The sequence below is a fragment of the Aricia agestis genome, chromosome 10 (genome assembly GCF_905147365.1).
Source record: "Aricia agestis chromosome 10, ilAriAges1.1, whole genome shotgun sequence".
NCBI lineage: Eukaryota > Metazoa > Arthropoda > Insecta > Lepidoptera > Lycaenidae > Aricia > Aricia agestis.
Genome location: NC_056415.1, coordinates 14813468 through 14943510, shown reverse-complemented (window position 1 = coordinate 14943510; position 130043 = coordinate 14813468). Strand labels below are relative to the sequence as shown.

The window sequence follows — 130043 nt, the reverse complement described above, 5'->3', positions numbered from 1 at the left end:
CATCTGTTTTATATCTTTTACTCTTATCCTATCAATCCCAGACGCTTTCTTATCATCTAATTTATCTATATAATTTTTTATTGTATGAGCCTTCACTTTCTTAAAATAAAAAGACTATTTATGTCTTCATATTTATTGTATTGTACATCGGATAAATCCGATTCTACATCTAATGTATCGAATGTTACGGCTTTGGAAGTCACTTGTATTAATCTGAATCTTAAGAGTTAAGTACTATTGCTTAGATGATTTCGAAGGATTGTTATCTTTGCTTTGTGATAGTAGCTTAATGTCATTTTCATTTCTTACTCGAATAATTTTGCCGTTGTCATTTTCTTTTAATAGTATGTTACTATTCTGGATCCATACATACTTATAGAGATGATGTTTAAGTTCATTCTTCGTTTCCCAAAAGAGCGTCCTGGTAGATTTTGTTATAGCTTCGTTAATGTATATTGGCGTTTTGTCATCATTACCATAGATATCTCTATTAGTCAATCGGGTCTTCCGTTTTTGCCACCATTGATCGCGAGCTTGTATTGTTGCAGCCATTGATCCCGAGCTTGTATTGTTGTACATGGATCATCTCACTTGTCAGACAATCATGTGATCAGCCTGCATTGTCCTAACTAAACTTGGAAATAACATGTATCCAACGCGGAAATCGAATCCACGACATCCGAGTCAAGAGCCGCGCTCATTGCGCTCATTTATAATAATAGTATAGATGTCCATTGTCCACGACACAAACATAGGATATTGATCCCGATATTAACGTCATGTACATCATACGTAATTAATTTATGAATAGTTTGATGACTAATTAACGATCTAAATATAACAGGTCAGTAACCCTGACAATGACCTGGCTAACCGCCAGACTACCATAACGAGTACTCCGTGGTCCAGTGGCTTAGCGCGTGACTACGAAGTCATGGGTTCTATTCCCTCTATGGAAAAATTTCGCTTTCAAGGACAACACAGGCTGATCATCTCATATCTGATTGTCTGACAACTGACAAGGAAGATGATCCATGCGTGGATGCATGCAGTAAAAAGCCGATTTTCCGGGAAGTAAGATGATCCCATGCGTCGGATGGGCATGTTAAAAGTCCTGCACCTGATCTCTCGCCAGTCGCGTCAGTCGTCTTTCTCATTGGGTCATGAGAGCAAAAAAGGGAGCCTGCTCTTGTGCACTCCACCACATTAAGGCAATATAAGGTCATTCCTGCATGACTGGTTTGTTCTCAATGGAACTTACCACCGTCACCGAAACCGGCTAGGCGCGGCGTAGGAAACATTATAGTCAGGGTTCCCTAGAACAATTTTTTTTATTACTATCAAGCTAATTTTTTGTGAGTAGTTTCATTTTGTTAAGACGAATAACATTTTTATTTGCGAAAAATCTCGAAAGTGGTAATGATTTCTTAGGTTTACGAAAGTGGTAGCTAACAGAGTAGAAAGGATTTCATACTTTGATTTGATGGTCCTTAAATATGGATTGTTCTATTTGTAGGACAATGTTACTCTTAAATTGTATAACTATTAACCTAGCAATATACAAAAAATCTGCTGGTTAGGGTTTTGTAATCGATAAAACTTGATTAACTACAAAACCCTAACCAGCCATAGGTGGATCAAAGAACAGCTAAAACAATATAGAGTTATAAGATTATTTAGTACACTTATATTACTTAAACGAGCTTTTGTCCGCGGCTTCGCTCACGTTAAGAAGAATTATTATATACAAACTTTCATCCCCTATTTTAACGCCTTGGAGGTGGAATTGATCAAAATCCTTTCTTAGCGGATGCCTACGTCATAATATCATCTACCTGCATGCCAAATTTCAGCCCGATCGGTCCAGTGGTTTGGACTGTGCGTTGATAGATCACCATGTCAGTCAGTCACCTTTGAGTTTATATATATATATATATATATATATATATATATTACTTTAATATACGCTATTGCCGAGACAACATGTGTATTTCTGATAGTATAGGGCTAGTCAAATATAGAGAGTATAGGGTTAATAGGGAATCAAAGTTTATATGGCAGGAATTCACGCAAACGTAACCGCAGAACAAAGCACTAAATTATACATTATACTATCTGACAGATGCTATAATAGTAACTAAGCCACTACAGCACCTGTCAGCCAGGAATCTAGCCCAGCCGCGTATAAATCTCAATAATAGACGCAGTAAAATTAGTTAGGGTGATGTAAATAAAGTGCTTAGTACGTGTTTAGGTGGTAACGTATTTAGGTGCGCGCAGAATAGACTGGGCATCATTGATGAGAAGAATGCGTGGCCCCGTCTCCATTCACACAGGCAGGTAGATGTTGCTGCTAACTAAAGAGTGATAGAAAATGCTAAACAGCGCTACTAATACTTGTACTATTATCTATTCTGTGCTTATACGCCTAAGCCTTTAAAAACACGATATAAAAACAAAATTATGATTTTTTGGTAAGCTATCGCAAGCGCTACGTCACGTGTTATTTCAAATACTTAAGATGCTTCCTCACCGCGAGCATTCACTTGTAATGTAACATTATAGATTCATTTTGAGAATTACATTACACGTGTAATGTAACATTAAAGATTCGACATTGAGCATTACATTACAATACTACCCCCCTGACTGACGAGCATTCGCATGTAATGTATCATTCGACTTTGAGCATTCCATATAGCTAGTTGATGTTACGAGTTGTATCAAGGTATTACACACTGTATCGTTACAAGGTGCGCATTGTAATGCTCGGTTTTGTATTATTACAAGGTGCGCATTTCAATGCTCGACTCTGTAACGTTATACTGCAAGCAAATGCTCCCGGTGAGGGAGCTCCTTTGCAGTTTTAAATTCTAGCTTCGCTGTTGAGATTGTCGAATACACATGGACAAAATGCTCTGTCAGAACATTTACTCTACAAACTAACTTAAACTTTAGATCATATTGTGGTAACTGACAGATAAGAAACAACTTTGATTTTTATCCATTTGTCTTTACAAACATTCCTAATGTTCCTTTACCGAAACCTTAAAAAATACTACGCAATACGTGAAAACAATGGAAACATACGGTCCAAAAATATACATCAGAAAAACACCTGTTTTCTCAGCAATAGCGTCTATTTCTGTACCCAACGTGCGAATGTATCTGCCAATTTTTTCAATGGCCTGTAGGCGATCCCTTACGTGGCGTATAAGAGGCCTTGCATACTGTATGTGAAAGAAAGGAGAAAGTTTTAATTATATCCTAGATAGAAATAAGGGGACAAACGAGCAAACGGGTCACCTGTTGGAAAGCAACATCCGTCGCCCATGGACACTCGCAGCATCAGAAGAGCTGCAGGTGCGTTACTGGCCTTTTAAGAGGGAATAGGGTAATAGGGGAGGGTATGGATGGAAAGGGAAGGGAATAGGGGAGGGTAGGGAAGGGAATAGGGTAGGGGATTGGGCCTCCGGTAAACTCACTCACTCGGCGAAACACAGCGCAAGCGCTATTTCACGCTGGTTTTCTGTGAGAACGTGGTATTTCTCCGGTCGAGCCAGCCCATTCGTGCCACATGGCTCCCCCACGTATAACGTATAATTCTTTTATGCGTGGAATCTACGAATTTTGTCACAACTCACAAATTATCCTATGTCCTTTTTCGGAAGTAACCCGGTGGATAGAAAACCGGGTAACTAGCAACACAATCGTTACTCAATACTCATCAAGTGAACATACACTATACAGGGTGTAACAAAACTAAGTGATTAAACTTTAGGGTGTGTATGACCTATTATAGAGTTCGCTGTGGAAGTAGCAGCGCTGAAACAGTAACTTTTTAAACTTTTGAAAGTTTATGACGCTGGAGCGCCTGTCCACACAAATGTAAAAAAATGCTTTATCAGCACTGCTACTTTCACACACCCGAAAGTTTCCCGCGCGATAAACGAGTTTTGGTGGAACGGAATCATCCAGTAAGAAATATTGCTTTCCAAGATCGGTGTGCTTGGCGCTCGTGGCTGGGGGTTCCTTCAGTTGGACAATAAACTGATAGGAAAAAATATTGCAGGGTATTTTTTCGTATTTTTCGTACACTATTATACAAACTATTATACACAGTGTACACCTCATGTCAAACAAATCTTCATGAACATGACTATATTTATAAGGCATGTATTTAAAATCAATATCTGTATATTCCATTTTCTCGATCAAAATATTTGAAAGTTTCACCAAAAATTCACTAAATAATGCGAATTCAGCATACTATTTAAAGTTATTTGCGAAACTGTTTTACTGAAAGAATAACTATTATTAAAATAGTATATCTTACAATTCCTTAGTTCAACAAACATACTACAACTTTTTAAAGGAAAACCATCACCTAAATTGCTTTTAGGAACATCATTTATTCTAAATAAAACCCAATTTAATCTGTTTTTTTCATATAATTAAGAACACATAAAAATCATCAAGTGCTAATTTAACATGGACTGAACTTTGGCATAGTGAATGGTAACTCAGTTTATAAACAATAATAATAAACAATCGGCAAAGAGCGAGTCGGATTCGCGCACAAAGGGTTCCTTACCGCTTAGGAATTGCATTCTAGGGGTTGACAAGCTACTAAAGAAAAAAAAGAAAAAAACAACTGGCTTCAATTATGAGTGGACGGAGCCCCGCTACGCGGGGCTCCTACTTCTGGGTGGTTCACAAAAAATAACCACGATGGCTAAGGCGGGAGCTACGCTGCGCTACGATCCCGCCTAACCTAACCCAATCAAGTCGTATTGGGCCAACATTGCTATTAATTATTTAAGAATCATTAATAAATTTATTAACCCATACACATACAATACAGTAGTGAATTTTGATATTTTTTCTTAATTTTTAATTTTTATCAAGAAACCTTGAATTATATAGTTTTGGAATGATAAAATCTTTCACCATATCTCATCATAATCACCAAAAATCTTTGTCGCTAACACAGAAATAGATCAAGATATATCTGTGGTCGCTAAAGAGTAAAGAGCGAGCGCAACTGTGAGTGCAGCGTTAGATGAGGAGGCCTCAACATGTTTTCAGTAAGACAGAGAAACAAAAAGAAAATAAAGTTAGGTTAAAAATATTTTAGTTGCAGATTTGTCTATTTGTAGACTTGTTTTGATAATAGAAATTGATTTTAATGTGGTGCACCTTTCGATATCGTTTTTAGAAATTCCGTTGTAAGATTGTCCAATTTAGAGTGCAAGTTAGTATTTTTGATAAACAATTTAAATTTTAGTTTTACAAATAATAAATCCGATGTATGAACTATATTTTTGGTGTGAATTCGGTTATAAAGGTCGTCTCGTTTTGTATGATGTTTAAGTTTTTTTTGAAGGACATGTTCAGTTAATCAATTGTTTTTTTTGATCAGCATTAGTTTTTCTGGTATGCATTCAGTTAATTAGCGGAGTTAAGGTAGTGTGCTGAAAAAATATTCTGATGTGCATTTAATAATATCCCTATTTATAATGGCCCACCAGCCACCACTACCCACCACAGTATTTCCCGTGTCACCAGGATCGATAGCGGTATCTAACCACGAAAATCCTTTGATCTCAGGGAGGCCGAGTCACATACTAAAGCTGCCTTACAACGAAATTAGTTAGAAGAAAACAGGAGTAGGAAGAATATCATGAACATGTTCCTTTACATTAAAACGCTTGAATCATGTGATGTAGTGGGAGGTCTCTGCACCGAGTTACGGCTTGACGTACTCACTAATTACCTTAACGTTATTAGCACTATTTAGTCACTACTAAAATTAACTAAAATATATTTAGTCCCGGGGAACTAATCTGCTGATAAATAGTTTTGTAGTTTGTACAAATAATTTCGTATTATCTAACGTCTTTCTCAAAATAATATTCTTTATTTAAATAGTTTTTGAGATTTTATCATTTAAATCTTAAAAAACGATTAAAAGAATTTCTTTTATAAGAATTTAATAAAAATCGCCTTTACGAAAATTCCTCTTGCATTCGTCTTCAAAAGTGCACCCTGGCGAGAAGTTATCTGTATCCAGGGGTGGGAGACGAAACAATACTTAGCTAGCTACTGAGGAAACGATGGCCATACACATAATTGTTATGACAAAATGGCCCATGTTTTAAATTTACTGTGAGCAAAATGCTCATAGCGCGAGTGATCGCGGGTTAAAAACTGCATTAAAATCGGTTTTAGTAACTTATATTTATTTATATGCAAAAAGATATCAAAGACTATTTCATACTAGGTGGTTTGAGAGACGTACATAAACTCGGTTTTGTTTCGCGCTTAAATATTTAATATTATCTTTTAAATAATATAATTTAGGTTAGAGATCATTTCTTGGCACTAAATAGATGCCAAATCTACCGGGACCAACTTTATACTAACTTGGCAATATTCACACAAAGCAGAGGACCGATTTCTGTCATCTAATTACGATAGAATAAGCGTTAAGCGCTATATTGGGCGGCTATAATGCTACCAATTTAGATGACACTTATTAACCGCGTTCGTCAGGCAGTGTTTAATAAAATATACTTAATAAAACATAATATTTAAATTATGTTAACACAAAGACTACGTTTCCACCAGAGACTGATGTGTTGCGAGGTATGTGTTTTTGAGAACCAATAGAATCGCTTCATTGACGTGACCTTGCCGTGACATCGCTCAGCACGGCGATGCTATTGGATCTTGAAAACACATTGTTCGCAACACATGTCTGGTGGAAACGCAGCCTTTAGAGAGCCTTTAGACTAGTAATTGATGCTCGCAACTTCGTTGCGCAAAAATTAGTTTATCGCGCGGGAGTACACTGGAAAGTAATCTATGTCCTTTCTCTTTATTCAATGTTGTGTAGTCATAAATTTTATCAAAAATGGTACATTTATTTAACAGACAGTCAGACAGGCCGACACACTTTCGCATTTATAATATTAGTATGGATTTAGATCTAAATGAATTGAAACTATATAAAGCTAATAATAAATGTGCTATGTTAATCCTTGGTCTCTAACTATTCTATGGCCATATGTTTGTCATTAGATCATAATATGTTGGACAGCATCCAGCTGCGACTTCTCAGTAGGCATTTGTTTATATTGCCCCACGTGTTGGCAGAATAAACAGGCCCTTTAGCTAAGACCTTCTCTTTATCGTTACTTTATAGAATTGCCGATCAAAATGTATGGAATTCACATTACACGAGTCGAAAGTCAACTTCATATTATTATGGAACGCTTATGTCAATATCAAAGAAAACGTCTTGGCTAAAAGACCAGTTTACAATGCAGAAAGCAAAGGATTGCATCGAATCTGTCGGTCAAAAATTGCATGACGAGTCATGACTCATGAGTCATGGGTTGTAATAATTTATGTATGTAAGGGGATTGAACGAGAGGTAGAAAAGGTAAGAAAGATAAAAAAGTAGTCACAAAACATAATACTTATACTTATAACCTTCACCACTTCCTGATAAGTGCCGAATAGGCTATTCACCGCTTAACTTGACAGATGAAGTATGGAGAATCTGCCAAAAAGTTTTGAATAGCCTATTCGGTACTCAGATCAGATCGTGGTGAAACAGGCCCTTAAAGGGCCCATTCACGGCAGGACTGCACGGCACGTCCTGCCGTGTCCTGTGAATGGGTCTCTTTAGAGACCGAAATGTTAGTGCTACCAATAAATTCCTATGCTTTATATTATATTTTTATTGTTTTACTTTAAGTTCTGTGCAGACAGTTACTATCCAGAGCGCAAAAAAATTAAAAGCGCAACGTTGACATCACATTTGTACGTTAATGAGTTCTACGCTAACTCGGAAGAGCCATCGAATTCGACATGGAATGTCTATTATATTATACGTCTATAAATGCTTTTGCACTTCGAATCCAAAACCTCTCTCATAAATTTTTTTGTTCGGAACCTTCTATGAATATATACAAAGAGCTAATCATTTAAATTAACTACCAGGCTTTTATTTTAAGATGTAACTCCTTTGAAACGTTTACGCGATTGCAAAAAAAACGGTACAGAAACTATGTAATTTTAGAATTATTAATTGTCACTTATTTACACACAATCTGATGATTTCACATATCTTAAGTATAATATTATTTTTAATGACATCGTTATTAAATAACGATGTCATTAAAAATAATATTTTCATTTTCATTTCCGAACCACTTTTAACAAATTTTGTTAAAAGTGGTTCGGAAATGAAAATGGCGTCTGGCACGCGCGCGCCTGAGTCACACCTCCTTAAGAGGATACCACAGCGGCTAGAGAAATGAAAAAAAAGTACGTGTAATATCTATAGCTGTCTCCCTTACCTTAAGCCTATACCGCAGAACGCGATAGAGACAACTGCAGAAAATCCAGAAAATCATCGATTCGTTGTCCCCTGATTCCTTCTCCAAAACTTAACCGATTTAAGTACTTTTTTCATTAAAGATTAAAAAAAGGCTTGAGCTGTGTTCCTATGTTTTGCTTTTTTTGTATAATCTATCCAAATCTGTTTTCTGGACGTTTGAACACAGTGGAAAATCTGGCCATTTTTTTGGGTTTTTGAACGTTCATATCTTATTTAATAATTAAATTATGAAAAAAAAGAAAACATAGGGACATTGTATTAGTGGCCGTAGATATTCAGGAAAAAAATTATAACTCTACTAGCATTATCCAGGGAGGAAACAGGGGACAACGTTTGTATGGAAAAAATGGCGGTGTGGAATCCTCTTAAATTCGCCGGATTCTTGGCTGAATTTGCCGAATTCAAAAATAGAATCCGCCGGGGGTGAAGTCCTTTCACCTTGAACTGGCGGGAAACTAATGCTTTTCCCGCGCTGTAATTGCCGGCTGTCATCAGTCAGTTTTTTTAATTATGTTTATGGCAATTAATTACTTCGACAGAAGTTAATGATCGACCAACAGCCTTAGTGTCTAAACACACTAGGCCTAAAATACGCGGGCGAAGCTCGGCATGTTTACGTCAGCAATGCGCTACGCACATAATACCTATATTATACGCGAGTAGCGACGTATAGTCTGTCAAATCAATCTAAGAAAAAAGGGATGACGCTACGATGTTGCCACTTTTTAATTTCTTCACTGACAGACTATAATTTCGGCATGGTGTGTCATCGGTAATTTAAAATACATTGCAGGCGTAATCATGCTGAACTTCGGCCGCGTTTTTTCGTCCTAGTGTGTTTAGACACTTGAGTTAATAATGATGTGTTATGTTTGGTTTAATGGCAATAATAATTACTTCTGAAATCTGTGAATAAAACCAAACATTATTTTCAACTTTGCAATGTACGACAGACTTTATAGTTCTTTAATAGAATAAAAAATAAAGTATAGATCGTAGGTATATATTATACTTAGTATATAATTTCAACCGTATCATTATTTTAATACATGATAAAAATTACCGAGGATGGATTTCGTAACAAATCTATACATACATAATATAAATAAAATTGGAGTGTCTGTTTGTAATATTGAAAGAACCGTTTTTACTACTTGCATATGAATATTTAGACGGTACAGACACCAAAATAACATTTTTTACAATTTTTGTCTTTATGTCTGTCTGTCTGTCTGTTTGTTCCAGCTAATCTCTGAAACGGCTGGAGCTATTTTGTCGGGACTTTTTTTTGGTAGATAACTGATATAGTAAGGTGTAACTTAGGCTACTTTTTAACCGACTTCCAAAAAGGAGGAGGTTATAGTTTACTTTTTTCATATTTGTTAGCGGACTATCCATCTTTGTTATTATACTATGTTGACGCGGACGAAGTCGTGGGCAACAGCTAGTAATAATATAATATTGATTAATTACATATTTTACGAGATTTTCTTTAAAAAACTTAAAAGTTATCGTCTTGTCTCACATATTATGGGCATTTATGAGTGAAGAGCACGAGTGCAAAGAAAGAAACGTGCTTTTACTAGATCGCCCACTTAACTGTTCGCTGTTAAAGGCGACGCCTTGATAATTTGGCTGTAGTAACAACGCATCTTATGTTCGAAAATCGAAATAGATTCTATTTTTGAAAGCAATATTTTATCGATGTTAATAATTTCTGTGCGCCGTTATTCTCTAACCTTTGAATGTTTTTAATTTCCGCCTTTGAAGAAAAAAGCCAGACACACAAATCTCTGATATGTATATTAAAATTTATGATTATGTAGGTCAGTCTTTTAAAAATTCAAAGATATTATCTAACTTTTATCTGTTTCAAGGTTTTGGTTTATAACTGGACATTAAAATTAATATCAGCCACTCAAGTGTTTTTTATAAATATTTATTATATTCTTTTGTTAATGTTACAAAGGGGTATGAAGATTTTGGCTGACTTACTGTCCGCTATTGTTTTTTTTCGTGTTCACGATTTTTTTTTTCAAAAATGGATAGCTAACATTAATACAAACAAAAAATAATTTTGGACAAAACCACGTAAAGTGTCACATTTCAAAGATATGAGCTGCCAAAGTTTTACCAATTTAAGATATTGCAACTTTAAAGTTTATTAATTTTAAAGTTTATTTTCAAGTGCATGCCCGAGACCGCGCGAGGATTATTCCTCTCTGTCTGCGCTGACCCAAAGGGTCAATTCAGACCACAACGCGACGCGTAGATGCATTTTAAAATGTGTATGGATTTGACAGATTTGCGAGACGTCTCAAGCTCACGAAATCTGTCTCACGAATTCAGTACTTTAGAAATGCATATCTACGCGTCACGTTGCGGTCTGAATTGACCCTAAGGTGCAAACATTGTCATTGAAATGTCCGTTTCATCCTCTATACACCCTCTACTCGACCGTATTGGTTGTGAAAACAATGACGTATATTTAGACAAATTTACCTGTTGGCTGTTTGGATATCTACTTAAATATGGCGCAATTAGGGTTGCCAGGCGTCTGGATAAAGCCGAACACAGACAGGCTTTTTGATTGCGTGTCCGGCCAAAATTAAGAGGAGTCCGGCTTTTGTAGAGCTTTGAATCAATAATTTTATATGAAAATCTAATAATTTTAGAAGGTTTTACACCTAATAAAATGTAAAAAATGTTTAATAAAAAAGAAAATTACGAACGTATTCCTACACTGACCGCCGTACTCAGAGACATTTAATTATGATTAACCTTCAATTTAATTAAGAGTTTAGATAATGTATGGAGCTTATATCAAAATTTTGAATTAATTACAATTAAGTAATTGATGTTCCACTCTGAGTGCGGCAGTAAGAGTTTGATTCTAAGTACTCGATAGCGGGAAATGTCCGGCCAAGCTGGCTGCTTTATCCGGCTTTTCGGTTAAGCGACCTGGCAACCCTAGGTGCAATACATCGTTTAGACTTAATTTATTGTAATTACTTTTGTTACGTTTGAATAAAGTGTAAACAGACTAATCAATTGATGATTATAATAGGGGAACATTACGGAAAGCACGTACAGCACCTACAGTAAATAATCCCAAAAATATCCGAAGTGTTGCGCCCGTCATATAAATTCGAATATGTGTGTCTATCTGTTACCTCTTCACGCCCAAACCGGTGAATCGATTGTGCTGAAATTTGGTAAGGACATAGGATACCTTTTAACCCGGAAAATGTACGGTTCCCGCTTGAATTTCGACGCAACGGTATTAACTGTCTTTGGTATGGTAGGTATACTTTGTATTCCGGGAAAGGACATAGGATACTTTTTATCCCGAAACTGTACGGTTCCTGCGCGATAAATCATCTAGTTAATACTTACGCTATGTACGCGTGACTCAGTGTTCCCAACGCGAATAGCCTGTACCCCAGATCTCGACAATGGGCATCCCGGCTAAACATAGTGCATGCAGCATGCTTGCATTCTGATTCAGCCGACAGATATACCCTGCTGAACTTCACAACGACTATTTTGTTCATGACATCATCGGAGTGCCATATGCACCGAAGTATGCGCAGAAATAGGTAATATTATCCATTATCTGCAAAGAAATGTTTGTTTTCCGAAAGACAGTAGTCAAACATTTAAAAATGAAGGATTTTAATAATGAGTAGAAGAGTCTAGAGACTATAGCTTTTCTGAGCTAAAGTCCTTAAAACTTACTTCCCCTAGAAATCTAGGTGCTTGAGCATGATGACGAGCTTGCAGAAACGTCATGATAGCTGTGTACGGTCGAAAGGTGTCTGATACTCGATGCAACTTGTAGTATTCACGGAAACGAAATTCACATTACCATTAAAGACGGAATGTCGGTCACAGCATAGACTTTTGAGACGTCTAGATAACAATAAAAATAACTTGTATTTGGTTTAATTTTATAGAAAGAAAGGTACGTTATCAGTTTGCATGTATTTGAGGCCGGGCCGGCCTCTCATAGAAAACAAGCAATGGAGCAGCAAAAAATGGAAAGGGTGTAATTGACAAAATGATTTTTGTCGCGTAATTTAAAAACCATAAATACACTTCATATAAGCTATGGGCAAATTAAAGTGTATGCTTGAACCAATTTATGTACAAATTTTGGAAGCTTAAATCACTCTTCTCTGTTGGCAAAATAGAAATCCCTTTTTTTACAGAGGTCTTTTTGATTGATTATTCTGTGTTATAAAAGTTGACCAATCGTGTTATGCTATGGGTGATTCAAAGACAAAAACAGGATGAATACTGACAATGAGCTTTAATTTCTTAGCTTAAGTCATTGCTGAGAAAAATCGATATCGCTACCGCCAAATTATCAAGGCGTCGCCTTAATTTCTTGTCTCTTATCTGTTATCACTTCACGCTTAATCCGCTGAGACAAATTTGATAGGTATGGAGATATATTATCATGAGTCCCGGAAAAAGACATAAACCAGAACTTTCCCGAGGGATAATCGAAAAGCAACGTCTAGTATTTATACGTCTACTGTCATACCTGAAAGTGCACGTATGCGCGGGAATGCACGTTGACATTTGACGACTCTGCGAGGTGATCATTTATCTTGTCTGGCTCCTTTGAAGTTTGGAAATTGCTCAGGGAAATTGTCATGAATCACGTGACAATCAAATTAGTTTATACGCAACTCTGCAGTATTGGAATGCAGCTAGAAAGAGCCCTTAGTAGATATGGGTTAAAATGAATCCTGGATTAAATAAGTATACACAATACACATATACATGTGTATATAAATATAATGTCCTTCATATAATCAACGAGATACCAATATAAGTTATAACAGAGACTTCAGCTTAGTCTGGACCTGTGCAAATTGATTTAAAAATATTGATGTAAGTAGTAAAACAAGAAAATAAAGAGGTGAAAAGTGGAATCATTCAGAAGGTAGAGTACGGAGTCGGCCATTTATATTTATTACTAGATGATGCCCGCAACTCCATTGCGCCAAATTTTGTTTATCGCGCGGAAACCGTACATTTTTCCGAGATAAAAAGTATCCTATGTCCTTTCCCGGGACTCAAGGTATCTCCATGCCAAATTTCAGCAAAATCGGTTCAGCGGTAACAGACAGACAGACAAACACTTTCGCATTTATAATATTAGTTTGGAAGTATTGATTTATTGTGTACGGAAATAACCATACCCTTTCTTACCTTCCTTAAATCTAGCCGCTAGATTGGATAATGCCATTATACTATAAAAGCTTTTTTTTTCAGGACATTTCACAAATACGTATTACCAACATAAATTGTGAAGCATTGTTGTGATAATAAATAGCAAACATTAATTTAAACTGCAAAAAACTCTATACATATTATCTGATGGATGTTGCCATTGAAAAAATAAGAAAAGAAAATAAACTCGGTGGGAAAATTGGCACAATTCAGACGGTCTACAATTTTGACACCTTAATTTATCATGCAAATGTTATGCAAGATCTTCGCATAATGAGTTCAGTACCTGGATGACCGAGCTTTGCTCGGTATAGCAAAAACACTCATTGACTTCGTGTTACTTAATAACGCCATTTGCTAGTCGTTAAAACAATTAACTGCTCACGAAATAATATTATTATTCGCCAATAGATGTCAGGAAGAGTCATATTTTTCAGTTTATCGATTATCGATAAAACACGAATAAAAAGACATTTTCTGAAAATGATTCCTAGCTAGATCGATTTATCGCCCCCAAAACCCCCTATATACTAAATTTCATGAACATCGTTGGAGCCGATTCCGGGATTCCAATTATATATATATATATATATATATATATATATATATATATATATATATATATATATATATATATATATATATATATATATATATATATATATATATATATATATATATATATATAAGAATTGCTCGTTTAAAGATATAAGATAAAATGAAAATTTGTGAACACTGAATAAATCATAATATTTTTGTATCGTCGGCAATCGGCTATCTACGAAACCTTACACAAATTGCGGTCTTTCACACACTTTACTAATATTACACAATATGTGTTACCATTTAAGAATATCAGAAATAAAAATAAATGTGTTTTATTTAAGTATAACAAAAAAACAAAACAAAATAAAAGTTATTTAATTCTATTTTTTATAAAAAAACAACCTCTGAAATAAGAATTTTGATGTCCTCGATCTATAAATATTTTTATTTTTGTTCTATAACTTTTTTATAAATAATAAGGTCACGATTACAATATTTTTAACCAACTCATAAAACAACCGGGTAAATGAAGATTGTACTCGTAAATCTTTCCAAATTAACATCAAAATGGATCTAGGACAATGTTTTGCGAATCATACAGACACATTCATTATTTTTATCAACGTTATGTAATAACCTATATACCGATATAGAAATCGCGAACGAGGTGACTTATAAATTCTACTAGCTGACCCGGCGAACGTTATTTCGCCATATAAATTATTTCTAGTATCAAAATAAAAAGTAGATAAAAACCTATTATCAGGCCTAACTAATGTACATACAAAATTCAATTAAAATCGGTTGAGCTGTTTTGGAGGAGTACTCGCACAAACACTGTGACACGTGAATTTTATATATTAGATTATATATTAGACAGAGAGATTGTATACAGGCGTAATTTTTTAAATGAAAACTTCTTCAACGGCATCGTGCACATTTTTGGGATAGGTAAAATGGTGCCTTGCAAAGCATCCCTGATCAAAAAAGATAGAAACTTCAATTGCATCAATTTTGATACATCCGTTTCCCGAGACAGGATACGAATCGCCTAATTTTGAAACAAGTACAACCTTTGTATTAAAGTTTACACGCCATTCAAACGTGTAGCGAATAAAAAGATCGGCCAAGTGGTTGGACCAGTAGACATGGGAAAGTATCGACATTTTGACAGATTTTATCCACAAAATGGCGGATTTCCATTGTCTAACTGTCACTTTGCCTTGTCTAACTGTCACTTTGTCTATTCTTCGTAGAAAGAAACCGTTTCTAAGGTGACCATGCTACGCCTGCAGTTGGACTCGTTCGAAGGGTTCCGTACCATTAGAGAAAAAGTTGGGAAAAGTTGTGTCTTTTATATGGCAGTCGCCGTTAATTATTTATTATATTTTAATATTAACTATTATTAAAACGAAGAGACATCGAAGTCCTAGTAAAAGGGTCGTATCCATTGGGTACGGAATACGGACCTCTAAATAACGTTATTGCTTACTTGCAGCTTCAATTGGTTTAAAAACCAGTCTAACATGTTAACGATGTTAACAATTTTCAGATTATATTTAAAACCAACCGCACTACGACACGACCAAGAAAAACTTCTTTTTTTTCTTTTTTTTCTAATGAAATAAGGGGGCAAACGAGCAAACGGGTCACCTGATGGAAAGCAACTTCCGTCGCCCATGGACACTCGCAGCATCAGAAGAGCTGCAGGTGCGTTGCCGGCCTTTTAAGAGGGAATAGGGTAATAGGGGAGAGTAAGGATGGGAAGGGAAGGGAATAGGGGAGGGTAGGGAAGGGAATAGGGTAGGGGATTGGGCCTCCGGTAAACTCACTCACTCGGCGAAACACAGCGCAAGCGCTGTTTCACGACGGTTTTCTGTGAGAACGTGGTATTCCTCCGGTCAAGCCGGCCCATTCGTGCCGAAGCATGGCTCTCCCATGTATAAACTAGTTACATGTATATTATTACTCTTGTTGTATTTTATTTTCAATGTCTTCACTCATAAATGAGTAATCCTCAAATTGTATTAATCCTTGAGGAGTGTTTTCTTATGAAGTTACAAAATACGAATGCTACAAATAAAAAAATACTATTCTCATTAATTGGTTGACGTACTTTAAGGTTATCTCCGTAATTACCTCGCTAAAGACTCACAATTATTAAAAAATATTAAGATATTTGATTAATCGTAGGCAGTGATCATTAAAATTCGAGATTTTTCTATATCTAGACATTTATTTGCTTAATTAAAGGGATACTAGATGCGGCACATCATCAACATCATTCTACTGAACGCTAGAAATTAACACAAAGTGTCTGTCCAAACCACGACACGAATAAAAGTCAACGCTGTAACAAATCAAAGCATTTCCTGCTTTATAAGAAATAGCAGTAAGTGGGCTATTTCTGTAACACATTTTAGTACCGGATGAACTTTTTCCATTAACTGGGTGTAAACTGCAAAGTGTAAGTCTTATAATCAGATACTTCCGTTTCATAAAAATTGGATGGGTTTTTCAGATGTTTAGTTTCTAAGGTATGATCAAAATAATGAGGTACAGAATATGATATTAATGATAGATTATGAATTTTGTCTCAATTTGCATTTTTTCAAACCAAACTAAATATTATGATTTTTTTACAAACTTTTTCAAACTAACTTTGAGTCAAATCTCATGGACGCAATGGCGTGTTTGCAATTAAATTATTGATTCTTTATAAAAAAAAACAGAGTTAATGTGAAATGAATATAATGTCTGTAATGAATCATGCTTTAGTTTCCTAAAACTGTTCAAGCGAACCACGTGTGTATCATTTTAAATGTTTTAACGAGTTTAAAGCGACCTCGAATAAATAAAAAATATGTCCTCACACCTGACGGAACATCTAGATTTATATATCCTTGGTCCTTGTTATACCTCAGCCGGCGCCAACTCGATATAGACCATGATACATGCTGTATGTTTATAAACATTTCAATTCATTTTCGTAAACAAATTGCATCAGTTTACGGCGTTTTTATTATAGAAAAAAGTAATTAGCCATATTTCACGTTTAAATTGGTGTGCTGACTCGAATTCATGTGTTTGATGCTTTTTCGTAAATTGAAATTTTACTATCTGATCATTCAAACCGTTTCATCCTTTGACTATAATAATATTATAGTGATACATATACATTATACGTGGGAGAGCCATGCTTCGGCACGAATGGGCCGGCTCGACCGGAGAAATATCACGTTCTCACAGAAAACCGGCGTAAAACAGCGCTTGCGCTGTGTTTCGCCGAGTGAGTAAGTTTACCGGAGGCCCAATCCCCTACCCTATTCCCTTCCCTACCCTATTCCCTTCCCTTCCCTACCCTCCCCTATTACCCTATTCCCTCTTAAAAGGCAACGCACTTGCAGCTCTTCTGATGTTGCGAGTGTCCATGAGCGGCGGAAGTTGCTTTCCAGCAGGTGCCCCGTTTGCTCGTTTGCCCCCTTATTTCATAAAAAAAAATATTATACAATCCCAGTAGAAGCAACAGGTAAAACTTTTCGTTGCAAGAATTCGAATTTGGAGTATGGTTTTTGCTGAACTGTACCAAATCGTAGCTTTACCGTTCGTAACTTCAAAATTTTCCTTGTGTAGTAAATTTACACAAGGAAAATTTTGATGTCTCTATGTTATTTCAAGTCCCAGTCAAAAATATTTCGTCGCTAACAGGTGTGAACAAAACTTTATTTGAATGCTAGCAGTCCGATATCCATTATTTTTCAGTCTAAAGTTTTTATGTTTTTTTGATGATTTGTCTACTCTAAAATATTTATTTCGTTGTCAGTGATTAAATAAATTGCGATTTTATTGCGAGCGACATTTATGCTAGGTGTGAAATCGTTGCAATAAAATCGAATATTACAGTTTGGTGACAAATATTATACGATTAAAATAAAACTAGAACTATTCTTGTATTCCTTCACTTTACTACTAATATTAGTATGATATGGGCTGGTTTTCAAATAGAAGTAAAGTATAAGTATTGACTAGCATATTATTAGCTTGTACTATTATATATTCTGTGATATTAGTCGTCTCCTAAGTCATTAAATGCAACTCTGCTTGCAATTAAGTCATTAAACCTCCGTGGCTCATTAGTTAACAAGTCGGCGCTAAACTCGATGGCTGCGGGTTCGAACGCTACGATTATCATATTTCAATCAAAATCATCATACAGTCAAGCTTCGGCCCAAATTATATTACATTGTTGATCTAGTACCTCTACAACATAATTAAATAAGAGATATATTAATATAATAAAGGCCTGTACACAATGGCGTCGCCAGCCGATGGCGCAGGGGGGGACAGTTGACTTTACCTACTTTTCTCCTTCTCTATGAATGAGAAAACAGTACAGAGTCCAATGTGTAAAGCTACACGAGCACGAGCTCTTGACTATGCAATAAAAACTTGTAAATAAATAAGTTATAATAACATTTATTACAAAAATAGAATAAAAGGAGTTGAATTTATATAAGTGTACAGCGTACAGCATATTTTTTTTAAATTACCAGATTTTAAAATTATAGTAGTCGTTGTTTGCATTATATTTGGCAACATTTTTAGAATCTCTAGGGGGGGGCAGCTGCCCCTCCCTGCCCCCCCTTGGCGACGCCCTTGCCTGTACAAAGTGCGAGTATGGGTCAAATCAATTCAGACCGCAACGCGACGCGTAGATGCATTTCTAAATTTGTACTGAATTGACAGATTTCGTGAGCGTTAGACGTCTTGCAAATAATCTGTCAAATCCATACACATTTAGAAATGCATCTACGCGTCGCGTTGCAGTCTAAATTTTGAGTGACCCTTTAAGAGGGCGACTAACCCAAAAAATCAAACATCGTCCTTCTTTCTTCACACTCACGCCCGTCTTTCATATGCCAGGTGAAAAAGGACGACGCGGATTCATCGCCAAATTAGTTTTTTCTCAATAACTCGATAAATATACAACATTTTAAAAATCCGCTAGGTCGATTTCTTAATGATAAAACTTAGTTCAATGCACGGGTATGGCAATAAATGAAAAATTCGTGAAAATTAGATGCATCTTTGTGATTTTTTTCTATCAAGAAAATTTTAAGATATCGTGTTTTTGCTCAGATCGAATTCTTGGAAATATAATGTAGTATCTAATTTTAGAAAACGAAACAATTCGGGACTTATTTTCAAGTATAAAAATTAATTATAAAATCGATAATTTTGGGTTGGTCGCCCCCTTAATGCGCCAACACGAAAATTGCATGGCAATCGAGTATACTCAGGTACATCAATGTTCGTCTGCGATTGCTTGATGATAAGCAATCATAGCCCTCCATACCTCTCAAGTTTCAACCATGATTGTCCATCATGGGCCAAGTGGCATTACATAATTCCAATAAAAAGTCCCACATTCCGTGTCGCCGGTGGCCGGGCGACCCAGTTCCGAGCAGGCCAGGTATGCGCCGCATTCCAACCTGCATCATATCAGACGACAGTTATTTTCATCACCATAATCAACATCAGCTTAAAAATGCGAAGAATTCAGCTGAGCTATCACAGGATTATGCATGATCAAGATAATTGGTGTTGCAACTTCCTTATTTTGGAAACCTTAATGTGCACCTTGTTTGTATTTGAAGACTTGAGGCCTACTTGCTTATTGAAATACTTAGTCTTGTCTTTATCATATTTTTTCTTATTCCAGCCGCAACTCAAAGGGTATTTAATATTTTAGTTACATCACTAACAGTACGGTCTTGGAGCAAAAATATGGGACCCTTTCGGTCTCTCGACCCCAAAAGCGCAAAAGCAAAATTCCTCAAACAGACAAGATGAGTCAACATACTTTTTTCTACGTGCCCCGAGAGTGGACTATGTATAGTTTCTTTAAAATGTTACAGAATATTTATAAAAACATTTCAAACATGTTTACAAACACACATTCCTGGCTAGAAATAACCGAAGCATCCGAAGCTTTCACCAACATTAATCACGGGAGATTTCTCGCTGCTCTTTAATTTGATAGTGATTAAGTGTGAAAAAAAATGTCACCGATATTAATATATTATTTGCATTCCTTTGGCCCGTTCTGGAGGAGTGCCAGTGCTGAGCTTTCACATTGAACAGAGATCAGAGGCCGCTAACCTTTGTTAACGATATACGCCGTCCGAAATTATGCTGAGTGCCACGGTTATTCACCCATAGGAGGTTTCAGATGAAGCCTTGACGAAAGAGTTGGGAAAATTGTGACTTGCAGTTAGCATTTATCAAACTTCGTTAAAGGGGTTCGAACATTTTTGTATGGAGCCTGGCATATCTAGGCCGCCACCATCATTTTTTTTTTCAAAATTTAAAAAAAAAACCAAGATGGCGGCGGCCTAGATATGCCACAAAGGTTTGTACCCCTTTAAAAGTATTATTTTGGAGTCATACACTGACTACACTTTTTTTAGATCTTTTTCAACTGAAATGTGCTACTGATGATGTTAAGTACATATTAGAATATAGACATTACTTTTCCGCCCTTAATTTAGTTAATCTGCCGTGAGCGGCATCGAATTCCTTTAATGCTATAGGAACCCAAAGTCGCTAACAAACTGAGACTTTGCTTTTCATAAATATTTACCAAAGTTTCATTAAAAATTTAAAAATATCATTTTAGACTCAAAGCTACGATACTTTTCTTAGAAACTTTATTTTTTAACTGAAATATGCTATACATAATAATATTATGTATTAAGACATAGCTTTTCCACCCCTAATTTAGTAAATCTGTCAGTGCCCAGTGGTGTCGTTTTTCGGCCCAACCCAACCCAACTGAGGCTTTACTTAAATGTCCTACATTTTGAAGACCTGCAATCCCGCCTCTATTCAGACTATAATATCTTCTCATAATAGAATAACCAACCTTCAGCCCTAAAATACCCCACATTATCTATAAAAATCAAGCAAAAAGTAGCACAGCAACCTTGCTGATAGTGCGATAGTGCGTGACAAAAATATTCAAGAATGTGTTGGCATATAGCACGGCATTCTCGAGGTATGCCGACACATTACTCCGGATTTCTGTCACCAGATCGACAATTTACAGCTGCCGTATCCATTACGTTTCCACAAATGTTCATAAAGGATTTTGTGTGGACTACAAGCGGTAAAAATACTTACATATCTAATTCTCTGTTTTATGTTGAGGCAGGTTTAAATGCAGTAAATAGATGAATGCTACTTAAAGAATTGCACAATAAATGCAGGGTGCAAAATACATGTATGTGTCTCTATATAGAGTTCACCGTGATGGTAGCAGCACAAAAAAAGTTTTTTTTTTTGTGATTTGAATTGTGCATTGTGCAAGCGCCCCAGCGTGTATTTATCCATACAAAAGCTTAAAAAAGTTACTCTTTCAGCGTTGCTACTTTCACGAGGTATGCCGACCCTATAAACCCTGTATACATTTTATGGATAAAATGTATACAGGGTCAAGGGTACAATACATTCCCAAGCTTTGAAGATTATTCACATCTTAGTTTGGTATGATTCAGACAATAAAGCATATAAATCATGTTTAAAGTTAAGGCTTTCAATAAAAGTACCTGGGAAAACACTAGTTTTGAAAAACACAAGTAGGTACACGTAACACGCGTATAATATAAATACTTCTATAAACTAAGAAAATTATTAATGTCAAGAAGTAACTTTATAATTTGTTTCACAAACATTCTCCTTAATATTTATTCTTAGTACTCCAGAAATGTTTATCTAATGTACATTAATTGTGAAGGCCAGCCTCGTATCATCGTGAAATGCTTCAAATGGAGGTCGACCCAGACCACATCGGCAGCTGGTTCACACAAGGTCGCCACAACTACCAGACACCAGAACGGAATTTTTTGGATTCCAGAATAGCACTGCTGGGCATACAATATAATAAGTTTATTTCGTACTAGATGTATCTCACATACCCGGCATTTGTCTTGCGGAAACAATACATTTTTCCGGAATAAAGGCTATATTATATACTAGATAGCTGCTAGAGCATATAATATAATATGCTCTAGCAGCTAGCTTAACGGTTAAAATTTTTGGCGGCGTAACTTTTTTGAAAGGTGAAATGTCTGACTTAACCCCAAACTAAGAAGAATTTATGTGCAATCTTAAATGAATATTTTCGCAGTTACTAAAGCGTAATCAAATTCGTAGAAAAACAGAATTGGGGTGCTGATTGTTAGCAGTATGTACAGGTAGGTGTATTTTTCTCACTATATGTATCTTGTAGTGAGAAAAATACTCGCAAAGCCACTTCAAAGACTTTTAGGCCGGCATAAATAGTCAGTGCTCAAGATGCATCTCGGTCTCAAGACACGGTTCAGGCTCTGTGATTGGTTGGCTGTCAAAATTTGGACCAATCATAGAGCCGAACCGCGTCTTGAGACCGAGATGCATCTTAAGACTATTTATACCGGCCTTAATGTCTACAGATACTCTAATCGACTTTTGTTGCCGTAATATTAAGTTATATAATTAGTAACGTCACTCATCAGGTAGATAAAACACGAGAATGCCCGTTGTCTGAATTCCATCACACGACAGTATTGCCAATAATTACTCTACTGGCGAAACGGTTTAAATATATTCATTAGCTTTACTAGATAGCTAATGAATATATTTAAACCGTTTATTTTTGTATTTTCTAAAATACTTGTTTGTTGCATTCCAGTCTGATATTTAATATTACTATATAATAGCTTGGTTGGAAGTTTTGTTTTTTTTTTTTTATAAAATAAGGGGGCAAGCGAGCAAACGGGATGGAAAGCAACTTCCGTCGCCCATGGACACTCGCAGCATCAGAAGAGCTGCAGGTGCGTTGCCGGCCTTCTAAGGGGTAATAGGGGAGGGTAGGGAAGGGAATAGGGGAGGGTACGGAAGGGAATAGGGGAGGGTACGGGAGGAAATAGGGGAGAGTAGGGAAAGGAAAAGGGTAGGGGAGTGGGCCTCCGGTAAACTATAGGTATAGAAATAAGTCAATTTTGCCGCCCCTCATATTTGCCGCCCAGGGCCTGTAGAAAAGTGGCAAAGCGCTAACGCTAACGCTAGCGCTACAAAATGTATGCGATTTGACATAAGTCATCGCTTCGCTAGCGAATACTAATGTCAAATCCATACATTTTGTGGCGCTAGCGCTAGCGTTAGCGTCTACGGGGGCTGGGCAAATGCCTGACTCCCCCCCCCCCCCCCCCCTGCAGATATAGCCAATCAATTTCTCTGATAGTAATGTTGCAGACCTCTATCGGTATTATGTGATCATTACATAAAATATTAAAACAATCGATAGTACCGTTGTAACAATTAAGTTAATGTAGAGCAGTAACCAAGCGGTTCTTTATTCTTAGACTGTCCATTTGCCTGTCGTGAACCTAACGTAATATAAAATGGAAAACAATTCAGCAATGGATTTAGTGACAATGCTGAAACCTTTAACAGTACTGGAGAAGTGCTTCGGCATATTTAGGTACAGTTTGGAAGACGGACAGTTAACGTATTTGAGTAGAAAAATGAAGATTTTTATTGGCATTATGATGATTCTTCTGGGTGTTTTTCTTCTCTGTCACGTAGCTTATACCTTGGAAGTAGTGGGAAACGAGGAGTCATCATTTAGAGTGTTTTATGTAATTTATGAAATCTCATCTATCTTTATATTCTCTCAGTTCGTTTGGAGCACGATGGACATTACTGTAAACGGGCAATTCGTTGGAATTATGACGAATTTAGCGGCAATCGACGAAGGTTTAACTATTACAAAACATCACTACAAGCAATATCGACTTAGGCTGCTGAGTTTGCTTATCGTATGTTGCAGTATACTTATAATATTGTACACTTTGGTTGGGATCATCCACGCCTTCCCTTTGGGTCAACGCATTTTGAATGTACCTCTCAACTTTCAACGTTATGTCCAAATGTTCTCCGTCGTAGTTTTCGTTCACGTTATAAGTATTAGATTGGAAATCCTAAACGATATTTTGAAGAAGGAAATTTTGGAGTTTAGAAACTTAGATGGCGGACCATGTAGCTACGAAGTTATCACACCATCATCGCAATCAAGTGATCAAGAAATCGCCTCTTATCGAAGTGTGATAAGTCCATTAAGTGAAAAGTCGCAGAAGATAAAATCTCTTACTCTGACATACGAAATACTCCGAAACACATGCGGACAGATCAACTGTGCGTTCAACAGTCATCTACTTTTAGCGGTTTCCGTTACCTTCCTGTTCATCATACTCACTATATGTATATGTATACACTATATCTGCAACTTAGACGAATCTCAGTCTTCGGTGATAATGAGTTCGTACTTGTTAGTCGAGGTGACCGTCGTTAGTGCGCTATGTTATGTCAGTCACAGCATAAATTCTAAAACATACGACACAAAAGTTCATCTGAATAATATCATTATGGATTACAATTTACATAAAACGTTGAGAAATCAAGCGAAATTGTTCCTTGATTTAGTGGAGGTGGCACCTATGCGAATGTCTGTGTACGATATGTTCGTATTAAACAATCAGGTACTCCTAAAGTTACTCGGTATTTGTTCGACCTACCTGGTTCTAGTTATACAGATATTTCATTTGATATAAAAAGTAAATGTGGTGTCCGACCGATGCTACTATGTCCACTACCTTCATCTTGGTAGTCTTGCACATCTTGGTAGTAGGATGGCTTCTTGCAAGGCTACTTCTACATTATTATATTATGACTTACAATTATGTATGTTGACATTGTATATAATATTAAGTTACAAAATTGTAAACTTTATTTTAAAAAGAACAATTTTCTCTCACTTTTTTGGTAAAATGTGGGACCCGTGCGAGTTTCTTACGCCGGTTCTTCTCGCCGGGGTAGTTCCCGAACCGGTGGTAGGCATCAGGTAGACATTCTAAAAAAATTTGATTCAAATTTACTCAGAAATAAAACATTTTTTATTTATTTTATTCGGCTGGAATATCCCGAACGCATACAATTTTTTAACCTTAGCTTCTGTTGTCATAAAGTTAGTCTGAACTCTGAAACCGACGCACAAGGTATGTAACAATTAATAGTAATAACTAATAAGTAATTCGTTCACAAACCTAGCATTATTAATGATAATAAATAATATAATATAAAAAGAATGTTTTATTTGCTAGCCTAGCCAGGAAGGGCTAATTCTCAGGAATTCGGCGCACAAAACGGCCAATGTCCACAAGGCCGCACAAACAGTTGGTGCTCATCCAAATACCATTCCCTCATCAAGGTGATCATTATATTTAACACATTACTTTGTACGAGATGATTCTTACAGTCGAAATATATAGCACAGGTAAAGAAAAATAAAATCGTAGAAAGAAACATCACTTTGTTTAAAAATTTTTGTCTACATATTATTTCGTCGACAATTTCTGGAATACACTTTATTTCACAATATCCAAATGGGTTTCGTATATAATTTATAACATGAAATGTAAAAATTTAAGTATAAATTTAAGTTTAAAGTATCGACAAACAAGTGCTACGAAGTGCTACGCTGCTGCTACGAAAATGTCGTAGCAGATTATTGACATGAATATTATTAGCACAAAACTATATGTGTTTTGATAATCAAATCAATAACAAATATTTTTCTTCTTTTTTTTTAAATGCGTTTATTACACAGATCTACTAATATATATTAATTATTTCTATTCGGTAATTTTTTATTACGTTTTTACATTATAATAGGTATAGTATATTCAAATTTTGTAAGTGAAAAACAATAACAAAGTCATCATAGCCAGAATTAAAATGGCGTAAACAAAAGAAATATTGAACTTGCTGCCGCAACTGAAAAACAACCGATAATTTGCCAAGCGAAAAGAGGTCTTAATGTGATATTCTTAAGAGTGCAGGCATTGATCTATTGGAAACGAAAATTCGGCGATTCTTTCGTCAGATAGTTGACGTAAACGTCGCAATCTCCGCTGGCAGCTGACCAAATATGTGACTGTATGCTCCGTCAGGTGAACATACCTACGTTTTGTCGTTAAACGAAGATCTGGGATGACATTTTGTATAAATATCCAGAAATTATTACCACTTTGGCATTAGCAAGGAATTTAAGAGCCAAGTATAGAATTTCATATCAACATCGCAAGCAAATAATAAATTTTGTTAATAAATGCGACTGATTTAATATTTCAGTGTCACTCGCACCATTAACATTTAACACTAATCTCGTTACCCCGAAGCACAATATTTATGTAAATAGCTTTTGACTCTAGATCGTGCCAAAGAAACACACAAAATAGCTTAAGAGAACCCTCCGTTTGGCACAGTTGGGTAAAATTACACTCAAGATAGCTTGGCATAAAAACAATATAGTGCTTTGTAAATCGCGTAGTTTTTGTGGAGGTTTTCCTTATTTCAAACGAGCAAACGGGATGTCGCTTGATGGAAAGCAGTTTACAGTTATAATTATTACTTATTTATTACTAGTTATCCCAGCTTTGTTGCTCGAACTGTTTTCTTACCCACAATGCGCAAAGTTAAGTTATAATATGTACCATCGAATGAATTGATTCATAGGCAGTTGACGGACTTGCGTCATTTGGTCGGGCTATGTCAATTCAATATGAGTCGTGGTCTGACGGCTGGGTTTGACGTAACGCGACCAAGTTACGTAGGTCCGCCATCTGCCTATGAATCAACTTCTCTGATAGTACTTACTTTCGAGTATTTCTGGCTTGGAAACGCGTGGAAAAACGTGGAAACTTGAATGAGTTTCCACGTTTTGTGAATAGCGATCTTGTGATGTTAAACAAACGCTGCTATAAATACCCTTGCTTCAACTTGTTTACTGATGGTGTGATTATTTTTGTGAGGAATCCTTGTTTGTATGTTTGTGAGAGTGTTCAAACTATTTTATAAGAAATGTTTTGTTTTTTGTTCGTCTAGAGATCCTTTCTTTTCTAACAGGCTTCAGAGTAATGAGTTATCGCAAAAAGGGAGTGCGGCTCAAAAATGTCGTTATATTAATTTATAATAATTATCCTCATGTACTGGAGCTTCAAAGGTCGTTGAAAAGATGTAAAATAAAAAGTTTGAGAATCATTAAATATTTATTTGGTCCCATCGTACTTAACAATAACTTAATTCTAATCAAAGATCACAATAATATAAACTATCAAGTAACAACGATATCTTAATAACGATAACGTTCATCACATAATTTTATTCGAATTAAATAATTTACATATTATGTTTCGTATTAATACTCTAACAATATATTTTTTTAATCTGAGCCTAATAATAGGAAAGATTTGTGCGTATTTACGTTATTTTAAGGGTCAGGTCACACCAAATCCACGAGGCGTGATTTGACGATACATAATCTATACATCTATACATATAAATAAAATTGGGGTGTCTGTTTGTAATATTGAAAGAACCGTTTTTCACTACATGCATATGAATCTATATACGATACATACACCAAAACAACATTTTTTACAATTTTTGTCTGTATGTCTGTCTGTCTGTTTGTTCCGGCTAATCTCTGAAACGGCTGGAGCTATTTTGCCGGGACTTTTTTGGTAGATAGATGATGTAGTAAGGTGTAACTTAGGCTACTTTTTAACCGACTTCCAAAAAGGAGTAGGTTATATTTTACTTTTTTCCTATTTGTTAGCGGTCTATCCATCTTTGTTATTATACAATGTTGACGCGGACGAAGTCGCGGGCAGCGAAACTACTTGAAAATTTGCTATCATTACGTCGTTTAGCGTGACCTGACTCTGAAGAAATTAGTTATAAAATAAATAATAATTTTATCGTAACAGTTATGAATAATAATAATTGTTTGAAACAAAAGTCAAAATATATTGTGATGAATTTGAAGCATTTACCAGTCTCAGTCTTATTTACAATAGGCTTGTGTTACATTGTTTTATCATTATAATTAATTAAAATAATTATTAAACTATTAATTTCAGTTAATATTATAATGAATATAGTTATGGTATTGCTTTCACCAAAGTCATTTATTGGCTAGCTGTTTTGAACATTTGTATTTTGTAAAACATTACAAAGTACTTGTTGTCGAGGTCGTTTGGAAACAATGTTTTTAAAACCCATATTATAATATTACCTAAAATATGCATACTCTACATTTTTAATACTAAGGCTACATTATCCTTTCGTTCAAAACATTCGTCATGATTATTTTACAATTATTTATTGCTTGTCCTCTACAATAATATTGGCTTTGTTATGTACAGTTTACTTTTTAATAAAGCAAACTATCATTTTTTTCTCTTTTTCATACAACGTTTATCAATATCAATCGGTACCTATTCATAGTTTGTAAAAATTATTATCAAAATCGTTTGACTTTTATTCGTTACGACTTACGGTATTTCACGACTTGCCACCTTTCAACCATAATTTACATTAAGCCTTTCAATCATATTTTGTGATGTTCAAACTTCCAGCTCATATTCAGTAGGTTCCATTAGCTCACGTTCTATCTATGGGTCCGTATCTCTGTCTGAACCACATCATACCCCGGTAGTCTGGTTCATAGACATCCGGTATCTCCTTGTCTATTGCCTCACAGTATACCATCTTCACCGAGGACTCTCCGAAGAGCCTCTCCTCATATTTGATGAGCTGTTTAAAGAAGCCCGTGTTCGGTCGGATTTGGGGTCTGAAACAAAATTCAGATGTAACGAAACGTCCACTTTAATTATATAAATGCAAAACTTTGTCTGTATGTAGCTTGCACCGATTTAGATTGGCGTGACCTTAGGTCCAAAGAAAGAACATGCCCCAAAAATTAACAGTTTCTGCGCGGTAAACCACTTTTGGCTCAACCAAGTTGCGAGTAAAAACTTTAGGCTTGGAAAATCAGGGGGCTAAAATGGTCGTTTTGGAGAATCATAATATGATAAAATGGTTACATTTAGCAATTCCACTCAATTTGTTCCAAACAAAATTGTCAAATTGATGAATGTCAAATTAGTACGAATTACATCATAATATGATAAAATGGTTACATTTAGCAATTCCTCTCAATTTGTTCCAAACAAAATTGTCAAATTGACGAATGTCAAATTAGTACGTAACATGCATTGCAAGCAGAATGACCATATTTTTGCGATTAAAAAAAATGAATCATAATTTGATTCATAATATTATGATTCTCCAAAGCGACCATTTTAACCCCGCTACTTGCAATTCAGGTGTCTGAATTCGTACTAATTTGACATTCGTGAGTTTGACAGTTTTGACAATTCATTTTGTGAATTGATTGAGGAGGCATTGCTTAATGTGACCATTTTAGCCCCGCTGTTCTATGTAGACTAATTGTTATCCTTCAAACTCGGCTGGTTGGAAAGGACTGACTCATAACTTCGAAACATCAATTCGTTCAATAATAACGATGACTCAAATAAGAAATTAAGAGCATGGCCAATGTTGAAAACATGCTGCTGCATAATGCTGAGTCCACATCGAAACCAGTAAAAGGAAAAAAATTGGCTGTAACGGTAAAATGTAAAGTTCTGGTGGTGTTGGTAACATCCACAAACTCACCGTCTCATTTTGAGATGATGGTAAGCATCCGCGAGGGTCATCTTGTGCCATTTGACCAGGTACGCCAGGCAGAGTGTGACGGACCGGGACACACCAGCCACGCAGTGCACCAAAACATTCTCATTCCTACTAGCGACCTGACAACAAACAATAATGATTTAATACTTTGGTACAAACACATTTTACAAAAGAGATAAAAGATATGGACTGAAAAGCACGAGCTCATAGACGACTTTAAAAAAAAAATATTATCCATACTCCACAGCCGAACATATAACCTCCTCGTTTTTTGGATGTCGGTAAAAAATGTTAACAACAATAATTGTTACGGTACTTTGTGGTACTGTAAATTATTATGAGGAATTGTTGCATTTTTGATATTATGTCAAGATGGCCAATATTTTTAGAAGAGCTCAAAGTTGGTCGTTTATAGTTATTTAAGATTATCAATGTTATATATTTTCTAGAATAAATGCAACATTGTAGCTTTTTGACAGTTTATCTATATTTTTACGTTTAAACCACTGAACCTATTTGGATAAAGTTTGGAGAGGAGATGCTTTGACACCCAAGAATATATTTTTATTGCGGCAAAATAGATATCGCGTGATTAATTAATTTATAAGGTAACGACTAATGTAATGTAATGATTATAAATTCTACTAATTTATCAAAAGACAAGGTTACACATATTAAAATCGCGTAAGCCATTAAAAAGTAGTTCATGTGCTAAATTGTATGTTTACGACTCATGGACAGTATGATCTCATGCCTCTCGTATTGCTATTAAGAGCGGCAAGCATAGATTGAAAGATTAAAATATTTAAAATGATATTCAAGGACAGCGAGGGATATTGAAACTAACTATCGTACTCAGAGTAGAATTTTAACATAAGCCCGATACATTCTGTCAAACTCTTCATTAAATTGAATCGAAGGTTAATTATAATTAAATGTCTCTGAGTACGGCGGTAAGATTACTAGTTTTTCTCCACATTTAACTTTCGAAAAAGTTTACAGCCTTGTTCTAGTACTGTTTTGTAAACACTAATTTTGCGAAATAAAAGTATCCCGCATATTATTTTGAGCTGAGTAAATTCTTTACTTCTTGACAAAAATATATATGTAGCAGTTTTTGTGTGAGATTCATAACCACTGTCTGCTACGATTTTAAACTTACAGTAGGTATTAAAATGGCCTACATATTGACAGGTGTTAATTGCATCAACAATGTTAATTGGAAGGTCAAACAGATACAACAATTCCGATTTCACTCGTTGAGCAAACACTATAGTTGGACGCTGTTAAGCATTCGTGTACTAACCCACACAAAAATTACGTATTGAGTTATGAATTCAGTTATGTTCTTTAGACGATTTAGAACAAGACTGCATTCAAAATTTAACGACAAAAAAAATTGTGGGTTGGGACACTAATGCTTAACAGCGACCAGTTATAGTATGTTATATGGAATCATATTCCCATGACCGTAAACCTTTGTTAGCTGCAATACTATTGTCCGTATAGTAATTATGTTATGCTGTTTTTCATCTGCAAAAAAACGCTTACCTCATTGATCAAGTCGGCAACGCTGTCCATGTACGTGAGCATGTCGGAGCTGGGTGTGTCTAGCAACGGCACGAAGTGTATCGGCACATAGTCCTCCGGAGGTGGAGGCAGTTCTGGTGCTGCGTTGATCACCAGACCAGGGTGCAGGGCCTTAATAGCCCCAGGTAGAGAGTGGGCTCCACAGACGTAGACATTGTCTATCACGCGGGACACGCCAAGGGGACAGCCTCTGTGGAAGAAATGTGAATCAAAACAAGGCTACTAGATGACAACCACAACTCCGTTGAACTGTACATTTTTCCGGGATGCAAAGTATCCTATGTCCTTTCCCGGGACTCAAAGTATCACCATACCAAATTTCAGCAAAATCGGTTCAGCGGTTTGGGCGTGAAGAGGTAACAGACAGACACACTTTCGCATTTATAATATTAAATATACAGGTTGTAACAAAAATAAGTGATAATACTTTAGGGTGTGTATGTGTTCCTTGTAGAGAGTTCACTGTGAAAGTAGCAGCGCTGAAAGACCAAATTTTTTTTTCACTTTTGTATGGGCAAGCGCCCGAACGTCACGAGTTTCCCCATACAAAAGTGAAAAAAAAATGTTGGTCTTTCAGCGCTGCTACTTTCACACTGAACTCTCTACAAGGAACACATACTCACCCTAAAGTATTATCACTTATTTTTGTTACACCTTGTATAGTATGGATAATATGGATTTTCAGAGCGAAGTAACCACTCTTCAAATACTATAGTGCCTGGGACAAGATTTTTACATATAAAAACGGCATTCTGTTGTCGTTGGCTTCCTCACGATATTTTCCTTGAAGCATCCATTCGTATATTGTACTTGGGATCTGAATGTCTCATTGGAACACACCTCCGGGATCGAATCTGCATTTTCTAGTGTGAAAGGTCTACCCACCAGACCACGCTTTCGAATGAGTCACGGTGTTAAATATTTGATTCATTCAAGCTTACAACGGTTTAAATTTAACGTAAATAACAAATATGTAGCGTCGATAAACAGGGTTGGAAATAGATAGCTATTACTGGAGGTATGCGCGTCGAAAAAACGTCAACAATTCGACGAGAACGTAAACAGAGGCACGCCGCGTGCCGGCCGCTTGTGTCATCCTGGACCGCCGCCAAGCCGCCGACCTAGCGCGAACTTGCGTGTACTTTGATAATATGTCATAATAGAGATATAAGACGAGGATCAGTGCAATGTGAATTCGTTTTCGATCGTAAATGCCGCTAAGAGCCCAGAAAACCGGCGTGAAATAGCGCTTGCGCTGTGTTTCGCCGAGTGAGTGAGTTTACCGGAGGCCCAATCCCCTACCTTTTCTCCTTCCCTACCCTCCCTATTCCCTTTCCTACCCTCCCCTACCCCATTACCCTATTCCCTTTTAAAAGGCCGGCAACGCACCTGCAGCTCTTCTGTTGTTTCGAGTGTCCATGGGCGACGGAAGTTGTTTTACATCAGGTGACTCGTTTACTCGTTTGCCCGCTTATTTCATCAAAAAAAAAAAGAAGCTGTGAATTCGTCGATCGCACGATGATCGTAGATGCCGCTAAGAAGCTATCCAGGACCTTTTCTTTCCTTTTCCGGGACCTAAATTAGCTCCCCGTAATAGAAAAGACCGAACTTCATCATACAATAATACCTATTGATTCAAGCTTGGGGCAAAATAATAACAGTAACTTTTTTGTAATATTAACGCAGACTAGTAAGGATGAATCACAGGACAAGTATTGTCCTGTGATTCATCCTTATTGGAGAAATGGAAGTAAGCTCTAGGAAGTAGGAAGACGACCAATAAGACAAACAGAACTTCTCCCTAACTTCCTAGTTAGAAGGAGTCCTTATAGTGACTTACTACTCTTATCTAGTAAAGATTAAAAGAGACACCATACGAGTATCAAATAGGATAGGATACCTCACAAATAAATATTTTATACCCTTGAGATGATAATTATAATCAATTAAACCATTATTTTAATAAAATTAACTCTACAAAAATCAAGAGATATTTAAAATTGAAGTGAAATTATGAAAAAGAAATCTCTTGTTATTGTTATCCAATAGCAAAATACAACCGTACCAAAAACTATTTTAAAACTTAATTTTAAAGGAACGCAAGAAAAAACTTTTTAAAATAAAGGAAGTTTGGTTGTCTTGAAGAAACCTCAGAAAGAGCTAAGGCTTGTCTTGTTTTTGTTATGTAATATTGTTTTAAATATAATGCAAATAAAGAATATTTTGTAAATCAATAAATAAGAAAAAACATTGTTAAAAGTATTTATTTATTACAATAGCTACAATTTTAATTAGAATGTTTCAACTGTTTGAGAACGCTAATTAAATTTAATTGAGTTCATTAACTTTTGCCATTGAAACATTCTAATTATACCTGTTTCTGAGGAAAATATTTTAACTGAAATTACATTTTATATACTTCATATTTATTTTTTCTGAATTTATTTCCCAATTTCCATTATTTTCCTTTATCGTTAAATTTTAATAATCAAGCTCTTCATTAAAGTCAAGTTAAGTAAGCTTGACTTTAACGAAGAGCTTGACAGAAAATAAATGGAGATACTGTAAAATATACAAAGTTAAGTAATAATTTAATGTAATAACTCGTGAGTGTTCTTGTGTACTGCGCAAACACTTGGGCACTATAAAACTACTCCTGCGTATCAGGCCTGGTTTCAATGAATCTGGCCACTGTCACCGAAACCGGTGTGGGGAGTATTATAATGTAACTAGCTATTTGACCGAGCTTTGCTCGGTATTCGATAAAACACGAATAAAATGACATTTTCTAAAAATGATTCCTAGCTAGATCGAATTATTCTGCTTTTTATCCATGTTTTCTCAGTACCCTCACCTGTTAAGTTCCTCCTTCGTGACTTTTCCGATTTCCTCGTGCACCGTCGGTTCGTTTTCACTCCCGACCCTGGCCACTTCGTCCACGACTGACAGGACCTTCATTACGATTCACTTCTTCTTCTTCTTTTTTATAAATGGCTCCTTTGTCGATTCACTTCACTCGAGACGTGCGCGAGCGTCGCCGTTTCAGCGCGTACTGAATGTTTGGTCACCTGTAGTTCGGTAACATCCGGCATTCCACGGCTATTTCTGTACATCTGTGACTCGCGTTTTGTTTACAGCATACTTTACCCTTTTTGTATTGCTGCGCATTTTGTTAGAGCCCTTTTCGTTTGTGAGACCTTGGGCAAAAGAAATTGTTGGTTACACAAGGTGTAACAAAACCTAGTGATAATACTTTAGGCTGTGTATGGGTCCAACATATAGAATTCACTGTGAAAGTAGCAGCGCTGAATGAGCATTTTATGTGATTTGTATGGGCAAGCGCCCCAGCGCGTAGCGCCATATTTTTTTTTATACAAAACTAAAAAAAGTTACTCTTTCAGCGCTGCACCTTTCACAGCGAACTCTATATAGCCTGTTTAAGGGACTCATACAGACCCTAAAGTATTATCACTAAGTTTTATGACCCTGTATATGAAAATATCGGTTTTTAATGTTCCCGCTTCGTCCTAGTTTGGAAGGCCTCAATAAAAAATGTTATGTCAAAAATGCGCACATAACGAGTGTGTTTCAAAAATTATAACAGTTTACATATAGGTACTTGTCAGTGCAATTTGTCTGTTCCATAGCCAACCAAATCTCATTTAATACACTGATAAGGTTTAGGAACGTGCTAGAAATTAAATAATTTAACATTTTTTATAAAAATATTTTAAGTAATAAATACTTTATTTTGTTATTTTTAAAGCAGTAAATACCATGGCATATTTGTATGTGAAAATACACTATGGGCCACATAAAGCCGTGCACACATTGTGTCATAGCACAGAAAAAATCGAAGGTCTAAAAGGTAAATTCAATCAATATCATTAGAGAAAAATAAACATATTATACTTACCAATATTTTTCTAATTTTATGTGTGCCAATATAAACTACATGCCTAATATGAACGGTCAGTAGAATGTTTTGCTAGTTTTCGGGCATTAGTGCAATGAAAAAGCCAAAAAGAGTGAAGTCGACAGATAGATTAGACCAGCCTTTCGCAAAGTAGGCGATAACGCCCCCTTGAAGGTCTGAAGGGGGGGGTGATGGGGGGATGAAAAAATGGGGGGGGGGTTGTGTAGAGGCTTGGAGGGTGATTTATTTCATCTGGATGCATTTTAAATTGAAACAATCGCGCTCAAATATAATTTCTTCCAATGAAAACTCCAAGCAGACATGTTACTACCGCGCGCGTTGTGAAGATTCAAATACGCCCTGATTGGGCCGTCTGTTGTTTAGTCTGCGTCGAGCGCAGTCACGAACGTGCCGCGTCTTGTCTTACCTACAAAAATTTAAAATGACGTCGTGCGTGTTTCGAAAATGTACCAATTATGACTCGAAAGTAAACAAAACACATGGAATCTCTTACCACATGTCTTGATTGCAATAAATACCTCGATTATTTACATTTTCATTTATTTTTTCGAACAATCTGGAAAAACTCTAATTTTCGTCATAGCTCAGGCGAAGAAAGAGACAGCGATACGATTCGACGTTTAAAATAGAACTGTCTCTTTTATGTAAATGGTTTTTCTTATATTTTGTTTCACTTATCTGTCAAATTAGTCAATGTTTGCAATTTTGAATTTGAAAATTGTTCGGAAGAGACTTAAGCCGGAAAATAGTATGGACGTAACATATCTGTATAAGTAGAATATCATTGGACGTAACAGATCTGTATATTGTATACGTAGAATATCATTGATTTCTTCTTAAAATGGGCGGTAGGCAAAATTAGTTTGGGAACCTCTGGATTAGACCAAAGGATGAAGAACGGTTCAACTATAATATCGATGCGGTCGATGCGGTCAGGCAGAAAAATTATCAAGAAAGTTTTTGTAGCACATCTAAAGCCAGGACAATGAGCCTTGGGTCTTGGGCCAGGGCAGGGCAATGAGCCAGCGCATTGGGCCAACGTGTTAAGGCCTACTTGGCCATAATTGGGAGCGACATTCCGTACTCTACCTGTTTATGATTGGGGATCAATTTTTAGTTTTATAGCATCTCTCCATACTAATATTAGTATTACAGATCCTATAAATATAGTGTATGTCTGTATGTTACCCTTTCAGTCTCTAATCGCTGAACCGATTTCACTGAAATTTTGTATGGAGATAATTTAAGCCCAGGGAAAGGTCATAGGATACTTTTTACCCCAGAAAATGTCCCGCGTCCCTGTTCCCGTGCAATAAACGAATTTTGGCGGCATCTAGTCTATACGTGGTAGAGCCATGCTTCGGCACGAAAGGGCCGGCTCGACCGGAGAAATACCACGTACTCACAGAAAACCGGCGTGAAACAGCGCTAGCGCTGTGTTTCGCCGAGTGAGTTTACCGGAGGCCCAATCCCCTACCCTTTTCCCTTCCCTACCCTCCCCTATTCCCTTCCCTTCCCATCCCTAAACTCTCCTATTACCCTATTCCCTCTTAAAAGGCCGGCAACGTACCTGCAGCTCTTCTGATGCTGCGAGTGTCCATGGACGACGGAAGTTGCTTTCCATCAGGTGACCCGTTTGCTCGTTTGCCCCCTTATTTCATTAAAAAAAAGTCATAATATTATACCTTCGCTTCGTACTAAAAGTACCGTAAGGGTTTTTTTTCTTTTCAGGTGAACTTCTAAATCTGGGTTTTCGTGTAGAGTTGATACCGGTGAAGTACCTGAATTACTGTATGTTGGAAATGTGTGGACATCAGGTGAGAAATACTGAAACTCCACTCAAAAATATTAATAAGAGCCAGCACACATGACTCACTTGAGACACGACATTTCATTATTCACAAAATATTTATTTTATACGCATGCTTAATATAATTTCAATTTTCATCTCATTTGTAATCTCTCAGCTGGGTTTTTCATAGCGCGATCAAATTACGTATAGTCGTAGGCCTATGAATCAACTATCTGATAGTACATCAAATTTTTATTTCACCAGATTTTTCGGTGCAGCACAAACGACTTTCGACCGAAAACACCACAAGAGGACCCGCTATGCCAATTCGCTGTAAGAGCTGTTCAGGACGCTTCAGCCTTATTCCTTCGAGCGGACACATACTTCTGGCTCTGGTCTCTCGTTGAGCACCAGATTTTCGACCGCAGCAAGTGCAGTCCACCTGTGACACCTGTAAATACAGATGTTGGGGGTACAGATCAGGGGAAATGCCTGTGCGATGATGTCAAACTTTGAAGGTATATAGATGTAAGTAAATATTTTTTTTATTATCTCAATATCTCATATTATGGTCGTAGGACGTTTTGAAAATATTTGTTCATTTCAATATAAACTTAAAAGGAGGTAATATTTTGGATAGTTTGGAGCTTTCAGAATCTTTTCTGGATTGATGGATGATGAATTGAGTGAGGAAAAAGATTATGGATCAGGAGGCTCTCCCAGGAAAGAAGAAATTTTATTTTGCGATTTGTATCTAGTACTGGTTTTAAATGTATTTTTTGTTTTGAATTTAGCTAAAAGTTTAAACGTTTGTGATGTCATATTTTCAGGAGCAGTTAACGTTTATAATTAATAACTACAGTTTTTTAAAAGGAAATTTTAGTACCTAATCTGAAAAATACCAAGAATTAAAATCGAAAAAAAATCCTTTGTTACTGACAGAATATCCGCAAATTTTGTTGGTAGTGAAATCTAAAATCTAATAATGTCTACTGATATTATAAACAAAAGGAAGGGAAACACTTATGTGCAATGGCTGCTAGCTGTATCTATTGGGTACGTATAACAGTCAAAATTACATTATATTTTCACTAAAATAAAATTATAATAATTATAAATTATACAAAGCAGGCAGATAATTAAATATTTGTTTATTATTTAATAAGGTTAAGCAAATAATTACTGTTTAAATATTGACTGGTCAGTGCGCCGCAGGCTGAAAAAGATTGAGAACCCCTGGCCCAATGGTATCATCTCATATACACGAAGCTTCGTACGAAAGACGCATGTGCGGCCGTGGCAATATTGTGTATTTATGTTGCCGCTATAACAACAACTTTACTTTTCCTATTTCTGGACGATTCCTATTATTATAATTTACTTACCTTTTTTCAGATCCGTGCAAAGGTGATCGGTGTAATATCGGTGTACGGTTGGTTCTCAATCTTCATCATAACATTCCTTCATCCGATCCTGGTCACCCATATCGGTAGCCCTAACACGTACATAATGTATGGAGCACTGAATCTGTTGGCTGCCATATTCGTTATAATATTCCTGCCGAAGACTAGAGGGAAGACCGAGACAGAAATACAGAAATTTATGTGCACAGAATAAATTTTATTTAAGAAAGCGAAGTATTATTAAGTTTCGTTATCCAATTTCATAAATAAAAGTCCAAAAAACTTTGAGATCTTCAGGGCTCAAAGTTGAAAATGCGCCTTGAACAGTCCTTACCCGCCTCCAGTCCTTAATAAAAATAATAATTCAGTAGCTTTACTAGCTTAAAAGATGGGACTTTTTTGTAATTGTGGGAATATGCTCAGCTGTCGTATATATACCGACGCGCTCAGAAAACTTCGATAGCGCGATGCAGGAATGTTAGGCGAATTTTGGGTACCGCCACATAATTTTGGACTCCAGGTTGGTGTGGCCTCTGACCAAACCTCACATAAGATAATAATAGCAAGTTTATTATCATGCTTAAAACAAGCATGCTGTTTGAACTCGATACATTCGAACATTTGTTTCTAATATATTAAGAAAGTGGTAGAGCCATGCTTCGGCACAAATGGGCCGGTTAGACTGGAGAAATACCACGGGCTCACAGAAAACCGGCGTGCAACAGCGCTTGCGCTGTGTTTCGCCCAGTGAGTGAGTTTACCGGAGGCCCAAAACCCAACCCTTTCCCCTTCCTTACCCTCCTCTTTTCCCTCTTAAAAGGCCGGCAACGCACCTGCGGCTCTTCTGATGTTGCGAGTGTCCATGGGCGACGGAAGTTGCTTTCCATCAGGTGACCCGTTTGCTCGTTTGCCCCCTTATTTCATAAAAAAATAAAAGCATGCTTATATTAGCGTAAAACTGATCGATACTACTTGCATGGTAGCATGTTCAATAAGCAAACCTGTCCACACTTGCAACCATAAACTTATAATGCATATAAATAAGTCTATGCTTGCAACCGATTCATTGCGGATGACACGGCAGCCGTGTCGTATATTTTTTTAACGTGTGGCGTATGACACGAGAGCAGTGCCATTTAGAAAACGATTGTATCTCCCTCAAATCACACTTTAGGTTTAGCAGGCCCTACTTCGAACAAAACTATGTTATTTTTCCACCTAAAACAAGCCTATATGCGAGTTACTACAACATTTTATGTTTTCACTCGCCACTCGCCTTTCCTCACCATAGATCACTGACCTCTAGTGTATTACTATAGATATACAACTTGACTAGGCTATGTCATTGGGACATTTCCTATCTGCGACGTCAACAGTTGTCAACAGCGTGCATGGTGTGAGTTGTGACTTGTGAGTTGTAACTGTGACCAAACTTATGACCCACGGAGGCGAATCGAGCTGTCCTACCTGTGTAACCTATCCTTAAAGGATAGGCTAACTCGCATGTCAGCTCCCTCCGTGTGACCCAGACATTGCTTTCATGTGAGAGTGGATGGGTTAAGAGGAGTCCATAACGCCCTTTTTTCCATACAAACGTTGTCCTGTTTCCTTCCTGGATAATGCTAGTAAAGTTATAGTTTTTTTCCTGAATATCTACGGCCACTAATACAATATCCCTATGTTTTCTTTTTTTTTCATAATTTAATTATTAAATAAGATATGAACGTTCAAAAACCCAAAAAAATTGCCAGATTTTCCGCCGTGTCCAGAAAACACATTTGGCTAGATTATACAAAAAAAGCAAAACATAGGAACACAGCTCAACCCTTTCTTTAATCTTTAATGAAAAAAGTACCTAATTTTTTTACCTATAGTACCTAAGTTTTGGAGATGGAATCAGGGGACAACGAATCGTTGATTTTCTGCAGTTGTCTCTATCGCGTTCTGCGGTATAGGCGAGGTAAGGGAGACAGCTATAGATATTACACCTACTTTTTTTTCATTTCTCTAGCCCCTGTTGTATCCTCTTAAGTTACTCACGTGCGAGTTACTACAACATTTTTTGTTTTCACTCGCAACTCGCCTTCCCGCACCACAGGTACAATTCGTCTAGGGGAATTCACTGGGACATTACCTATCTGCGATGTCAGCAGCGTGCATGGTGTGACCCAGGGAGGCGAGTCGACTACAACTCTCGTGCGAGTACACAGGCACAGTAGCTGCCTACTGTCGCTTCAGCTGCTCGTGCTGTGTAACCTATCCTTAACAAATATTGTCATTAATTGATTCTCGTTGTTTGCTCGTTGTCGCTAAATAGTGCACAATTGATCGTGAAATTCAGACAGTATTATTTTGCTTTATGTTCAGACAGACCAAGTGAGTTGTGTAAGAAAAAATCCAATAAACGAGAGAAAAAAACAATAAGTATGTAACGGATGTGACGTCAGTCAGCATTTTCTGCCGCCATAATTGCCATTTCCTCCACCCACCAAGCCAGCAATCAGCCACCGCCGGTGGGGATGGAGCTATATAAGTGCCAGCCATGCCAGAATTGATTCATTCTTGTACATTGAGTGTTTAAGTGGAAACTCTGTCCAATTTTGATTTCATTGTTCAATGTTGTAAAAATAAATACTGTGTGAAAACTCTGCATAACTTTTATTTGAGCTGTTACAATCAGAAGTGGTACGAATAAAATGAAAAGACGACATAATAAAATATCTACGTCACAACGACAAAGTGAACAGTCGGAATCGGATGATGATTCAGGATCCAGTACACCACCTGCAAGGAAGTTGTTAAAAAAATTACTGGAAAAAAATGTTCAGCAAGCTGTACAGGATCTTCAAGATGATGAGCCCTCCATAAGCAAATCTAAACATCACCGTGCCGCTTCTTTGATTCCAGAATTCGATCCGGATGTAGAAGAATATACTATTGCAGCCTGGATTAAGAAAGTAGATCAAATCGGAGATATTCATGGATGGAATGACGAAATAAAATCTTTCTACTTGCAAGACAAATTACGAGGTCAAGCAAAAAAATGGTACAATCGTCTAGACAATTACGATTACTCGTATATCGAGTGGAAGGAAATGTTGTTGCGTGCTTTTCCTAAACACAGGGACTACGGTGGTATGCTAGAAGAATTATTACGTCGTAAAAAACTACCCACAGAGTCCATGACAAAATATTATCAAGATAAAATTGCCCTGTGCTTTCGATGTAAATTATCTGACAACGCTAGCGTTTCTTGTATTATTCGCGGCCTTCCAATATCCTTGCAAGCAAATGCGAGAGCTTTTCAGTGTCAAACCCCAGGTGAGCTTTACGAAGGATTTTTGTGTGCCCTTGATGATTATAATGCTACATCACATGATCCTGGATGGCAAAAAACGAATCGGCAAGTAATTGATAAGAAAATCTTTGCAAATCCAGAAACTGATCCGTGCCCAAGATGTAAAAAGACTGGTCATTTACTGCGAAATTGTAGCCTACCAGATACTCGCACTTGTTTTAAGTGTGGTAAACAGGGGCATATAGCATTACGTTGTCCATCTTCTTCATTAAATAATAAGATTACAAACACCAGCAATAGCACAAAGGAAATAAACTTATTGAGTCAGTACAGCGATAATGTTTACAAGAAAATAGCAAAAATTAACGGCGTCCATGTCAAAGCTTATATTGATACCGGGAGCCAAGTTAACGTACTAAATCAGCAAGTCGCAAGTGCATTATCCCTAGAAATCAAACCTACAAGTGTAGTGCTAAAAGGTTTTTCAGGTGGATTGACAACTAGCCAAGGAGAAGTAGATTTTCAGCTAGAAATTGATGGGATAACTATGCAGTGTCAAGCTCATCTTTCCAGCATAAATATGAATGGAGTAAATCTACTAATCGGACAGCCAATAATCAACAGCAATGGAATAACTTTAACTATTAGCAGATGCGTAGCAAATTTCGAATATGTTTCTAATTCCGTTTGCGAAACCGAAGCTGTTGAAGAGAATAACAAATTCAAGGTTGTAACTACCAGTGAGGAGCGTCTACCGCCAGGTGCTTCTATAGTTCGTGTTCAAGTTTTAGGAAATAGAAGAGATAACGATGTAGTGACTCCGCCACGACACTATAACCTGCACGGTGTTTCCTTCTCTCTGCCCGCGACCCTGATGCGTGGTGAGGAGGGCTACATCAAAGTCGTTAACATGGGCTCCGAGACTATTGTGTGGCCAAAAGGAGAAGTGCTGACAAGAGCTGAAAGCTGTGAGGAGCCACACCGTCTGCAGCCAGTAAGCCAGGTATGTTGCCTATTCGAAAGCCATAACTCTAATGATTGTTCCTCAAGCCAAGCCACTATACCTTCAGAATTAGGGGGTGTCCAAATAAGCAATATTAAAATAGGCCCATTAAATAAAAAAGAACGCTTAAATTTAATTACTTTACTGTCAAAATTTAAACATTGTTTTGCTGCCAGTACCTTTGAACTAGGCTGTACAAAATTAACTCAGATGAAAATTAATCTTACTAGTGATAAACCTATACATCGTCAGCCATATAGACTTTCGCATTGTGAACAAGCAGTAGTAAAATCAAAAGTTGACGAATTACTAGCGGCAGGTATTGTAACGGAATCGGAATCTAATTACGCATCGCCCGTAATTTTAGTTAAGAAAAAAAACGGTGATAATAGACTTTGTGTCGATTACCGGGCCCTTAACGAAGTGACTGTGAAAGATAGGTTCCCTTTGCCGAATATAGATGATCAAATATCTAAGTTAGCGGGTAAAAAGTATTTTACTACCCTCGATATGTCCCAAGGTTATCACCAATTATGTATAGATCCTAAAGACACGCATAAAACGGCATTCATAACTCCTCAAGGCCACTACGAATACGTTAGAGTACCTTTTGGTTTAGCAAACGCACCCGCCGTATTTATGAGGCTAATAAATAAATTAGTAGAATCTATAAGCCACAGTTCGGATATAAACTGTCAGAATGAAATATTGGCATTCTTAGATGATTTACTCCTACCCTCAACTGATATTGATTCTGGATTAATAATTTTGGAAAGGGTACTTAGTAAATTAGCTCACGAAAATTTAAAATTAAACATGAAAAAATGTTCATTTTTACAAACCCAAGTTACATATTTGGGCTATGAAATATCAGCTAATGGTATTCAGCCAGGTAAGGAAAAGTTGTTGGCCGTATCACAATTTCCAGTGCCTATTAATGTGCATCATGTACGTCAGTTTGTCGGTCTCTGTAGTTACTTTAGAAAGTTTATTCCAAAATTTGCTATTTATGCCCGTCCGTTGACAGATTTAACGAAAAATAGTACTACTTGGGTGTGGGGTAGTGACCAACAAAATAGTTTCGAAAAGCTTAAAACTAGCCTGTGTTCAGAACCTGTGCTTGCTCTTTATGACCCCGCACTCGACACCGAAATACACACAGACGCGTGCAAGATAGGTATTGCCGGAATATTACTACAAAAACAAACTGACGGTACACTGCGACCTGTACAATACTTCAGTCGAGTTACGACGAAAGAAGAGAGTATGTACCATAGTTATGAGCTAGAGACTCTGGCTGTTGTTCATTCTCTACGTAGATTTCGGATATACATAGTAGGAAAACGTATTAAAGTAGTAACCGACTGTACAGCTGTTCGAGCTACGTTAACTAAGCGGGATATGATTCCGCGCATTGCTAGGTGGTGGCTTTCGATACAAGATTATGACATTACTATAGAGTATAGGCCAGGAGAACGTATGCAACATGTTGACGCGCTTAGTAGACATCCTGTGGATACCGTGAATATAAACCGCCTCGAAATTACAGACTGGTTTTTCACTTTACAGTATCAAGACGATAAACTCAACACCATAATTACCAAATTAAATAATAATACCGCGGACTTAGAAATTAAAAACAATTTTGTAATTTTGGACAACAGGCTTTATCGAAAAACATTAAACGGTAATCGGTTAGTGGTTCCAGGTTTAGCTAAATGGAAAATTGTACAAATGCATCATGATGATATCGGACATGTAGGTTTAAATCGGTGTATGGAAATAATTAAAAATAACTACTGGTTTCCTAAAATGACTAAATTTATTAAAAAATATGTAAATGCATGTCTTCATTGTGCGTATGGCAAAAATAGTTATGGAAGAAAAGAAGGAAAACTTTATCCTATCCCTAAACCAACAATCCCAATGTCCATGGTTCACATAGATCATTTAGGGCCGTTTTGTAGGACTAGAAAGGGGTACCAGTACATGCTTGTTCTAACAGATTCGTTTACAAAGTTCGTGATAGCTGAACCCTCACGTACATTTAATTCTGTGGAGACGGTCCGCTTACTAAAGAAAACCTTTTCTCTCTTTGGGTATCCAAATCATATTGTGACTGATCATGGCAAAGCTTTTACTAGTAGGCACTTCAAAAAATTTAGTAACGACAAACAATTTAGACACACTCTTAATGCAATCGCTTGTCCACGTGCGAATGGTCAAGTTGAACGTAGCAATAGAACTATTCTTGATGCTTTGCGGGCCACTGATCCAAGTGAAGCTTCTGTTAATTGGGCTAATTCTTTACCTGACATAATTTGGGGCATTAATAATACCATAAATGACACTACTGGTTATAAACCTTATGATCTAATGTTTGCCCATACTAGCAGACCTATGTGTGATGTTTCCATCCCTGGGCGTGTATCAGAGCCAGTTGAGTCTAGACGTGCAAAAGCTTCTAAGAAAATACAAAAAGCTAGTATTAGAATGAAACGTAATTTTGACAAAAGAAGAAAAGTTGCTTGTATATATAAGAAGGGTGATCTTGTCCTTTGGAGACAGGCACCTACTAGTAGTGCAGGAAAGGTCAACACCAAGCTTGACGACTTATTTTCCGGTCCATATATAATAACTAAAGTTATTGGAAAGGATAGATACCGAATTAGAAGTGTTAAGGGATTACGTGGCTATAAGAATTTTACGGGCTTAGTTTCAGCAGATGCATTAAGACCTTATCGAAGTATAGCTCCAAATACAGATAGTGGTAGCAGTTCTGATGAGCAACTAGAGACTGATGACTTAATTGATTTACTTGAAAGTTAACTTTTGCTGCTTGTTCCCATTGCGGGAGCAATTGTTTCAGGATGGCCGAGTGTAACGGATGTGACGTCAGTCAGCATTTTCTGCCGCCATAATTGCCATTTCCTCCACCCACCAAGCCAGCAATCAGCCACCGCCGGTGGGGATGGAGCTATATAAGTGCCAGCCATGCCAGAATTGATTCATTCTTGTACATTGAGTGTTTAAGTGGAAACTCTGTCCAATTTTGATTTCATTGTTCAATGTTGTAAAAATAAATACTGTGTGAAAACTCTGCATAACTTTTATTTGAGCTGTTACAAGTAAAAAAAATTGAGATAAAGAAAACAGGTACAGTAATACTACACATGTTATTGGTATAGTATAATAACAATTTCTCACCCTTATTTTTTTTTATACTGAATCCAAAACTATTTAGTTTAGAATCAATTAGTAACAGTTTCTAAATTCCTTTTAAGGTTCGGAGTTCTAAAAAGTAAAAACCATAATAATATACTTAAGACAAACGGACATATTTCACAGACAAATAATAATTATTAACTACAACGTACCCTTTCTAGAAAAAGTTAGTCCTACCCTAAAATATGGAGCGGTAGTTCTAGTAATCTGAGACCCCTGTAAATGGGTACCTAAAGACCGGACATAGTACAATACAATAAACTTAATATCTGAAAAAAAGATTCTCATACTGATTCTAAATCTTAAAATGTCCGCTGAAAATATGAAAATAAGGAAGGGCAATACTTATATGCAATGGATGCTGTCTCTATTGGGTAAGTAGAAACAAATAACATTCAGTAGAGTATTTTATAAATGGCGCTAACAAAATTTTAAAGATTAGAACCTGTGACAATTGAATAAACGAGTGGCTACCAAGTACCAACCCTTGGTCCGGCTTGCTCACCTTATGCACAATAGACAGATTTGTACCCCAGGAGACAGTACTTCAGTCCGTACCAACGCCTACAACTCTACAAGGCGCAAGTTCGGCCTTTAAATATGGAATATTGTTCTCATCTCTGGGCAGGAGCGCCAAAATACCAACTGCTCCCATCCCTCTGGATCGTATCGCGAAAATATACCATCCTCATCACCTTGATGAGTGGCAATCTTCCACCGTGCGTTTCTCACGTAACTTTCTGCCGCGCACTGTAAAACTCTGGAACGAACTGTCACCAGCAGTATTTCCGGACCTATACGACCTGGAAACTGTCAAGAAGAGAGCGTATTCCCTCTTAAAAGGCCGGCAACCCACCTGCAGTTCTTCATGTTGCTTTCTATCAGGTGACCCGTTTGCTCGTTTGCCCCCTTATTTCATAAAAAAAGGACACCGCAGCACCAAACCATGGAACCAGTGGTTGTAAGCTATTATAGCACGTTATTCATGGGCAGATGACGGATCTCTGTCATTTGATCGTATCAACCAATGATATTCTATGTTACTAACGTAACTAGATTGGAAGTTTACGGTCAATACATTTTGACATAACGCAACCAAATGACGTAAGTCGTCTGCCTATGAATTAATTTCTTCGATGGTTGTTTAAATCCTGACCTACTTTTTAGTGAATGGCGGAGGTTTGTCGTACGGTTTAGAATTGGGTTGGATGTCTCCGACCACCAGGCTGCTGCAGTCGGAGTACTTTCCCACTGGGAATATTCTCTCAGACACCGACATAGCCTGGATAGCCAGCATCATGAATCTGTCCGCAATAGTTGGTGTGTTCGTCTACAGGTATATAACTGACGGATATGGACGGAAGATGGGACTGCTGTGGCTTGCTTTACCACAGTTGGTGAGCTTTTGAAGTGTTTTTTTTTTTTTTTTTTTTTTATGTTGGCTGTTTTTCTGTTTCTTTTCCTCGATGGCTTTCCTGATGGTAATCAGTGGATGCATACAAAATGTCGATAGCGAAGATAGAAATAAACAAAAAAATTCGTGGCATTTGACAAAAAGCATCGCAAGCGCCATGTCACCTAACGCGACGTTTCTAACTTCGCTATCGAATTTATCAAAAGCAAGTTGCCCAACTTCAAAGTCCATGATAATATTATATTAAGATGATATAGATGATAGTTACAACTTACAAAACCGTGGGCTAAAGTATTATTATATTTTGAGCAGTTCTTGTGGGTTTTAAAATAAGAATTTGACTATAGATACTATTGATAGCTGATTAACTAATTAATAATTTTATATTACAGTTATCCTGGATATTAAAAGTGATATATCCCACCACAATAACACTTATAATCTCGAGAGTATTCGGTGGGATAGCGGCCAGCGGGGTTTTCATGACTATCCCTATTTACGTGAAGGAAATAAGTGACGATTGCAATCGGGGTGCCTTAGCCGCGATACTACCAATCGCCCAGTATGTAGGAGTCATCATAATGTATGTGCTGGGTACCTACCTGGACTACTACCATGTGGTATACTGCGTCATTGGTGTTCCGATTCTGATGACAGTTCTGCTACTGAGAGCACCAGAGTCGCCTAACTTTTTGGTGAAGCAAGGACGCATCGACGTAAGTATGTTCATTTGGTGATTTTGCAAAAGTCTGTGCCAGCCCAACAACAGAGCCCCACAACTAAACGTTCATCAACTCCCAAGTCCCATCCGATAGCCGAGTTAGAAATCAAAAGTGGCGTTTGACATAAGGCATCGCAAGCGCATGAGATTTAGCGACGCGTTATGTCAAATCCAATATACGAGTAGGGCTAGTCTAACAAATTTATTTATTTTTTATTTATTTTACCATTTATTTCAGGCATCTAGGCCCATAATACAAATACCTTACAGACTAACATACATATTCATATTATAATATAATATACCTTAACGACTAACATACATATTATTATTATACACTTAAAAACTACACTTTGTCACGTGTTTACGGCTACGTGACGCGCTTCATTCCGGAGTCTCCCCCGGAACCTCCGGTAGACCACATCCATCGGCCAGAACTCCGGCGCCTCAAAGGTCGAAAGAAGATTCGTCGGTACTCTCACCACAAAGGAACTAAAATTAATTTTGTGGCGAGACTGCAGACGCTCGACCCTCAAGCGCAGTGTCGTCTTCTTTTGGATGTAGTCCACGACGTCTTCGACCTCCATGGACCAGTGCAGGCAATGGACAAATGACGCGCCCCTCTCTCGTATTCACAGTACAACATTTTTCATTTACATCAACTAGTGAAGTGGTGGGGCGCGTCATTTCAAATTAGACAAGCTCTACATATCTTTGATTTAAAGTTCCGCTATCGAAATTGTTGATCCATGCAAATTGCAAAGTTTACAAGATGTTAGCTCTAAGAAATAAGACTGTAGATAGACAGACCGACTGGCGACGGACCGACGGATGGGCTAGTGACGAAACAATTTTTTTCTGATATTAAATTGATTAGAAATTAATGAATTATTTCTGTTTTCAGGACGCTTTAGAGTGTGTAGCGTTGCTCAGGGGCTTGGAGAAGACTGACAGTAGAGTTAAGAACGAGGTAGAGAACATGGAGAAGACTGATGCCATCAACAAAAAGCTGCCTGAAATATCAACATTTAAATTAGGTGACTATGCATCATTATTTTTTACTTTGTTTTAATTGATGTTAGAACTTAGAAAGTTAGAAGTAAACCATGATCAACTTCCTTTGACACCTATAGAATCTAGTTAGATATGGCTTATGGGGTATTTTTTTTTACCAACCCAGGATCTATTGTGACTCCTTCGCGTTAGAGTACCGTCCCCAACCCAATTGCTCATAAATTGAACGATGTGGTTGGGGTTGGTGCCACGAATTTCCTCTGTGGATGTCTGACGTAGCGACCAAGGTGTCTGTTTCTGCTCTGTAGTAGAGCAGGACAGTTAAGGAGGAGGTGTATAGGTGTCTCGTCCTCCACCTCGCAGAATCTGCAAGTCGTTATAGGCGCAGCGCAGATGACAGACTATCCGTGACGCACTTTTTAGTCTGTGGACGTCTGCGCTGCGTGTCGTGTGCGTTACTGCATATAATTGCATAGGTTCTATTTCCACAGACTAAAAAGTGCGTCACGGATAGTCTGTCATCTGCGCCGCGCCTCGTTACTAACACCTTTTCTGTTAAGGTGTTTATTGAGCTCGCAGTGCCAGGTTTGGCTTCTGGTAAGGATTCTTAATTGATTCCTACCCATGGTGAGCCAGCAAAAGCCAGGAATTAGTGCCTTGGAGTGTTCAAGGCCAGGGGTCTCAACCCATTGCTTTCTGCTTTGTTTGCGAGTTGCGACCCCATTCCTCGAGCACTTGCTTTGTATTAAATACTGGCAGATATTCCATATGGGGCATACTTTATTAGCTGGTACTACAGAGTCTAGGCTCCCGCAACTTCGTTTATCGCGCAGGAACCGTACATTTTTCCGGGATAAAAAGAATCCTAGCTATGTCCTTTCCTGTTATATTTTAAATAGTCCGTTTTTTAAACCCAAGGCAAACAGCTGCACCACATTGGAACTGCAGTGCGATTAGGTATTTCATTTCGATAAAATATCAAACGGTCCATCTCGTGTCGATGCAAACTTATCTTGCTTATTTATTTACTTTTTATTTACTTATTCTTTTATATTTATTCAGTGAAAAACCAGAAATGGAGGAAATGGGTATTCTTCATCGGTATCTTGTTCACGCTTCGCGGCTGGAATGGGACCCTGTGTATCCAGACGTACGCTGTATCAGTGCTGTATTCCACCGGGGTGACGTTCAAAATCAGTCCCGAAATCCTCACGTTTGGTTTCCCCGTGGTGATGATAGCGACGGCCCTTCTACTGACTGTGTTTGTGGAACGGTTTGAGAGAAAGGTAGATAATAAAATTTTATCTAGAGCTCAGATTATTAATAGTAAGTATTATTCAGTAATACTGATGTTACCGAACAAGGAGAAATATTGAAAAAGACCTAATGCTATTTGCCTCTTTTACATTCGTGTAAAAACATTGGTATCTCTGTAACTTTAACGCGGGCCTTTGGAAACTATAGAATATTTTACTACAATGCTTTCTCGCTAGTGAATAAAGTAGAGTACTTATAGACAAATTGCGGAAGGTTTTTTTTTTTTAATTTTCCGTGTTCAGCGACTTATCGAGAAACTAGAGTCGGAGTCTAGACTACACAAATTTTACAATAGTGGCGGGCGAGGCCCCGGGCGGAATGTCTTTGCGAGGCCCTGGGCGGCAGGTCTTTGTGAGACCCTCTGTCTTCCAAAGGCCCCCTTGCGAGGCCCCTACAATAGCGAGGCCCCGGGCGGTTGCTCTTTTCTTCACCCCCTAGGGTGACCGCTGTCTTGCAAATTTAGTTTTTTTTTATTATTTCAGCGTCTACTATGTCTTGCTCACCTGATAACCGCTATCTGCATGGTAGCTATCGCCGTGGTGACGCTGTTACAATCCCACGGCACAGACATACCCAGCTGGCTGCCTATAACCGCCATCGTGGTCATCTCAGCCGCGTTCTCTGGCGGTGTATCGCCTCTGCCCTACGTATTGGTCACAGAGATGTTCCCTTTTGCGGTAGGTAACGCACAAGTGACGGCTAAAATAAACACCTTACCCATTATACACAGATAGCAAAAAAGGATATGGGCGAATAGCCCATAGACGGCCCCAAATTACATAATAAAAAATATAAAAAAAACACCTTACCCAGAATAACCATGTTAGTCAGTGACGGATTAACCCTTAATCAAATTAAGCATTTGCTTAGCTAGGGTATCACGTCTGAGGCGGCACCAGAAGAGTAGGCTCAAAGACCGATTCTAGTTGACATACGGATTATGGATAGAGGGGCCCACAAGCAGAGATTGCTTAGAGCATCAAGTAGTCTTAATCCGTCACTGATGTTAGTCAAGATAACTCCGGATAATTCATGTTAACGTTCTGGTCCAATAAAATGGCATATTGCACAGAGCCTCTACCTCGTATGACAGAGGTGCCAGCCGAGTACTCGTTAATATAATAATAGCTCCGGATCCCACACCGGTTTCGGTGACGGTGGCCGGTTTCATTCAACGGAAACCAGGCCAGCTACGCAGGAGTAATTTTATAGTGCCCAAGTGTATGCGCAGTACACAAGAGCACTCTCTATTCCTTTACTCTCATAACCCAGTGGGACGGAAGACCGACACGACTGGCGAGAGATCAGGCGCAGGACCGACTTTTTACATGCCCATCCGACGCATGGGTCATCTTACTTGTCAGACAATCAGGTGATCAGCCTGCATTGTCCTAACCAAACTTGGAGATAACATGTTTCCAACGCGGGAATCGAACCCACGACCTCCGAGTCAAGATCCGCGCTCTATACCACTAGACCACGGAGGCGTTAATATAATATCTCATACTAGATGACGCCCGCAACTCCGTTGCGCCAAAACTCGTATATCGCGCGGGAACCGTACATTTTTCCTGGATAAACAGTAGACTTAGATGTCCTTTCCTAGGACTCAGTATCCCCATACCAAGTTTCAGCAAAATCGGTTCAGCGGTTTGGGCGTAAATAGATAACAGACAGACAGACACACTTTCGCATTTATAATATTAGTATGGCTAACTTTTAGAGCAGCTTTGCATTACGTACGATCCGAACCGAGATCCAGGTCGTATTCAAATTCAAATTCAAATGTCTTTATTGCCGATAATACTGCTGGCGACAGTTCGTTCCAGAGTTTTACTGTGCGTGATAGTTACGCGAAAAACTCACGGTGGAAGACTGCCATCTGCCACTCATCAAGGTGATGTGGATGGTATATTTTTCTCGTGAAACGATGGTGGAAATTTTCAGGAGGTATGCTGCCATAAAAATAGTTCGACGTCTACTCTGGGGCTTTTCACGGGTTCGAACATGGATCGGACGCAGCACGCAGTACGACACTGGTCTTATGTGCTGGCTTAGCATGGCCATAATAGAAATGCGAAAGCGTAGAAAGCAGAAACGCTGACAGTTTTTGTAGACAGATTTCCTTTGTTAATCTATATCACTTTTTCTCCTTTACCGTAAGGGTCAATTTATACTAGCGCTGAGTCGAAGCGAAGCGAAGCGAATTCCCAAAAACTGAACACAGAAAATTCAACCTTAACTCCAGAGCGTAACGCATACATTTCTTCTGCGAGGCCAATCAGCGTTGGTCGGGCGCATCGACGCGAATTCGCGCGGATGCGCGCGCATTTTTAAATTCTCAAAAGTAATAAAGTGCGTTAACGCTATGGAGTTAAGGTTGAATTTGTTATATTCAGTTTTAATAATTCGCTTCGATGCGCTTCGACTTTGCGCTAGTAGAAATTGACCCTAAAAATAAACTTTTCTATAATGGCCATTATAAAGCCTGGACTTATCTTGTAATCGAACTTACCCTCATTAGACATGTTTTTTTTCAGATCCGTGCAAAGGTGATCGGTATAATATCGGTGTACGGTTGGTTCTCTATATTCATCATAACGTTCCTTCATCCGATCCTGGTCACCCATATCGGTAGCCCTAACACGTACATAATATATGGAGCACTGAATCTGTTGGCTGCCATATTCGTTATAATATTCCTGCCGAAGACTAGAGGGAAATCCGAGGCAGAAATACAGAAAGTCATGGGCACTGAATAAATTGTCATGCGGGGCTTACACGGGTGACTAAAGCCGCACGGCGAGAATCAACTGTCTAAAATATTAATAGCAATACGCCGCATGCCGAATTGCCATTTGTGCAGCTATAGTCACCCGTGTAAAGGGATGAAAAGAGGCAAGCGGACGGGTTGATTCAGACTGCAACGCGACGCGTAGATGCATTTCTAAATTTATTATATGGATTTGACAGGTTCACAAGACTCTCACGCAATTGAGATCTCGACCCCTCTGGGTAGAAACGTCGTAAAAGCCATTTTGGCCAAAATGAGTTTTTAACGGTTTCTTACTCAGAATCGCGAGCGCTATCGATCTGTATATTCGAAATGTTCAAATTCGCAAAAAAAATGGCTTTTACAACATTTTTTAACTCATTATAAACCCAGTTTTCTTTGAAAATGTTGTAATGCGCAATTTTTTTCAATTAATTTTTGAAATTTATGTAGTAAGCGACATATTTTTAATTTCGTGGTTAATACTACATAATAAATACTATATTGAAGATAATACTATCAAACATTTTGTAGTAAAAGACACGTCACCAACAAATATGGCTTTTACAACATTTTCTCTACTTCAAACATTTTTTTATTCTTTGAAGTTATAATAAAACACTATAGCTCAGTTAGCTTAGATTTTCGGATAGTTTATTAAATAGAAACTCAAAATATTCTACATTCAATAGTTTAAGAGATCGCATGGCTTAGATCGCATGGCTTTTACTACAAAAAATCTAGTTGTGAATGGCTTTTACAACATTTTTTTTTTGCTTCGCGACTATAACCATTCATTTGGTTGTATAGTTTTTCATTATTTTAACGTTAAAATTGTACTTTTCCGATATACTTTAATAAAATTATCAAAATAAAATAAACTTTACCTCTAAATAATGCAAAACTAGGTAAGTATTTAACAATAATAGCTTTAGAAAATCAGTTCTTCGTATTGTTACTCTTGGTAATAAGTATTTTGGTGGAAAACTTCTTAACACAATAATTATAATGTGCCATTCACTATTATTTTAAAGACGAAAATATCTCTAATGTTTACTTTAGCTTTAAAATTGTTTAAATCAATCAATTTTATAAAAAAAATATGAAACAATCTTACAAAATTGTTTGTAAGATTGTTTCATATTATATCAAGTTGAGCAAAATGTACCGGAGCAGTTTTCCTCAAAAAGATTTATACCGTAGACATTACGAATATATTACAAAGAACTGATTTTATTAAGATAATGTTATTATTGTTAAATGCTTACTATTTCGGCATAGTTAAGAGATTGAACACAATCTAAGATCAACAGATCTTATATTGATAATGTTACTGCAGTGATGAGTGAGTTGACTGAATAACAAATTACGTATGTCGTTTATTTTTTGTTGGTAAGTTTGTATACAATAGCCTGTTATTTCCAAAGATATCTTTAATAACTTTCATGTTTTTAGGTTTCCGTACCCAAGGGTAAGAACGGGACCCTATTACTAAGACTTTGCTATCTCGTCGTCTGTCTGTCTCCAGGTTTTATCTTAAGAACCGCTCAAGCTAGACTTCTGAAATTTTCACAGATTATGTATATCTGTTGCCGCTTTAACAACAAATACTAAAAACAAAACAAAATTAATATTAAAGAGGGGCTCTCATACAACAAACGTGATTTTTTGGCCTTTTTTGCTCGATATCAATAATGGCCACAGGTAGGCACTTGACATTTTCAAAAATGCCCTATTTATATGTGTAATTTAATAATTAATAATAATTTTTAAATAAAATAACCATTGAAGGGGGGCTCCCATACAAAAAAACACAATTTTTGCTCTATAACAGTACGGAACCCTTCGTGCGCGAGTCCGACTTATATTTGGCCGATTATTTTGATAATTTTATTAAAGTTTGTCGGAAAAGTACAATTATACATTAAAGTAATGAAAAACTATGAAATAATTTGATATTCGTCACTAATGTTGGTCGTATTTAATACACAAATTACACTTATTATTACACTTGTCTTTTAATTCAAAAAATACCTTCAATAAAACGTTGTTTTAAGTCTTATACAACCAAATGAATAAATGGTTATAGTCGTTTTGTGGCAAAAAAAAAGTTGTAAAAGCCATTTACAACTAGATTTATTGTAGTAAAAGCCATGCGATCTCTGAAACTATTGAATGTGGAATATTTTGAGTTTCTATATAGTAAACTACCCGAAAATCTAAGCTTAATGAGCTATAGCGGTTTATTATAACTTCAAGGAATAAAAAAATATGCGTGAAACAAAATTACGATTTTTGTGTTTTGGCCGTACTGTAAAATGGCTATTTGGCTTTTACGACGTTTCTACCCAGAGGGGTCGATCTGTCAAATCTATACAAATTACGTACCTTACGTGTTCCAAGCAGTGCCGAATTACTATTTTTTATAAGAGTATGCCACTTTATTTCTGCCGGCCCATGTACGTAATCTTAAGGGCCTCTATGGACGCGGCTGCCCCTAGGCCGTGGCATATAGGCCGTTATAACGGCCTATTTATAAATCCGGGGCTGCTTCCAAGGCCCTCACAAGGCGTTTAATTCTGCCCTGCTGTTACCCCATTGTTACCCTTACATGGTGTAAGATAATATAATAAGAATTTCTGTATACGCAGCAACCACTTTGGGAATTGGCAATTTAGCCTTGAGCCCGTAATATTAGAGACACCAATTTTCCGAGATTTTCAAGATATAATATAATTTATGAATGATAAGTGAATAAAACAACTATTCAATTTAAATAATTTTATTTAACAAAGATACATTTATCGAATAAACTTAAGATCGTATGCACATTGTCCTATGGTCTTATAGTATGTTATATATCGCATTTTATTTCATCATGGTTTTTACACTGCAAATATACAAGTTTTCCCCTCACCTCGCCTAAACTTTCGGGCCAACCATCAAGCCGAACGGTATAGGCCATTCCAAATTTCAAACTTATATTTTTCAAACTTGAATTATAATTTTCATAAAGTGGAATGAACTAAAACCTTAAAGCCATTATATTTTACACATCACCAACTTTCGACTACAGTATATTTTCTGTTTTGTTCTGAAAGTTTTGTATAGTATAAACTATAAGCTATCAATCAATTGCAGGAGTCAGCGTGAATACAACGCAAGGTGACGCGGCATTGCATTTTAACATGGTGATACCAAATTGCATTAACGGTGTAGGTCAATGTGGCAACTCGAGCAATTAATCTTTCTTGTAATGTCCTAAAAATGCAACGCCTATGGACCTCAGTAAAATCCAGCTCTGAATCCTGACAAATTCTTCAAGCTTAAGCAATAAATAATATAGCGTTAAGGCTAACCACACGTTGACTTAACGCGCGTGTGATTCAACCTTCAATTTTTACAAGCGTGATGTCAGCTTACTGTCACAAAATAGCGACTGTGTTATTTCCTAAAATATTAATAGTGGAATAGCGAGACCAAACTCTCCGTCAATAGTGCTGCCTTTCCACCAGAGCAGGGGGGGGCCTTACTCCCGAAACTGATATCGATTTCGATTTTCGATTTCAACGGTTTTTGACACTTTAAACATCTAAAATAGCGCTATTTTAGATGTCTAAAGCATGTCTAAAGTGTCAAAAACCGTTGAAATCGAAAATCGAAATCGATATCAGTTTCGGGAGTAAGGCACCTGAGCGGGGCTGTGTTGCGAGGAATGTGTTTTTGAAAACCAATAGAATCGCTTCAATGACATGACTTTGCCATGACATCGCTCGGCGCGGCGATACTATTGGTTCCCAAAAATACATTCCTCGCAACACAGCTCCGCTCAGCTCTCGTGGAAACGCAGCCTAAGTTGTTACAATTGCAACGATATAAATTCCTTACACATCAATATGAACAAAAGCAACTGACCAGAATGGCAAAAATGCTGTCACATTGTTATGATAAAACAAAGTTAGAATATATTTCCGAAATATTCTCTTAAAGGCCGGTATAAATAGTCAGTACTAAGATGCGACCCGGTCTTAAGACGCGGTTCGGCTCTGTGATTGGTCCAAATTTTGACAGCTAACCAATCACAGAGCCTGAACCGTGTCTTGAGACCGAGATGCATCTTGAGTACTGACTATTTATACCGGCTTATGTATTCAAACAAATAGCCATGGAAAACCACTAAGTGCAAAGGCCATCAGTAGATATTTGGTCTTACTGTAATATGGATTCTTTCTCAATGAATTCATACTTTAGTGGGACATAATTAATATAAATTTACAATCGAATATCGAATACGCATAAATAAATTTAAAATAACAACATGTATACCTAATACCAACACAACAGTAAAACAAAATACTTCAAAAGTGTTACCAACATGCCCTAAACTGATTCAAGATAAAACATAATCACTTTTTTGATCGCTGTGAAAGCTACAACCGATCGCACATTACGCGCCGTACGCACCGCATAGTACACGGAATGCGGCGCGTACGGTGCGGACGAATGTGCGAGAATTCATATCATTTTATATACAACGAATTCTAAAATGCGGCGCGTTCGGCGCGTGCGTTCTGATGTCATGTCAAATACATTCTTAAAATATATGTAGCTGCACCAATACAGAACAATTTTGCAACATAGTTATATTGATCCTTTACAAATAACTAAATTCCTTTTCATTGTTCAGTAAGATTAAGTAAGGTAAAATCTAGCTAAACTGAGTATTTGAATAACAGTTAAACCAGTCTTAAATGTATGTTTAGTTTCAATAATTTCCTGATAGTAATAGTACTGTTTCCTACTTCAACAATGCAGTAGTTAATTATTTTATAGATTTAGTTCCTGTTTCACCACTTCCTGATAAAGTGCCGGAAAGGCTATCTACAACTTTTTTGACAGATCCTCCATACTTTATTTATTTTATTTATTTAGGAATCTGTCATGTTAAATGGTAAATAGCCTATCCGGCACTTATCAGGAAGTGGTAAAACAGGCCCTTATTATTGTATAGATAGAAATTTCTTGTTTAGCTAGTAGGTACTTTAAAATTGGTCAAACTACAATCTGCTAAATGGCTAGCCATCAACTATGAGGAATTGTTTATTTCCTCAAAATGTATTTAACTGTCTTTTTGGATATATTTATGATGTCATGGAGGTTTCGTTGACAATTTATTATAAATAAGCTAAAACTGAAATATATAACAACATCTACTCAGAATTTAGCATCTGTATTCTCAGATATAAACAAAATTCATAATCAGGGCTAGTTCAGATACAGGGTAAGTTCAAATAATTTATGTAAAAGCTAAATCAGGCAAAATTTTTACGCCTGGCATAACATGATGGCATATGTCTGTATGTAGTGAACAAAAAAGCCCCTGATTTAGTGCTAACGCAGGCATAGTAAAAGGAGGGGAAGTAAGTTATCTTCATACAAAGGCACCGCGCTCGGCTTGTATGTGTGCGCCATAGTATCAATGCGTCGCCACGTACGGCACACAACAAAATCTCGGCCAGTTTTAGAGGCTGGTACCGCCGAGTTTTTCTTACAAAATGAAGATAACTTACTTCCCCTCATTTTACTATGACGCAGGGGTTCCCAAACTGTGCGCCGCGGCGCCCTGGTGCGCCGTGGAAAGGCAAGAGGTGCGCCGTGAGTCGATCCTCCGTCATTTTCCGTAACCACAAATATTATAAAATATAATTATAATATGAATTATACAAAGCAGGCAGGTGATTAAATTTTGGTTCATTATTATTTACTTGCTTAACTTAACTATAATCATTAAGGGGTGTTTAATTATGTATCTTTTTGGTAAAATGGGGCGCCGTGACAAAACATTGAGACTTGTAAGTGCGCCGCAGGCTGAAAAAGATTGGGAACCCCTGTGCTAACGTATATTATCAGGACTTACCATGTTTCCCGTTTAACCCTGATAAAACCTGTATAACTCTGTACAGCCTAATGATATCTTACCTCGAAACATGCTAGCGTTAGGGCAGTGTCAGTATCTATGATACTTTGGCGTTTCACTTTACTCTTTCACATAGTCTAACACTTTCACTGCAAGTCTTTCACTCATTTCACTTGGTTCTTGATGTGCTGCAAGAACTCATAATAGGAGAAGGCGGATTCCACTCTGTCGTCCACTAATCTCTCGGTGAACATGGTTTTTGATGGTGAGTTATCCCTGAAATAAAGTGATTTTGTTATTATAAAAATAGTAACATCAGATTTTTTTCATTTTATGTGTAATTTTGTTTGTAATTTCGTTGTGTGTACACTACACATCCCATATCCAATACTGCATTCATTACCCCTATAGGCTATATTATATCAACCCTCTTACTAACCCTCTTACTAACGTATTTACGCAGAATAATATTCAAGATCTGCTGTCTTTGTTCAAATGTGATTTTTCTAATGTAGGTATAAAATATATAGGTGAAGGAATCCATACTAATATTATAAGTGCAAAAGTGTGTCTGTCTGTCCGTCTGTCTGTTACCTCTTCACACTCAAACCGCTAAACCGATTTTACTGAAATTTTGCATGGAGATATTTTGAGTCCGGGAATGGACATAGGATAGTTTTTATCCCGGAAAATGTACAGTTTCCGCGCGATAAACGAACTTTGGCGCAACGGAATTGCGGGCATCATCTAGTAAATGATATTAATTCTTCTTAGAACGATAGAATGAAGAAGATCCTTAGAACAGCAATTTCGAAAATAGTAATAGCCGATCTCCAAACACCCAATGGAGATGGCACTTTTAAAAGAAGTATCAAACGCACCTCAACACAACAATATTGGCCGGGTAAGGTCGGTCCTCGTTTAGCTTCTCTATGAACGCGTGCAGTAATTCATTGCCTTCACTCTCTATGAGGGGCAACTCGCGGGCGTCGTCCTGTATCTGGGTGTACGCCGCCACGCCGAATGTGTCCGACAGCCACGCCGGTGATACGCCGTGACAGATGTATATCATCATCGTCTCCCCGTCGTCTAGCAGGTATGCGCCGTTTGAGTTTATCCTGGAATGAAAACAATATCATCTTATACACGATAATAAAAAAAGAATACATGGCAAGTAAAAGTTTTCGGTACAGGTTTATAAGAATTGTGAGGACTGCACTGGCAAGTGTGACTGGCAATGGAGACCCAAAAGAATGACGTAAGTCCGCCATCTGCCTATGAGTCAACTTTATTGATAGTACCTCTCAGCGGTGAGATGCAGGCGCGGCGGGTCGGGCTCGCGCGCCTCGGCGTACTGCGCCAGCGTGTGCAGCGCGTAGAGATCGGGGTACACCGCGCGCAGCAGCTGGCCCAGCGGCGCCGACTTCATCAGCAGCATGTCGCCGACGCGCTCGTCCAGCCGCGTCGATGTGCCCGTGCGGAACGCTTTCTGGAATGTTACAATTAAAATTAGTTTGAATTGGCATAATGAAATGTGTCTGTATGTCTGTTTTAACGCTTTAGTTGCTAGAATGTTACAACTTCTTTGTTACGTCTTAATTCCTTTAATAGGGTTTGCAGTTGCTGTTATTCATTGTTTATAACTGCATTTAGAATGACGTGTGTATAAATTATAAGCATTTGGGATGTAACTGTTACCAGGTAAAGTGGTTTTACCACAGTGGACAGTACCACAGCTACTAAAAACACAACCTTAGGTTGCAACATTAAAAATATACTTACTCTTGGCGCTTTTTATAATTTCGATGGGTTAGGCAAAACATTTTGAATGAATAACTAAAATACTTGAATTCCCGCAACAGAGCATAGAATAGCTTTTTAGCAACGTATAGTCGACTCTATACTGCATCTATACCATGGTAGTCTGTGAGAAATCTATGCCTAAGCTTAGTATACTGTGTACACTGTACCCGCTTGAGCAGCGCCAGTATATACAGCGGCAGCAGGCGCAGCGACATGGGCGCCTGGAGCGACGGGCTGAGTGCGCCAGCGGGGAGGTTCTGCGCCAGGCGTTGCGCGCACAACACGTCCACTGCCACGTTGGTCAGCGCCTCGCGCGCCTCCGACATCGATGCGCTCGCGCAACGGTCGACCGCTGGAAATATTAATTAAAACCATATGAAAATTATGGTGATTGATATTTTATCTGTTGCTGGAAGTAGACACGACTTACACGTAGTACCACCTAGTGGACTTGTATTTAAAAACGATCATTTTATTAGAAGAATATACCTTCCATCCTCCTAGGGTGTTACCACTTTAAAGTTTAAGGGCCTGTTTCACCACTTCCTGATAAGTGCCGGATAGGCTATCTACAACTCATCTGACAAATAGATCTGTCAGATATAAGATAAATTATATAATACGTATCCGGCACTCATAGTAAGTGGTGAAATAAGCCCTAAATAAAATGAAAATTATTGAAGGAAACTAATTTTCCTATAAAATAGAATAATTCCTATACAATATATCTTCAAAGTTCAAGGTGTAAGTGGCAGCTTAGCCTTAATAACAAAAAGTTTATGTACTGACCCATCTTAGCCAGAAGTCCAATCATGGCCTGTTGGTCGGCCGCGTGTAACACGTCGGGCAGCGTGTTGGCGATCGGCAGGGCTAGCGTGTGGACACGTATCCGTCTCTCCCCTGAAAGTATTACACGAAATTCGTTACACAACATAAACCATCTGGCAAATAGAATATCGACAACCCTCATTCTATAGTGAAGCCTATCGAATTTTCAAACATTTCTAGGACTCTTACATACCTCTACTGCTGGTATACAGCAAGGCGGCTTGGAAGCACACCTGTTGGAGGTCAGCTAACGACTCCTCTATAGTCAGTTGCATGCCGAACCCGGCGTCAGGAGACACGTTTGGCAGCGACAGCAGGTCGGTGGAACGCACGAAGAAGTTGCCGTGGAACGTGTGGATTGATATGCCTCTGAAAAAATAAAATGTAGACTTATCTAAATAATCCTTACACAAAATGCCAAAGTGTCTCTTCATAATTCATATTCATTTATTGCCAGAATGAAGTTACAGATTAGTCTTATTCTGTATATACAATTAAATCTTTCATTCTACCATATTTAAATGATGTGCAATACTAAATATCTTGATATGTCTTGACATTCATCGTAATCATATTAACATACTCTTTTTAAATATTATTTATTAGTGTAATAATGACATATCGCAGAGCACTTAGATAGTATCTTCCACTCGCACAAAAAAGTCTTGTGCGAGTATAAGAAGTAACGATCAGAAAATGCGAGGTTCTAAGTCTTCCAATCTCGTATTCAATCGTGCATAATATGTTGTAAATGCAGACGTGCAATACAGTTGGGTCTTTTATTTCCATATAGGTGTGCTTTCGGACTTGTTGTGCATGACTACCCTCCCCCAATTTCTGGCTACTACACCAACGTGTAACAACTAACAAGGACGATAGTTCAATTTCCTCATTTTGACATGACTTTATGTACCATCAGAGAAGTTGATTCCTAGGCAGATCGAGGAGCGAATTACGGTCGCGTTAAGTCAAACTCATCCGCTAACATTGAATTGATATAAGCCGACCAAATGACGTAGGTCCGTCAACTGCCTATGAATCAACTTATCTAATATGTAGTACAAATTTGCCCCAGTGTGATTAGAACTATGGAGGGTAGATGGAGAAGAACTATCTTATAATTTTTCAACTGTTATTTACTGCGTACAGCTGGACACTTTTTCAAATATCCCCCATATTTGAAAAAGTGTCCAGCTGTACGCAGTAAATAACAGTTGAAAAATTAAAAATGCCCAATAGTGGCGCTAGGGCATCAAAGGGTATGGAATGAATGTAGCCGTTGGTGAAAAAATATAAATTGAAGTATATTAAAATATAACCTAAAATAGCTGAAATAAAAGCTGCTAAATGATTTAAAATTTACCCTGTTGCTACTAATTTAACGCATTTCAGCGGACACTTTTTACATTCAGAGATAGTTCTCCTCCATCTACACTTCATAATTAGAGCCTAAGTAAAGATGGGTAAATTTATAATTATAATTTACAATAATATATTAATGTACCTGGTACACCGAACCCGCATGACCGCCTCGAAGCCGATCTTGCGCGTGAGGTATCGCGCCAACATGCGCCGCAGCTGCGCCGCCTGCCACGCGCGCGCGCCGCGGAACAGCGGGATGTGGTGCACGCTGCCGCCGGAGAACTTCGACATGCCACCTGGAAAACAGAACTTGTATAGTAAAACAGTTTTCCATATTCTACTAGTATAATAACAATGCTATACTTATAACACATAATAATTAGTAATAATAAATAACTAGCTCAAGCCCGAGCTTTGTGAGGGCTCGCGACGTCACACCTTGGCTGACTGATAACACTGGTCCCTGAATGACTGATGAAAGATGATTTAAACACATCTAAATATAAATAAAAATAACTATGTTACAGCACAAATTAATAGGCGTGATAGTTTTTCCGTAAAGTGTACCACAAAATGTACAGGTTGTGGGATATACTAGGGCTCGCTTCGCTCGCCCTGATAATGCCAGTGTAGTTAGTGCAGGTGATATGGAACTTAAAAATAAACTAGCGGATCTGGATAACGTTTATTTTTCCATACACCTGTAAAAGTGGCCTCAAGCACATTTGAATAATATGATTAAGCTCACTGTTATCATTAAAGACGTTGTTATAAAGACGTGGTTTATGACACGCCGCGACCGTTTACCATAATCTTATATCTTTAAACGAGCAATTCTTGTACATATATATATATATATAGTTGGAATCTCGGAATCGGCTCCTTTTCATGAAATTTAGTATATAGGGTTTTGGGGGCGATAAATCGATCTAGCTAGGAATCATTTCTAGAAAATGTCATTTTCATCGGATACCGAGCAAAGCTCGGTCAAACAGCTAGTTATTATAAAACGGTGTGAGTTGTGATTATATGCTCGGGCGCACTGATATCATTTCAAATATTGTCATGGAGACGCTGTTTATGCCCCACCGACCTCAGATACAAACACCGCGACATGAGAATTTTATATTATACGAGCTTTTGCCCGCGGCTTCACTCGCGTTAAGAAGTATTATTATATACAAACTTTCATCCTCTATTTTAACCCCTTGGGATGGAATTGATCAAAATCCTTTCTTAGCGGATGCCTAAGCTACGTCATAACATCTACCTGCATGCAAAATTTCAGCCCGATCGGTCCAATAATAATTTACTATTATTTATTCAACAAATGCACTTATCAATATAATAAGTACCCAGTAGCCGATTCTCAGACCTACTAAATATGCATATAAAATTTGGTAAAAATCAGGAAAGCCGTTTTGGAGGAGTACGGAACTAACTTTGTGATACAAGAATTTTATATATAAGATTAGATAATACATACTGAGCGTAGCCAGGTCGCAGTAGTGAGCGCTAAGCAGGAACAGATCTATGGCGACCTGAGCGCCGCTGCTGTCGAGCGCCAGCCGCTTGTAGAAGTCCGTCGCTGGGTTGAGGTGAGCCACCTCCTTGCCCGACCGCGCGTTGGGGTCCTCTCTACAATAAACACATATTTAAGTTCAACAATGTTTAAGTTCTCTACAAAATTGTTTTATTTCAGTTAATTGACTTTTTTTATCGCGGGAACCATACATTTTCTCAGGATAATAGTATCCTATGTCTTTTCCCGGGACTCAAAGTGTCTCCATATCAAATTTCAGCAAAATCGGTTCAGCGGTTTGGGCATGAAAAGTTAACCGACAGGCAGACAGACATACTTTCGCATTTATAATATTAGTATGGGTCATTAACACTTACATCTAGTACTTACAGCTATAACTTTTAACAATAACTTGTACAGGCTAATCATGTAATTTTATTATTCGAAAATACCTTGATTGTAACGCGCCTGGTCCAATATTCGGTAGACACGTTTGGAAAACTGTTATTCTTCCACCGGTTGGCGCCTAAAGATAAAAAAAAACAATATTAAAGATATAATTAACTTGAAAATGTTTGAGCATTATGTAAATACGTACAATAATTCTTAGGTAAGTATAGAAAAATCCTATGGTACACATGGGAGTTTAAAAATTTTCAAAACTGTGGTACGTAATACTTGACAGGAGGAATATCTCTATCTCTTTCACCCACCATGATGGGAGAAATATGTATCTCTCTTTTACCAGCCTACGGGAGGAATATGTCTATCTCACTCGCTCACCATGATGGAATAAATAATATTGTGTACTGCGCACACACTTGGGCACTATAAAATTACTCCTGCGTATCTGGCCTGGTTTCAATGAAACGTGCTACCGTCACCGAAACCGGTGTAGGAGCTATAATAATGAGTGAGGAATATGTCTGTCTCTGTCACTCACCATGAGCTTGTGCGCGGCCTGCAGCGCCGCCCCGAGCGCGGAGGCCGGGGCGCCGGGGTTCGCGAACCGCTTGGGCAGGATCGTCAGCAGCTCCGTCACCATGTCGCGGTTCTCGCCCAGGTTCACCAGTAGAGACTCCGGCGACGGGAGGAATATGTCTGGAATTTTGTAGAATACATTAGAATAAAAATGAAACAGATCACCTGTCTTTGTTGGACAGACAGCTGTTACATGTGTAGATACTTTCATTCCCGTGGTGTTTTCTCTTTAGTTCTTTGACTTTCGGTCATTGCAACTTTATGCTGTCTCCCGCTTTTTATAGGGAGGGAAAACTGGACTTCCTACTCCTATCTTCTTACGAAATTAATCAGACAATTTCGTTGAAGGTCCCAAGACAGTTTTAACATGTCCCTCGGGCTCCCTGAGATCATATCAAAAGGTGTTTGTGGTTGGATACCGCTGTCAATCCTAGCGACAGGAGATACAGCGGTGGAATGTGGTGATGAGCCAAATCCCTTAAAAAAAATTGTAGTTCGTTAGTATTTAAATTCGGCGTAGTGTCTAACTGTCCATGCCACAGACATAGATCAAGATAGATACCGCATGTCGCTCCATTTGTATGAAAACGAGCGTGCCACTTTTTTATAGCTACTGTGAAGTACCTACCGATGATAAGAAAAGTGTCCATTATCTAGGCCAACATTTCTGTTTAAATTTCTACAGCTCAATACGACATTTTTAGGCATTTAGGCATTTTTAAAATTCCGATTGACGTTCGATTCTGAGCAGACTGAAGAACAGACTTTCGAAAGACGAGCATTGCTCGTCGTTTGGTAGCGCGATATGGCACGCGAAGTACATACACATGCGGTATCTATCATGATCTATGTCTGTGGTCCATGCTTATTCTTGCTACTCATAATACATACAATAAACACACCCTACACCTCGGTAATAAGTGAGGCTCTATGTCTCAGTGAAACATGGTGAAACTCACCATCAATATCTAGGACTGTCATCTCCTGTGGCCTGGAGCGGCCGTCGCTCATCAGGTAGTAGTGGATATGCGCGTCGTAGCAGATGAAGCCGATCTGCATACGCGCGTCTCCCGGCATCTGATCTAGATTCTCCTTGATGGTGTCGCATGCTATCTGTTAATTAAGTATATAAATTTCAGTAGCTGCTTAGCGTAATAATTATAGTATTCTGTACTGCTGAGTTTATAGGATAAGATTTTTTGGTGTTATTAAGTACCCACCCATCCAATGTCTGATTGCTATAACACAAGGCTAACTTAGGATGGGATAAAAAGTAACATAAAGTAATTATTATGTGTGTAATAAAGAATTTGAATTTCAAATATACACATGTTACAATATATTTAAAACACTAATAGCTATGCATTACCTGCGCGTCTGCAGACGTCATCTGCACCTTTCACCTACTGTCGTACACGTCAGCAGAATCATCCATCGATGTGCAGAGGCAGCTTAAGTCTAAACATGTTTGTTCCACTTATCCGAACCTCCATCTTTTGGTCCTTATACACAGTGTGTATTGTGAATGGTAAGAGCTAGTATTCCAGCGCTCACCTGCAAGTATCCCGAGTCCCGCGCCACCTGGGACACGTCCAGCAGGAACAGGTAGACGGCGGGCTGGGGCGGCCGCAGCATGTACTCGCTGGGCGCTATGAACTCGATGGTCGCCGACTTGATCTCCGGCCGTCTGGACGGGTCGCCGTACGACTTGCTCACGGGGTCGTATTGGAACTCCTCGGGCACTGGAAGGCAACCAAAATGATTGTAGATGACTGTGATTTCACATAATTGCGCTACGACTGGTTATTTCTAATCTTGTCGTGAGAAGCGAAAGTGATTCATCAAGCTTAAGGACGCTATCACATTTTTTCACAAATATACTGATATTAAAATGGTAAGTACCTGAAAATCACTGGATTTTCAGGTACCATTTTAAAGAATTAGGAGTCACCCTGCGAAGATATTTTGGTTTCAAATGAAAGATAATATATTCATCTCCACGTCTATACCATAAAAAATTTATAGCCGCATACAAAATTTTCACAACAAATACGTTTTAACCATCACAATAATCGCAAAAGATTTAAAAAATGGGGTTTGATTAGGTACCATTATAGCTAAATACACTGAACTAAGGAAAATAAATATACCAAAAAATTGTTGCTTATTTAGTCCCCTATACGAATAGCTAAATATTTTATATAAAAATAAATAACATTTCCATTTATAAGAAAAATAAGAAACGGTCTCAAATTTCTTCATACATTTTCGCCCTATCAAGAAAGCGGCGAGCGTCGTAACCGCCACTGTACAAGGCGAGCTGATATTGAATGTTATTTTAATGTCCTTAACGTCGATATTCGTACTGACCTGCAAATATTTGTCATAATTTTTGTGATAGCGTCCTTAAACGACTTAAACAATTTTGATGAAATTTTGTACGATGATGTTTTCAGGAACATCATAATAAACAATTTCTCGGAAATACAAGTTATGAATTATGCAAGGACACGGGAGTTTTTATCTTGTAAAAATGTATGGTCGAACACGAGAAACGATCGTTTTGGGCCAACGAAGTCTTAATTATGAATTATAATCATTCAGGTACTAACAAAAAAGTGTCGTTACAACTTTTTCAGGCTAGTCCAAGGCGCAACGCGCGATAAGGAACTACGTTCCAAAAGTCCTGTAGCCATGAAAGATAGCTACGGATGTTTAAGAATTACCGAATAGTACCTACATATGTACCTACTTGGTAGAAAGGTCTTGGAATAGATAAATAATAAAAAAATATAATTTAATGGGATAACTGTTGGAGTTAAAACATTGGTAATATTTTAGCGTCATCGTTTTTGCCAGTAAAAACGAGACCATTATTTGTCATGCGGAAAAAACTTGGCCATAATTAAAATTAACATCACATTGATCAACAAATGAAATCAAGGTTAAGGTAACCAAATATAGTGTCCATGTTTTCCTTATGTAAATGACCTTACATTACTACATAAACATTGCCCCTTTATGATAAATAAATGCACACTGTGTACAGATATGATATTCATATAACGTCTTTGTCTGATACATAAGAAAAATGGAACAGGCAGTGACAAAACATTGTATAACACAGTTTGGATCATTTTATTAGTATAGGATTAAATGTTTTTAGGGTTCCCTTACCCAAAGGGTAAAAACGATTTAATATAATAGAATATTACTAAGACCTCGCTGTCTGTTCATCCGTACGCACGTCCGTATCGCTGTATATAAAGAACAGGGAATGCTAGACAGTTGGATTTTCACAATTTATGCATGTCTATTTCTTTGCTTGATAACAATAAATGGAACGGAACCTTGCGCGAGCCCAACTCGCGCTTGGCTGATTTTTCTTATCCGGCTGACCTTACAACACAAACATCACGTAGAGATAAGTCTCAAGATAACTCACAGTCGTTGACCCGATAGCACAGGTTGCACTTCCAACGCTTGGCGTCCACGAAGTAAACGAAGGGGTTGATGTAGGTGCGGCACGCGCGGCATCGCACTATCGTCGTGCATTGTATCACTGGTAGGTGCTGGAAAAGAAAAAAAAACATTAAAAAATCGATATATTACTTAAAAGAATAATAAAAAGCTAAAGAGTTTGTTAGTTAGGTTATAAACTATTGGTTCGAATTGAAAAAACATATTTTTTGTGTTGGATACAGTAGCGGCTTTTGGGCGACCGCCCAGGGCGCTGGATAAAAAAGGGCGCTGAAGGCAAACTAAAGTGACGCCAACTTTTCCAGCAATACCAGCACCCTGGGTTCCAAAGAATTCTCGCCCAGGGTGCTGTAGTGCTAAAACCCGGATAGTTTATAGTTGATAATTATATTATAGAGAAAAGTTTTAGGGTATAATATATTATCACACTCACTATATTATCACATCACACTGCGACCAAAAGGAGCGACGAATCAAAATAAATTACAGATAATATGCACTTGTATTTAAGTATCTTTAGGCAACAAAAAGGATAATTTTATAAGTGACAAATAATTGCATAAAATGCCATGTGTGAATAAATTGTGATAGTGTGCGTTGGTACATGTAAAATTAAGTTAGCTAATTTTTGTAGCGACGCCAAGAAATGAACTGCGTGGCTAAAATTGTCACATTTAGCAATTCCTCTCAATCAATTCAGCAAATGAATTGTCAAAACTGACAAATGTCAAATTAGTACGAATTGCTAGACATGAATTGCAAGCAGACTTGCATTTTGCGATTTAAAAAAATGAATCGTGTTATGATTCATATCGATCGCTTTGGAGAATCATGTTCTCCAAAGCGATCGTTTTAGCCCCGCTGAATGACTATTTTTGAGAGAGTTTAGAAATTAGAAGGGATTTATTTTATAAATAGATATTGACTATTAAGAGCCCATATGACCCTAACTTGACTACATACATTAACCTAGATCTCAAAATCTGCAAGGTCTAGAAAACTGATTTTTTGACACAAGTAACTTCAGTTCATAAAGATTAAATGCTCAAAACGAAAACACGATTACTCAAAAAATGCTCGATAGTTTCTTTTTTACAAAAAACCTTGTTTTAGACACATTTTTGCTTGGATCTTCGAAGTTAGCTGTCTTTTCTTTAATATTTTTTAATATCTAAAAAGGTATTGATAAAACCTAAATTTGCTTAAAACACTTTTTTCATAATCATTATAGTTCGTCTTTTATTCAAGTAAAACTAACTCGGCGATGATTCCGCGCCGTCCTTTTTCACCTGGCATATGAAAGACGGGCGTGAGTGTGAAGAGAGAAGGACGATGTTTGATTTTTAGAGTCAAGTGAGCTCTTAAGCATTATTTTCCTTTGTGAAGAATCACTCGCACCAATCTGGGTTTAATGCTTCCCCATACATAAACACTGAAATGCGTAATTTTTTTTTTTATGAAATAAGGGGGCAAACGAGCAAACGGGTCACCTGATGGAAAGCAACTTCCGTCGCCCATGGACACTCGCAGCATCAGAAGAGCTGTAGGTGCGTTGCCGACCTTTTAAGAGAGAATATGGTAATAGGAGAGGGTAGGGAAGGGAATAGGGTAGGGGATTGAAACTGAAATAAGGATTAACTTTAACTGAGATAGGTGCAAGTCATCCTTGGTGTTCCGAATTTATATTTTTTATAAGAGTATGCCACTTTATTTCCGCCCCCCCATGTACGTAATCTGTACGGCCTCTATGGTCGCTGCCGCCCCTAGGCCGTGGCCTATAACGGCCTATTTATAAATCTGGGGCTGCTTGATACATGATAATAATGCGTCCAAACAAAGAGAGACTGCAAACATTGATTGTTAGTCGCAAAGATAGCAATGATTCACATTTTTTTTTAATAAGTAAGGGGGCAAACGAACAAACGGGTCACCTGATGGAAAGTAACTTCCGTCACCCATAGACACTCGCAGCATTAGAAGAGCTGCAGGTGCGTTGCCAGCCTTTTAAGAGGGAATAGGGTAATAGGGGAGGGAAGGGAATAGGGGAGGGTAGGGAAGGAAATAGGGTAGGGGATTGGGCCACCGGTAAACTCACTCACTCGGCGAAACACAGCGCAAGCGCTATTTCACGCCGGTTTTCTGTGAGAACGTGGTATTTCTCTAGTCGAGCCGGCCCATTCGTGTCAAAGCATGGCTCTCCCACGTATATGTTTATATAATATATTATTATAATGAACATGAACTTAATATGGAACAGGCAATACAAAACCAATAATTATTATTAATAACAAAACATTATGCACTATCTTACCCATTTAGAAATTTCTATTTACTGTACAAAATACAATAGTATTTATAGTTAGTGTACATCAATTTATAGATAAACATTTAAACAAAATCTGTAACATATCATCTTGCTCCACAAGTTTACACTTTATGCAACATTTTTACAGTTTATTTTCTAATGACACACGAGGAATGTAAAGCTTGTATTGTGGTGTATCTCAATGTTATCCAATTACAGCTATAAGACTCTAAAGATACCGAGATAATGACATCCTTGAAGCGCTACTGACTATGATTTGGTTTGGTTTAGTATTCCGAGACCAAAAAAATTGTCAGATATTGTTTCAAGTATACAAGGTGTAACAAAATTAAGTGCTAATATTTTAGGAGCGTCTGGCGTATGTGTTTCTTAGATAGAGTTCACTGAAAGTAGCAGCAAACATGAAAAAAGGTTACTCTTTCAGCGCTGCTACTTTCACAGCGTACTCTATATAGGTGACTCATACACAACCTAAAGTGCTACCATGATTATTACCAGGTCTAAACTAATGGTGTAGGACCCAGAAAAAAATGGAGGCATTGTGTAGAGGCTTGGGGGGTGATTGTAATTACATTTCATCATTCTAAATTGAAACAATGGCGGGGCGCTAGAACATGATTTGTTCACAATGTGGGCAGTTATAGACAAAATAAGTTTGGGAACTCTTGGTATAGACTATAGATAGAGTAAGTATAGACTATTAAAAAAACAACTCACATTGAGATCCTTAAAAGGATGTATCAGGATACCAAGAGGTAGCCTGGACTTTTGTAGCAAATTATTTGTCTCTGGTATACGATTCACTGTACATCTGAAGATTCTGTAAGAGAAAAACAATTGTTTATTACTTACACAAAAAGAAAACAACAGAATTTTCTACATCTCTGTATCGCTTGTTTTGATGTTTAATAAATAATAATAATTAAGTTTGATTTCTTCTCAGTTCTTTTAAAATCTGGTGATATGCAAAAACAGATGTATAATAATTATAATAATTGTCATCTTTACAAAATTATGCACACATATTATATTTACAATTCACGAATTAATTATTCTTAGTTATAATAGAATATTGTTCTAATATTGTAGTAAAAAAATTCTAGGTCTTATTAAAATCATAATAAATAATAATTATTAAGTATTATGTCATATCAGCTGTGCCTAATTTTATTTTAACCTTGTAAAGTAGATCAAATTTTTTTGTACTTTTTATGCTCTGAATAGTATAATTTTAATGGTAAATGGCACAATTGAATAAGGAAATGAAGGTTTTTAAAATATAATATGCCTCTTCACGAAATAAGCTTTCCTACTTTAAAACTGTTGTCTGCTAGTAGCATGGCAGTCACAGACATAGATCAAGATAGATACTGCATGTTGCTCCATTTGTATGAAAACGAGCGTTTTTTCTAACCTACTGTGACGTACCGATGATAAGAAACGTGTCCATTATCTAGGCAAACATTTTTATTTGAATTTCTACATCTCAATACAGCACTTAAGGCATTTAGGCATTTTTAAAATTCCGATTGACGTCCGATTCCGATAGCAGACTAAAGAATAGCCTTTCGAAATACGAGCATTACTCGTCGTTTGGGCACGCGTAGTACACACTATCTTGATGTATGTTCGTGATGGCAGTAATACTTCTCTAATTAATTTATCAAATCATAGTAAAGTAAAAAGTAATAAGATGTGGGTGCTATTGTAGCATTACTTACTCAGGGCTACAGTTGGGTGCCTCGGCAAATTGATGTCCAAGTTTAATCTCTGGAGGATCCTCGGGGTACTCCGGTAGGATGTGCTTACACTGCATGAGGTCCACCATCTGGTGTCCCCAAAGCTGGTCGAAGCCTTGTTTAGTGACACTCAACTGGTTCATCTGCTGTGTAACACCACTAACGCCATAAGTATGAGATTGGGGAAACTGCTTAGCTATATTCTGCTGTATCTGAGCTTGCTGCTGCGGTGTTAAATTGCTTGGAGGCATTGGAGGATATCTGTTCTGAAAGTTGGTCTTCGGTGGTCCGTTCATTGCGCCCTGTCCCCCAGGCATCGGCTGTGGCATGGGAGGGATAGGCATACTTGGTCCACTCATGCCGGGCATACTCGGTGGACCACTGTTGGCATTTGGCGGCCCCTGTTGGTATCCTGGTGCTGTAGGCTGGCTCATGGGACCATTGTGATGGTTGAATCCTGGCATTGGAGGTAAGGAGGATGGTCCGCTTGGTATCCCTCTAGGTGGACCCATTTGTGGGGGAGGAATAGATGGGCCATTTAAATTTGTTTTCGGTGGCCCCACGGAAGGTACTCCTGGGCCTTGAGATCCACTCGGAATTATGCTAGTAGGTGGACCCATTGAGGGGCTATTCCTGGGGCCAGATGGAGCTACTCCACTCATCATAGGACTATTTCTGGACCCAGGCATAAGAGGACCACTGAAAGGGACGTTCGGCTGGCTTGTAGAAGGCACAGATGTGGGTGGTCTTTGAGCTCCCATAGAAGGTGGCATTCCAGGCATATAAGAGCCTGGCCCCAGCGGTTGTTGACTTACGGGTGTAGGACTGAAAGAGTTTGATGATGGGGGGAATTGGTTGGGTGGTCTTTGAGAAGGTGGCCCAACGGGCCCTGATGGTTGTTGACTTACAGGTTTCAGGTTAAAAGATGTCGATGAAGGGGGGTACTGACTGGGTGGTCTTTGAGAAGGTGGCCCGAATGGTCCAGGTGGTTGTTGACTTACAGGTGTGGGACTGAAAGAGGTAGATGATGGGGGGAATTGGCTGGGTGGTCTTTGAAAAGGTGGCCCTAGAGGTCCAGGTGGTTGTTGACTCACAGGTGTTGGGCTAAAAGTAGCCGATGATGGAGGATATTGACTGGGAGGTTTTTGAGAAGGTGGTCCCAGAGGACCATTAACGAAAGGTTGGAACTGACTAGAAGGAACGAGAGGTGGTGCATTATTATTTATTTGTCCCTGTTGAATGTTCGGAGGATAATATGAGGGGGCTGGGGGCATATTTGCTTGGCTACTCACATTCGGAGGAATGTTCTGCGTTGGAACTTGGCTTGGGTTAGCTACAGGCTTAATTGGTCTCATAGGGGAGGATTGTAAGCTCGTTGGCGGCGGAAACATCCCTGGATTGTTGAATGCGGGCGAACTGTTTGCACTCTGTGTGTAATGGTTTGTTGGTGGTATCCCTGGTACAGTGCTATTGGAATTTCCATCTTGTTTCGTAGTTCCCGCTAGGTTGTTTGCTGGAACTTGACTATATTGCTGGAATATTCCCGGGTTCGGTGCTTGTTGGCCTGGGGCATTGTTGTAGGGGTTTGGTGCTTGCGACATGATTTGTCATTCTGAAACCAGATTTCGCTATTAATTTTGATGGAGGGACTGCTTCAGCTAAGTACATCAAAAAAACATAAGTATGTTTGTGTTTTTATATAGGGATGATATCGATAAAATGATTAATTAATGCTAATTCACAAAAAATTACTGATGGGTGTAGCGACTGCTTTACTTACCGATTGCGGGCTTTAAGGTTAGCATTAATAGTTTTCACACAGTTGTATATTATAAAACCATTATCACATGTTACACACAAATTAAAATTTACTACGAAAAATAAATCTGGGAAGTAAAATTCGACCCCGACTTACGTGGCTGAGCGATTTTAAAGCGCCCTCTATTTAAATTGATTTTTGACTTTGAAGTTAGCTGTCAAAAGCGTTCCGTTTCAACAAACTTCGTGAATCTTGATGAATAATATTATGATGAATCATCATTATTTTTTATGTCGGCTGTACACTCTCGCCGAGAGCTCTCGGGCGAGAGTCTCGTGCGAGAGCCCCTTGCCCGAGTGCGATCATGTACATTCTCGTTTAATTCAATCGCAGTTATGAGCTCAGAGAATACGGACCATTATTTTTCTTTATGAGATGAACGAAAACACTTCTCTTGCAGCTGCCGTAGCTTTCTGTGCTATGAGCTATTATAAATAATTAGTAATTACCAAATATTTACACAAAAAATAAAAAAAATGGCGAAAACGTATCTACGATCAATGATCATTGACCACCATTCACCATGCATCGAAAGATATCATTGTAATCCAAAGATATATAATTATATTTAATTTTATTTCTCACAGATAATGACTGATAATGACGTTTATTATTGTTATTTTTCTGTTCTGCACTGTCTAGCGGCACGACTAGTAGTGAAAAACGCGAGAGTGTACAGTAATGCGCTCGCTTTCTTTGCGAAACCCTTTGTCTCGGGCGCAAAATACCGACACCGGACCGAGAGGGTCCGAGACAGGCGAGACGAGGCGAGCGCACCCATTTACACTCTCGCACTCGGGCCGCCTCGCTGTGTCTCGGCGAGAGTGTACAGCCGACATTAGAAATCGTGCAGCATCGTTCCGATCAACGCGGCAAGCGACCTCGACCAAAAAAATTTCAAATAAAATGCCACTCTATGTAATTATAGGCAATAAGTTGCATTTTCTACCATTGTTTTCTACAATTCGACAAGGCTTTAAATTAATGAGGGATTTTCCCATTGAGGTACTATAGACTGGAGAGAGCCTTATATCGGCGTATAAGCGTCAAAAGCGTGTAATGTTATGTCCTACTTACTAGGACATAACAAAGGAGTCGGTCTGCATATTTTATGTAATAAAAGTGTTAATAAAGGTTTTTAGTGAACATTTAATGCTAGATATTGTTGAGTTTTGTTGTTCCGCTAAATAATAAGAATGGTCCAAGAATACCTCAAACACGTGGATTTAACATTAAATACGTAAGTTTTGAATAACGTTTTTTGGGCTTTTCAATTGGTATTTTTGTTAGCTAAAAAGATAATTTATAACTTTATTAATCCCTTATTCGTGCTATATAAGGCATTAGTGCTAAAAATGTCACATCAATTAATAATTTGGCTATAAAAATTGCATAGTTTTTAACGTGTGTTTACGGATTCTCATCACTTGAACTATAGTTAATCGATATCATGAACTAATTGACTTTCTTCCCTGTATCATAATGTGCTTCCAAATAATCGACAAATAGAAATATTCAAGAAAATAAACGCACACTACTTGTATGCAAAATAAGCACTAAGACTACATCTATACTATACCGATATTGGTCAAGCGTCCCTGGATTCCAATCCATAAAGTTAGAGCGCCTTCACATTACGTCGCAACATGGGCGTACCTAGGTTCTGGGCCAGGGGGGGGGGGGGGGTGGGGGGGGTTAGGTCAGGTTAGTGCTGCCGCAGTGCTTGCGACGTAATGTGAAGGCAGCCTTAATATAGGTAAGGTGAGGTGGGGTAAGTCAAACATAGTTTGCTGTTGGACAGCATAAATCGAATTTTCTGACTAAACTATTTGACCTATCTTTGAGTTGACAATGGCGTACTTACGACAAATTCTTATGTTTTTATAAAATAATAAATAAAATCCAGTTGACGTGTTTCAGGCTCGTATAATTAAAAAAAATGTAAGTAGTTAAAACTGCTAGTCTTCCCCCAGGAAATGGGGTAAGACTAACAGTAGCAAAATTTTGTATAAGATAAAGACTTTATGCACTTTCCAAAACAAAATAATACTTCTTCAAATATTTTCAATAAAATTTTAATTCTATTAAGTACCTTGGAATAACGTTTAGTTTTGTAGTATTTCTTTATTATAACAATTTGGGGTAAGACTAACATAATATCGAAAACAGAGGTTTAAAACAAAAAAAATACTTCTCCTTAAAAAATTAAAAGGTCGATTAGACAATTTGTATGGAGAAGTAAATTTTTTTAAGAGGATTTGGGAAAGTTGTTTAGTTTTACTAACTAAACAAATGCTTTTCGCAATTTCAGTTATTCCATTAACTTGTTGTACTTATATTAAAAAAAATCCCTTGGTCCAAATATAAACACAACGGCTGAACCGTTGTGTTTATATGGACTTTATCTATCCTAAATTTTATTTCAGCCAATTAAAAAAAAATATTTGATCGGAGCAAAATATACACTAGCAGTTTTTCATCAAAATTGGTTCAGTGGTTTTGGTGTGAAAGAGTAACGGACAGACAGACAGACATACTTTCATTAAAACTGTAAAGAAATATATAAATCAAGCGGAAAAAGTGCATGAAAACTGTATAATATTTATTACTGTGACTTTCACATTCACATCGCCACTTTTGTGATCTTAAACCTTAAAAAAATGTATGTACCCAAAAAGAAAACAAAACCTTAACTGAATGGTTAATTACATCTGATTTCGGGAAAGACTAACGTACGTTAGTCTTACCCCTGGGAAACTGATAGTCTTACCCTACTTGAATGCATTTAAGTTATGTTTTTGTTTCGTTGAAAATTCAAGTTACTCGTTTGTTTTACTGAAAATCAATCTAATCTTATAAAAGCGAATATTAATATTATGGTATTTAACATCAGAACACTTCATTTTATTCACTTTTTATTGGCAAAATGTACACACATGTAGACACCTAACAGCTTACCGAAAAGTTTAAAACGTCTGACAAATTTCATTTTGTTATATTGGCAATATGGTCGAGTATCGGCGACATGTATAAGTTGAGCTGAGACCTTTTTCGACTTATCTGTTTTACCGACATCCTGGCATTGGAAATTACGCTATACATATCGAGATAATTGCAAGTGTTATTCTTGCCCCGGTGATAGTCTTACCCCACCTCACCTTATACCTATCTAGCGGAATAGAGAAACAAAGGCCTGAGCAAGCAAAAAGTTTTTCAATCTTTTTGACGTTCAGTCGGCATTTATCGGCACGTTGACAATTTAATCTCTAATGCTAAGTACTCACATACTTGATACTTTTAGCTTTGCTCGATAGTTTTACTCCAAATCGAATCGAAATGGCATATTTGACATATTTAATTCGAGCGAGCGAGCCTTCGAGCTGTCAGTTTTGTAGACTGCAGTCCACGTGCACACGGTGGTTATTGCTCGATTTGGAGTAAAACTATCGAGCAAAACCGTATGTGAGTACTTAGCATATGAAAGATGCTTGTGTAGGTGTACATACAGTTATACATAAACATTTTTTTACACACAGACGCGCGCTAAATAAATAATAAATAAATAAAAAGCCCTTTATTCTGCGTATTGACATAATTTTGTGGTTTAAATGTTTTAAATATTTTAAATCAGATCTCTTAACACAGTGTGCCCCTCGGCATAGGCCTCCTCCAACGACTTCCACTGCTTTCTATCTCTTGCAACCCGTCTCCAGTTTGGACCCGCTGTAAGTTTTAGCTCATCTTCCCATCTTTGGTTTTGTCTTCCTCGGTTTCTTCTACCATCCCTTAGGTACCACTCTGTCACCTCTCTGCTACGACGCGCTAGACGTAAATCAATTTCGGTTTCGTATTATATTAACTTTATGTTCCAATCCCATTCCGCCGCGCTGCTTTGTAGGGAGCATGTAGGGAGTATGGACTAGTGGCAGTTAAATATAGTGACAGGGCCCCCGCTACCATATGTGCAATGTGTGCAATGCACACGGGCGCCATCCTCTAGGGGCGCCAAATTGCCATCTTTAGGGGCGCAAAAACCAAGGTCCCAAAAATTTGCCTAAAGGGGCGCCAAAATCCTTTTTTTTGCACACAGGCGCCAGTAGCCCTTAAAGGGCCCATTCACGGCAGGACTGCCGTGCAGTCCTGCCGTGAATGGGCCTCTTTACGGAGGCCCTGTGTAGTGACGTAGATCAAAATGAAATCTACAGCCTAAGGCCCTTTTCACATGCATACGGTTGCGGCACGGTCGCCCGTGCCGCGGCCGCACAAAGTAGAAATGTATGAACCAACTATGAGCTACGTAGACAGCTTTCACATGACACGGCGACCGCGCCGCAACCGTATCCATGTGAAAAAGGCCTAAGAAAGTGAGACGTTTAACGTATGACATATTTATGTTAAATGACGTCGTCTGGAGTCTAGACCACAGATTTTAGAAGTAAGTCTAGACTCTAGAAACTCTAAACTCTAAAAGGTTCGTTGACTGACTGTCAGTCAACGAACCTTTTAGAGTTTAGAGTCCCAATGGCCGCCAAATCGTTGGCGAAAAAAAAAATTACACCTTTCCAGTTTCACCTTTGCAGTGGTGTGGCGCAATATATACTAGTAATCTGTGGTGTGGCGGCTGATGGCGGCCATTGGGACCTGAAAAGTATGGTAAGGTGATTTTCGTGAATGGCTGCTCGACGATGATTAGCTTACTAGACTTACGTCGCAACTTGTTGTCTGATTACAACTACGATAATATTCGCAATAAAGGTACTTACTAATAAGAATAAATAATAATGTAAGTACTTATATTTAAAGGACGAAATAAAAAAAATGCATAAAATTCAAACATCTGTATTTCGAAGACAGTTCAAAATAATGATTTAGTCGAAAACAAAATTATAACAAAGTAATTACTGCCGTAGTTTAATAATTGATTGGATGACCACCAAATACAAAATTTCATTTACAATCATTAAGTAATTAACAAAAAAAATCAAAAAGTACCGATGGTGGCAAACCATTGAATCTTCCAATCAATGTGGTACGCAGATCATATACTAGCAGGTCTAATCTTAACATTATATCAACGTTTCAGCAATATAAAAGTATTCAAACTGATCACAATTTTATGGCAGTTCCATGGAACTCCATGCAACACTTATCCAAGTTACCGTTACAGCTAACTCCTCCAGCCCACTGACTGTCCGCTTGTTTATCTGAGACCATGACTGGGACAGTCACTGGGCTACAAGATGAGCCTGTGGTCAAAAATATATGACATTCAGCAGTGCCTTCGACCATGAGTTTACTTGTTACAAGAAAAAAGTCGTTGAAAAAAATTTATAAGAAGGCCAAATTTTCACAAATCAGTTTTAATACTTTTTAATTACATACAGATAGTAAACTCATAGGGAAGGCACAGTTTACGAGTGCCCTCTTGAAAATAGACAATACAAAGCTTTTTCTTTATCATCACCCCAAACATACACTTGTAACTAAGCGAAAATGTCACATATTGCCCCTAACTCTTATATAAATCTATATTTATTCATTCTTACGTTATGAGATGTGATCTTTCCCCACTGTCAGCGTAAAATGCAAAACAATTCGACGGACTAGTATTCCAAAGAGCTACTAAAATTAATTCATCCAACGCAACAGATAGGCCACAAACATAATCCAGTTCATAAGAAGCTCAATTCGACGGATTTTACAAATCCTGAAATAATTACAACATCCGTTTTCTATTAAAGTACGAGGATCGAACAACTATTTCAATACAATAATAATACAATTTTTCGACCAGGGTCGGATCGGGCGGCGGGCACCGCCCACATAAACTCACAAACACCCTACATATTGATAAAACTATTCAGTCGTTTTTTACCCATAAAAATATATCTTTACAAGGCTCAAACAAAACTTTACAGCACTAAGTACCACTCACACTATGTGATAGGATCACTGGAGGTATCGACCGTTGGCACAGTCTCTCAACGACATCAACATTGTAACACAACCGCTGGGATGCACACGACAGGTGTGCGGTGCACATTGGAAGGTCACATTGCTGTTCGGGTGTACGTTGGTGGGTTCCTTCGTTATGGCATGATGGAATGTGACGGACACAGTAGCCAGGAAGCCAGCACTCGCTAGTCGGACAAAGGGCACCGGTGTTGCATTATATCGTCTCGAACAAACCTATATCGCTCGCTTGCGTTTATCGACGTTATACCGGGAGTTAAAAAAAAAAATTGACAAAACACTACAACTAAACTGTCCGGTGTTACATCGGTTTTACTGAGAGATAGAAACTAGGAAAGGGTGACGATAGAACAGACCCGACCCTCACTACAATTCTAGACGTCGGAGCCGGCCGGGACGGGCTGCGAAATCTCATGTGGAAATTTACAATTTTGCAAAGCGCATCGGACATTTCTTGGACTCGATCCGGCACTTTAGCAGGTACTTCGGGTAAACCGATGCGCGCGGGAAGTAAGGCCGCAAAACGCACTCGTTCGTGTCGCGTATACTCGGGGTTGCTACAGTTCGTAACGTTGGCGCACACGGAGCGCTAGTAGGCGAGCTGCGTACACAAAAGTTGCCGATTTTGAAAGTTTCGAAACACTCGATGTACACAGTCGCGCCGTAAACAGCCAATGCGGACGGCCGCAGCTGGCGCCACTGGGCCGGGACGCCCTAAGCGCAGCTGGCGCTAGTGGCCAGACACCCTAAGCTCAGCTGGCACAACTGGGCCAGACGCCCTAAGCGCAGCTGGCGCAACTGGGCCAGACGCCCTAAGCGCAGCTGGCGCAACTGGGCCTGGCGCTGTGGGCCGCTGCGATAGGTTTAGCGAGCTGCGAGCGGCGGCGCATTAACTGGGATTCGGCCGGCGGGGACAGGCCGAGCTCGTCTTCCGGCAGCGCGGCCGGGTGGCAGGACTTGCTGTGGCGCAGCGTCGGCCGCTCCATGTACGAGTAGTTCATGGAGAAGTGCTGCGCGATCACGCGGTTCACCGCCATGGCCGACTCCGCGAAGTTGGACAAGTTGCGCGCTGACATGTTCCTGGAATTAAATTGGTTTTAGCTGCGTGTCTGCTACATTCGCCTGGTGGGTAATTATAGACGAAAGATGTAAATTTGAAAGTGTATTATTAATAAAAATATTTTTTTAGGTTGCTGAATATATTCTCGCCGATTGCTTTTTGGAAACTCATTTTGTATCTAATAATAATTTAAATGAGCAGCGAGTGTTCCTCGCGAATAAAATAAATATTATACTGTGCTCGAAAAACGTGTAACTTTAGTCTACCAAAGAAAGAACTTTTTCTGTGGTCATCCACAGAAAAAGTTCTTTCTTTGGTAGACTAACAAAGGAAATCTGTCCCTAAAATCTATCAGTGTGTCTATAAATTTCTACTGTAGCTAATCATGAGCATGAATGAACCGCTCTCCAGCCCATCTCCTTTCCTCTTCACCTTCAAGAAAATAGCGTATTCCCTAGTAACAGGCCGGCAACGCACCCGCATTCTGATATTGCGAGTGTCCATGGGCGACGGTAGTTGCTTTCCCGTTAGTGATCCGTTTGCTTGTTTGCCTCATTATTAAAAAAAAAAAAAGACGGGTTGCACTCCGGGAGTGCCGGCAGAAATGAAAACTTGATTATTAACGTTGTGCATTATTTTTTTAACCCATTTTTTATGAAAATTGATTTTAAAAAATCGATATTTTTAATGAATCGATCCCTTACCATCGATTAAACTTTTAACCCATTTTTTATGAAAATCGATTTTTAAAAAATCGATTTTTTAATTAATCGAAACCCTTACCATTTTTTTAACCCATTTTTTATGAAAATAGATTTTTAAAAAATCGATTTTTTTAATTAATTGAAACCCTTACAATCGATTAAATTTTTAACCCATTTTTTATGAAAATCAATTTTTTTAATTAATCGAAACCCTTACAATCAATTAAAAAATATCGACAATCGAAAAAAACAATCGATTGTTCGATTAATCGATTTCGATGTTACAACATTAATCTCCACGATCAGCACGAGAATCTGACGCGAGTTTTACAGTTTTTACCCATCCCACAAAAGTGCTCAACGCCGCTAAAGAAGTTTTCACTTCAAAAATCTTATCATTTCAACATGGAGTTCCTTCAAGGACATACCTCTTAATATTGTGCGGCGTATGCAGCGGCGGGTGTTTGGCGGCGATGGCCGGGCGGCGCAGCCAGGGGTGCTGCAGCACGCGCTCGGCGCTCAGCCGGTGCGACGCCTCGCGGACCAACAGCTGGCTTATCAGGTCCTTCGCCTCCACCGAGATGTGGGACCACTCCTCCTCGGGGAATGTATAGCGGCCCTCCTGAAATGTATTAGTTTGTATTAGACATCTCATCACGATAAGCTAAAATTGGGTTACGCAAATAATATAACAATAAGGAAAATCATGATGGTGTGTATGTATACATATTATTCAACGCTAACTATATAATTATCGCTATCTTTGTTTATCATGTAACTTTTTCAATATGTCAGACAAAGTGTTTAGTTTTTCAAGGTGTAAAAAAACTAAGTGATAATACTTTTAGGCGTTTATGTGACCATTAAATCGAGTTCACACCTTATTGTGAACGTATGAGCGCTGAAATATTTTTTTTGTGATATTTATGTGCAAGCGCCCCCGCGTCATACACACCATAAAGTATTATAACTTAGCTTTGTTACACCCTGTTTTTTTTTTGTTAGTAAATGGTAATGCTCGCATACGGTTTTGCTCGATAGTTTTACTCCAAATCGAGCAATAACCACCGTGTGGACCGCAAAACTGACAGTTAGCTTCGAGCCGGCTCGATGGAATTAAATATTATGTCAAATGTGTCATTTCCTTCGATTCGGAGTAAAACTATCGAGCAAAACCGTATGTGAGTACTTAGCATAAGACCCCCGCCACGCTAACCTGTATCGACGTGAACAGGAGGTCCTGGCACGCGCGACAGTTTTCGCCGCGTTCCCAGCCGCAGTCGGCGCCGCAGTCCGCGCGGAACGGCGGGTAGCCGCACAGCAGGATGTACGCGATCACGCCGAGCGACCACAGGTCGCACCGCTTGTCGTAGTGCGCCGCCGCCGAGCCCGCGAACAGGGACACCACTTCGGGCGCCATGAACTCCGCGCTGCCCACCTGAACATAAAATAACGTTAGTGACGAAATACTGTTAATTTTTTTTTTAATAAAATTTGTTTTATTTCTGAATAAACTTGAAACAAATATTTAACCTATCAATCCCCAAGCGTCAGCCGGCTCCGCATAACAATTGAAAATCTATTGTGTCTGCTATACTTACCCACGATGGAGGTGCTACCTTATATAATAGTTTAAATTAAGTTATCTTTATTTCGGGCAACACTTTACTATTTTTATTTAGATGGCAATTAACAAACTCTTGTGTCTATTACATAAGGGATCCGGTCGCGAATGATGAACTTATCACTTGTGCATGAGCAAGAGGCAAGAAGCTATGCAATATGCATGATTGGAACGGGCAAAGTACTCATTTCTCCCTTTACAATTCATAGTATAACAGCATTCCATCTTTTACCTCTTCACGTTTCATCTGCCAAAACATTTCGATGAAATTTTCATGAAAAATAAACACACTGGTGTAAAGTCGCGGGCGACATCTAGCGGTAATAACTCACCGGCGTCATAAGCTGCGGTGTCGCCAACGGGCTCGCGAGGCTCGACGTGAACGATATCCCGCTCCCCAGATCAAAGTCGCAGATCTTGACCGGGCAGAGCGTGTCACGGTTCACGCACAGTATGTTCTCGGGCTTGAGGTCTCGGTGTGCGACGCCCTTGCCGTGGAGGAAGTGGAGGGCGTTGGCTAGCTCCCGGACTATCTCCGCCGCTTGCGGCTCCGAAAAGTATTGGTGCTCTTGGATCCGAGCGAGCAGTTGACCACCGTTGATCTAGAACAAACATGTTCATTAGGCTTTCGAAGAAATAAAGAAACTTTAGGTAAAACATTATAGGAATAACTGGCACAACATAATAAGAAGGAAGGTTATAGAAGTGGGAAGTCCCAACCCTAAGACATTTAGAACATGACAGGAGGAGAAGGAGATACAATAAAAATAAACATGTAGATTGTAGGTACTGCCACAGAGTAGATAATAGTACAAGTAGTACTGCACAATTTCAAAGCTATATTTTTTAGAATGAACGACATTATAACTCAACAATAAAGAGCAACATTGAAGTCAATGGTCCATACTCCATAGTGTCTGACCTCAGTCGGCGGTCAGACAATGTGATAACAAGTGATAATAGTAGCTGTTGATATTTAATTTAGGTTACACTTACTCAAAAGTATAAAATACCAAACATTGAAATTTGAATACTATTTTAGTTTTTAATCAAATGCAGAGCTTAAAAGAATGGCTGTATTTTAATAGAAGTTGATGTGAAATAATATAACCGCTTTTAAATTGAATTTTGATATGGTACTTTAAGTTCATAATATAGGTACTTTTAAGCATTTCTCCAAGTGGTAAATGAGCATAAATAGCTTAAGTAACTTGCGTTTTAATGTTATTCGCTTCTGATTAAAAAGTAATTTAAGATTTAAGACGCACTATTGAGGTTGTTTTATAATGGAAACCTATACAGTAAACATAAAACAAGACACCAAAGGCATTCAAGTCACAGACATCAGACATGAGTCATCATTTACAACAATACCTTTTGTAGCGTTTACTAATTTATTGACAATTACTATACAGAGTGTAAGTTGTTACAAAACACAAAGTGATGATACTGAGTTTAGGGTGTGTGTCCTTTGTAAAGACTATAGAGTTCACTGTGAAAATAGCAGCGCTGTGAAAGAGAAACTTAAAAATGTGTAAGGGGAAATTCTAGACGCTGGCGCTTTTTTCATAGAAACATAGGAGCTACTACTTTTACAGTGATCTCTATTCTATTATACATATCATTCATCAGTTATTATCTCATCAATAACTATTGGAGCAAAGATTGCAATCAGTCATAGGCTGGCATATATGGTCAGTACTTAAGATGCGACCCGGTCTCAAGACGCGGTTCGGCTCTGTGATTGGTCCAAATTTTGACAGCCAACCAATCACAGAGCCTGAACCGTGTCTTGAGACCGAGATGCATCTTGAGTACTGACTATTTATACCAGCCGGCAGCCATAATGTTATGCACAAAGATGATCAACTCAGGGCTTGGATGCCATCATAATAATATTATGTATACACTTCAAACATATTTCAGTGCTTTCTTTTGCCATTTAAGCTAAACGTCCGTTTCAAGAACCAGAGAGAACTAAAAATAGCTGAATATTTACGTTACACCATCTTCGACCTTATTACTTATGCGATAAGATCAATAGTGGTAAATAATAGCACGCCTCTATTGGATAGGTTAAATCAATATTTTATTCTAAATCGGTAAACGTATACATGCGGATGACCTTGTTATCGAGTTAGTGTCGCACAATCTAGAATAAACTGGTGTCTTCTAATAGCCTACGCTTTCAACTTTGCACTCTACGACGATTGAAATAAAAGTGTTTTTTCTAGAGCAAGTTGGATTGTAATGTGGAAAATGTATCGCATCGGTCCTCGGAATAAGAAACGGAACGTACGCATTTGAAATTTCAATATGATTGATATGTATAGCTATATGACAAAACATTAGATATGTTATTTTATTTCCCGTTTATTTATCCTAAGTTATGGTGCCCATAAACATGACATGTAAGAAAAAATCTTGGGATTAGGGCCCCCCAATTTATATTTAAAAATAGGCTCCCCTAAGGCCCCCTACTCCCTAAGATGTTTAAAAGAGTTTTACATAGGTAACATTGTGTCTGTTGCATTCTCACTAAAGAAAGATTATATTTAATATTACGAGCTAAAACTGTAATATTAGTTACCATAATAAAATTAGTCAGACTTCTAGAAATACGTACTATTAATCTTGAGACTTGTAAGATTGTGCATTTAAAGTTTATCTCGATCTACATAGATAAGACGTGGCTTATCAGCCATACATCACACCACCAAAGCAAAGACATGACATCATTGGGTTATAAACATGTTTTTCACTTTACAAAGCGCTTAGGTAAGTTCAAAGTACTGCATTATGCATAGTTGCTAATTACTTATTGTTTTGTATAATTTTTGCAACATGGTTGGCAATGTTTGGTAAAAGTAGGCTTAATTGGAATTATCTAAGAGCCAATTATACTATGGTTATGACTTATGGTATTCTGTTACTTAAAGTACTTAATGAAATAAATTAGATTAATAATTGCCTTTTTTCATTATCCACGAAAACCTCCTGAGTCCTGAGTCCTGACCTTAATTAGTGTCACCTAGTGGCGAATTTAACCTAACCTATGTGTGAAGATTAAATCAACATAATATTAATTATTTTTTATGCCACCTCAGTTCTAACAGCCAGAAGACTGAGGTGACAGAAAAGCATTACTGAAATTGTTTTTGTTTTAAGATATACGTGGGAGAGCCATGCTTCGGCACGAATGGGCCGGCTCGACCGGATAAATACCACGTTCTCACAGAAAACCGGCGTGAAACAGCGCTTGCGCTGTGTTTCGCCGAGTGAGTGAGTTTACTGGAGGCCCAATCCCCTAACCCCTACCCTATTCCCTTCCCTACCCTCAACTATTCCCTTCCCTTCCCTTCCCTACCCTCCCCTATTACCCTATTCCCTCTTAAAAGGCCGGCAACGCACTTGCAGCTCTTCTGATGCTGCGAGTGTCCATGGGCGACGGAAGTTGCTTTCCATCAGGTGACCCGTTTGCTCGTTTGCCCCCTTATTTCATTAAAAAAAAAAAGATGAATGAACATAATCCTAAAAGTCTACTAGGAGACACTTCGGGCCTGTTTCACCACTTTCTAATAAAGTGCCGAATAGGCTATTCACAACTTCTTTCACACATTCTCCATACTATCTGTCATGTTAAGTGGTGGATAGTCTATTTGACATTTATCAGAAAGTGGTGAAACAGGCCCTTAGGGTTAGATGAAGCTTAGTGAAGACAGGCATTAGACATATTTTCAGTACTTATAACTATGATAACAACAATTTATTATTATTATTTAAGAGGAGTCCACACCGCCCTTTTTTCCATACAAACGTTGTCCCCTGTTTCCTCCCTGGATAATGCTAGTAGAGTTATATTTTTTTTCCTGAATATCTACGGCCACTAATACAATGTCCCTATGTTTTCTTTTTTTTCATAATTTAATTATTAAATAAGATATGAACGTTCAAAAACCCAAAAAAAGGCCAGATTTTCCGCTGTGTTCAAATGTCCAGAAAACAGATTTGGCTAGATTATACAAAAAAAAGCAAAACATAGGAACACAGCTCAAGCCTTTTTTTAATCTTTAATGAAAAAAGTACTTAAATCGGTTAAGTTTTGGAGAAGGAATCAGGGGACAACGAATCGTTGATTTTCTGGATTTTCTGCAGTTGTCTCTATCGCGTTCTGCGGTATAGGCTTGGGGTAAGGGAGACAGCTATAGATATTACACGTACTTTTTTTCATTTCTCTAGCCCCTGGTGTATCCTCATAACACCTCTTTTATCAGCAGTCACGTGAGCCCCAAACGTGCCTCCTGTAGTGTTTGTCACGACTCACGAGCAATTTAAACGAGCTATGTTAACTTTAATGTCGGCTTATTCATTGTTGCCACGGCTGAATAGTTATTATATTAGATTTAGATCGTAGTAGCCTATTACGAGATTTACATTTGAGAGAATTTATACAGACAGTGTTATATCCTGCGCAGATAAAAAATATATTGAGATGTTTGTAGGTTGTTCCATGTTCAGAGTATATTTCTCTTATGCTTAGGCTACTTACTGTTTGTCAACTGCTCATACGGTACTTCCAAATTAATAACGCGCATGGAAATCTTCGCTAATTGTCGTAATCACGAAAACACCCGAATCTATGAAACTTGCACTTTGCACCTTAGTAAGTAATTTAAATCATATTATGGCTGGTTTTATAGTTAAGCGTTTCGGCAGCGCCGTTGGAGCGCGCGCGTTCTAAGATGTAACGAACATACGGGCGAACGGCGCTGCTCAAGCGCGCGACTTAGAAACGCAACTACTACCCCCATACATCTTCGAACGCGCGGCGCTCCAACGGCGCTGCCGAAACGCTTAACTATAAAACCAGCCTTAAGTGTCTGTCCGCTGTCGCCGGTCAGTGAATAAGTGCCGGGAAGCCATCGCGGCGTTACCATGGTAACGTCCAAGCAACGTCAGACGCCTCTACGTCGCTGCAAAGCGCTGTTTTTCTTAAAGTTAAGTTTAAAACAGCGCTTGCAGCGACGTCTTCCGACGCTCGGGAAATACGATTGTTGCCGAAAAATTACGAAAATTTCTATGCGCGTTATCACTTCGGGAGCACTGTAAGTCATAATATAATGCTAATTTATATCCTCTTTCCTCATTGATAGCCTTATTTTCGGGCGTAAGAAATATTATGTAGCTAAGCCTGGTAGATCAATGTATGACTAAAAAGACTCACCTTCTCAAAGACAAGGTAGAACTTGTCGGTGTCCTCAAAGAATTCAATGAGCTGGATTATGTTGGGGTGTCCCTGGCAGTAGTGGAACGTCTCCACTTCCCGGAACACCCGGGCGCGCGCGTGACCCGGCACCTTATGGAGAAAAAACCTTTTAACATTTTTTCACCATTTAAAATCTAGAGTCTAGATTCTAGAGATTCTAGACACACAGAATGTAGTAGACATACGTGGAAGAGCCATGCTTCGGCACGAATGGGCCGGCTCGGGGAAATACCACGTTCTCACAGAAAACCGGCGTGAAACAGCGCTTGCGCTGTGTTTCGCCGAGTGAGTGAGTTTACCGGAGGCCCAATCCCCTACCCTACCCTTTTCCCTTCCCTACCCTCCCCTATTACCCTATTCCCTTTTAAAAGGCCGGCAACGCACCTGCAGCTCTTCTGATGCTGCGAGTGTCCATGGGCGACGGAAGTTGCTTTCCATCAGGTGACCCGTTTGCTCGTTTGCCCCCTTATTTCATAAAAATAAAAAAGTTTAAACTCAAAGAACTGGCTGGCAGCGCCAGTGTGTAGTACCTATTATTTAGTAGGCTTCTTACAGACGAACAACACTTAGCAACATCGACGGCAGACGTCGACACTTGTCGACAGTCGGCTGCCGTCGACTGTCGACTACAATTATCGGCGGCTACCGTCCACGCGTGCCGTCGACAAGTGCTGTTCCTACTTCCTCTGTAAGAAGCCTTAGATGTATACTTATTGAATGTAGCACCCTTAAAAAATCTACCATCTCATCATCTAATAGTGAAAGGTCATTAGAAAGAAAAGTCACCTTATCTATGATCTTCACAGCGAACTCCTGGCCGGTGTAGATGTTCACGCACGTCTGAACTGACGCGTACGCACCCTCGCCCAGTACCTCACCCGTGAGCTTGTACAGGTCTGCAAAAGTTGAATAAATTAGGTATTTTTAATACTTTTTTCTGTCGAGGACAGTTTTTTAGTGGCCAGTGTTTTGTAAAAAAAAGTATTGTTTACAAACAGCCTGGTTTTATCTACAAGATAAGATTATTCAAGGCCAGGATTGTGCAGCTTCTAATAAGCCTTTTTTGTTCATGGATATTTGAGCTTAAGTTTATTTGCATGAAGAGTAGATGTTTCTTAAACTACTTAAGTTTCTTTCGAACAAAGTAAAAGAAATATTGTAGTATCCTATATTCAATATTATTATATTTTCTGCTTATCAACTCTGAAACAATTTCCCTCACAATTGTCTACATAATACCGGTACACTAGTGGAATGCGTTGCAAATTGCGATGTTGATTACATTAGTTACAACGCCGGTATACATGGCCTTGACTACTCATAAGACTTATCTACCACTTAGTATTGTGAAAAGTGAACAAATTGTTGGCAATTTCCTGTATTTTAGTGCGATAATAATTGCTTGCATTTTTGCCTGTGTACGGTATCTAATGTTTACTGAGTTATGAGTAAATATTATTTTCTTGACACATGTTAGTTTTTGTGATATAAAATTTCTGCTTGACAAAAAACATTTTTGCGGATGGCAACATGCAGAGTTTGGATTTATTGTTGCACGCTTGACATAACTTTTAATCCATGAATCAAAAATGATTGAATTTTCTAGAAAATTGGCATCATTCCGCTTTAATTTGTTTCTGAGATGAAGCTTTTAATTTAGCTGTTTAGATTATAAAATGTGACAACTGACAGCATATTATGATGACTTCCAAGCCAATGCTTATGCTGGCTGACTCAACATTGCTTTTAAAGACCTACAGATAAATTAAAGTTAACTTACGCCCAACTGACTCTTACATGACAATAAGAAATGACCAATGCTAAGTTACTTCTGGAGACAGTATAAAGGGAAAAAATCCTCAATAAAACAAAGTCACCATGAAGCTTTAGATAGATTTCCTTTGTCAATCTGCCTGTCTATTTTACCAAAGAAAGAAAACCTTTCTACGGTATAGACTATAGATGAATAACATGGTTATTGGTAAATGTACGGGACCAACCTTGGAAACACGAGGTGACCACCGAGCTGCCAGAGCGCTTCTTCCTGCGGCGCTTCCTCCTGGCCTCCTCCTTGCGGCGCAGCAAGTCGTCACTATCTGGGATGGGCACGGGGACGGACGCCTCGCTGAGCCCCTCGCACTCCCTCTCGCTGCCTGACTGGCTGCTGCCGCGACCCACTCCTGAAATAAAAAAAAAAACAAATTTATAATCTGTGCTGGAATTAAATAAGTATTCAAATTTAGAATAGAGGATAGTAACTATAGGTAAACGGGATCAACTTGATGCCTGCTTCTATAATAGCCTTAGAACAAGATGACAAGTTATTTTTGTGACAGGATTTTGCGAATTGTTCATGATTAATAAACAATATTGTCGAAACTCGAAAGTGTTTGTTTTATTTCATACATAGAATGAGGTACTTAAATAAGAACTACATGGAACTACTAATACTCAGGTCAGGCCACAAGTCACAACTACGATACTAGTTTAAATAAAAAAAATCGGCCAAGTGTGAGTTGGACTCGCCCATGAAGGGTTCCGCAGCAGCAATAAAGTTTATTTTTATGAAATTAAAAGGTTTTTGATTTACTTTTATGTTATAGTTGATTTAATGAAAGTTAAATTGTAGTTTACCATTAATTAAGTATGACGTATAAAAAAAACTACTTGCTACTAGCTAGACCTCTACTCTCGTTCAAACCAATTTTTATTGGTAGTTTTTATAGTAATGTTAAATGTAAGTACATCATAACATATTTTTTTAAACTTAGGTATCATACCCCTACTTTAGAAGAACTAGAGGGGAGGGGGACACCGTTCAGGTTAGAAAAAATGATATTAGAACCCTCAATATGATTTTTGAAGACCTATCCAAAGATACCCCACACGCATATAGGTTAGATCAGGGCTTCCCAAACTTATCTGTACTGTGACTCCCTTGGGACTTTGCCATTTCTTTACGACGCCCTTCAACCCAGTCCCCAAAAATACTTTCTAATTTTAGAACCAGCTTACATAGGTTATCATATAAGTAAACACTATTTGTATATTTATATTTTTATTAGGAAATAATGACCAAATCAAAACATGCATAAAAATTAAAAGAGATATATTTTATGAAAGATATTAAAGCCAGCAAGGCGGCTAATGTGAAGGCTTGCTTTTCTGACCATAGCTTCTAAAACCGGGGATTAAGACTGCCCGGGAATCCCGGGATGTATGATTGACATAAGGCGCGCGGCGCTCTTCGATTTGGTTGTATTGTGTTGACATGCGACGCCCCTAGGACAGTCACAGACTACGTCATCTAATTACCAAGTTTCAATAATATATCTCTTAAGTCTTGGTAAGTAATAAGTACCTATAGTTTCGGAGAAAAGTGGCTGTGACATACGGACGGACGGACAGACAGACAAGAGTCAAGACGAATCTATACCTAAGGGTTCCGTTTTTTGCCATTTGGCTACGGAACCCTAAAATGCCCTAAATACGGTAAAAGATGTTTTGTTTCTACTTATACAGTACCTAATAGGTATTCTTACCGGGGTTGCTAAAAATAGCAGGAGCAGCAACAAGGGAGTCACAGTACAAATAAGCAAGAATTTCTTCCGACACTATTATTATTACGTTATGATATCAAACACTTTAATGGCATCCTACACAAAAAATATTTGATTAAAATTAATAAAATATTTCCGAGATTTTAGACAGCTAACTTTCTGATTTCTACTTCCAAAGTCTACTTCCATCTATTTCTTTTATTATGTTTTTTTCTCTAAGCTGTCCAAAAGCTGTCAATTACTTTTTTTGAAGTAAAATATCTTTGTTTTTACTCGACCAAGTGTAGAGATAAGCATTTATGATATTTTATTTATCACAATAATTCACAAAAATATTATTTTTAATACCTTATTCAATACCTCATACTTATGTCTGTCAAAAAAGTGAAGAAATTAAAAAGTGGCAACATCGTAGTGTCATCCCTTTTTTCTTATGATTGATTAGAAAGGGATGACACTACGATGTTGCCACTTTTTAATTTCTTCACTTTTTTGACAAACTTATAAATAGCGACAACAATGATAATTAACAGCATTTACGGTTAAATGTTTATTCTTTTGTAACAAAAACCCTATTCGTAAACTGAACGTGTATTCTTCATGTAAAACGCCATGAATTATTAAGCAGCCGATGCTTTGTACTTATGAGCGATGTCATCGACGATACGAGTGCAGCTGAGTTGGCAAACAAAGCCGGGTGAACGACCTCAGGGCCGCGCCCGTGCGTAGTCTGCGTACGCGCAACTCGCGCGACCGTTTTACTGCGGCCCGAGACTGTTCCAACTTCCAACACACGAGTCACGACAGCTCACTAATTAGACACACCTTCACGTTGCGCAATCATTGTTAAAAAAAACTTATCACTCTTCCTTGGCACCAACACAAATAAAAACAATCGACTGTCTCCACACTGTCTCATTCTTTGATGAATCAATGAAATAAATGGAACTCTTGGTCAGTCACGTAAAAACGATTTTCTATTGTTATTAATATCGTTTTCATAATCAGCAGTCAATACGTACATAATGTTATTACCAAGTACTTACCAACACTTATTAAAGTATAGAAAATGTTCATAACAAGCAAGACATTTTGATTTTGTACGCACACTAATCAGAAAAGCATTTCTTAGCTGTTGCCTGTTATGTTTTGATTTACTTTAAAGTTAAGTACAATATTTTAATTCTCATTACCTTGACGTGTAAACCTGTTTAAATATAAGTTTTCATCGCATAATTAATTTAAATTGTAAGTACAATGCAACGTTATGCTAGCTGCTAACTGCATGTTAGGTCATTGACTTAGATAAGTTCATCGAATAATGCTCAATTTCAACAATTAGTCACATTCCTAATTACTTACTGCATAATATTATATTATGTTGCTATAATTTTATTTTCTATCTACATGTCAACTGTAATAAAAAGGTAATGATATGTTTAGAATTTTATAGTTTTTAAAACAACCTAGATTAGTCATGTACTTATCTAACACAAAAACACGGAACCGCTGCTAGCAAGTAGGTAGACGGTAGCACAACTCACAAGTAGTTATAAGTAGCTTGCTTTTGCTGGTGCTACTTACAATTTCTTACAATCGCTAATACGTGCGAAGAATAGGCACTGCAATATGCAAATTGCAATGGATTACGGAATAGAATGCATCAAGATGTAACGCTTAATTAGGCGCATTGAAATATTTACAGAAGTAGTCACGTGGGGTTTTTTGCACCCCTTAATTGTAAATAAAGTTTTTAAACAAACAATGGTAATAAAAGTTACATTTTAAGTAATAATACACCAATAAATAATCAAAAATATTCACTTTCACGGTTATATTAGTAAGTTTTTCGACTGCGATCCGAATAATATTTTCGGGGTAGAGGGCGCTCTAGCCTCTATTATTAAAATAGACACTGTAGAATATCAATTGATTCGTCATAGTTCAAGTTAAAACATTATACTTAATGAAAACAACAACCTTGTGAACTTTTTTAACGATAGTCGGACCATATACATTAGTATGTCGCTTTTTCGCTTTTTAATAATAAGTAACTACCACTTCCTGTCTGTTCTGTAAAAACAAACTTGCTACTTGTTTACTTTAAAAGCAAAATTAAGTATAGAAGAGCGTATTGTATGTATAAATATGGATATGAAGTACTCTGGTAATAATTATTATACTTATCTGTGAAGTATGCCACTGACTAGAAAAGTACAGTCATCAATTAAATTTTAATATAATTATGTACTAGGTCTACTGGATGAGCTAGGTGAAATATTTTTTTAATAAACATGTATTAGTTTATTTAAATTTTAGAGCTCATTTCCAACCGTCACCCGTCTGTTAATAACGTCTTGACTCTTGATACTTGAACAGTCTTGATATTTACGTGCGAGGAACTACGTAGTTGGAATAATGATCGTCGTGGACATATGATTGCCACTTTATTCCGCCCACATCACCAAACACGACCCAAAATACCGGTTTTGTAAATGCTCGATGAAAACTATAATATTATCCACGTTTGTTTTTGATACAAGGTTATCTTATTCTAACCTACAAAGTTATCTCGCCAATTACGTCAAATCAGATAAACGGACCACGTATTTATGTACAAAAATGGATATTATGTACCTCATGGCTCATTGCAGGTACAGCAGTTTTAAAGATGAGCTTATACTTTGAGATTTATCGTACGTTGTTATTGATAAGCATGCCAATGAGGACCACGTTTCTTAAATTTCATTTAACTGGGGTAATAAAGGCCCCTTATCTGCATCTAAGATGTTAAATCTTATTCAACTTTCAAGGTTTACTCACATAATTAAGAGGATACACCAGGGGCGAGAGAAATTGAAAATAGGTATTTGAAAATGTATTGCTGTCTCACCAATCTCAAGTCTCCCACCGCAGAGCGCGATAGAGACAACACGACAAAAGTTCTAATAATAGAACAGAAAATCTTCGATTCGTTGTCCGCTGATTCCTTCTCCAAAACTTAACCGATTTAAGTACTTTTTTCATCAAGAATTAAAGCAAGGCTTGAGCTGTGTTCCTATGTTTTATTTTTTTTGTATAGGTATTCTAGCCAGTTTTGTTTTCTGGGTGTTTGAACACAGAGGAAAATCTGGCCATTTTTTTGGGTTTTTGGACGTTCTCATCTTTTTTTATAATAAAATTATGAAAAAAAAGAAAACAGGGATGTTAACAGTGGCCATAGATATTCAGGAAAAAAATCATAACTCTATCGGCATTATCCAGGGAGGAAACAGGGGACAGCGTTTGTATGGAAAGACGGCGTTGTGGACTCCTCTTAAACTTGCTTCTTGGAATGCAAGCTTGGAAGTAGTCTATTTACTAGTTTTATTATGATAGATTTTTATTTGAGTTAATTATGCTCATTAGTCATTACTATCGGTTAATTGTTACTTAAAATAATCCATGTAGATTATTTTCAACCATGTAGATGAAAATATCTTAAGTACTTATCAATTGATATGATTCAGTTAAGACCTACAAGTTAGGTTAAAATAAAACCTCTAAGTCCAAAAGCAAACCATCAAAATGCTCGATCCGTGATAAGTTGGAACATGGTAACAAAATCAGCATGCAAATGCCAACAGGCACTGACGCCTAACCAGATAATTATCTTGGTGAAACTTTGATGAGGGCGTTACGAACTATTTCTGCGTTGGAACCGCTTTCACTGGACATTATGTGCCTATGCTTTACGTGTTCGTTGCCATATTTATCAATGTAGATCCAAATCACTTTCCTTACGTAACCTTTCAGAAGCTGGTTTCGACTTCGGCAAAAGTGCTTGATAATTTAATAATAAAATTAGTAAACATCTGTCTTTTATTAATATTATTAGTTTTTACAATAACAATTAATTAATTTGGTAAGAGATCAACCTTAGGATTTGCCACAGTTTGACAAAGTTTCTTCAGCAAAGTGTGGTCGGGCTGCAGCTTGCGAGCATCGTAAAATTGTTTTTAAAAGACACTGTAGAAAGTGAAATGAAATTGTAAATTATTTTTAACAAAAAATTAAAACCGACTTCCAAGGTAAAAACAATAATAATATGAACTAAAACGTATTAAATAACTCTTACTCTATAATAGTGCCTTTTTCAGAATTCGTCTAAATCTCAACTATTTCTGTACATAAGTACTACAGTCTTCATTATTTGAAGTCGGTACCAGCTAATTTTATCGTGAGTTCAGTCAATGTCAGAATATCTGAAGCTTTTGGGACTGGTACCGACTTCAAAGTAATGAAGACTGTAGTATGTACAGAAATAGTTGAGATTTAGACGAATTCTGAAAAAGGCACTATTATAGAGTAAGAGTTATTTAATACGTTTTAGTTCATATTATTATTGTTTTTACCTTGGAAGTCGGTTTTAATTTTTTGTTAAAAATAATAATTTCCCTCTTTTTAGTTATCTACAAGATAAGGCTTTATGCGTAAATAACCACTACGAATGTTAACTATTCACATTATGTTACTGTAAGCGAAATTGTGGTAAATGCTTGCAGTTATCTAAGCGATGCTGCAATTTAAAAAGTTTTATCTTTAAAGGTTCAGGAGTTCTGTTCAGTGCCTTTGGACCAAGAGACACCTTCGTATGAACTTTCTCTTATTCGTAACATATGTTTAAGTTACTAGAAACAACATTTTAACCACTATGAGTCTTTTGATAAATTTCAAGGATTTCCCTCGATTGCTCATAGATCCCATCATCAGCTCACCACTTTCGTAATTATTATACAAAATCAAGATAATATCCTATACAACAACACAAGAATTTTGAAAATCGGTCCACAAACAGCGAAGTAATCATCAAAAACATCTGCTTCGATGCAAAATATCACGAAAAGCATCAATAATTGGGTCATAATGTGATGACCCATGGCATAATTATGATTTTGATGATGATGATAAAATAAATTGATGTGTTGGCTTATGCTTTCAGTTGTTTAAACAACGCCAAAATCCCCGAACCTGTATCTATAAGGATTCAAAAGTTCTGTTGGGTACCTTCGGATCCAGGGTATAAGCTGGTGCGAAATTGTACTTTTTGGTAGCATTTACCTCGAATGCTTCAGAAAAAATTGAAATCACTATATGTTTCCATACAAATTTCAAGGAGTCCTCTCGATTCCTCCAGGATCCCATCATCAGATCACCACTTTCGTGAACATGGTACCAAATTCGAGTTAAACCCTATACAACATAAAAAGAATTTTGAAAATCGGATCACAAACGGCTGAGTTATCGTTGAACATACAAAAAAAAAAAAAACAAAAGATACATACAGCCGAACGTATAACCTCCTCCTTTTTGGAAGTCGGTAAAAATAAAATGGCACAACATGTGCAAAGGCAATAATAATTGTGCAAAACGGGAACAAACTTTATTTTTAACGATGCTCACATGTGTGTGTTTACTGTTTAACAAATTATTGGGGCTATCAAAGCCAGACATCCTGACAACTGTTCAAATAAAATTACACCGTCCATGCAGAATGTAAAGTCTATATTACATTGGTTTTGTAGTTTAGTGCCTATTACTGAATAGACAATAGAGAATAAATAGCTATGAAAAATGTAATATAATATTATAGTTAATCAGGGTAAGCTCGGGCACAGGGTAAGTCCGGATAATTCAAATTAACTCTAAATTAAACTACAGTTTCGGTACGGTACCTACTACAGTTTGCGGTTACAGTGCAGTATGGCGTATATACCCGTAGGGCCAGGCAAAAAAAAACACTGACTAATTTAGGCTTATTTATGGTTTAACGTTTCTCCGAAACTTTGATAGCGCGATGCAGGAATGTTAGGCGAATTGTGGGTACCGCCACAAGGGAATAAGTTGAATTATCTGAACTTACCCTGTGTCCGAACTACCCTGATTAGCTTATAAATTATAATATTATGCAAGTTATACAGACTGAATATTTTCCGTACCAACAGTGCAACAGCTAATCCTCACTCCTCATTCCTCAATCCTCATACAGCATACTGGATAAGTAATTTAAACTCAGCTTTGATTATACAGATTAATTATATAATAATAATAACAGATTATATACCTAATAATAATAATCATTTTTTATTCAGGCAATAAACCCATACAACAATAATTATTTTGTATAAATAAAATTAAGTTAAAATTAAATTAAATTTTACATAAAAGTATACATTGTGAATAAAATAATAAATATAAGCAATAGGTAAAAATAAAATAAAATGTTACAAAAATGCGTTTATCATTTCTGGTTTCTGTCGCGATGCACCGATAGCCAGTAGGCTGGAAACGAATTCTCCTGACACCCGGCACACACACCGAGAATTTCATTCTTAGAAGAACGCATGCGGGCCCAGAATTCCGAAACTCGTGCTCTAATAACGGCGAAGTAATCGGGAACTCTGGCGTCGGCAAACATGCTCGAAGCGCTGCAATATTTTGGCAGTCTCATAAGAATGCGGTATGCGTTATTATCAGTGGTCGGCGTAGGTAGTGCCATCCCGCGGGATTCGTTAATCGCGGCATAACGTGGACATGCCTCTCAATCCCGCGATTTTGGGATTCGCATTGAAATAATATATAATCGGAAATACATTCAGAATTCGATATTTAAACAACAAATATTGTGACAAACGTAAATAAAGAAATAATTTGTTAGTTTTTTATTTATTTATCATAATTATAAGTTTTATATGATATTAACAAATAAGTAAAAAATTAACAGAAATGTGATTATATTTATTTGGATATAAGTAGTATATCGTAGATCACTTTCAGGCTTGCCTGTGTTACCTGCAAATAATTTGATTGTTTAATTATAAAAATCCATTTAATGTTTATCAAATATTGACTTTCTATTAAAATATATTTAAACAACAATAAACAATAATGAATTCGCTTAGTGGCACCGTTAAACATTCGACGCAAACAACCGAGCGATCATTCGCAGGCAACACAGGCAAGCCTGAAAGTGCTTTACGATAAGTAGTATACTTATATCCAAATAAATATAACATTTTTTGTTCTTTTCGTCTGTTATGTGTGGATGGGATATTTTGGACTCATGCGCAAAAAAAATGCTACACACAGAACAACAAGCCATGCGCTACTCGCAAGTGTCTGCTTGCTGTGTGCGGGGTGCGGGCCACCCCGCACCCCGCACACGTCTTGCTCCTGCGGTATTAAATAAATATGGATTATAAAGAAAGAGTTATGTTTAGTTAATTTTTTTTCATACTGGCAACTAAGCAAAACATGGCTGAAGAAATATTAGACGTAGAAAAACGTTTAGTGACTCATTTATTTAGGCCTTTTTTATCCGGCGAAATTATGACTCAAAACTCGTTTTTTTTCATTAATTGTAAAGTAAATACTTGATTATTCGCGATAATTCGGAACGCGGGATTTTATCCCGCGATCCCGGAGGTATGTCCATGTTAACATATACAATTGAGGTCATTCACCCTAAATGGCACTACCTACGCCGACCACTGGTTATTATACTGCACCCTGATGCTGCTCCTTACAGTTTTAGAGCAGTTGACCCAAAGCTGACATGTATAAAAGCATTGACAATATGCCCTAAATAGTGTCAGCCTTGCTTCAATGCTGCACCGTGCAAAACTGCGCGCGAGCATGTTACACCGAACAGCCATTGCCCGTCTCTCACGAACAATGTCTTCATTGTCAGACAGATTCTCAGTCAAAATGTCCCAGGTATCGGAAACGCTCGACTCGCTGCACTACTTCTCCATCTAAATAAACCGGTGGGACCCTCTCCGGACCCTTGTCAGCCTTAAACACCGTCATCTGCGTCTTTGCAACATTGTATTTGAGACCATGGTTTCTAGCATAGGTCTCACAAATGCCGAGAAGCCGTCTTAAGCCTCTGATTGAGGGGCTCAGAAGCACCATATCATCAGCATAGCTCAAATTATTAATGCATATCGTACCTATGTGGCAACCCACATGGGTGCCCCTGAGCTCTTCAATCAGACCATTGACGTACAGGCTAAACAGGTCCGGAGAGGTCAATCCTCCTTGGCGCACCCCACACTCTAAAATAAAATCATTAGATGTTGTGTCGCCCCATTTCACAAAATTTGTTTGGTTTCCGTACCAGTATCTCAACAGATTCACAGTTTGGTCAGGTATACTACATTGTAGGAGCTTTTGCCAAAGTAAATTATAATTTACCAGGTCAAAAGCTCGGCTGAGATCTAAGAAGCATGCGTATACGGATGTTTTTCTTTTTGTATAATACTGAACCGTTGATTTGAGCGCAAATATAGCCGAATCTGTTGAGAGACCGGGACGAAAGCCAAACTGCGCATCGTCAATCCTAATATTATTACTTATGCTAGGGTAAATTAATGTTTCCAAAATTTTTCCTATGATGGTTCCTAAAGAGATCGGTCTATAATTTTTTGGGTTCGAAAGATCGCCTATTCTATTTTTAGGCACGGGTACCACCATTGTTCTCATAAGATTTTTGGGCAAATAGGCTATGTTGACGCAGATTGTAAAGAGATCTGCCAACATAGGCATCACAAATTCATGCGCGTGTAAAATATGCTCTAAACTAAGGACATCGAAACCAGGCGCTTTGCCTTCTTCATTTTAAAAATAACTTTGGATAGCTCTTCAGGAGAGAAGCCACTACGGCCAATGTAATTTCTATCGACACTAATGTTAGTTGTATCTGTATTATTAGGTATGGGCAAGGGACTTACTTTAAAGTGGTGTGCGAATAACTCGGCGATTTGACTTTGATCCTGAACATCATTGACACAGACCGGATGACCCTGCTCAAAGTTAAGGCGTTTTGTCGCTTTCCAAAATTTGGAGAAATTTCCATCCGACCGGTGTGTGGCAATGATGTCCATCTTTATTTTCTCTTCATTCCTTTGACACCATTTCAGTTTATTCTTAAAATTTTTACGGCTAATCACCATGTTATTGTACAAAGTACCAGATTTTGGCTTCCCGTTCCACATCCAGCAGTTAAAATCAAATCTGGCCTTTCTGTGATATTCACGGACATGGTAGTTCCACCCTACAACTTTTTTATTCCTAGCAGGTACATCGCGACTTGAAACACTTTGTATTGCAGCATCTTGTAAACTTTTAACCATATCATTATAAAATTTATCTATTTCTAAAACATGTTCTTTACAAATATTAAATTTTAAAATATCACATTCAGTGCACTTCACAATATAATGACTAGAATCTAAACAAGTTTTACTTAAATTATCACAGCACAACTTCTTATACAGACTAATTTCGTCAGTGGATCTATTACCCCAATACACTCTAGAAAGAGGGTTATTTACTTTTGTATGACTATGTTTCTTTTGTATAATGTTTAGTAGCTTACATTTAATCAATAGGGGGAAATGGTCCGACCAGTATACTCCGTAGTCGATAACAGCTGATGTCACGGACGCCTGGGCGGCCGCCGTCACGATACAATGATCTAACCAACGCTTTGCCCCACTACCATCGTTAATGTGCGTCAAGGAATTTGTGGGCAGCAGCTCGACGTCGATGGACTTCAGACAATGATCCGAACAGAAAGCGCATAGCTCTTGTCCAAATCTGGAGTCGCAATGGGCGTTAAAGTCGCCTAACACAAATACTGCCTCGATGTCGTGATCACTAATGATCGCTTCGATGTCTCCCAGACAGCTTATAAAGTCCGCTAGACTCTCATCAGTACCTTCATCATACGGTAAATAGGCACTCATGATAAGCAAGTTACGGCCCTCCAACTTAATAATTATAGCTGCCATCAAAGAAACTCATTTATCATTGAAATATTTAATACATATAATAAGGTATCCGTTTTATGGAATTACTTATATGACTTGATATAAGTACCCTTTTATAATGTTATAAGTTTATTACTTATAATAAACACTATAATAATTAAGAAGTTGTAATTGCCTGTAAAAATTAGACATTTTGCCGGCTTCGACAAGATTGTTTATGTAGCAGCAAAATATGTAATGTACTTATACCATTATATGGGATACCAGAAAATTTCGGCCTTTTACATCCCAAAATAGGAATCGTGAGACCTTCCAAGTTCCGATGCCTCTGTAAGTGAGAAAACTATGATTTTATTATACTTTTTAAACTATGATTTTATTATTTTATTGGAAACTTCAATGAATATCTCTTCAAAGTTTAAAGGGTACAAAATACCTCAATTAAGTAACCTGTTTAGCAAGGTACGTCTAAATTCGAGACTAAAATCGTGATTAAAGAAGTCTTTAATATTTTACTAAGCTACGTAGAGTAGCTGCGAAGTACAAGAAGGGCGAATGTGAGATTTGCGCAGTATTTTCGCGGACTGGTGGCGGTCAAGGTCACTCGTTATCTTAACACAGCCGGTAAAGAAATGCATTGTTGTGACTTGTGAGTCATGCGAGAAATATTTTGTGTATAACTTCTTTCAAACGGTTTATTCTTATTTGAGTCCCACGTTTATTAGAAGGGGCCAAGTGATTCAAGAGGTCATTCGTAGTTTCGGTTATTATCAAAACGGCGCAAATGTCGATTTTGATTAGGTACATAAAAAGTCAAATAGTGGCGGAATGGAACAGTTAGTTGAGTCTTCATAGGTACTAGGGGATTAAAGCTCCAACTTAGTGTGGAATATTCTTTTTCTTTTGGTTTAGTTGGTTAATGGTTATCGAAACGGACATTTACGAAGCATTTATGTACCCATACAATGTACACAAACACAATTTAAAGCGGTTAAGTACTATGTGTTAAGCTTGGGTCACCGCAACAACGCACATGTGACATGGCTATAACTGGTATAAAATGTACCGATGTGTATCTACAGGCTATGTGAAGCTAGTGCGCAGTTTAGTGTTAGATGACCTTGACAGTGAATGGGGCCCGGCCCCCGGGGCGTCTCGCTCTAGCGGCCATCTTGAAATGGTACCTAATGAAACCGAAGCGATGAAATTAAAAAATCGGCCAAGTGCGAGTCGGACTCGCGCACGAAGGGTTCCGTACCGGTATAGAGTGAAAGTAGACAAAAAATTGTGTTTTTTTGTATGGGAGCCCCCCTTAATTATTTATTTTACATACGGTACCGTAAATTTTATTATTAAGAGCCCATATGACCCTAACTTGACTAACGGCCATTCCCAATATTTGATCTATCTCTGGTTTTGCCCTACTAGAGATAGGAATAGCTCACAATTGACATTAGAGACATATATTTTATGTCAATTGTGAGCTATTCCTATCTCTAGTAGGGCAAAACCAGAGATAGATCAAATATTGGGAATGGTCGTAAGTACATACTTTAACCTAGATCATTTAACATAGATAGACTTTTTGACACAAGTAACTTCAGTTCATAAAGATTAATTGCTCAAGACGAAAACACGATTAAGTACTCAAAAAATGCTCGATAGTTTCTTTTTTACAAAAAACCTTGTTTTAGACACATTTTTGCTTGGATCTTCGAAGTTTGTTGTCTTTTCTTTAATATTTTTTAATATCTAAAAAAGTATTGATAAAACCTAAATTTGCTCAAAACACTTTTTTCATAATCATTATAGTTCGTCTTTTACTCAAGTAAAACTAACTTGGCGATGATTCCGCGTCGTCCTTTTTCACCTGGCATATGAAAGACGGGCGTGAGTGTGAAGAGAGAAGGACGATGTTTGATTTTTACAGTCAGGTGAGCTCTTAAATTATAAATACAGCTGAGTATTGTGTACATTTTAAGTGCCTACATGTTGTCATCATTGATGCCGAGGAAAAATGTTAGAAAAATCATGTTTGTTGTACGGGAGCCCCCTTAAATATTTAAGTATTTTGTTTTTATTATTTGTTGTTATAGCGGCAACAGAAATACACAATCTGTGAAAATTTTAGAAGTCTAGCTATAGCGGTTTTTGAGATACAGCCTGGAGACAGACAGACAGACAACAGAAATACTTACATATAATAGATGTGAAAATTTCAACTCTTTAGCTATTACCGTTCTTGAGTTACCTGTTACAGCCTGGAGACAGACGGACAGACATCGAATTCTCAGTAATTAGCCTAAGAAAATTAAGCCGAAAATGGACGATCAGCGGAAATAATTCGTGTAGTTTTGAAAATCGCTACAGTTATTCCTTGAGATATCCAGATAAACATATCGAAAATCCCCAAGGGTGGGGGGTGAGCTAAAGGTGTAGGGGGGGGTCAAAGGACCCTTTTTTTAGATTTTAGCTCATAAGTCTAAAACCTGCACAAATAGCGTAACGGTTACTTCTAGGAAAACATTTTACATAAAATTTCCTTTAAATTTGATCCTATAATTTTTTTTGTATGGTCGATACTTTAGAAGTTACAGAGTGTTCAACTTTATATAGGTATAAAAAATGAGACGGTTTTATAAATAAAATAAAATTGCTATGTTTTCAAAATGTATTCAAAACTAGAAAATAATAATTAGACAGTCTTAATTAAATCAATAATTTTCTTCTACTACATCATCACCATCTTCACCTTCTATATCTACCAAATCTACAGGTACGCCATTTGTACACGAACCCAAGCAGCCGTTGCATACTAGACTGCACGTGATACCAGCTTTTCGGCATCCACAATTACCAGTGCAATCACTTTTGCAGCGACAAAATATTGACTTCAGCACGGTGTCAGGAGCTGGAGGATCATGAGTGGTAACAGGCTCGAGGTTTCCATCAGCTCCTCGCTTCCATCCCCACATTTCAGCAGGCAGTGCGTTACCTAACCACTCCTGTACTTGGTGGAACACTCGGAATGAGTGAAATTTTGCTGATCCTTTTGTAGGTGGGAGAGAGGAAAGATCTGGTTTGGATTTGGTGCTGGATTTGACAAAAACTGAGTATCGATGTCTGTTAAGATCAAGCTGATCAGTGGCTGCACGATACATCGTCAAAAACATCCTTTCTCCTGACTCTGCTATTTCTTTAGATGTTGATGTTGGATTGTAGAAGATGGCGGCAATATCCTTGATTTTTGGTTTTTGTGTGGAAAGAGTGACTAGCATGGAATTAGTAAGAACTTCGTACAGCTGGAAAGCTTACTGTGCATTAAGCATGCGACGAGCGAGAGGTCATTAATCTTGGTCTGTCCCTTTCAAACTAGTGTAACCATGCTTCTTGCCTATGTGTAAATCTTAAGACATTTTAAAAGAAAATCGCACAACTGAGAAGCTCAGTTTAATAACAATTATTGAAATTAAATAATATTAAACTGAAGCAGGAAAGCGCAGTATTAAAACATGTCGTTTATATAATATTTATGCCTTATTTTATCGTTTTCTACGAAAAATGCTTTTTTCAATTTACTACCAATGTATTATCGTATATTTTACATGGCAATTGTGCGAAAGGGACAAACCAAGAAAATCGATTTCTCGCTCGTGCTCGCTACTATAAGGAGATATTAGTTAATAAAAATAATACTTTAGCACATGAAAGTAAGGTTCATTTTAATATTTCAAAATGATGAAGTAAGCCTTCCAGCTGTATAGTACTTCCTAATTCCATGGTGACTAGTCTAACGTTTTGTAATAATAGCAGCTAGGACAAATAATTATCTGTGAATAGCAGGTATTTGAATCAGAATAAGTTGTTTTCTTAGTCTCGGACGTTCGATGCGTGTTATTTTCGCGATTCGCACTTTTGAGGAATTTGACCCCCCCTGTAGTTCCTAAAGTATCGACCGTAAAAAAAAATTAATGGGACATAATTTAGAGGAAATTTTATGTAGAAAATTTTCCTAGAAGTAACCGTAATGCTATTTGTGCAGGTTTTTTACTTATGAGCAAAAACCTAAAAAAAGGGTCCTTTGACCCCCCCCTACACTCTTAGCTCACCCCCCACCCTTGAGGACTTTTGACATGTTCATCTGGATATCACAAGGAATAACTGTAGCGATTTTCAAAACTACACGAAATATTTCCGCTGATTTTATTAATTTGATCGTATTAAATAGGGTCCCGTTTTTACCCTTTGGGTACGGAACCCTAAAAATGAACGCACTTCATGTTGTTAGGGACTAGGGTGCATTCATTTAAATAACTTTTTTTATCCTTCTAAAGTTGGCTAATCTTATATCTTTAAACGAGCAATTCTTGTATATACGTGGGAGAGCCATGCTTCGGCACGAATGGGCCGGCTCGACCGGAGAAATACCACGTTCTCACAAAAAACCGGCGTGAAACAGCGCTTGCGCTGTGTTTCGCCGAGTGAGTGAGTTTACCGGAGGCCCAATCCCCTATTCCCTACCCTACCCTATTCCCTTCCCTTCCCATCCCTACCCTTCCCTATTCCCTCTTAAAAGGCCGGCAACGCACCTGCAGCTCTAGGAATCATTTTCAGAAAATGTCTTTTTATTCGTGTTTTATCGATAATCGATAAACTGAAAAATATGACTCTTCCTGACATCTATTGGCGAATAATAATACTATTTCGTGAGCAAATAATTGTTTTAACGACCAGCAGATGGCGTTATTAAGTAACACGAAGGCAATGAGTGTTTGCTATACCGAGCAAAGCTCGGTCATCCAGGTACTTAAAGCTTATGGACCTTATGGTAGGCCTTATATACTTACTGTAATATTATATAATAATAGTATCACGGGGTAGAGAAGACCTACATTGCCAAATTTATATCGCTATCATCAGCAAATATTATATCACATAAAGGATTCGGTTTAAGAGGATTCCACACCGCCGTTTTTCCATACAAACGCTGTCCCCTGTTTCCTCCCTGGATAATGCCGGTAGAGTTATGATTTTTTTCCTGAATATCTATGGCCACTATTAGCATGTCCCTATGTTTTCTTTTTTTTCATAATTTAATTATTAAAAAAGATAAGAACGTCCCAAAACCCAAAAAAATGGCCAGATTTTCCTCTGTGTTCAAACACCCAGAAAACAAAAGTGGCTAGAATATACAAAAAAAATAAAACATAGGAACGCAGCTCAAGCCTTGCTTTAATTCTTAATGAAAAAATTACTTAAATCGGTTAAGTTTTGGAGAAGGAATCAGCGGACAACGAATCGAAGATTTTCTGTTCTTTTATTAGAACTTTTGTCGTGTTGTCTCTATCGCGCTCTGCGGTGGGAGACTTGAGATTGGTGAGACAGCAATACATTTTCAAATACCTATTTTCAATTTCTCTCTCCCCTGGTGTATCCTCTTAATTTACCTAGATAAACCATATTTTGTAAATGACAAAGGCAAACAATGGGCAAACATTGATATTTTTATTTTGTACAATTGCAATCTAATGATTTTCAGGTTTTTCACAGAAGGCGCATATTAAAATATCTTATGACTGTTATTTTTAGTGCTTACTGCTTATCCAAAGGCAATGATAATATTATTATATGTATAAACAATTTTGATGACTGTCCAAATAAAAGTAAATAAACAAATACTACGTAATACCGACTCGCCCAGTGTGTAACGCGTAAGCTTCTGCTCACTCATCACTGCTGTATCCACGGCTGTATTATACTTTTGTCCCTCTCGCACTCATTGAATCCCATCCGAATCAAAACAAAGAATGCTTCGTTCTCGTTTCTTCATATTAATGAACGTGGAGTAAAAATATTATGATCATTGGAACACAGTATAGCAATATGACATTATTGCTATACTGTGATTGGAATTTGAAATGAATGAAAAATATCGAATCAAATTAGATAATTTTCATGAAGCGTTTCTAGTTTTAGTTCACTCATTAAAAAACGTCTTCATTCCGTGTTGTCTTTTTTCATACAATAATAATAATAATATTGATAGTAGAATAGAATAGTGATGTACATAGTTCGTTCAGATTGTATCGATATCGATGGTTTAATTTAATTACTAACATAATATGTAGTTATTATTTCTACAACTGTTTCTGCTTTACATGGAAACGTAGAACTAATATGTACCTATACTCATACCTAAATATTTTAAAATTATGATGCCAACATAACATCTAAAAATTAAACCGAAAGAACTTATTTAAATATTATGACTGGGCACTAGTCACGACTCACGACCTGACAGCTGAGTAGTTATCAAGATTTGTTATAAAATGAATAATTTTTTTCGAAATACCCTATATTTTGATAATATTTTAATTATTAAAACGTCAATGCGTTTCATTAGAAAGACATTCTTATAGAATTACCAAGCTTTTAAAATGTATTTTTTCAAATACTAATTAATAAGATAATGTTATTATAACGATGTAATATACTTCTTCCTATGTTAAACATCTATTATAAAGTAGGTTAATTAATAAGAAATAAAAACTACTTACCGCTGTCTACACTTTCTTCCGATATAATTTTCTTCACCATTTTGATTATTTGATGCTTGTTGCTGCGATTACAAAATTTTGAGAGTAGATATTTCTACCCAAAAGCCGCTTTCAAACTTGTACGGCTGCCCTCTCGACTAGAAATCGGAACGGCGCTTTGAATAAAAGGTGGTTGAAATTAAACGCTAAAACAAATGAATAAAAGCACCACTGTCGAGAAGGATGTATGGAAAATGTGCCAGAAGGTATTAAACAAACACTGTTAGAAGGCGGAATGAAAAAAAACTATTTATGTCCTTAACGATCCATTCTACACACGCCCGCCCATTCGATGTTCTAAAATCCAACTGAATATGCCGGTTTGTCGTTCGAGTTGCTTGATCATGTTCCCCGCTCTTCGCGCCGCACACCGCGCCTCAGCCCCGTGGTCGCGTACACTGTAAACTGTTGCCACTTGCCAGCGCATGCGTATTCCATTTGGTGCTGACGTGTTTATTTTCTTCGTAGTTTATTTCAGAAAATAATAAAAATTTAAACTGATCATCAATAGTGCTAAAATTGTCACAGATACTCTTTCCGACAGCATTAATTTACCACCACGTACAAATGGATACGCTTTATCATATTTTTTATTATTCTAATTTGTCATTGAAGTTTTGTTTACAAAAAATTGCATCATCTTCTTGCTAATCCGTTATCAGATGATTTTAGATGAGCTATCGTTATTTGTTATGCTAAATGGCGAGTTATCAGTTTTACTTGATTATAGTAAGCCTTCAGCGTTCAAATACTACCAAGTACCTACCAAGTCTTGGGTTGTAGATATTGCGGTCTAAAGTTAGAAATATAAAAAATGGTATCAAATATTATGTTGCACCTCAAAACTACTAAATAACGATTAGATACCAAAAAACCCTTTGCCCTACGTCTTCCTTACTTTTGTGAAGCCCTTCTATGCATGACCTTCATAGGGGCGTTTGTTGACAAACATCGTACGGGAGTTGGAATACGACGCAATATCCACGTGGTTTTAGCCCGGCAACCGGTTCGACCGGCACCCGGTGCCGCCATCTTTGTTGTCACGCCATCATTCCCTCTCACTCTACGTTTTACAGCCGCTCATTTATTCTCTCCCTCTGTCTCGAATATCGTTCTCTCGCTTTAATGCCTACGTGACCAACATTAATACATGGCGCGGCGTAATCTCTCACGAAATGTTTATTACGATTTCTCTGCTGCCTGTAGGAAAGGTTTTTATTAAATTGACGCTATAAAAAAGGAATGATATAAAAAGTCGGTTTGTAAGTTTGTTTAAAGGAATGCGTATTTTATTTTTATTAGTAATCGAGTTACTTGCTCATTGATAATTCTATAGGTAGTACGTTTTTTTAATGAAAAGCCTTTTATTCACACTTTCCTTTACATTTTAAAAAGCGAAATTATTTTATCGATAACTTTAACTAATAAATGGCTACATGCCTATCAACCGAGTTGGTTGTCTATGAATTCTATGATGCCCATTGCCCAGTAATATTTGTTTATTTTTTATTTACCTAATTTATAATAATTTTACATATTAAACAATACTGTTAGAGTAAGAATAATAATAATTATTATACATATTGTATGTATATTCTTTTATATTTTAAACGGAATTTAAAATTTGTTTGTGGAATTTAAAATGATTATGTAGATATTTTGTAAGTTCTAGTAAAATCTGCTAGGCTTATAAATCTTATTAATTATTATTAAGTATATAATTGTCTTTTATCTACGAAATCATTATTGATTACGTACAGTTTATTATTATTTTATATTTTGTACGGTTTTTAAAATAATTAAGACGTACATGTATGTCTATGTACTTAGATATTTTGTAAGTTCTAGATTCTAGTAAGATCTGTTCAGCTTATAAATATTTTTATTTTATATATTATTATTATTTTATTGTATTTAATTTACGAAATAAGAATGTTGAGTGTTGACGCTATTTTTTAGGGTTTCGTAGCCAAATGGCAAAAAACGGAACCCTTATAGATTCGTCATGTCTGTCTGTCTGTCCGTCCGTATGCACGGCCACTTTTCTCCGAAACTATAAGAACTATACTATTGAAACTTGGTAAGTAGATGTAGTCTGTGAATCGCTTTAAGATTTTGAATGAAGATTTTGAAAATGGAAAAAAATAAAAATATTAAAAATTTTACGGGTCCCCATAGATACAACTGAAACAAAACAATTTTTTTTTTCATCTGACCTATGCGTCTGGGGTATCTATGGATAGGTCTTCAAAAATCATATTGAGGTTTCTAATATCATTTTTTTCAAACCTGAATAGTTTGCGAGAGAGACTCTTCCAAAGTGGTAAAATGTGTCCCCCCCCCCCCCCCCCCCCCCAACTTCTAAAGTATTTCATGATAAGTCTAAAAAATATATGATGTACATTACTACAAAAACTATTAACGAAAATTGGTTTGAAGGAGATCTAGCCAGTAGTTTTTTTATACGTTATAAATGGTAAACCTTAATTTAACTTTCATTAAATCAACTGAAATATGAAAATAAAACAAAAACATTATATAATAAAGCTTTTTGCTACTGCGGAACCCTTCATGGGCGAGTCCAACTCGCACTTGGCCGGTTTTTATTGTATAGATCAGGGGTTCCCAAAGTGTGGGCAGCGGCGCCCTGTTACGCTGTGGAATAGCCAGAAGGGCGCTGTGAATCGATCCTCCATCATTATCCGAAACCATAAGTATTATAAAATAAAATTAAAATATTATTAATTAAGTATGTAAAGCAGATATCTATGATTAAATATTTTGTTATTTACCAATTACCTGCTTAAACTAACTATAATCACTAAAGGCGTTTACTTATGTACCGTATGTTTTTCTAATAGCTAGGTAGAGTAAGGCGCCGTGACAAAATATTGTGACGTGTAACTGCGCCGCAGGCTGAAAAAGATTGGGAACCCCTGGTATTGATAATGATATTAATAATTGATAAGTACATAATAATTGTAATAATGAAGAAATAGTAGAAAAAAAGAATGAGTAGTCAACATAGCGATTAGTGAACGTTGCTTTGACATTCAATTTTGATTATTTAATCGGAAACGGATCGAAGAATGAACGAATATTTGAATCGGCATGTAGAATTTAGAAGCAACTAACTCTATACTTAGTTATACATTGTATATTGTTCCATGTATAACCGATGATATTATAATATGAAAAACGCAAAGAGACTTTGTTTACATATACGAGTATGATAGAGGTGATAAAGCAGATAACCTCGCTTATCACCATCTTATCACTCAGCTGATTAGACAAAATAACATATTCGTTATTTATACTTACTTGACCCCGCCACAGTATAACAAATAACAATATTCCTAGTCCCTAGTCCCTATGTCATTTGCTATACTGTGACCCCACATATTAATAACTAAATTATTCAGAACTGTGCAGTGCAAAATTATTTGCAGATTCTCACCCGTCATCGATGTAGCCAATTTTTGCTCAATATCAATTATCATAATATCTATTGCTAGCAAAAATTGGACACTCGAGTAACAGGTGAGGAACCGTCTCCTCAACTCCTGCCTGACACAGGCACGACGGATCCTCCTTCAGCTTGAATCTGTGCAAGTAGAAGGCGAATCCACCGTGTCCAGTTAGAATTTGTGTGGTGTGGTGTGTGATGTCTGTCTTTTTGACTATTTTGTATGCAGCAGCAGCAGCACTCGTTTGGCCCCTTATTTCATAAAAAAAACTAAAGTCTTTAGTACAATGGAGAATGTTACTAGGTATGCCAAATTGCTTGAAATTTTGTCACAGTAAAGCCTGTATGTATACAAATATAAGTTCTCACAGAAAACCGGCGTGAAACAGCGCTTGCGCTGTGTTTCGCCGAGTGAGTGAGTTTACCGGAGGCCCAATCCCCTACCCTGTTCCCTTCCCTACCCTCCCCTATTCCCTTCCCATCCCATCCTTACCCTCCCCTATTGAACTGTTCCCTCTTAAAAGGCCGGCAACGCACCTGCAGCTCTTCTGATGCTGCGAGTGTCCATGGGCGACGGAAGTTGCTTTCCATCAGGTGACCCGTTTGCTCGTTTGCCCCCTTATTTCATAAAAAAATAACGGTATGTGTATTCATGAGCGAGTCCGATTAGTAAAAAAATACAAATAAATAATCGGCCAAGTGCGAGTCGGACTGGCGCACGAAGAGTTCCGTACCGCTACAGTGATTTTTGTATGGGAGCCCCCCTTAAATTTTTATTTTATTTTAATATTATTATTAAATATTAAAGTACACATACAATAGTATCATATAGTAGTTATTAAATATTAAAGTACACGTATAATAGTGTAATAATAAGTTTTTAGCTTTTTTTGCTCTTTATCAATAACGGCAACAGGTAGGCACTAGGAATTTTCACCAAGGCCTTAATTATATTATGTGTACTTTAATATTTAATAATAATATTAAAATAAAATAAAAATTTAAGGGGGCCTCCCATACAAAAATCACTGTGGTGGCACGGAACTCTTCGTGCACGAGTCCGACTCACACTTGGCCGATTATTTATTTGTATTTTTTTACTAATCGGACTCGCTCATGTATACACATACCGTTATAGAGCAAAATAGGCCAAAAATTGTGATTTTTGTATGGGAGCTACCCTTATTTTTTTATTTTATTATAATAATATTATTAATTATTAAAGTACACATATAATTAAGGCCTTGGTGAAAATTTCAAGTGCCTACCTGTTGCCGTTATTGAGATAGAGCAAAAATCACGTTTATTGTATGGGGCCCGCGCGGCGGAATTGTGCTATGACGTCACACCGTTACCGGGCGCCCGCGTCGTATAGTTACAACTTGTTTTGCTTATAAATCGGAAACTAATTAACGTATCCAAGTAATTCTTTCACTAATATTCTTTATTTTTGACAGAGAATGTGGACTGATAATAATCAAAATTAGGTAACATTTTCCATTATACAGTGTTATTTTACGAACTCATTTGTAATAATATGTACTAGCGACCCGCCCCGGCTTCGCACCGGGTATAAAATATATAGCCACTGAAAAAAAAATTAAAATCGATTCAGCAGTTTTGACTTGTATTCATTATTACTACCCGTGGCCCGCATTGGTCGGTACCGCGGCAGAAGCTAAGTACTTCCCGCAATTTTTAAATCTGTAATATTTTCGAAAATATTAATTTAAATCATATGCTGTAAAGGGCCATATAGATAGGTCTACATTAAATCAACAATGTACCTATCGAACTTAGATAAATGATTGGTCTCGCGTGCACGCTACGACGCTACGACGCGATGTAGCGCGCGCGCGGGACTAATCATTTATCTAGGGTATTTAATTGGATATGGATTAATGCTGTACTTACTTATTTATTAAAATTGCATCGAAAATTAGCCATTATTTGTCGTAAAAAGAAAATGACAAAAATGTTATTGTGGGATATCCATAAGTAAGAGATAATAATAATACTCCCCACACCGGTTTCGGTGACGGTGGCCGGTTTCATTGAAACCAGGCCAGGTACGCAGGAGTAATTTTATAGTGCCCAAGTGTGTGCGCAGTACACAAGAGCACTATCTATTCCTTTTACTCTCATAACCCAGTGGGACGGAAGACCGACACGACTGGCGAGAGATCAGGCGCAGGACCGACTTTTTACATGCCCATCCGACGCATGGATCATCTTACTTGTCAGACAATCAGGTGATCAGCCTGCATTGTCCTAACCAAACTTGGAAATAACATGTTTCCAACGCGGGATTCGAACCCACGACCTCCGGAGTCGAGAGCGACGCTCTAACCACTAGATCACGGAGGCGTTAATTAAGTAAGAGATAGACAATACCATCGCGGAGTTTTCTGTACTTACTTAGACCTTTTCAATGTGTACAATTATACTTGGTACATTATTTTGATAAATCTCGTAGGGTTCAGCCTGCGTTTGCAATGTAAGAGGAAAAAATGTACTTAATTAAGTATTTACGACATCAAATTAGAAACCCCAACAATAACAGCATTTCTCCACACCGCCGTTATTCCATACAAACGAATGAATGTTAATATACCTATAACCTCTTGAATCACTCTATCTATTAAAGAAAACCGCATCAAAATCCGTTGCGTAGTTTTGAAGAAGGGTAAGTAGAAATAATAAGGGAAAAAAAACCGGCCAAGTGCGAGTTGGACTCGCCCATGAAGGGTTCCGCAGCAGCAATAAGGTATATTTTTATAAAAGTAAGAGGTTTTTGATTTATTTTAATTCTTGTATATATATATATATATATATATATATATATATATATATATATATATATATATATATATATATATATATATATATATATATATATATATATATATATATATATATATATATATATATATATATATATATATATATATATAATTGGAATCTCGGAATCGGTTCCAACAATTTTCATGAAATTTAGTATATAGGGGGTTTCAGGGGCGATAAATTATGACGATGACCATAGAATTAGAACGTATTTTATTATCGTTGGTTTTGACCGAGCGAAGCTCGGTCGAATAGCTAGTGTAAGTTAAATTAAGGTTTACCATTTATGACGTATAAAAAAAACTACTGGCTAGATCTCCTTCGAAACAATTTTCGTTGGTAGTTTTTATAGTAATGTACATCATATATTTTTTTAGACTTATCATACCCCTACTGTTGGCGACTGGCTGGACAGACCATTCTGTTTTTAAATATTGTATTTTTTACTTTTCTATGTCACATTTTTTCCTTTTGACGTTTTTACTGTTTTTGTGATTTAGTCTATCTTGGAACATTACAGTTGTCGCTTCACTTGGTGTTATCATTTGGTAGTTACAGTTTTCCTCATCTTCGTATCATACAGTCCATCTCTCCCGTCGTTATCATTTGGTCCTTCTTCACTGTAATTTAGAACCATTATTTTGTCTTCATCGTAGTTTTAAAATCGTCTTAGTTCTAGTTCATTGTCGCCTTAGCGTAGTACTATCATTAATGCGTTGTAGTATCACCTTATTTCACTTTATTTGTAGTATCCTTCTCTTCACCGTAGCTTATTTTCGTCATTTACTTCACATTACATTTTAATCTTTCGTTTGCGCATTTTTTTTTTTTAGAACTTCATCATGTTGACGCGTTCTAAGAGTTCTAGAAAATCCATCGCAGAAGCGGCAACTGCCGAAGCCGAGCAAACCCAGTGCAGTGATCGTTCGCTTCACGACGTTCGCCTGGTTTCGAACACTGGTTCCGAGATTGACCCGGCATCGTTGGTTGGGAGAGTCTTACAGCCCACAGACACAGCGCCTTCCGGCGCGTCGCCAGGGCCCGAGGCAGACGACCATCCCAGCCGGCGCCGAACAGGGGAGGCTTTCTTTCAAAGCACTAACGCGAGTTCTTGCAGTGGTCGAACCGGAAACGAGCGCACGCAGTCTTCGCGCTCTTCAGCAGCCGTAAGGGCAGAAAGGTTGGCCCTGGAGGCGGAGTGCACGCGGCAGCAACTGAAGTGGCAGCGCGAGCTCTCACAACGCGACGCCGAGCGCGAGCGCGAACTCGCGCGCCTAGGGGCCGAACGCGAGCGCGAACTCGCGCGCCTGGAGGCCGAGGTCGAGCAAGCGGAGCTTCGTGCGAAGCTTGCCGCATCGGAGCTAAAAGATAAGTCTCGTTGTAGTTCTTACTCTAGTTTACGACGTACCGCGTCATGGGTACGCGGGCAAAACATGGCAATTGCAGGTGACAGGCCAGGTAGAACCCCAGCTGTGACTTTGGGAAACACCCAAGGTCCACCCGTACAGCTGGCGGATCTGACCTTCGAGGCCTTGTCACCACGTGCTACCGCCAACCCTTGCCCACCCACACAAATGACGGGTACTAACGGAGGACTACCGAGAGCTGATTCATCGTCTGAACCGATCGCTCGACTCGCCCAAGCCATCGTTGCTCTCGCCGACCGCCCTAAAAGACCCGAACTGGTCCCCTTTGCTGGTGAATTAAGCCAATGGCTTGCCTTTAAATCCAGTTACGATAGAAGTAACGCAAATTTTTCCGCAGCGGAAAACATTTCGCGGCTGCAAAACGCGATTCGCGGACCCGCCTACCACTCCGTGGCGTCCTTGCTGTGGACGTCTCTTGACCCTCAGGAGATTATCGACGCCCTGCAGCAGACATACGCCCGGCCGGAAATTCTGGTGGCCCGAGAAATCTCGGACATACGAGGCAGTCCTAAGATAAGTACCCCTGAACATTTAAATGCACTTGCGAACAAACTGCGAAACCTAATTAGTACAATCAAAATTTTAAATCAAAATGACTACTTGTACTCGCCCGAGCTTTTCCGCTCTATTCTATTAAAACTAAACGAGCATACGAGGTCTCGATTTACCGACTTTGCCGCCGCTTGTATGCCTTCGTCTCAAAATATGACAAAATTAGAGACGTTGTCAAAATTTCTTTTAGCGGAGGCGGACAAACAACTTAAATATAACTTTGTATCCGATATTGTTAACGTGACGCCCAGGCCGCCTGTTTATACTATGCACAAAACCTTTCCCAAACGAGTTGAGTCGGTACACGCAACAACGTCCGGCAACTCCGTACCCACTTGTAGTTTTTGCAAGAAAGGACAACACCTCATAAGAGCGTGTCAACCATTCCTTTCTCTATCGGTAAGCGACAGGTGGCAGTGGGTAAAAGACTCAAAAGCGTGTTATCGATGTCTTAAAACTTACCCACACTCGTGGAATAACTGCCGCGGAACTAAACGCTGCGGGGTCGACGGATGTCTCAGACGACACCACGCACTACTTCATGGCCAAACTGACATTACATTACGCGCACCGGCCGACGTGCAGGTAACCAATACCAGTACCGACGTTCAAAGTGCCGTCACAAGCGCCACCATACGTAACAGTAGCGAAACAGAAGCACCGCTACAGATATCTAATACTGACCTCCCACAATTTCCAGAAACTCCGCAGCCCGTCAACTTCCCGCGCGGCCTTCTTAAAATCATTGCGGTCACTATTGAGGGCCCCGACGGCGAGTATGAGACGACGGCACTACTGGACGAGGGCAGTACCGCGACGCTCATCGACAGCGAAGTAGCGACTCGTATCGGTGCTGTTCCCATCCGACAGGAGCGGGTCAGGTTAGAGGGGGTTGGCGATATGTCGAAGGTCGTGGACGTAAGTTATGTCAACTTCTACATCCGTGGTCGCAATAAAACCGAACGACACCTTGTCGAAAACGCAAGGGCTATTAAACCCCTTAATTTACGGGTGCGTAACGATAAAGTGAACGTGGTAAATTACGACCACTTGGCGGCTTTGTCCACCGACCTGACGACAAGCAGCGACCCCCCTTCCATACTTATCGGTGCCCCTGACTGGCATTTGACAGTCAGCCGTGAGGTGCGTTGTGGACGGAAAAATGAACCTGTCGCCTCGAGAACCCTCTTAGGGTGGGTACTCCACGGTGCCTCGTCTAACTCTTCCAAGCCAATGCAATTCGTGAACCAGCTCAACGTTCACCAGCACTGTGACGAGTTGGACGCCTTGATTAAAAGTCAATACGATATTGACTCTTTAGGCATTACAAAAAGCCTACCTCGCCAGAGCGTCGACGATGCACGCGCCGTCAGTATCATTGACGAGTCGGCTCGACGACTGGCGGATGGCAGGTTTGAGGTCGCTTTACCCTGGAAGGAGCACTTACCAAACGTTGTACCCGATAGTTACCCACAAGTGTTGTCCCGCCTTAAGGCTCTTGAAAGGCAAATGTCAAAGGACCCAAAGTTTGAAGTAGCGTTTAGAAAATTTATTACGGATATTCTATCTAAAGGATATGCCGAGGAATGCGAACCTAGTACCTACCACGGAAGCGACCAGCATCGTAGTCGCGTCCGCTGGTACCTACCTATATTTGGTGTCTTCCATCCGCAGAAAAAGAAGTTGAGAGCCGTTCACGATGCTGCCGCTACGACACGAGGTGTCAGTTTGAACAGCATGTTGTTACAGGGCCCGGACCTCCTGCGATCTTTGATAGATATACTATTCAGGTTTAGAGAAGGGCCCGTAGCTTTAAATGCGGATATAAAGGAGATGTTTCCCCAGATTAAAATAAGTCCTAAAGATAGGGACGCTCAGCGCTTTCTTTGGCGGTCAAACGGAGTGGTACGCGAGTATCGTATGTCGTCGATGATCTTTGGCGCCGTTTGTAGCCCTTTTATAGCGCTCCACCTTAAAGATAAAAACGCTAAAGAATTTCAATCGACTCACCCAGAAGCCTGCAGCGCCATCTTAAACGATCACTACATGGACGACTACCTATCTAGCCATTTTAACATCGCTGACGCAGCACGAATAGCTTCGGAGATAGTCATGGTTCACAAAAATTGCCAATTCGAAATGCGATCCTGGATCTCCAACGTACCAGACGCATTATCTAAAATTCCAAAAGAACTCCGAAGCGATTGTGATGACGTCTACTTACCCTCTAACAAGGAAGTAGGCGTTCTTGGCATCAAATGGAATCCCGCCCGAGACACTCTCACCTTTCGGGCGATCACTGAAACGACTGACGAAGCCGTTACCAAACGAATTGTTCTCTCAAATGTGATGAAGCTGTACGACCCTTTAGGTCTTCTCATGCCCATCACAATTTGGGGACGCATTCTTATACAAAAATTATGGCGCGAAGGCGTCGGTTGGGATACGCTACTGCCAAGTAAGTACGTAGAAGAATATAAAGCATGGTGTAAACTCCTAAGGGAAGCCTCCTCTATAGAGGTGCCACGATGCTACCTTCTCAACCTGGAGCGAAGTGACATTCAACTTCATGTCATTTCGGACGGTGGAGAACAAGCATACGCCTGTGTCGCCTTCTGGCGCGTGATGTACACAGATGGCACCGTGTCTGTAGCCCTAATCGGTAGTAAAGCGCGAGTGGCGCCACTGAAGCCGTTATCGATACCCCGATTAGAGCTACAAGCAGCGCTAATTGCATCACGTTTCTCGCAAACAATTAAAAGTGCCCACCGTCTAAAACCGTCGCGAACAATATTTTGGACGGATTCCACTACAGTTTTGAAGTGGATTAGGAGTGACGCGCGTAATTTTAAGCCCTTCGTAGCGCATAGGTTGGGAGAGATAGCGGAACTCTCCAACCCGTCTGATTGGAGATGGCTCCCTACCTCTCTCAACGTGGCCAGGGCCGGATTTAGGGGGGGGCAACCGGGGCTACAGCCCCGGGGCCTCCACGAAAGAGGGGCCCCCACAATGGAGACTTCAAAAAAAAAAATCAAATTCCAACTAGTAAACACTCGTAAAAATTTTTTTATTTACGAGATTATTTTATTTATTTTTTACGCTGTTTCCGCTTTTAGACATTTTTCTTTCGCTGTTTTACCTTGCAAGTGGCAAGTGTGAGTTTTCTTTCTTGTAATCTTCAAAAGCTCTTTGCCTGTTCCTGGCTATCCACAATAGAATAAAAGTTGCCAATTCGATAAGGAATTGATAGTATATTCTGCGGATTTTAGCAGCCTATTCCCCGTATTTGGAAAATAATTTGGGGCCAGGGGGCCTCCACTCCTCTGTTGCCCCGAAGCCTCTCGACCTCTAAATCCGGCCCTGAACGTGGCTGACGATGCCACGAAGCCTAAAGTTTTGAAACTCGAGGCTAACCATAGATGGTTTTCTGGCCCGCCTTTCCTTTTGCAGACTGAGGACTTTTGGCCAAAGGAAACGCAAGCCAATACCGCGAACCTTTCAGATTCCGAATTAAAGCCAGAAATTGTTGGTCTTCTTACCGAAGAACCTTTTTCAAAATTCCCAGTGCCCGATCCGAGACGTTTTAGTAGTTGGCTGCGCCTTCTGCGATCCACTGCACGCGTTTATCAATTTGCTAGATTGTTTATGTCCAAAATAACTCGTTCGGCTGATCTTAATTCTTCAATTTTCATGTCCATAGGTCCAGGGAGCACCACGTCCCTTCTTCAACTTCTAGAGTCCGACCTCGCCTGGGCGGAGAAGACATTATTGAGATACTCGCAATGGGATTGCTTCGCCGAAGAAATCACACACCTGCGGGCCTCGCTGCCCCTCCCCAAAGCCAGCCGAATAGCGTCTCTCTGTGCGTTCCTGGACAAAGATAACCTCCTGCGGGCGGACACCCGCATCAAATTGGCATTAACGGCTACCGAAGACGTAAAAGCCCCAATAATATTGGACGGTCGGAGCCACATCGTGCGATTATTAATAATGGAACTCCACGAAAAGATGGGACACGGGTTTGACGAAACTGTTCTCAACGAGCTTCGACAAAGATACCGAATCATTAACGCTAGAAAAACCATTAAAAGCGTCTCGAGCTCTTGCGCTGGGTGTCGAAGATTTAAGGGTCGCCCGGTCCTACCACCAACTGGAGACCTGCCCCTGGAGAGGCTGAACCACCACACAAGACCATTCACGTTCACTGGCCTAGACTATTTTGGTCCGTTCGCCGTAGCTGTGGGCCGTCGTCAAGAAAAAAGGTACGTCGCCCTTTTCACATGCCTAGTCACGAGGGCTATACACCTGGAAGTGGTTACAACGTTATCTGCCGACGCCGCAATAACGAGCCTAAGGCGGTTCATCGCTCGAAGAGGATCGCCCAAGCAAATCCTCTCTGACAACGGAACGAATTTTGTCGGTGCAAGCAAAGAAATGAGAAAACTCCACGGTGGCCCCGTTATTGACTTCGCTACGAATGGAAGAATACGATGGCGCTTCATCCCCCCGGCCGCGCCTTTTATGGGGGGGGCCTGGGAACGGTTAGTGCGCACCGTGAAGAACGCGCTCAAGACAACTCTCAAAAACAAGTCCCTCCCCAAAGAGGACACATTCAGAACATTGCTCTTAGAGGCTGAGGCAATCGTCAACTCCCGGCCACTGACGTACGTCCCCACGGCGACCGACGCTCCAGAAGCGATAACACCATTCCACTTTCTAATAGGCACGTCATCGGTGGTTCCTTGGACTAACGACCTGACAGATGGGGAGTTTTCACAACGCCAGGAGTGGCGGAAGGCACTTCGGCTGGCGGACCACTTCTGGGCTCGATGGCTGCGGGAGTACCTGCCAACGCTGAGAGAGAAACTGAAGGAGTCCCAACCATATCAAGACATAAAGGAGGGGGACGTGGTGCTGATCGTGGACCCTACCCTTCCGCGCGGCTTGTGGCCGCTAGCCAGGGTCTTGAGGACGTACCCCGCTCAGGACGGTCGAGTCCGCGTAGCGAACCTCCTCACAAAGGGAGGTACGCTGCGCCGACCGGCTAGAAAATTAATTGTACTGGAGGCCCAGCCAGTCGCCACCGAGTTTTAGTGTCCCACTGGGGGCGGGTATGTTGGCGACTGGCTGGACAGACCATTCTGTTTTTAAATATTGTATTTTTTACTTTTCTATGTCACATTTTTTCCTTTTGACGTTTTTACTGTTTTTGTGATTTAGTCTATCTTGGAACATTACAGTTGTCGCTTCACTTGGTGTTATCATTTGGTAGTTACAGTTTTCCTCATCTTCGTATCATACAGTCCATCTCTCCCGTCGTTATCACCTACTTTAGAAGTTAGAGGGGGGGGGGACACATTTTACCACTTTAGAAGAGTCTCTCTCGCAAACTATTCAGGTTAGAAAAAAATGATATAAGAAACCTCAATATGATTTTTGAAGACCTATCCACAGATACCCCACACGCATAGATGAAAAAAATTTTTTTTTGTTTCAGTTGTATCTATCGGGACCCCTAAAATTTTAAATAATTTTTCCATGTTCGTATCAAAATCTTAAAGCGGTTTACAGACTACATTTACTTACCAAGTTTCAATAGTATAGCTCTTATACTTTCGGAGAAAAGTGGCTGTGACATACGGACGGACAGACAGACAGACAGACAGACAGACAGACAGACAGACATGACGAATCTATAAGGGTTCCGTTTTTTGCCATTTGGCTACGGAACCCTAAAAACGACTTTGTTTCATAATATTATTATGTACTTATAGATAATACTTATATAAAAATATGTATGTCGGTAATGGCTAAGTTCTATGTCAAGTGTGTATCTCAGTTCTGGGCTGGTACCGACTTCAAAAGAATGAGAATTGAGTACAGAGAATTGAGTACAGAGTCAGAATATTGTTTTTTCCTTGGAAGTCGGGTTCAATTTTTTGTTAAAAAATAATAATAAAACTCTTTTTAGTTATCTACAAACTACAATACAAGGCTTTTTGCGTAGATAAACACTACGAATAATATTAACTATCCATATTATATTACTGTAAGCGAAATTGTGGTAAATGCTTGCAGTTATCTAAGCGATGCTGCAATTTCCAAACTTTTATCTTTAAAGGTTCAGGAGTTCTGTTCAGTGCCTTTAGACTAAGAGACACCTTCGTATGAAATTTCTCTTATTATATACAATAACACAAGAATTTTAAAATCGGTTCACAAAAAGCGAAATAATCATCAAAATTCAAAAACATCTGCTTCGATGCAAAATATCACGAAAAGTACCAATAATTGGGTTATAATGTGTAATTATGGTTGTGATGATGATAATCAATGAAATTGATGTTTTGGCTTGGCTTATGATGTGTTGGCTTATGCTTTCAGTTGTTTAAACAACGCCGAAATCCCTGAACCTGTATCTATAAGGATTAAAAAGTTCTGTTCGGTACCTTCGGATCCAGGATATAACTTGGTGCGAAATCTTACTTTTTGGTAGCATTAACCTCGAATGCTTAAAAAAAATCAAAATCACTGTATTATGTTTCCATACAAATTTCAAGGAGTTCCCTCGATTCCTCACGGATCCCATCATCAGATCGCCTTTTTTGTGAACATGGTACCAAACTCGGATACAACCCTCTACAACAACAAAAGAATCATGAAAATCGGTCCACAAACGGCGAAGTTATGGTTGAAAATACAAAAAACATAAACTATAAACAGACGAACATAATTATAACCATTAACCTCCTCCTTTTTGGAAGTCGGTTAAAAAAGATTAAGAGGATATACCAGGGGCTAGAGAAATGAAAAAAAAAGTACGTGTAATAACTATAGCTGTCTCCCTTACCTCAAGCCTATACAGCAGAACGCGATAGAGACAACTGCAGAAAATCAACGATTCGTTGTCCCATGATTCCTTCTCCAAAACTTAACCGATTTAAGTACTTTTTTAATAAACGATTAAAGAAAGGCATGAGCTGTGTTCCTATGTTTTTTTTTTTTTGTATAATCTAGCCAAATCTGTTTTCTGGATGTTTGAACACAGAGGAAAATCTGGCCATTTTTTTTGGGTTTTTGAACGTTCATATCTTATTTAATAATTAAATCATAAAAAAAAGAAAACATAGGGACATTGTATTAGTGGCCGTAGATATTCAGGAAAAAAATTATAACTCTACTAGCATTATCCAGGGAGGAAACAGGGGACAACGTTTGTATGGAAAAAAGGGCGGTGTGGACTCCTCTTAACACTTGATACATTTTTATATTTTAACCGACTTCCAAAAAGGAGGAGGTTATAATAATAATATCACTGTGATAATACATAATATTATGTTCATCTGTATTATTTTTTTTGTATGTTCAACGATCACTTCGCCATTTGTTGACCGATTTTCAAGATATTTTAATCGACTTCCAAAAAGGAGGAGGTTATAATATTATATTCGTCTGTACTTACATTTTTTTTGTATGTTCAACCATAACATGTTTGTGGACCGTTTTTCATGATACCATTAGCCAGTACCGACTTCAAACGAATGAAAATTGAGTACTTACAGAATTCGTTGAGATTTAGTCGAATTTTGAAAGAGGCACTAATGAATAATTTAAAGAATTATTTACTTTTTAACTACCATACTTTTTAGGTCATTTTAAGAATATTTATTTTTCCTTGGAAGTCTGGTTCAATTTTTGTTATATTCGTTCTGTACACTTGCGGGCGAAAAAAAAGACATCCATTCTTTTCGCTAAAATAAGGCCTATTCAATTATGGCCGTGCGCCCATTGCGACTTTTTGTAGCGATGCAGTCGCGATACTGTCGCATATTTGCATCGATACAGTCGCGATGCAGTCGCTAGGTGTGTGTTTTGTATGGAGTTGCAAATGCGTCTAACGCGCGTTAGTAGTGATGCAGTCATGCGCTTCATAGTCGCGCGACTGCATCGCTACTAAAAGTCGCAGTGGGCGAAGGCCCTTAAATGACCGCCCTATAAACTTCAAGTGGCTGTCCCAAATCCCCGGGTGCCTCAGTAATATTTCATTCAAGGCATTTTTTGTTCTTATTAAGTAAAATCTGTGCTATCATTCTGTTACTTGGTAACTTGACGATAAACCAAAAACATATAGTAGAGGAGGGGAGGGTGCTATTTTTGTAGTCACTCGAGCGTCATGGAGACCTAGTAGGTTTTGTAAAAGGTAAAGCTGATAAAAACTTAATAAGAGCGTTTTTTTTATTTTAGCGGTGGGTTCAGAAACTGCAGCTATTTTAAAGAAAAAGAAAATATATTCAGAAAATTGCTTATTTAGGTAAATTATAAATATATTTTAGACAAACAAGGACTAAATCATTTAGTTTAGAGCAAAATAAAATATCTGCGAAGCTTAGTTAAGAAAATATGTTCAGCTTTATTTTTTATATTTCAAAATGTCCCTACAGGCTTAAATAACCTTTGAATCGTCAGTGGTTTATATGGAAGCTTCTTTGGGGTATACAAATCATCCCCTATCTTAATCTGACCGATCCGACGACATTTCAATATTAAAAAACATTTTTTTTTACCCACCACGTGAAAAATCTGATTTCTATACCATGATAACTGGACACATATCGGAAGCCTATGCAAGCATAATCTGACACGCTCGAGCTACTCCCGAAATCCCCTCTTCCCCTCCCCAACTAATATTATTGTAGATGTCATATTAATTATTTCTATATAATATTATTAACGAGCTTTTGCCCGCGGCTTCGCCCGCGTTAGGAAGTAATATATACAAAATTTCATCCCCTAATTGAACCCCTTGGGGTAGGAATTTATCAAAATCCTTTCTTAGCGGATGCCTACGTTATAACATCTACCTGCTTGCCAAATTTCAGCCCGATCCGTCCAGTGGTTTGGGTTGTGCGTTGATAGATCACTATGTCAATCAGTCAGTCACCTTTGAGTATTATATATGTCGCAGCCGACTGGCCTAAATAGCCGTTCAATCAAACAGCTAGCAATGGCGTTGTTCAGTCAAAGGGCTAGCTGTTTGATTGAACGGCTATTTAAACCAGTCGGCTGCGACATATATATATATATATATATATATATATATATATATATATATATATATATATATATATATATATATAGATTAACACGTTCTCTGCGTTGTGAGGCATTTATACCCCATACGCGTACTATCGCCCAATGCGGGACCACTGGTGGTCCCTGGATAATATCTAATAGTAATATGTGAGAATTAATAAGTTAGTAAAGAGTACGCAGACACAAAAATAACATTATGCAGACAATTAAAATCTGTAAAATTTAGATTTTTGCCAAATAAAAAATAAATGATATGATATAATGAGTGGTAATAATCATAAACTTGTCCTTGTTTTCTTTATCAAACAACCCTTAATTTAGGTAAACCAATTAGGTCGTTGGCGAAAAGTTGATTTTTTAAAAACCCAATTGATTTTGAACACAGGTACTTGAGACTTTTCTGGGTTCCAGTGAACAAATCGAGATGCATCCCATGGCGGTTGAAGGCTGGGGACGGGATCCATACAAAATCCCCCAAGGTCCTTTGTTTTATGGTCGGTCGATTGGCGGGGTACGCCGTACGGGGCATTCATTTTTTGCGATATTTGAAGGGTCATATTTTTTATTTACTTATTAGTAAATACTAAATTAAAAAAAAAAAACATAGATTTAACAGATCCCAATATAATTGTATAAAAAATAATTTGTCTAGGCCTACGAATAATAAAAGTCTAGGCGCTTTGTCCAGGGAGTAAATTGGGGAATACGTTTGTATGGAAAAACAGTGCGGGCGTACCCTTTACTATGTATTTCCTAAAATAATGATCGTACCGTAAAAATGTTTCTGGACGTTAATTTATAGGAAATTTAATGTACTTAAATAATTAATGTAGAAGTCACCATGGGCGTACCCAGGTTCTGGGCCAGGGGGGAGCAAATTACCCAAGTCTGGGCCAGGGGGGGGCAAGTCAGATTTTTATAAGCTAGGTGTTTATAAAGAATAAAAAATTAATAATTTTTAGTTGTAAAAATATTGTATTGCAAACAAATGGCAAAAATTCATTTTATTATTTTTAATTTTTACAGATGAAAGTACTAGATAATATACTTAGTAGGGACGTCAACATGATCCGGGGGGGGGGGGGGGAGCTGCCTCTGTCCCCCCCCCCCCCTCGGTACGCCCATGGAAGTCACTAAAGAGATATTATAAAAAAATTTCGAGTCACGAGCAAAAACATTGCAAAAGAGACCTTTTCCACCCTCTCCCACCGCCGGCTCGTGCCCCTCCCTGTCCCTCGGGGACTTTTAGTATATTCATCTGGATATCTTTAGGAACAACTGTACCAACTTTCAAAACTACATGAATTATTTGGTCTGAATTCCTTAATTTTCCCAGGCTAATATGTAATTAGGTAAGTATAATCAGACAAGCTGTTATATCTGAGCCTAGCAAGCTCTAATAAAGTAAAGAGTCATCTTACTAATAATTAGTAGCGTGTTGATATCATTTATTTCTTAACGCGCTGCAATTTGTTGACATATTTTGTGATTATGCTTTGTGCACTCCACAGACATAGACCAAGAATATATTATAATATGTCTGTGCGGTGCACTCCAACATACCCCCAAGAGGCACAGGAAGTGTGCAACGAAAAGAATAATAAAAGGCCAGCGATGAAATTAGGCTAATAATTAGCCAGAAGACAGACATCGAAGTCTTAGTAATAGGGTCCCGTTTTTACCCTTTGGGTACGGAACCCTAAAAAGGATATTAAAGCTCAAAAAAATAATTGTAATATAGGCTTGATTGGGAACATTGCAAAGGCGATTGTGTTCTCTTACCCGTTATTAATGAGGTAAAGTAAGTACAATAAGACGTTGTAAGTTGTAACACTATAATGTTGCCACATTCTCGTAATAGCAGTTGAAAATTTGCATATTACAGTCGGACACAGGAGAAAAAAACCATATGTAGCATAACGTGTATTAGAACAGGTCTAGTTTTTTGCACTGCAGTGTAGCCGGTCGTATTCAAGGTTATGGATATAAATTATACAATTTCGCACCTCTATGTCATTCTATGTATTATACATAAGAGGCCCGATAAAACCAAAGATTCAAACTATCAAGCATGTTATACAACGAATATAAAAATACCGTTACAATACATAAACAAAAGTAACAAGCATGTTATACAACGAATATAAAAATACCGTTACAATACATAAACAAAAGTAACAAGCAACAACACAAAATTATGTATCACTAGCCCCGCCCCGGCATCGCACGGGTATAAAATATAATATAGCCACTGAAAAAATGATTAAAATTGATAGCCTATGATCCTTCACGTGGTGTACTTCTTATCTGTGCCAAATAACATAAAAATTGCTCCAGTAGTTCGCGAGATAAGCCCTTTCAAATAATTTCCCCCGTTTTTTCCACATTCTCCTATTACTCTTAGCGTGATAAAATATAGCTTATAGCCTTCCTCGATAAATAGACTATCTAACACTGAAATAATTTGTTAAATCGGAGGGTCCCAGTAGTTCCTGAGATTAGCGCGTTCAAGTTAGCCCTTTCAAATAATTTTCCCCGTTTTTTCCACATTTTCCTCTATATCTAACACTGAAAGAATCATCAATATCCGTTGGTAGTTTTAAAGATTAAAGGGAACAAAGGGACATGAGGGAAAAAAAGCGACTTTGTTTTATAATATGTATAGATTTCGAAAATACGAAAAAAGGTCACTTTTTCCTTGTGTTTTGAGTACATAATATAAAATCCAGATCTATGAAAGAAAGATTAAAGATAATGCACGGGAGCACTTTGGATTTATGATACAATTTTGCATGAAAACATATTATGGAGTCAACATAATATAGGTATGTATACTTACACCTAGAAAATTTGGCTGCAGCGATATAGATTTTTCTCAACGATGACTAAAGCTAAGAAATTAAAGTTCATGCCAGGGGTGAAGCCCATGGTAATTGAATGATACTCAAAAAGTATATGTTTAG

At 38.1% G+C, this 130043-nt stretch overlaps 5 protein-coding genes across 9 annotated transcripts; 2 read left to right on the top strand and 3 right to left on the bottom strand.

The window, feature by feature from the left end:
• Positions 1-28601: 28601 nt before the first annotated feature.
• On the bottom strand, positions 28602-34502 carry LOC121731055 (dual specificity protein phosphatase 14-like). The gene is made up of 4 exons (XM_042120373.1): positions 34284-34502; positions 31391-31619; positions 29822-29958; positions 28602-28934 (listed from the first exon to the last, which is right to left on the bottom strand). Exons 1-4 carry the CDS (start codon positions 34385-34387, stop codon positions 28745-28747), a joined length of 660 nt encoding a protein of 219 aa, XP_041976307.1. The 5' UTR covers positions 34388-34502; the 3' UTR covers positions 28602-28744.
• Positions 34503-41026: 6524 nt separating this feature from the next.
• Positions 41027-44387, top strand: LOC121731222. Its single transcript, XM_042120578.1, has 2 exons — positions 41027-42862; positions 44322-44387. Exons 1-2 carry the CDS (start codon positions 41258-41260, stop codon positions 44385-44387), a joined length of 1671 nt encoding a protein of 556 aa, XP_041976512.1. The 5' UTR covers positions 41027-41257.
• A 3513-nt stretch (positions 44388-47900) lies between these two features.
• Positions 47901-53315, top strand: LOC121731221 (facilitated trehalose transporter Tret1-2 homolog). The gene is made up of 5 exons (XM_042120576.1): positions 47901-48217; positions 49127-49259; positions 50299-50522; positions 51036-51230; positions 53094-53315. Exons 1-5 carry the CDS (start codon positions 47984-47986, stop codon positions 53313-53315), a joined length of 1008 nt encoding a protein of 335 aa, XP_041976510.1. The 5' UTR covers positions 47901-47983.
• A 5853-nt stretch (positions 53316-59168) lies between these two features.
• On the bottom strand, positions 59169-75277 carry LOC121730951 (protein transport protein Sec24A). 2 transcript variants are annotated; one of them, XM_042120194.1, is made up of 16 exons: positions 75200-75277; positions 73267-74896; positions 72263-72365; positions 69185-69311; positions 67294-67481; positions 66699-66852; positions 65702-65859; positions 65211-65284; positions 64723-64874; positions 63379-63532; positions 62068-62243; positions 61836-61946; positions 61214-61398; positions 60545-60732; positions 60125-60361; positions 59169-59519 (listed from the first exon to the last, which is right to left on the bottom strand). In XM_042120194.1, the coding sequence occupies exons 2-16, from the start codon at positions 74883-74885 to the stop codon at positions 59408-59410; spliced, it is 3738 nt and encodes a 1245-aa protein (XP_041976128.1). In that variant the 5' UTR covers positions 74886-74896; positions 75200-75277; the 3' UTR covers positions 59169-59407. The 2 variants fall into 2 exon arrangements, with proteins under 2 accessions (XP_041976128.1, XP_041976127.1); XM_042120193.1 differs by having other exon boundaries at positions 75065-75221.
• Positions 75278-79926: 4649 nt separating this feature from the next.
• LOC121730830 (MAP kinase-interacting serine/threonine-protein kinase 1-like) lies at positions 79927-110046 on the bottom strand. Of its 4 annotated transcripts, none has more exons than XM_042120007.1 (9): positions 109660-110046; positions 91731-91910; positions 90517-90626; positions 89689-89820; positions 84797-85066; positions 84057-84278; positions 83269-83462; positions 81851-82156; positions 79927-81818 (listed from the first exon to the last, which is right to left on the bottom strand). In XM_042120007.1, the coding sequence occupies exons 1-8, from the start codon at positions 109697-109699 to the stop codon at positions 81889-81891; spliced, it is 1416 nt and encodes a 471-aa protein (XP_041975941.1). In that variant the 5' UTR covers positions 109700-110046; the 3' UTR covers positions 79927-81818; positions 81851-81888. The 4 variants fall into 4 exon arrangements, with proteins under 4 accessions (XP_041975941.1, XP_041975940.1, XP_041975942.1 ...); XM_042120006.1 differs by having other exon boundaries at positions 79927-81814; XM_042120008.1 differs by having other exon boundaries at positions 79927-81806; positions 81876-82156.
• Positions 110047-130043: the final 19997 nt, after the last annotated feature.

Excerpts from the sequence above, each read along its gene's own strand:
- LOC121731221 (XM_042120576.1), top strand. The coding sequence starts at position 47,984 with ATGACTATCCCTATTTACGTGAAGGAAATAAGTGACGATTGCAATCGG. Across the intron at positions 49,260-50,298 it reads AATATCAACATTTAAATTAG|TGAAAAACCAGAAATGGAGG; the intron begins GTGACTATGCAT and ends ATATTTATTCAG. Across the intron at positions 51,231-53,093 it reads CAGAGATGTTCCCTTTTGCG|ATCCGTGCAAAGGTGATCGG; the intron begins GTAGGTAACGCA and ends GTTTTTTTTCAG.
- LOC121730830 (XM_042120005.1), bottom strand. The coding sequence starts at position 109,699 with ATGGTGAAGAAAATTATATCGGAAGAAAGTGTAGACAGCG. Across the intron at positions 89,821-90,516 it reads CTGTGAAGATCATAGATAAG|GTGCCGGGTCACGCGCGCGC; the intron begins GTGACTTTTCTT and ends TTTCTCCATAAG. Across the intron at positions 85,067-89,688 it reads TCTACCTTGTCTTTGAGAAG|ATCAACGGTGGTCAACTGCT; the intron begins GTGAGTCTTTTT and ends TGTTTGTTCTAG.
- LOC121731222 (XM_042120578.1), top strand. The coding sequence starts at position 41,258 with ATGAAAAGACGACATAATAAAATATCTACGTCACAACGACAAAGTGAA. Across the intron at positions 42,863-44,321 it reads GTCTGCAGCCAGTAAGCCAG|AGTATAGGCCAGGAGAACGT; the intron begins GTATGTTGCCTA and ends ACATTACTATAG.
- LOC121730951 (XM_042120194.1), bottom strand. The coding sequence starts at position 74,885 with ATGTCGCAAGCACCAAACCCCTACAACAATGCCCCAGGCCAACAAGCA. Across the intron at positions 72,366-73,266 it reads GCACCCAACTGTAGCCCTGA|AATCTTCAGATGTACAGTGA; the intron begins GTAAGTAATGCT and ends TTTCTCTTACAG. Across the intron at positions 60,362-60,544 it reads CTGCATCTCACCGCTGAGAG|GATAAACTCAAACGGCGCAT; the intron begins GTACTATCAATA and ends TTTTCATTCCAG.
- LOC121731055 (XM_042120373.1), bottom strand. The coding sequence starts at position 34,387 with ATGAAGGTCCTGTCAGTCGTGGACGAAGTGGCCAGGGTCGGGAGTGAA. Across the intron at positions 29,959-31,390 it reads TTGCCGACTTGATCAATGAG|GTCGCTAGTAGGAATGAGAA; the intron begins GTAAGCGTTTTT and ends GTTTGTTGTCAG. Across the intron at positions 28,935-29,821 it reads CATCATCTCAAAATGAGACG|ACCCCAAATCCGACCGAACA; the intron begins GTGAGTTTGTGG and ends ATTTTGTTTCAG.